Source organism: Lytechinus variegatus, chromosome 3, assembly GCF_018143015.1.
Source record: "Lytechinus variegatus isolate NC3 chromosome 3, Lvar_3.0, whole genome shotgun sequence".
Lineage (NCBI taxonomy): Eukaryota > Metazoa > Echinodermata > Echinoidea > Temnopleuroida > Toxopneustidae > Lytechinus > Lytechinus variegatus.
The window spans coordinates 67,087,932-67,232,110 of record NC_054742.1 but is presented as its reverse complement, the minus strand read 5'-3'; the positions used below and the strand labels follow the sequence as shown (position 1 = coordinate 67,232,110).

At 36.3% G+C, this 144,179-nt stretch overlaps 4 protein-coding genes across 5 annotated transcripts; 3 read left to right on the top strand and 1 right to left on the bottom strand.

Moving 5' to 3' along the window:
* The first annotated feature begins 35,704 nt into the window (after nucleotides 1–35,704).
* Nucleotides 35,705–62,270, top strand: LOC121411747 (sodium- and chloride-dependent GABA transporter 2-like). The gene is made up of 12 exons (XM_041604584.1): nucleotides 35,705–36,302; nucleotides 50,364–50,495; nucleotides 51,233–51,497; nucleotides 52,019–52,151; nucleotides 52,820–52,954; nucleotides 53,800–53,903; nucleotides 54,908–55,032; nucleotides 56,225–56,337; nucleotides 57,151–57,285; nucleotides 57,950–58,153; nucleotides 58,642–58,812; nucleotides 59,480–62,270. The coding sequence occupies exons 1-12, from the start codon at nucleotides 36,080–36,082 to the stop codon at nucleotides 59,705–59,707; spliced, it is 1,968 nt and encodes a 655-aa protein (XP_041460518.1). The 5' UTR covers nucleotides 35,705–36,079; the 3' UTR covers nucleotides 59,708–62,270.
* A 7,066-nt stretch (nucleotides 62,271–69,336) lies between these two features.
* On the top strand, nucleotides 69,337–104,122 carry LOC121411746 (sodium- and chloride-dependent GABA transporter 1-like). The gene is made up of 12 exons (XM_041604583.1): nucleotides 69,337–69,897; nucleotides 85,110–85,241; nucleotides 85,766–86,027; nucleotides 86,728–86,860; nucleotides 87,439–87,573; nucleotides 88,364–88,467; nucleotides 89,200–89,324; nucleotides 92,785–92,897; nucleotides 98,411–98,545; nucleotides 99,077–99,280; nucleotides 100,203–100,373; nucleotides 100,820–104,122. Exons 1-12 carry the CDS (start codon nucleotides 69,702–69,704, stop codon nucleotides 101,021–101,023), a joined length of 1,914 nt encoding a protein of 637 aa, XP_041460517.1. The 5' UTR covers nucleotides 69,337–69,701; the 3' UTR covers nucleotides 101,024–104,122.
* A 4,966-nt stretch (nucleotides 104,123–109,088) lies between these two features.
* On the bottom strand, nucleotides 109,089–125,344 carry LOC121411745 (methionine aminopeptidase 2-like). Its single transcript, XM_041604582.1, has 11 exons — nucleotides 125,157–125,344; nucleotides 121,846–121,938; nucleotides 120,809–120,973; nucleotides 119,480–119,585; nucleotides 117,581–117,742; nucleotides 116,072–116,253; nucleotides 115,399–115,493; nucleotides 113,301–113,501; nucleotides 112,520–112,635; nucleotides 111,502–111,632; nucleotides 109,089–110,997 (listed from the first exon to the last, which is right to left on the bottom strand). The coding sequence occupies exons 1-11, from the start codon at nucleotides 125,308–125,310 to the stop codon at nucleotides 110,876–110,878; spliced, it is 1,527 nt and encodes a 508-aa protein (XP_041460516.1). The 5' UTR covers nucleotides 125,311–125,344; the 3' UTR covers nucleotides 109,089–110,875.
* Nucleotides 125,345–132,401: 7,057 nt separating this feature from the next.
* LOC121411743 lies at nucleotides 132,402–143,345 on the top strand. 2 transcript variants are annotated; one of them, XM_041604581.1, is made up of 5 exons: nucleotides 132,402–132,843; nucleotides 139,538–139,975; nucleotides 140,632–140,787; nucleotides 141,661–141,766; nucleotides 142,543–143,345. In XM_041604581.1, exons 1-5 carry the CDS (start codon nucleotides 132,833–132,835, stop codon nucleotides 142,834–142,836), a joined length of 1,005 nt encoding a protein of 334 aa, XP_041460515.1. In that variant the 5' UTR covers nucleotides 132,402–132,832; the 3' UTR covers nucleotides 142,837–143,345. The 2 variants fall into 2 exon arrangements, with proteins under 2 accessions (XP_041460515.1, XP_041460514.1); XM_041604580.1 differs by lacking the exons at nucleotides 139,538–139,975; nucleotides 140,632–140,787; nucleotides 141,661–141,766; nucleotides 142,543–143,345 and adding an exon at nucleotides 135,706–138,491.
* The last annotated feature ends 834 nt before the right edge of the window (nucleotides 143,346–144,179 follow it).

The window sequence follows — 144,179 nt, the reverse complement described above, 5'->3', positions numbered from 1 at the left end:
TAGCTTGCTTTCGGTAATGATTCGCGATTTATTATCACTCGTGCTTTAGTACAAATGAGAGAGTTAACATGGTGAATCATCACTTAAATCGTCAGGATGTAAAGTTTTAATCCATTTTGTTTTTCGGGCGGAGGAGTATTAATTCATCAGGAAGAAAAATCAAACTTCTTCCATGAGTCATACACAATCATATCATACTGATCAATTAATTTCTCGGATCATCATTAATGCGACTGTCTTAAATGATTTTCTCCTAAATAAATGAAAACAAAAATATTAATCAACTACTAGACCCAAGCTATGCCGCCATTATCATTTTTCCGTTATATGTTTTTGATTACCTATGATTTTTTACAATGGTTAAATATAAACCATTACGGTGATGCACTTTCAAAAAACAGAAAAAATGTATATCTTTCTGGAATGAAAGAAGAAATTAAAGACAAAAAAACCTCCAAAATGAGTAATTAATTTTAAGAAAGCACGTCCCTTTATAATTATCTCGGATTCGACATGTTCGATGTACGTAATTAAAAGTTCTTTCATTAGTTGTGATAAGTACTTTTTCAATGCACTACTGGAATTGTAAGGCAACGCCGAAGAAGAAATTGTGCTGAATGTTGACATGAATCCCTTTCTTAAAGAGCGTCCTCTACGCATAATGAAAAGAAATCATTGCCCACTTTCCAAACGGTTATCCTATACGAATTATTGAAATAATTTTAATAATGTCACTAGCTCAACTTAAAAGTTGATCCAGTGAGCCACCCATACCACTTACTCATCGAAACTTTTTAGTTACATGTAGATAGATATCATTTCGGGTGTTATTGTTCTCTATATCAAATTTTCATAACACGTTTGAGGGGGATTTACGTTCGACATAATCATGACACGCAGAAAGAATTATTGAAAATTCCCGTCAAATGACAATGACAAGCTGTGAGGTCTTTGTCGAAAATTGGTAGACCGGAACCGCAGTTCGTCGTTAAAGTTGGGAGCTGACCAAACCTGTAAATATGTCGTTTGCCAAGGGTCCAGGACTAAAATGCTGTTTTGATTCACTAAGTCAGAGATTCTTTGGTTGCTCATTGTCATGAAGGGTATTTGGCAATACATTGGTATAATGTTCTTGTAAAGCGTTCTGCGTCTTTAAAGGGATGGTCCGGGCTGAAAGTATTTATAGCTTAATACATAGAGTAGAGGTCATTGAGCAAAATGCCGAAAATTTCATCAAAATCGGATAACAAATAACAAAGTTATTGAAGTTTAAAGTTTAGCAATATTTGTGAAAACAGTCGTCGTAAATATTCATAAGGTGGGCTGATGATGTCACATCTCCACTCCACTTATTCTTTTGTATTTATTATACGAAATTAATCTTATTCATTTTTTCTTTCATTCATTCAAGAACTAGAAAAATTGGATTGCCAACTGATTTAGTGCATTAGCCATTTGTTGCTGAGACTTATTTCATTATAATGGACACATATTTTTCACATAAGTGTGAAAAAATGAAAAAAATATGATTTTATGAAATAAAATAAGAAAACGGAAAGTGGGGATGTGACATCAACAGCCCACCTAATGAATATTCATGACGACTTTTTTCTAAACTTTAAACTTCAATAACTTTATAATTTGTTATCCGATTTTGATGGAATTTTCGGCATTTTGCTCAGTGAATTCTACTCGTTAATTGTATTACGATATAAATATTTTCAGCCCGGACCATCCCCTTAAATGAAAACCTCCTAATCATGCAAATGTATACATAATATACGACCTATTACAATTCACGAGGATAAATATGAGCAATGACCAATGAAAAATTTCATTCCTGAATATTCTAATGCAAACACATATGGGTAGATAAGAAGATGACTTGCAAAAAAAAATCAAAGGAATCGGGAGAGCACACGTCTTTAAATTGAAGAGCGCCATCATTTCTCCCCCTCCCCCGTCGACTCTTACCACATGATACTATCATGCACCGATTCTCTTTACCAAATCACCACGATTATTACAAGAGCAATGTAATAATACTTCCTAAACCAACACCATTGTCCAAAATAATAATAGTAATAATAATGATAATAATGTTAATAATAATAATGATAATAATAAGATAGCCACTCCATTATTCGAATCTATTCATCATTGCTGTTAGGCACTGGCGCACAGCTGGGGAACTTGGGGACCGTGCCCCGCCCCCTAAAAATGTCTCACGATCAAGAAAAAAATGGAGACAAGAAGAAAAGGTTAAGCGAAGAGAAAGGGTAAATAATCTCTTGAATAGTATGTCAAAATCTATCACAAAATAAGTTTAGAATTATGAAAAAGGTCGCCTAGTCTGGCCCCCTCCCAAAAGTGCTGTTGGTATAGGTATACCCATATGACCTTGAGATCAGGTTTGTGTTTATGTGGTCTCCTATAAGAGAAATGCACAACATCCATGTCTTGTATTAAAGTCAAAAGGGATTTTATCTTTCTTACGCCGCCTTGCGTCAGTCAGTCAATTGGCGCAATGAATGCAAACTCCCCAAAAAACTTTGCAAATCATTGTGACTCGATCTTCGATATATCTGACTGATGACCATCATGTCACAACCCATTGGTCCACGGTTCATTATCGGTTAATATGTCAATTATAGTTAAGCTGTTGGTTTTGTTAAGTGGCCAATTTAATGCATGTTCCCAAGGTCTGGTTTTTGTGAGCACACGCGGGATTGGAGTCACATTAGAACTCATGGCATGATAGTGTTTTTCCATTAAGCATGACAGATAATTCCGGGCGTCAGATACGTCCGCCTTGTTAAATGTAACAGGAAGCAATAACTTGGTGATGGTGACACCAAAGGTAGAATAAATTGATCCAGATTTTTTTTTTCACTGGACATAATACAACCTTTTAGTGGTCACCGTGGAAATAACCACTTCTCCTTTCTTCAGAGAGGAACTCAGTGAGAAACAGGCACAATGATTGCGCATACATTAGTAATTCCAAAGGTTCGCATTTTCGAAGGTTCGGATATTCCGAAGGTTCGTTAGTCCGAAAACGAAGTGAGGTTTGTAATTCCGGAGGCTCGTTAATCCGAAAAAGAAATGAGGTTCGTAATTCCGAAGGTTCGTTAGTCCAAAAACTAAATGATTAACTATCCTTATTTCGTTTTCGGATTATCGAACCTTCGGAATAACGAACCTTCAGAATAACGCTACAAAATAACGTTCGGATGAAGGTACTTTTTACGTTTTTGGAGTAATGAACATCGAGGTATAGGTAATTTACGTGTTTCGGAATTACGAACCTTCGGAATAATGAACCTTCGGAATTACGAAGTGTAACCCGATGATTGCCGTTGGTGAAGGTGATGGAACAAACGAATGAATATCCAATTAGTAAAAATCCAAAATATCAAGATAACACAATCGCTGTTACAATATTGCACACGGAAAAGGACAAACTATCATTTCCGACTGGAGAAGATTTTGGGTGTACAAGTGTTTATCATTCCAAAGCAAAGTTTCAGAAAGTGTATTTAGCATGATTAGTTGGGTTTTTTTATTCATCTTTTCATTTATTTATAGTATTTATTCTCTATTTCATATTATCAGGCTGTAACAGATGCTGTTAGTATTTGGACATTCTGGGAAGTAATATACATGATATCCATACTTAGACAATCTCCTCTACAGCTTTAAAAGGAATGTCCGCTGCTGGTAAGAGAAAGCTCGCGCCAGGCACATAATTATGGTAAACTTTTTTAAAGACATCAATGTATGGACCTATTTCAGCACCATTAGTAGAATAAGTGGGAATGAATCGCGCCTTGTGCGTGTTCATGGTGTCAATAGCCTGTACTTCTATTTCCGAATGTAAACTTCATGTTATTTAAAAATAAAAAAAATAAACCAGAAATGGAAGTTACGCACTACTCTGGTCAAGGGTGAGGGGGAATAGCACTTTGAAATAAAAACACATGACAGCTTCAAGCACATTAGCAGATTTCAGTTTGACGTGGCAGTAGTACGCTGGCAGAAACAAAGAACTTTTAAGAAGTTTAATAGCACCTCAAATAAAAATAAAGCATGTGTTGATTCCCAGGGTAGCCTCTATCAAACTCTAACCTGATATAAGTGCGAAATTTGCTTTTGAATGTCTGATGTACAATTTTCTAAATGGGGTTGGTATTTTGTGAGGGCGATGCTGATGACTGGTATCATGGACTTATTTCTATCATGTTCTAATTTACTTTGCAATCCTCTTGTTGATGTGGTTGAAGGCTCCCTAACGATGCTAACTTCTGTGTAAGTTAGCCATAAAATGTAAACATTAAAGTGAACACCGAATTTCTATTTTGCATATTATATTGACTCAGTTCTCTCTTCCCTTTTCGAATCAATCGCTCTTCTGTCCCCCGCCCCTGATACACATCTCTCTGCAAGCTTACAAGTAGAAGCAAAATAAAAGCCCACTACAAAAGGATTCAAAATGAGCATGATTTGTTTTTTTCTGACTTTTTACAAAAAAATGCAACAAACCAAAACAGTTGTCTGTTCGAAATGGGAAATGTCTTAAATACCCTCACTGAATATAGATAAATCAGCCTTCACTGTGATTGGAGCCGGGATTGGAGCTTTTCACACCAAGAAAGATTGTATTAATGTCAATGGCAAGGGACCGACCTTTAGTGACATTACCACCTTGTAACGTGTACGATGATATTTTACCCGGGGATATCGCTTTACTACGGTTCCCCTTGCCCCCTCTCATGGATGTGACGCGTTACATACCAGAGGTGAAACTGAGAATGCAATGTTTGGGGGTGTGTCATGGGACGTGGTGTGTAGTAGTCTTTAAAAAGGCGCCAGGGGTCACGTTGGGCTGAAAGTAAATTGGACCTGTGGTAAATGTGACATAGCTTGTATAAGATTGTTTCTAAGTTTTGAATTGAATTATGTCGAAAAAAATAAGCTTTCCAAGTTAAAAGAAAACTTTGATTTTTTAATGACTAAGAATGCATGTTTGCGGCAAGATTTTGGAATTACCAGACATCGCAGAAAGTCATGTTCAGCTTGAACATTTCCCCTGCTGTGGAGGGTTTTTTTTGTGAGGGTGTGTGTGTGCCTGTGTATATGACGATATATTTTGAGAATGTGTCTATTCATTTTGGTTGATATTTTATTCTAACATTATCTCATACGAAGAGCAATTTCTTTTTCTTTTCACTTTTTTTGTTCAAAATTCCTTCACAGTAGAACTTGAAAGTTCACTAGTGTCATGTTTTCCAATAACATGAGTTCCCTATTCAAGTCCAATTCCACCCCAACAACAATTTGAGTTGAAGTAAAAAATATAAAAAATAAGAAAAGAGAGAGAGGGAGAGAGAGACAAATGAAACAATCATAGGTTTGGATGCAAAATTGAAAATTGTGACATTTTTATTTGTTTCCCTTATTTTCACAAAACTTAGTCTATCTACATTTGCATGATTATTTGCAAATATCCAATAGAGATAAGACCGACTGTTAACGTCACCATCCGAAAGACGTGACCAGGTCTCGAACCTCAAACCTCTGCATCAATTTGTAACTTCTCCCACATAGCTTGGATTACAGGCGCACGCCACAACGCGCAGTGCGACTATACGGAGCTTTTATAGGAAGATAATTATGCTGATTCAGCACTTCGATCAAATTGTAAATACTTGGCGAGTCCATTGTCCAAACGTACGCAAGTTTGCGCAGTTCATATTATTTCATTTGGCCTTTGTCATAAAGATAATGCATTTATGACTATTTGCCTGAGAAGATTATAATAGTCATTAATCTTCTTTAACATGCATTATGCACATTTCCTTCCAGTTACTACTACAAGGAAGGGAAGCGAGACAATAATCTAAAAAAATAATAAATTTAAGGGCAAACTCTGAGATCGGTTAGGAAAATTCAAACAGTTTGTTACCAAACTGTAGTAGTGGTAGTAGTAGAAGTAGTAGTAGTAGTAATGGGGTAGAAGTTGCAGTAGTATACTAGCAGTAGTATATAAGTAGTAGTAGTAGTAGTAGTAAGAGTAAAAGTAGTAGTAGTAGTAAGTAGTGGTAGTAGTAGTTGGGTATTGCAGTAGTAATACTAGTGGTAGTAGTAGTAGTAGTAGTAGTAATAGTAGTAGTAGTAGTAGTAGTAGTAGTGGTGGTGGTAGTAGTGGTGTATAGTAGTATAGTAGTAGTATAGTAGTAGTGGTGGTAGTAGTGGTGGTAGTAGTAGTATTAGTGGTATTGCAGTAGTAATACTAGTGGTAGTAGTAGTAGTAGTATAAAGTAGTAGTAGTAGTAGTATAGTAGTATAGTGATGGTGGTAGTAGTGGTGGTAGTAGTAGTAGTAGTAGTAGTAGTAGTAGTAGTAGTAGTAGTAGTATTGGTGGTAGTAGTGGTGGTAGTAGTAGTAGTAGTGGTGGTAGCAGTGGTGGTAGTAAAGTAGTAGTAGTAGTAGTGTAGTAGTGGTAGTAGTAGTAGTAGTAGTAGTGGTAGTAGTGGTGGTAGTAGTAGTAGTATAGTAGTAGTAGTAGTAGTAGCAGCAGCAGCAGTATTATAGTAATAGTATAGTAGTAGTAGTAGTAGTAGTAGTAGTAGTAGTAGTAGTAGTAGTAGTAGTAGTAGTAGTAGTAGTAGTATAGTGGTTGTGGTGGTGGTGGTGGTGGTGGTGGTGATGGTGGTAGTGGTCATCGCTGTCGTAGCCAAATTGATAATTATATTTTCATCTCTCGGTGCTTTTCCGTAAAGTCGTTATTTTTCAAAGAATGGAAATGATTAAATAGTTATGATGGTTGCAGAATCATAGAGAAGCCATACATTGTGTGTTTGAACCTGCTGTGAGAAATCAATCAGTAAATTTAAAGTAGAAGTGATAAAAAGTGGAATATCATATATAAACTAATTGTAAAATTTCTTAATTTGACATTCTTTTTTTTGTCGCTGTATATAGATCTTGATAATACACTTTTACACAGAAATCAATGACCGACTGTTCAGGTGAAATCTAAGGTCAGCGACCTATGGCGTTCACATCTTGTCATTAGTTCACCGTTATGTAAACCAAGATGTCAAATTACCCGATAACGAATAAAGTTTAACAGATATGTCGAGCAGTAAACGTAACGCTATATCATTTAGTCAAGGGTAAGCAGACTGTCGGCTATTTGATAATGTTAGGAACGTTTTGAAACAAAAGAAAGAAAAGCAAGATTGATGATAGTCTCGAGTTTCCAAAAGCCACTTTTTTCGCAACTTACCCATTCAACCCTTAACCATGCTAACCCCACCCCCAGTGAACTGCGAGCACACGTAATGCCGGTTCAACGCCAAAACGGCTCCACCCATCCCATCCCCACCCACGGTTGGGTGTTACAGCTCAAACCATGTGGTTGGGAGCACAGCCCAGGAGTGCAAACTCCACAGGGCGTGGCAAAACATTGGTAGGGCGTAGTAGTCACCTGTTATCTTGTGATTATGTGATTAGGGTGTTTTCGTAACCACTAAGCAGGTGCTTTATGGAACGTAGAGAATTTATTGTCAAAAACCCTTCATGACAAAACAGTCTTTGTCGAAAATCGGTGAGTCAAAACAGCAGCGTCGTCCTTGACGCTGGACTAATAAAATATTTGCAATTTTTCGTCAGCTCCGAAACTTACGACGGTCAGCTGTCCCGGTTCACCGAATTTCAACAAAGACCTCTCAGCTGTTCACTGTGACATTTTCAATAGAATTACTATGTTCTAGAATCCGCCCCCGTTGTAATTGCGAAAACTCGCTATCATTATTCATCGTAAGACACATTTTATGGTACACGGTTAAAATCATATGAAAGTAATGTCTATTTTCTTCTCAATCTCTATTAGCTGTTGTCTTGATATTATTTGTATTATTGTCGCCATCAGCATGGCCATGACAACGTCAATACCAACCCATTTTACCATTAACTTTTCTTTAATGACTAACATTAATAAATTCAGTTATTTCGATAGACTAAGTCTACGTCATTTCCTTAGTTAGTCTTTCCGGCAATCGATAAAAAATTTCTAGAAGTCGTTTAAAAGTGAAAAGAGAATGACATTAAACATGCAGTTACCATCAATTAATTTTCATCGAGTCATTGGTTTTATTGTACATTATATATATATATCGCCTGAGGTCACTTAACGACTTATTCAACTCCGGCGAATGTAAGACAAAATCAAAATTAACACAGGTCTGTAGTTATCAATTTATCAATTTATTACATGGTCATGGTGGTAGAGAATGGCGATTAGTTTGAGTTCGAAGTTTATATAGACTTTTGATAACCAAATCAAACAAATGGAGAGAATGGTACCAAATTCCACGCAGCTGTGCCGTCCTCCTTTGACGCATGTCCATGATTTCGATCATGGATATGGCAGGTCAGAGCAAATGGGTCATGTTGCATAACTTTTGCCACCACATTGACGAGTGGCAGTATAGATGGAGCCTAAAATTCTGACGAGTCCATATATGGCTTATAGGGCAAAATTTTTCCACATTTTTCAATACAAAAATTCAATTTTGTGATAGATTATGACATAATATTTAGAAATTATATTTCACCCTCTTTTTATTTCCCTTTTCCCTTTTTTTTTCTAGGTCGTGAAAGCCACCCCCCCCCCCCCCGAAACGAGTATCAAAAAAATTGAAGGGCATCAGAACATGGCGAATAAACGCGATTTCTTTAGACAAGCAGTCGAAAACGAATCGAGCAAAAAAAATAAAAATAAGAATCTTATCTTATGAAGGATTTTAACATGGTTCCATGAAATTAAATCCCTTGTTGCCCTTTCATTATTAATTTCCTTCAATATCTTCTTCCCCTCTCTCATTTTTTTTATTCGCGGTCGCTGAGCTTCTTGAGGGGCAGCAATCCCGTCTATATGCCATTTGTAATGCATGTTAATATAACTATTCCATCAACTAAATCAAACTCACAGTTGCCATTGATATGGTAAAGCTGGAAAAAAAATTTTTTACCTTTCATGAACAAAAACTTCAATCGTGTCATGATGGTCTGAGGAAGGTGGCTTCAGGCACCCGAAATTGGTAAACGCATGGAGTTATGATCGGATTCTCTGATTATTTATCCATATGCTCATGCGCAAAATAAATAATTAAGAAAAATGGAAAAACAAAAAAGTCACGAGAAATTAGCGTAATTAGCATTATCACGATTTTTTTAACGAAAATTCAAAATCTATTTCATTTTTTAATCAAAAAGTACAATTTGCATCAAGACTAGTTTACAGAGCAAGAGTTTATGATTCCACTTCCTTGAAAAAAGCACCCCCCCCCCCCCACTGTGTTTTTGACTTTGAAAATAATATAGCAGCCAATCAAATAAGATCATATTAAATGTTGACATTTGTTGATTGAACGTAATTTAAGTGATATGAATCGAATAGGAATGAGTTGAATTTAACGATGCTTAAATATTTACGTATTGAAGTAGAGAGCCTGCATTTATAAAGTTAATTAAAGTATATTTTGTACACACTTAAAATACAGGGCAACATACTGTCCACTGTATTGGGCAATGTATGTTGGTAAAAAAATATATATATAAATTCTGGCAATCATTATCCAATTTAGCATTTTTTCCACTTAATTATTCGTTTTTAATAACCCATTTTGGGCAGATTTGAATAATAGTTGTGTGGACAATATGTTCCCAGGGTTGCACAGAAGTTGGGCAATTTTGCCCAACTATTTTAAGAGTTGAATGATTTGGGCCGGGTAAGCATGGTAAAGGTGATGACCAATTCCCATCCAATGAATATTTATCGTGTTTTTTTTTTTTTTTTACATGAAATGCATTACAAGGGCTGCCTGTCGCCTAAGTTGGCGTCTTTAAGGTAGTTTTTATTTTTTTTTTTTTGTACACTAGTTTCCAGACGTGTGTCTGCTCTGTCTGGCAATCAGGCATAAGAGAAATCTAGAACCCGAAAGGAATAAGGATATCCAGATAACAGCATACGTGGGTGACAAAATGGCCAACAAACTACAGAAACATGTTTAATATGTCCATACCAACAAAAGGTAGAATGTTACTACTAATGACACACAACCAACCAAATTGGAGTCGGTTTCGTTGGCATGTAGCATTACGAACTCAACTTCTTTATAAGAAATTATATAAATAAGCTTTATAAGCTATATCCTTTGATTTTTCGGTCTGATCATGGGTCCTAGAAAATAAATATTTATCTATTTTCATATTCCTTAGAACTAAAACTAATTAGGCTGTCACCACAGGGCATGACAATTTTATTTGAATGTGTGTCCACCCATGGACCTATTGGTCCTCTATCCGTCCAGCAGGTCTGGAGTCGGTGATCATATACTATATATAACTTGTGTCGGTCTGGTGCTAGATTTGTGTCAGTTTTGGTGTTAATCCAAGGTCATTAGGACAGTCAAGCGTGCATATTGTAATGGTCTGGTGTTTTTCCGGCGTTGGTTATGGCGCTGGTTCCCCTGTTGTTATTGATAAGTTATTTTGGCATCGATACTGTATTGGTCTATTGGGGTTTTTTCCTGTATCTTTTGTTGGGGGTTATGTTATCGGTCATATAGAGTTTTGTCTGGTGTCGGCCCGGTGTTAATGTTCGTGAGTTTTTCGTAATCCATTTCCCATTCTTGCTCTCTCAAATGACGTACGCTTTAATTTAAGGAGAATCGAGATAAGATTTCCTAATTACGTAAGTCCTTGGTGATTATTCGAATTGATGCGTGAGATATTCTCTATAAAAAGAGATACAAAGAAGAAATGCAAATATTACTTCAAACTGTAAATCTTCGTGCCTTTTTGTAAGAATGGTGAAGCGAACTATGTATATATAAATAATTTGGAAGCCGGTTGGCGAACTGTTGATAAGGACAGAATTTCAGACAATATTTATCCTCTGTTGACCGGGCCTTGGTTGATATGGTTGACAGACTGAGAATACTTGTACACAATAATATTTAACTATGTACAATATTTGAGCTGTCATGCATTATCAACAAGTTTATACTTATTCAATTAAGCAGTAAAAATGAATTGTATCGGGTAATGAAATACATTAGTTACATATGAGTGAATAAATGTGTCCGTGAAGGGTACATCTAAACCTGAGAATTTCATATCAAAAGCTTAGAATGAAAACAAAAAGGTCAGTAAATCTCAGGACAGTCTGTAGACAGATATCTGTATTTTAAGTTGATAAATATTGGTTGATTGATCGATCGATTGATTGATTGATTGATTGATTGATTGATTGATTGATTGATTGATTGATTGATTGATTGATTGATTGATTGATTGATTGATTGATTGATTGATTGATTGATTGATTGATTGATTGATTGATTGATTGATATTGGTTGATTGTTTGATATTGATTGATGGGGTCCTAAATAATCATCAAAAAGCGACATTTTACATTGTTATCTTTAAATATAACGTTCCCTTTGTTTAGCAATAATTTTATGAGACCATTACTGTTTGTTTTAAGCAATAAAATCGTTTTTTTGGGGGGGATTGTGTTCGAGAAACTTGTATCATTTTCCTAACCAAACAAACACCTCTTTGGTGGAATACTGCTAGCTCCCTCCGTTTCAAAGTTTCATGAAAATAGAAAAGGATTTCAGTCACCAAATAAGGGAAATAGAATTATCTCTGATAACCCATTGATTAAGTTGACATGAAGCCAAAATCACCAATTGCAGTGGTTCTTCCTCTAAACCCTGAGGAATTCAACAGATATCTCTCTCGGATGACCCTTTCTTCAATTGCTTCCGTAATTACCAAAACATACCCTCCAATTGTTATTTCAATGCAAGATGTTTCCTCTTTTTCTAAAATGTTGGAACTGATATATTTTGTTTATCTCTTAACATCTTTTACGTAAGCCGTGCCTGTTAGACTGTAAGGTCGCCTGTTTCCTTACAAACGTCAAAATTGACAATTCCATGTCTGCCAAAAAAAAATTATCTGTTGATCCATGTGCAAAATTTTCGACACCAAAACAAATCCGTCAGAGTAAACATAGTAAATTTTGTGATAGTTACGCCAATTGAGTGCAATTTTAATCCGAATTATATTACATTAAAGGAAAATATTTACAAAATACAAATGATTAATTTCAGACTCGTATTAATTACTTAAAATGCGATAATTACTAGCAGAGTTACACAGTAGCATTTCTTAACTTCTAGAAATAAACGCATTCGGCATGCTGCAGCTTTCGGGTACAAGTTATTATCATCTTGTCATTATATTTTCAGCCGGTCCTCAACCACTATGAGGTGCTGCTCCATCCCTTTGAGATTTGTATTCTATACATCCCCTTGCTCTCCCACTCTAAAACGGATTTGAATGATCTTGGCGGGTCGTTCCTAAATTCGATCAGTCTTCTACTCGGAAAAAACGCCAAATTAATTTCCGTTTAATACCTATAAGAGTTTAGATTTAACGTAGATGCAGAGCCAGTATCCAAAAAAGAGGGAGGTGAAATAATTCTTTGAAAATAAAGGTATCAAAGGAAAATGAAAATATAAAATAGAATTGCCGCCCCCATAAAAAAATATATATATGAGAATAGTCAGGATTGCTATAGTAAATAAAATATAAAAAAAATTAGAAGTAGTCATATACTGCTATGATGACAACTCTTATGACGACGACGATGATGATGATGTGATAAGTAATTATTTTCTTCGTTTTGATGGTGTTTTATTTGTTTGGTTAAGGGTTTTCTTTTTTTGCAATCAGGAACTATAGCATCCATCAAGCCCCGTCACATGAATAACCGACATTCACGGAAATCTGAAGAGCCCAACCAAGGGTGAGAAAGACAAAGTTTGAAGCTTCCCAACAGAACTTTTTTTTATATATATATATTTTATTTGTGTTAAAAAGTTTCTCGTTTTCCGTTGTCCTTATTCATTTCCTCGATAGTAGGTTTGGGTAATTTGTTTCCACTCGTCCTAAACACTGATAGAACATCGTTCTCGAGTGGTAATAAAATTTGAGAAGAGAAAACTTCAAACAAACTATGTTAAAATCAAAATGTTCATACAACTATTGTATATACATATACATGTGAAATTTTGAAAATTACTTAATAATAATAATTTTATACAGCATTTATGAGGCGCCGATTTAGTTGCCTATTCCATGGCGCACTATACTCTCTAAAATATATTGGTTAAAGTGCTCCCTGAGGGTAATTATGTGTCCAACCAACATTGGGCATTTTTATTTATCCAGTGTGATGAAAATTTTGCCCATTCTAAGGTAATTGCTGCTCATTTTTTTAAACGTCCTGGACAATATGCCTCCCGAATTGGGTAAAATAATGCCCTAAATTTGTTGGACACATAATCACCCTCGTGGTGGTGAACAATTTTACCCAATATTTTTACAGTGTATATATTAATTGAATAAAAATGCTAAATATTGGAAAATGCAAACGTAAATAACAAAAACAGACCAAATCATGTGGTTAATATTCAGCCCCATCCTCAAGTCAAAGTAAAGAAAATTTGCTTTTCTCATTGATCTAGATACTCTGGGAAAGAAATTTCTCATTCCGATTATCATGACTGGCGGATTTTCTTGTTCCGTTCTGACCCTTGGATATATCGCAGTACTCGAATACCACTAGAGGTCTCACTCATATCAATTTATTTCAGCCTTTCGTTAAGAAAATCAAATGCACTCGTCATAGCTCATGCCCCAAATCATTATTACTTATAGATATCATATTCATGATAATCTATTTCAAGACTCGGTGTTTTATCGAGAAAAGGCTGAATAGCGTGGATATTACAATGTTTTATTACAGTAATTCTAACTTTCTCAAAATTATGGACGAAACTTATAGAATCACTTTTTTTTCAAATACATACTTGTCCTTATTGAAATGCTAGAAAAAATTAAAACGACTGATATATTTATGTTTGGATTATATACATGTCAAGAATTATATTTGCTTTATTATTGTTACCTTCATCACTTATTCGGCTTTTTAATGCGAAGTTTCTTATCTATAATATTTTAACGACACCTTCTGTCAACGTATAAGTGTTGTCAACTCTACGCAACCTCTATACCGCGCCTCAAATCTATACAGCGGAAAATCAATAACATAAAGCGATAACAGTATTTACAAGGCTTTATCGCAAAGATTTCAAAGTACAAAGATTTCTTTGTTTTAGTTCCATGTGGCTTTGTTCTCACCTGTAATTTTCCATTCACTAATGACTTATTGATATTATTCGAGTTGATTGTTGACGGTGATTAATGCATGTCGACGGGACGTGTAAAGAACAATTGTCAATAAGCGCACAGGACTTCATGCAGGTTAGCCTCCCAATGGAGGAGCTTTAAACACGATGGCCCGTATTCTGAAGTCGGGTTTAAGTTAAACTTAGGTTTAAAGTTGTGGTTTAAGTATGGGAAGTCAAAAGTATCAAATTTGTTATTAAGTTGTATGTTTCTTATGTTTACTGTGCTCTTTCCTGATTCATCGATGGTGAATCCAATAATCTTTTTATACTTCCTAGACAATTATGCATGATTTGAGAGCCAAATGAGCTAAAGTATGATATCTCTATACTGTTAGTGATTTATGTAACAATTGGCTCACCATACCTAAACCACAACTTTAAACCTAAGTTTAAGTTAAACCGACTTCAGAATACGGGCCCAAGTACATACATGATCTACCTATGGCGTTACTCCCATAATAAGATATCTTGAAAAACAATTTCATTCGGGCTGACTATAGGCCAATCTCTAAATTGGTAGTTGACAGGTACGATAAACGATCAATGATTTTACTACCGACTTGAACATGTTGCCTATATGATGCAAAGAATGAATGTGATTTTCAATCTTAAAGGGGTGGTCCGGACTGAAAATGTTCATACTAATAGAAAGAGTAGAATCCACTGAGCAAAATACTGAAAATTTGATCGTAATCGGATAACAAATAATAAAGTTATTGAAGTTTAAAGTTTAGCAATATTTTGTGAAAACCGTTTGTCATGAAATTCATTAGGGTGGCTGATGATGTCACATCTCCACTTTCCGTTTTCTTATGTTTTATACATAAAATCATATTTTTTTCATTATTTCATACTTGTGAATAATATGTCTCCCTTAAAAGAAATAAGTTGCAGCAATACATATCTAATGCACTTAGTCAGTTCTCATCCAATTTTTCTAGTTCTTGGAGGAAAACAAATTGAATTAACCTATTTCCATGTAATAAAAAACAAAATACAAAAGAACAAGTGGAGATGTGACATCATCAGCCCACCTAATGAATATTCATGACGACTGTTTTCACAAAATATTGCTGAACTTTAAAATTCAATATCTTTGTTATTTGTTATCCGATTCTGATGAAATTTTCGGCATTTTACTCAGTGAATTCTACTCTGTCTACTAGCTATGAACATTTTCAGCAGCCCGGACCACCCCTTTGTTTAATTTCAATCATATTTGATCATATTGAATATTGCTTAATGAAACCGAAAACCACTGAAAACTCAAGGGGAAAAAATTACAAAAAATACACGTTAAGCATATAAAATTTTCAACGACTAAAATGTTAGCATATTTCAGCAATAACTTAAATTCAGGGGTGTGAGTGGTCACAAATAAAAAGATCTGAAAAAAGCTGAAGAGTATTGAAAGAGTCTGAAATAGAAAGAGCTCCCATACTTTTTGTACAGAGGAAAGCCAAATATAAGCTGAAATTCAGCTGAAAATCAAAACAAAAAAATCTGAAATCAGATAAAAATCTAAACTCTCACACCCCTGCTTGAATTACGTAATAATATATATAAATTTGATTCAGAAATCATTTTCAACTATATATTTGTTACTCTACACACTGATAAGTATCTGAACCCTACATGCCCCAGGAGCATCACGTTTTTTATGGGTGGCCTCGTACACCCCATCTGAAAAAAAAATGATGTTGACATGTTTTGTATTGATTGTACTTGTGTGTTCCTTAAATTTTGCAAATCTGCACTGTACACTCTTAAATTGTTGGGCAACACACTGTCCACACAAAAATTGGTTAAAAAATATCCAACTCTGGGTAGTTTTCAACCAATACTGTGTAAATTTCACCCAAAGCACACATTATTGGTTTAAAACTACCCAGAATGGGATAAAGGTTTGCTAATTATAAAAAAAAAAACCTTAGAGGATGCACACACTACAAAGTTGAACCTAATAAAGAACTGGCAATTTGAAAGCATGATTTTAAAAGTTGAGCTGCATATCTTATGAAGTATGAAAAAAAATATCACGGATATTCTCTTGAACATTCCCTTCAGCCATTAATTGCAGGATTCTAACTTTAGTATCATTATTAATACTCGATAATGGATGTCTTAACAAACAATGCACATTATGATTGGTAATGCTAAAATTAAGATAAAACACATTTTGTTTGTTTCTTTACTCGTCACTTTCCATTGTTTTGCCGTCCTCTCGTTCTCACCTGTATAATAATTCACTTTGTCCCCGAATTTTTGACATATAACACACTCCTGTTGATAAATATTACAAAGAACTGTAAAGATTTCACAAGAAATTCCATTGTTACCACCTCTAAAATGTAGGTGAAGTATAAACGGGGCAAGATGGACAGGGTCCAAAGTTGAGTTTATAGAGACGAACTTTTTATGATGATGAATCTATTTTCACATTTTTTTTCAGGGAGTATTTGCACTTATTCTAAAAAATCAAGCAAATACTTTTCAATCGTCGTTTAAATTGGGAAAACAACGGAATAGGCATGATAGATCAACTAAAAGTTATTAAACACGTTTTTATGATATAAAAGATTTTTTAAAATCGGCTTTTCTGGCATTGTTACATGCACTATGAATACAAATTTGCTTTTGAATTCGCACCATGCCGGCAATAGAATTCTCCATCATAAAGCAATGATATACCAATCGAGCTGTGTTTATCTTTTTGCTCAATTTGTCAACTTCTAAAACTGTACTTTGTCACATGTCTGAGATCTTGTTTGACCTTCTTGTGTCATTTAAGAGCACGGGGATGGTGGCGAGAAAGATGGTTTTATTCTGCTCAAAAATCTAAAATGTGCCTTTACCTCTCTGTCTCTGTGTCCTTCCCACATTACTCTGCATCCCTCTCCATCTTTCTCTCTCTCTCTCCCTCTGTCTTTCTCTCTCTTTCATGATTTACTTCCCTTTAATTTTCATGTTCGCATGGTCACTCTATATTCATTACAAAACGGCAGGCCAATTACTTTGCTCACGATTAAACAAAGTTAATATTTGTAGCTCATTGTGATCCGTTTAAGTAATAAATTTGTGAGGTTTTCTGCATAAAAACTAATCCTTCATTTATTGCGATTACTGTATGCCAGCCTATTTTCCCCTCTGATCACGATTCAAAATTAATCTTTACTACATATAGAGCCATTTTACAAAATTTATCTATACAATTGCACAATAACTATCGGATATTTGAACACACAATTTGTATTGCATGCTGCGAACTCATCTACACTTTGCCACTCTCCATCAAGAAAGAATAACTGGCAGAATTGTCCAAGACGTTTAGAATTACATATTTTTTATTGTCTTTCTTTAGGCTTCAGTCACAACTCAGATCGTGGGAACCTTTCTGTTGGCGTCCGAGCAGTGATCGGCTGACGACCCACTGATTCCCAGGTGGTACCCCAACGGCCTCCGGCCTATTTTTAAGTAATCCGCCGGCCTGGTGATCAGCGGGGCATCTGTAGGTCTCCCGTAAGGCCTAAACGAACGGCGACCATCCGGGCTCAGCCACGGGAATTTTTCACGACCTACCATGGAATACATTCGAATGCTGTCGATCTTGAATTTGCCGCGAGATCATCGACCGATCTCTGAGCGGCCAGCGTCCGGCCGTTGACCGCTTGACAGCCTTTGATCCACCGAGTTCAATTTTTACCTAAATCGTTCGACGGCGACCGCTCGATTATGTCGGCGCCCGGACGGCCACCATCCGAAAACAGGGCGTATTTAGGGCGGCGGCTGAAAAGCGAGCAGGCGCCGCCAGAATTTTAACTCCGCGCTAAATCTTTAGCGACGACCGAGCGATGCACCAGTGGTGCCCGGAGGGCCGCCACTCGGTGCCCGGGCGAAATTGGCTAAAAACTCCCCTCCCGGTCGTCGAGAAGGTAATTTGGGGGATTTTATTTCAGTTTTGCTAGACCTTTAAAGATGGCCCTTTCTTCTTTGGTTATGTCCTACTTATTCAAAAATTGACGAATTCATTGCATTTTTTTCAAAAGTTACCTAATGAGTATGAAATGATCTTTGCAAAGCTTTGTTCAAACCAGTTTCGTTCAAAGTAATATTGTATTTCTTAGGTAAGTTGTAATTATTTCTACAACTTAAACTTTATCCTTATTAATACAGGGGTGTAAAAATATAATAAAAATCACTTCCATTAACCGTTGCTATCTATGTCTTTACACTTGGTGTTATCCCAAAACTTTGTAACAAAATACCAGACTATGAGTTCCATAGCCCGAAAATTGATTTGTTCAATTTCTAACTTGACATTTTATTCAATTTGTCCTCTCTTCATAAAACAGAACAAAGTTCAAATCACTAAAACCCACTTCCCCAGTACTTATTCAAATATTGAACATGTAGAAAGGGTTTCCAACTCGCCACTAACGGAAGGAATATACAGTTGAAGTTAAGATGAAATAAAATCAAAAGCAGTCAAACAAAAGTAACTTTAAAAATGCTTCATAAGGTGCTTCTTGGAAATACGGCTGCTTGTTCTTGTGCGGTATCTTACTGAAATCAATCTTGATGATTTAGGTCATATACGACATTTATGAATAAGATACACAGATCTATGACAAAACATCGGCAGGAAAATATCTTTAAAATTCGATCGTATCCTTTCAATACAAAAAACTGTAAGCCATCTTTTGCTCTCTCATATTATCTCCTGCACGTTTTATTACTTTTCTGCCAACAAAATGCAAATCAGTCAAAGTATAAGACCATGCCAAATTTGGTTCATTATCATTTTAAGTGGTTATAGTTTTATTCAGTGATCTTTGATCTCAGAACCGTGTCAATAAGATTTTCTGCCTTGACTGCAAATATTTGGCCAGGTCCTCCAAATAACGGTGAAGCAATTATCTATCACCATGATCATTTTCAGTGAAACTAACATTTATACAAGTGGAATGCCTCTGGCCGTCTCACCTGCATCACGCGATTCAACATAGCAGCTGACTTTGAAAACTACTATAACTCGCACAAGATGTTCATTGATACTTGGTTACTCTTATTTCCACGTTTTATGAACTAGACCAATACACTTACAGAGCTAGGATGGTAACTCAACAAAACCCACAATGTGCCCAAAGTTCATTGACCTCACATGACCTTTGACCTTGATCATGTGACCTGAAACTTGCACAGGATATTCAGTGATCCTTGACTACTCTTACGTCCAAGTTTCAAAAGTCAGATCAATAAACTTGCAAAGTTATGATGGTAATTCAACAGATACCCAATATGGCCAAAGTTCAATGACATTTGACCTTGATCATGTGACCTGAAACTTGCACAGGATGTTCAGTGTTACTTGATTACACTTATGTCCAAGTTTTATGAACAGACCAACATACTTTCAAAGTTATGATGGTAATTCAACAAATACCCCCAATTCGGCCAAATTTCATTGACCCTAAATGACATTTGACCTTGATCATGTGACCTGAAACTTGCACAGGATGTTCAGTGTACTTGATTAATATTATGTCCATGTTCATGAATCAGATCCCAAAACTTTTAAAGTTTTGATTGTAATTCAACAGATACCCCCAAATCGGCCAAGGTTAATTGACCCTAAATGACCTTTGACCTTGGTCATGTGACGTGAAACTCATGCAGGATGTTTAGTGATACTTGATAACCCTTATGTCCAAGTTTAATGAACTAGGTCTATATATTTCCTAAGTTATGATGACATTTCAAAAACTGAACCAGGTTAAGATTTTAATGTTGATTCCCCCAACATGGTCTAAGTTCATTGACCCTAATTACCTTTGACCTTGGTCCATGTGACATTGAACACTAATAGGATGTTAAGTAATACTAGATTAATGTTATGGCCAAATTTCATGAACTAGGTCTATATACTTTCTAAGTTATGATGTCATTTCAAAAACTTAACGTTAGGTTAAGATTTGATGTTGACGCCGCCGCCGCCGCCGCTGTCGGAAAAGCGGCGCCTATAGCCTCACTCTGCTATGCAGGTGAGACAAAAAAATCTGTCACAAATCACTGCGACAAAGCAATATTTATTTATATAATCATCAATCCAAGACGAGCAATTAGAGTGAAGGGTTATTAGCTTATATGTATGAATGTATATTGTCTGAAAATAGTATCCACCTTAATTACCGCACGGCCCGGAGTGCGTTTACAGAAGGAATGGTGGAAATAACACGGCAGTTTAAAATTTGCAGAATTATATTATACAATTAGCAAGATAAAAAAAATAATGAATGCAAAAATCAACAACCAGAAGATTTCCGGCTTTTCCAAGATATACAATTTGTTTGGGTTCAGATAAAGGAAATCGGCTCAAGAAATAAACAATTTTTAATTCGTAACATTAATCTTTCGTAGCATCAAAACAGTACATCAAAATTTCACATGTCATCGGTTTGTTTGTTTGTTTTTTAACTAAATTCAAACACATGGCACTGTTGGTCAGTGTTGTAGGTTAAAATTTCGGTTACACTTCGTAATTCCGAAGGTTCGTAATTCCGAAACACGTAAATTGCCTATACCTCGATGTTCGTTAATCCGAAAACGTAAAAGGGTTCGTTAATCCGAACATTTGTGGCGTTATTCCGAAGGTTCGTCATTCCGATGGTTCGATAATCCGAAAACGAAATAAGGTTCGTTATTTCGAAGGTTCGTTAATCCGAAGCGAAATATAAGGTTCGTTTATATCTTTCGAATTTCGGACTAACGAACCTTCGGAATTACAACCCTCATGTTGTTTTCGGATTAACGAACCTTCGGAATCACGAACCTCACTTCGTTTTCGGACTAACGAACCTTCGGAATTACGAACCTCATTTCGGTTTTGGACTAACGAACCTTCGGAAATACGCACCTTCGGAATAACGAACCTTCGGAATATCCGAACCTTCGCATACGAATGTATGCGAAAATTTCAGGGAAGACCAATACGAGAGAGCTGAGAGAGCGAAGCAACCGATAAGGAAAGGTACGTGTGGAAGAGGATATATTCCATGGTAAGTTATGTAATTGTTAGGCAGACAGGACAATAATAGCAGACAGGGGCCCGTTGCATAAAACTTTTACCTGAGAAAACTCAGGTTGTGTTTTACCATGGTTTTTTGCCCTGTGTTAAAGTCAATGGCAGAAATCAGACTAACCTTAGTTTTCATTTTTACCAGAGTTTTTCTCAAGTAAAAAGTTTTATGCAACAGGCCCCAGGATAGAGGTTTTTCCCGCATCCTAGGAAATACAGGAGAGCGAAGCAACAAAGCACGAAATTTATTATTAATCAACCATAAATGAAACATTGTGCGTGGATTTCAAACAGCTCTTTATGAAACTCCTCATGAAAGGCACATTTTGTCAGTGTTCAGTGCTTGTTTTAGATGATATCTGGAACAATCTTTGATTGTGTAAACTTTATAGAATAATTTAAGAATACATTCCAACAGAAAAGGGCTCATTATTACCATTTTCGAACATTTCACCCCACGTCAACCCAATTCTTTGAAAGATATATGCAGGTCAACAAAAAATCGTTTTCTTTGCAACTGTTATTATAACTATTATTATCAATAATATTATTATCATAATTATGTCACAAGTCATTTGCCAGGGAGGAGAAACTAAATCACTATGACCCGCAGGACTCTTCTCTTGATTGGGGGAGTGCAGGTAGACGACGACACCGGGGTTTCTCCCTACTCTTCTGCAAATAAGGCAGGTTCTTAACGTACAAATGTGGGAATACAACGGGCCTCCATTTAACGTCCCATCCGAGGGACAGAGTGTTTTTCACTGTAGCATAGCCTGCATGTATGGACCAACTTGCTCTCAGCTAATCTATAATCTTGAAAATTACATATATTTTCCATAATAGTAGCCAAGACACTTAAGAAAAAAATAAACGTCTGATAACTGCTAAACAGCGCTTATGGGTATATTGCTCCCTGATTTTCAACAAGATCCTTAGGTCTAAATTTATATTATCACCCCAGTCAGTGGCGCGAAAGGATTTTGTTAGGAGGAAAGGCGTCTATAAATGCGATATTTTTTTTCCTTGATTGAACAGTCTCACGTCAAAGATATTTTGTATATTTTTGTTATGCTCTTTATCTCCTTTCTTGTTTTATTCTCTTCTTTTTAACTTGCAAAACTCAGGAGTGATCAGCCCCCCTCTCGTTGGACCGTGGCGCCGCCTCTGACCCCTGGAAACAGCTGAGTCACTCTGTTTGTTTGACATTAAGAAATTTACATCTTGTTTTTTATGTTTTGATGTGTGTATATATATCAGAGATCAGTGTTTGACACCACCTACATGTATGATTTTATTGTTCCATACAGACTTTGCTATCTGGTTGTTGATTTTATTTCCTGGTTCATTTTGACCCTTATGGCCAATATTCTACATACTAATGATACTAATATGTGTCGTGAGGTTATGATGTCGCGTTTTCTGTGATAGATATTTCAAAATGGAGGTTTTGGAGAGCTACAATTATGCCTCCGGTCTTAGTACAACTGCTGGAATTACATACAATCTGGCGCCACTAAATTGGGTTGATAGAAAAACAGTTGAAGGTAAGATGTGAATATATCAGTATGTTATGAGGAGCTAAAATGCATTTGTGAATATCAGTGAGTCATGAAAAGCTAAAAAAAATATCATTTGTCGATCAATGAATAATGAGAAGCTAAAGTACATTCGTGGAGAGCTATCGGTGAGTTATGAAGAGCTACAAGACTGTATTTGTGTGTATGCGTAAGATATGAGGAGCTAAGATGCATTTCAGTTTCTAATATTGGTTAGTGATTAAAGAATGAAAGTTGCATTCGTGAATATCAGTGGGTCATGGGGAGCAAAATGCATTCATAAAGATTGCATTTCGTTTCTTTATCAGTAAAATGCGAGGAACTATATTGCATTTGTGCATATCAGTGAGTTATTAAGAGCTAAAATGCACCCGTGATTATCAGTCAATTATGATGAGTTGAAATTGCGTATTTGTGAATTTCAATACTTTTTTTCTGTATTAATGTTTATTCATGAGTCCACTGGACTCATGAATGAAATAGCATGGATAACCATGGTAACAGGCGTCAATTTGGCGCACTGTGACAAAAGTGCGCATCAGCATTGGACATGTTTTATACACGCGCTAAATTAAGCGTAGTTTATACAGAAAATCTGCATAAACCTTTCAAAACTGCCTTTGTGAATTCTGGCCATAAAGTGCACTATCTCCATTCCATGAGAAGCGTCCGCGTCAGGCAACTGTTTTTATTTTGTTGTGTTTTTTTACCGGTGCACACAAGTCATGTCAGTTTAATCATATTCAGGTTCACATCCCACCGGGTACCCATTTAACACCTGCATGGGCGGAGAGTGACAAACGTGGTTAAGTACCTTGTCAAAGGACATTAGCGCCAGATTGGATTCGAACCCTTGACCCTTGGCTTAAGAGTCAAATGACTGAACCACTGCACTATGGCACCTCCTCTGTAATGGCATCTACTTTATTAATAGTCTCTAAAGGTGCTTCAGAATGATGCAACATTACACTGACTTCCGCAGAACAGCTGTTGAGTCCTTGATTCAAGCATGGACTTACTACTCAGAGTTGTAGGTCCATAACATGCGCAGCACCCTTTGACAAATATTGGGGTACTTCAGCAACAGCAACCCCATCATCCCCGCTTCCCAGAGCCAAGTTTCAGAGTCGATATTAAAATCAATCACATATTTGAAGGCTTTCGTCACTGACAAGTTATCAGGCAGCTTGTACATCTTAAGTGATTTTTTTTTTATTTTGATTGACTGAGAGGACCCCTTATTCTGGTAACACCTGTATTGGGGACTTGGGGGTAATATGCCCCCTACCCCCCCCCCTATAAAAAAACAGTAACAATAATAAATCAATTAATTATTCGATAAATGAATAAAAAAGTAAATGAATAAAGTTACTAATAGCCAAAACCTAATTGAACAATATTTAAATGTAGCATTTTTTGTTTCACTTTGTGCAAATCTTTAAAAATTTTCTCATCCAAATATCCTTTTTAATGTAAGTCTTTATGAAAAATATAGTTCGTATAGAAAGAAAGAGCAATACACAAACGCATTTAAAAGTCCATATCATAACATGATGGATTATTTTCAATTGGCAAATATCCTTAAATACACTCATTGGACATGTATCAACTTATCAATATGGCGAGGCCGAGATTTTATGTGTTTTAATGGGACATTTCAAACAGTGGCGTAGACAGGTCCTTAGACCTGGGGGGATGATCCCTAGCTGGGTCATACTTTATTATATATATATATATATATTTATATATATATCATATATATTTATATATACATATATACAGTTATATATATATTATATTTATTATATAAATATATAAAGAATGAAGGAGATAACGTACTCGATAAAAACAAAATATCATGGGCCAAAGCAGACGAGTTAAAGATAACAAAATAACACGATCTGCCTCATGGATTATCTCGTGTGTCTTTTAATCACTTTGCTTTCAGCAATAAACAGGGCATCCAGTAATAAACAAACTTCCTTGCACATTTTTCATGGCAGTAATCTTTTGTTTGATTAATGACAATGAGTAAAGATGATCATAAGAGAAATGTCATTTGTCGGATGTCTAGTTATCATCTTGGTCATGACAGTCCTGCTAAACATGATCTAGAATAACTAGTATTCCTTATTTTACTAGTATAGTAGTATACTCTTTTAAAAGTAGCGATATTGTTAATGATCAAACGAATGAATCAACAACTAAAGGAATAAACAAATAAACAGCCAAATAACTAAAAAAATATCAATTACAATTATAGTAATAGCGACATGCTTGGACAATTTCACGTCATTACATTGACCGAAATTCACAAGGTTGAATTGAATCTTGTCTAGAAATTAGTCAAATTTTTATCGCGTAAATGCGCGAGATGATTATGTTTTTTGTCAAAGGTCCGACAATGAACACGCTGAGGGTCGAGTTAGGCTTGTTCTGTGATCTTAGACCATAAATTAATCTTATCCATGGATTGATTCAATCTGCCTTCGTGAATTAAGGCATGTCTATATATTGGATGATTCTACCTTCTTTGAAAAGCGCAAAGTACTCTGAAAAAATTAGTGAAATAGTTCACTCTTTAAGGAGTGAATATATGAAAGAGTGAATATTGAGTGAAAAAAAACCTCGGATATCACTGAGGCCATCCAAAATTTGCACTTTCATTCCAAAATCATTCATTTACTAATTCGCTCCTTAGAGACTGACAATTTTCACCTTTCCTTTGCAAAGTAGGGGTTGAGGACATGGCCAGCAGGGAAAAGGGTCAGTGTATGTGTATAGGTAATTTCTTATTAATTCGTTTGAACAGTGTTAATGTGTTATGAAAGCAATTGCTCTGAAAGGGAGTGATTAAGCGACACTTTCTTAAATCTGTAATGAAATATTTGGAACTTATCTCCTTTGCAAATACATAATTATTATAAGGAAATGTACTTGGTGAAACTCTGAATAACGATCCTTAAATGTATATGACGACGCAAGACAGTTGTTATTACTTAAAACTTGCAAGTTGTAAATGCATATAAGATGATTGACTCTGAATAAAAGTCCAATTTTGATCATGTTTGTCATTGCTGTACGTAATGATTATTACTGCTATTATTATTGATTGATTTTAACTAGCATTCATTGCTTTATTACTGTATAGTTTTGCTTCTTCCCCCACAGAAACCTGGGGGGATGATTGTACACACCATCCCCCCCACCTAAAATTCTGGGGGGGATGCATCCCCCCATCCCCCCCCGCTATCTACGCCCCTGATTTCAAAGAAAACTCCGTTTCTATTGATGTTAATAGTTCAGATCTGTTTATGTTGGAATAATATTGCGGAAAATCCTGTGGGCAAGCATTCCTCTAAGAATAACAAGGGACCTATAAGCTAAAGTTCAAAAAGTTGGGAGTTCTTCATTCCTGATTTCATAATATTATGTTACGAAAATTCAAAGAATTGAACATTCTGCTTTACAAGATAAGAGAAATACTTTTGAAATTGTATGAACTTTTAGACCAATATCATTTTAAATGACTTCAATTTCCACCCACTTGATTGGTGCCAGTTTACCTTGATCTACATCGCTCCGGTTACCTATTCGAATGGATATTTTGAACATGACCAAAACATTCAAAGTTTAGTCGAGCACACCTTACCGAGCTTGGCCGACCTGGAAGAAAATATCTTGATCGGCTGAGATCGAGTTTATCTTAGCCCTGTAACATAAATCGCAGCGATAGGTTTTGGGGCTCATTTCTACGATTGATTTCATTGACTATTGCGTATGATCGATCGTAAAATCAGACCTACGATTGATAACTAAAGGCCCGGTCGCACCGCCCAAACTTTGTTGGAGCGTTCCTTGAACGCTCGTCACCGCGCACAAAATATTGAAAAATAAAAAAACATGGGCGTTGCCTTGAAGCTGGCATTGCTTTAGCGTTGGTTTAACGGTAACGATCGGTAGCGAGCGTTGGTTAAGCGGTGACGCGAACGTTGAACGTCAAACCAAAGTTCATCACCGCAATGGATCGCTGCTTCAACGCCCGACCATGCCGACATAGTTACAGTAATCCCATGTCCGCTCTTAAAACACTTACAACCGCACCACCAAAGTTTGTGCAACGTTTAATCATCGCCCGGGCAAAGCTGGTGAAGCAGCGGTGGTCCAACGTTCAAGATTTTCTGCTTTGGCCTAATGGACCCAAGCGTCCACGAACTTGCGTCTACCGTTGCCAAACTTTGACTGGGCGTTGTTGGAGCGGTGGTGAACTTTGCCGGAGCGGAAAATTGTGACCGGGCCTAAAGGCCTTATAACACAGCCAGAACTTTGCTGGAGCGTTTCTGGAACGGTGAAAAAAAATCATCACCGCTCGTTACTGTTCACCACGGTTTAACTGAATTTGGCCCCCGTTGAAGGCCTGGTCACACCGCCCGAGCGTTGTTGGAGCGGTCGTGGAGCGGAGAGAAAAAAAATCATCATCGCTCGCTACCGTTCACCACCGTTTAACCAAAGTTGGCCTCCGTTAAAGCAACGCCGAATACGCTCGGCAACCGCTGATAGTCCCTCCTACCGCTCCGAAAGTTTTGAGCTGCTCAAAATATTGCGAGCGGTGAGGAGCGGGCAATTTTCCGCTCCAGCAAAGTTGACTACCGCTCTAACAACGCCCAACGTCAAAGGCACCGCTAGACGAAAGTTCGTGAACGCTTGGGTCCGCTAGGCCAAGGCAGAAATCTTGAACGCTGGACAACCGCTGCTTCGCCAGCGTTGCCCGGCCGGTGATTAAACGCTTCACAAACTGTGGTGGAGCGGTTGTTAGCGTTTTCCGAGCGGACATGGGAACGCTGGAACGGTGCATTCATCCATTCATTGTTAAATACTAGCAATGAAGGGATGTACTTTTGTCTACCAGAGTAATTGTGGCGAGTAAAATGAGCAGCTGCATAAATATTACACTCTCTTTGTCATCATGATTATAGTGTTAAACCCCGTCGACGCCCGCATGCGCAGAACTCCACTCTATCAACGCTCGAGTCACCGCTAAACCAACGCTCGCGACTGATTGCCACGGTTGAACCAAAGCTAAAGCTACGCTGGCTTCAGCGGTGCACCGCTTAGGCAACGCCCATGTTTTCGATTTTTTCCCCCAATTTTGTGCGCGGTGACGAGCGTTGTCGAAATTCGACCCTCTCTTCCTACCGCTCCACGACTGCTCCAACAACGCTCGGGCGGTGTGACCAGGCCGTAAGGCAACGCAATATACGCTCGGCCACCGCTCCTACAGCGTAGAAAGTTCTGAGCTGTACAAAATATTGCGAGCGGCGAGGAGCGTTAATTTTCCGCTCCGGCAAAGTTCACCACGCTTCAACAACGCCCAGTTAAAGTTTCGCACAGCTAGACGCAAGATCGTGGACGCTTGGGTCCACAAGGCCAACGCAGAAATCTTGAACGCTGGACCACTCCTGCTTCGCCAGCTTTGCCCGGTCGGTAATTTAAAAAAACGCTGCACAAAGTTTGGTGGAGCGGTTGTAATCGTTTTACGAGCGGAGACGAAATTGCTGGAACGGTGTCGGTCGTTGAAGCAGCGATCCATTGCGATGATGAACTTTGGTTTGGCGTTGGTATAGAAGTGTCGGAGCGGACCAACGCACGCTACCGCTTGCTATCGTTAAACCAACGCTAAAGCAACACCGGCTTCAGCGGTTCACCGCTAACGTGTTTTCATTTTTTTCCCATTTTGTGTGCGGTGACGAGTGAGCGTTGTCGAAATTCGGCCCCCTCAAGGAACGCTCCAACAAAGTTCGGGCGGTGTAACCAGGCCTTTATGAAACAGATCCCTACCCGACATTACAGGAACCTTATATTATTAGGACCTTCGTCTTGTAAAATTATTCACCTATTGGACCGTATCCTACAAGGAAAATGGCACCAGAGAAGGTCTTTCGGTAATTTTATTTGGGTTAATGACATCTTTCCTATAGCAATCAAGTCTGAATGTTTCGGCATTTGTTGTCTTTGGGCATAGCGACTGCCTAATGTTGACAAAGAAATTGTTCATATCCCTAGTATATTTTCTTAGATGCGACTGATTAATTTTTCGTTATCGCTTCATCACATGGTTCCGTCAAATATTTCCTGACTATTCCTGAACCATGATTTCTTCTACCAGAACATTCTTTGAACTGAAAGCAATCATACAACCCCTACCCACCCCCCCCCCCCGCCCGGAAATAACACGGCACTGTGTAAAGTTTGGCAACTTTTAAGAAATAAAGATATGATACCTCTTGAAAAATAATTTACCTCAAACATTTTGGCATTTCTGTTGATAATTATATTCGCTCTCAGTCAGTTTTCATCCCGTTATCCCTTTGTTCATCCATGGACCTTCTACTCTGACAGTAGTAGTAGGTCCATGGTTCATCCAATGAATTCGTGCGTTCTTCATCTCCTCCTTCTTTCTCCTTCTCCCCCTTTTCCTATTCTTCTCCTTCGTTATCCTTCTCTCCTTTCCCTTCTTCATCTTGCTCGGTGAATCAAAACAGCAGTGTCGTCCTACACTTTGGACAAACGACATATTTGCGATTTTTGTCTGGTCCGAATCTTAGTTAGATGTGCTGTCCCAGTCTACCAACATTCGACAATGACCTTTATCTGTCCATTGTGATTCGACGGGCATTTTCAACAAATTCTGAACATTGCAGAAAGAGTCTGCGAAGTGGATGCCAAAATACGCTAATATTTTGTTTAATACGAAAAACTGTAACATTTCGAATGACTTTTTCGTTGACACATATCAACAATAACCATATACTAATCCAGCCCTGCGATTTAACCCGTCATCATATACATGTACTGCAATATCTGAATCTCAAAATTTATAATCATGATGATGATGAAAATATAAAACAAATTAAATGAGATTGAACTATCATCATGACCATGAACAAACAACGTGACCAGATGTCGTACGCGTGAGAAGAAAAACATTAAATCCTGGATCACTAGTGGAAATGTCGCCAAATGAAAAATCGATTACCACAAAAAAAGAGTTCCCACTCTATGGTGGAAATGAATCAGTGACCCCAACAAATTTTAAACGAGATCTGGAGATCTTGTAGATTATTGACGTAATGATTCCTTTTAATGTCGTGAAAAGAACCAAGGGACCTGTCAGTTATTGATAAACATAGCGAGTTTCCTCCACAACACGGGTGCTTCCTCAATCAGTTAAAGGTAGGATACTGACGAGGGGTAAGTAAACTTCATGTTCGGATTTTTACTTTCGATTAGCTAAAAGTGTTCCCTGAAGATGGCAAAAGTATGTTTCTCTTTGTTTAGTTGTAAATTGTTCTTTTCAACATCTCAGGAGGAAATGTTCTTCTTTATTCCTTATACCAACCCCTTTCTTTTTACCATACACTGTCACATACACACACGAGCGCAGCAAGGCACGTTCAAACGCACTGCACATACTCTCAATCACTCCCGCGCGCGGGAGTGATTGTGTGTGACACATCCCTGTCACACACAATCACACACCACCCACACACACACCTATCTACAGCCGTGCACCACCACTCTTTCATTCATACTTTCTCTTTTCAAATAACACACACCCACTCATAGATTCTCATTCGTTCTCGTCACAGTCCTTTAAAAGCCTCTCGTTCACCCCATCACCCAAATGCATTCATTCGCGCCACTCACATTCTAAAACACACACACACACTCACTCCCACATAATGATAATACTAATGATTTTACTTGCTCATATTATGTGAAAAGATCTTAACACTTACTACTCTCACTTACTTTGCACCCTATCAAAGGTTTCCGCCACCGGTAAGATTTTAACCCACCATACACACTGAAAACGCAGTTTCATCGTCCTCTAATTATTCTCACACACTTTTCTCACTCATGTCGCCCTCGTCATTTTGTTTCAGATATCCGCCAACGAATTCACTTCCCAATTTACTTCTACCTTCTCTTATCATCTTGACTTTCGCTTCCTTCACACATACTTCCATATCTAATCATCCCTCTTCTAGTTTATTCTATTTTTTTACACAAGTCCACTTTCATTTTTTAATCAATCTCCTTTTAAAAAGTCTGTTTATAGAATTTGGTATCCATGAAAAATAATTTTAAGAAAAACAGGTCTAGAATTAAGACGACTTGAGCATTACTTTTCGACTGACGCTTAATATGGCAATGAGGGCGATCAACATCAACTGCTATTTTAAAAGCTTATTTAGTTCTTTCCCTTTCTTAGTCATTACATAGTTTATTACAATATTTAGTTTTATTGCTTTTATTATGGAGATATAATCCTCCTATTATACTAGCACCAATCTACTCTTGTTTTCATCATGTCCATGGAGGCGCCACGGCGGAACAGTTGACCCGATATTGGGTTGAAAGGAAACAATCATGTTTGGTATCATTTGACCAGCAAGTATACATGTTCCCGTTTTACCCAATGTTGGGTAAACTGTCTTTAGAGTGTTTTTTAACTTACATGTAATCTTTTTTAGGGTGAACGGATTGAACTCTGAAGTACTGCTGTCATTTGTGGACAAGAGAGAATTATTTTTTCTTTTCTTTTTTTTTACAATATCGTCATTTTTTTTCTTTATTTGATACTTACTTTTTCGTTTGATTGTAAGATAATACCGACATGCCACGGTATGCCTTTTGAATCTTCATTTAAACAAAAGAATCTCAGATTTATGTCAGGATTAAAAAGTGTATTGGTCTCTACATATTATAATTTATCATTGTTACACATGCGGTTGTTGTTGTCGTTGTTGTGTTCTTGTTCTGGTCATTGTCGAATATGCATGTTGTTGTTGTTCATCATAAATATTACTACTACAGTTATTGTGGGCATTATGCAGTAAATTATACTTGAAGGGTTGTGCCCCCTTTGTTGTGCCATAAAGCAGCCTTGATGATGTTGGTATGGTGCATCCACAATGTAATGCAAGGCTAATTGGGTTATGGATTATCCCAGCTTCATATGTTTCCCTACCTCAACCAAGTGATGCAGACATTGTATACATACAAGCCCAAGCTGACATTGAAGCTTCAGGAATTCCCGGCATGAGATTGAAGAAGCCCCTCGTATTGTATTGTTTCCGCGCTGCTTGGGAGTATCAGGAGGAACAGACGATTGCTGCCACAAGACGGGCGCTGCTAACCGCATCATGCTGTGGGCTGAACTTGGATAGAGACGAACTTTTTTTTCTTTTCATCCTGTCATCACTTACACACCGCACATCGCGTCGGACTTCACATTCTGAAGTAGTTCAGATGCAGTTCAGAGGCCCAGTGTGACGTTGGTCGGCGGAGGGCAATTCCCGATTTAGCATGCCGGAGGTTCTGGTCTGGGAGAAGGCAACCGTATCGTATACAACATGTGAGGCCAAGTCACCGGGTTTATAAACATTCCTCTCAATGCGTGATATCACTGCCAGATTGTATTCCGTTGTTATTGGCATGGCGTTATAGTAGTAATCTACTACGCCATCCATCCACGTGCCAGTGTTATTATTTTCATTTTCACTTTACGTAGGTTGAAATGGAAACATCAGCCTTACGTCCAGTCGCTAGTAGCTCATTGAATGATCATAGAAAACGCAATTAACCCCAAGCGGAAAAAGAACAGTAACACAGTTTAAAGATTTAACTCGAAATTACCCTGTAGCAACATACGATGCAAGTTGGAATGTCAATATTAACGAATAATGCGAAAGTATGAACACCATTTTTGAAAAATAACACTTTCGAGAACACAAATCAATCAAAATTATGAAAGACGCATTACGATTGCAGACTGTAGACGTTCTACTCGACAACGAACGAAGAGATCATTATTCCTAATTTCCTACGTACTAAACTTCATAGGCTTCTCGCGTCGAAAGGATTTGGGGGCCCTATGCACTGGCATCAAGAATGAATTAAATACGAACTTACACTTAAACTTAACATACGAATACGTATACTAATATTTGAGACAATAAAATGTTACTTGCTTCAACAGTTTCACGAAACTACATAAAATGGGTGCCCCGGCCCTGAATTTAAAACAAAAATCATGTGATTCAGACAGTAAGCCACGCAGTGCCTCCTTACTTATTTCTCGTCATTAATTGCTTGTTTTTTACTCAATAATCATCGATTTAAAAGTAACCTTCAAAGAAAATTCTGAACTTAAGTTGAAAATTTCTACTAATTCCAACACTCTACATGATTCCCTTGTGTGGATTCACTCGATCTTCATGAAAATGAAAAAAAAATCATAAAAGTGAAATTGATTTATTTTGAATGCGTTCGGGTGGACATGGTGGAATAGGTTGGGTTTTAAACTCTGTTGTCACATTGACATATCGCCAGGGAACTCTATGATTACTCAATCTTCAGAGAGTGCCAGTTTATCTAGATGATACGACGTTGTTCATGCCTGATCATGGGGAACCCACTATCTAGCTAGAGTTTGTCCACTGTCTGATTTACATTAAACTATTATCCGTCTTCCTCTTCATTTTGACACCATTGCAATCACAAAATATGAAGATCAATCATGTCAATCAATCATCACTTTCAGCAGATAGGCCAGTCACAGTGAATCGTCACTCCCGAAGGAATTCTTTCAATTCTTCCCCCACATGAAACATTATGTTGTCAATGTCATGTCGCTAAATTTACATTACCATCTATTTTTTACCCTAACGTGAGAATATGTATGTCATTAAAGACAGCATCCGATATGGGCCCTTTGGGGACCTGATCGAGCCAAGAACACTTGAGTTAGCACCCTTTTTAGAGTTGTCCTTTTTTTAAGAAGTCTTGCAAGCAATTCAATGAATCGCATTTCGTGACTGCCAAAATTTAAATTTTCATATGCCAGGCTCACCGTTGGGCGATACATAATTCAGCAACCCTTAAGACCTTCACAATTAATCTGATGTCTTAAAGAGTTGAAACAAGGCGATTGACCGCGTTGCACAATAGTTTTTATTTGCCATGCATGCAATAACAAGGCAAGGAATCATTGATTCTAATTGGTTGTTCACCAGTGTTAACTTTTATGCGACGAGCAATAACAAGGCAAGGAATCATTGATTCTAATTGGTTATTCACCAATGTTAACTTTTACGCGACGAGTACCAGAGCTTCTATCCAAAATAATAAAGCATATCGTGGTTGCACTAGATAGTAATTTAATGACACACGTCACAAGCTCCGTGAATGTATGTTTTTACTGTTGTGGAGGAACTGTGATGGAGTGATCTAAGACCTATATTACACCTTCTCTTTTATATATCCTTACAATGAACGCAAAAATGTGAGGTCGCTATCCGGCACCATATTTTGATAAGTCCTTGGGAAATAAATATCATCTTCATTTTGTTTTTTCATTCATTTATTTTCATCGTTCACCAAATGCATGAATATGCTGCACGTAAACTTAAAACGTCTACTTAAATGCGTGCGTGTCATACAAAAATGATGTATAATCTAAAATTATGTAATCAATAGTTAAAGGTTGCTTGCGATTCGCTCACGACATTTTTCGTGCATTTACCACAAACCTTATATGAGGGAAAAAAATCAAAAGTTAGATATTGACGACCAAATTAATGTTTCAAACTTTCTCTGAAAAAACCCCGTCAATTCTATGCAAACATCGAAAACTTCGACTGGTGACCAAAGGATGCAAAGTTCAGGGCAACATAAGTCAAAACATGGAGATACATATCCATGGTCGCGTCGGGGCACCATTGCATCATTCGCATTTGATGAACTGTATGCACTCATCATCATCGTAATACCATGAAGGATTTTGTATTTCGATCTGATTATATGACGTCACAGATCACATGACTTGTTACAGGTAAGGGTATTGTAAACACTCGGTGGTGGACCACTGCAAGCTGAGTCGCGATCTAGCGCTTAGATATAAGCTTCCATTGGCATCAGTCATTTTGGCTATAGGTATACCTTCACCAGCGAGACATTGGGCATTCGGCAGGTTTGGGGTGTAATGAAGAATGGCTGGACTAAAGTTCAATTTCGAGCACCTTGTCACTGGACCAACAAAAGCCTCTTCATGACCCGGGGGTGTCGAACTATACCATGACGTTTTCTAAAGTGAAACGAGATACACGTACCGTATCAAGTTGTGTTGTGCTTGCATCCTTCATCGATACCATAGCATATAGGCTGAGAGTTCAATAAGCATTAACGAACATTTCATATTAGAGTACACCTATGAGGTCTTTAATTAAAGGAAGTATCAACAAAATCATTAGCAATAATCAATAACATTCACTGGTATCCATTATAAATATATAGTCAATCTAAAAATAAATTGATTAATAATGTAATGTCAAAACGTCTTTTCTTCTATTTTTGTGCACTTATATGCTTGCCTTTTTACAGCTTTATCCAAAAATCGTGTACAATTTATTTTCTTTGACCCCGCATTCTCATGCTGATTCGGAGAAACTTAGTTCAGATAGAGTGATGTAGGAAAGACATACAACCCTCTGTTAATCGATTAAACGACAAGAAACAAGACATTTCTGACGGCCCATCGGGGCAAGCCCTAGTTCGTTACAGTACTCTGCCATTCATAAATATCTATTATGCCTGTGGGTAGTCTCAAGTTGCGAATGCGCACCGCGATTGCGCACCTTTGATTTCATCGACGACCCATTCCCGGGCGAGCATTAGAATTACAACCCCCGGTGACAGGCACAACACACGTAAATGCCTCGGTGTTTGTTGCGACTACGAGAACGGTTATCAACAAAACCGAGGTGCCTCGCCAAGTTCATTCATATCAGCTCTTTCCTTTCGTACCGATCGTACGCATGCACTCTTAGCTCTAAGACATACCAATCTTTGGTTTTCACTCTTACAACCATCTTCCGTCTACACCTGCTTTATTCGACTGCACTACCAGTATCTGATTGATTAGATCAAAGGAAACCATTCCTTTTTGAACCAGCATCTCCTTTATTTGCTTCTCGTTTTTCGGCAAAACTGCAGTCTATTCTATTTTTGCACTTTCTTCAGGTTTGAGTCGACAATACTTCGCCATGATGACGAGTACAGACAAACAAACTTTGGAAATGGAAGAACGACCGCAGGAGATGGGTGGTGAAGTGGAGAAAAAAGAAGAACTTGGGAAGGAAGAACCCGAGGAGGTTGAAAGAGAAGGATGGGGAAACAAAATGGACTTTATCATGATCTGCATCGGTTTCGCCGTCGGTCTCGGAAATGTCTGGAGATTCCCATACCTTGTCTTCAAAAATGGTGGTGGTAGGTTTGATTTGTCTTTTTTTCACACTTTAATATTAAAAGAAAAATGTAAAAAAGAAAGGGGAGGCCATCATCTCGAGTCAAGAGGAGATGTCCAATATTAATAGATTGGGAAGTTACACTGGTTTTACTGGTTCCGTCTTATCAGACCCGTGGTCTACCCTTCTCATCTGTTACCCGAAAGCTTAAGAAAATTATGGTTGAAAAACTGTTTACTAAATAAAGTAAACCGAATAAACTACTTTCGATACCAAACTAGACATGATCGGTGGAACATGATTACTTTTTTAGAATAGAAAAAACGTACAGTAGTTGGACACGAAGTACATTAAAAGGATATCGATCATAGGAAAAAATGAAAGACATTTCTTCTGTCATGGCAGTTCTATTGTATTGAATGTATGAAACATGCTATTTTGTAATTTAAGTGATTTACTTGTGATTAAAAGTGGTAATTTATTTTTCTATGACATCGAAAATGACTTGATAATATAAAAATGGTTGGATACAAAATAAGTAGAATGATTTGGAACCGAATGATTTTTAACGTATTTAAATCGTAATCATGGCCGTCGGTCATATCCTTAGAAAGGCTTCAGACACCAATCAGTTAGGATCAGTAGAGCCTAAATGAATATCAATATAATATGGAATTATGCATGCATCCAAAGGGAAATAAAGATTTGAGATTGTGTGATTTTACAGTCTGAAATAAAATAGATATTTTTCAAAGTTATTGTTTCGTCACACACCCAGAAATGTATTAGACCTGCAAGTAATGGTTTAGATATTACCAAATGTTCAAAACTCTAGTTTGGTTAGTTTGGTTTTGATTCGAAGTGACCTTTTTAATTAAATGTTGCCTTGGTATTGTCATATTTGCCAAAAACTGCTCATGAATGGTTCAAAGACTCATACATGTATGTGATTGCGATTAAGATTTTTTTTTAGCAATGTATCGCATCTAGTCTGCCTTGGTAATGTTGTCGGCTTGTCGCCACAAGTGAACCAGCATATTTTTTTTCATTAAGGTATGGCATTATTATCCTACCAACGAAACATTCAAGCAAACTGTTTTTAATACATAATACAAAACGGGCAATTGATTTTTAAAACATTTAAAGTGTCTTTTTGTACATATACCAAGGGATATGGGAGTACTCCAGACTCCCTGGTATACCTGGGGGGCGTTTCATGAAAGGACTTCTCGGACGTTTTATCCGACAGTTACCATAGGAACAGTGCCTCTCAGCCAATCAAAATCATGGAAAGATGTCAGATCTGACAACTTGTCGGATGAAAATATTAATGAAACGCTCCCCTGATAATTTTTCGATGACACGACATTTTCTCCTGCGACTATTGCTCCGGGCTTTATTTCGTCTAAGATATAGGGTTAGGGTTACAATAGGGTTTTATAGGTTTAGGGTAGGGTATAGTGTTAAACCCAGGGTTGAAGTGGGTCATTCCATTAGTGTTTGGAATTTACTTCGGAGCAATTGTCACCGGAGTAAATATCATGGAACCAATTTTCGTCTCCTGGATCGAGATTCTTTTTTCCCCACCATTATTCACGCAGTAACTGAATTAATAGCTATGTGATGATAAAGAGCAAGAAATGTCAACGTACCCAAAACGACTGAAAGTGAAATTAGCACTTTTTTTATAAAAAAAAAATCAGTTATGCAATTGCTAAATCAGGCACCAACAGGTGTATTATAGATGTTGGCATAAAAGCCATGAAAACAGAACAAAACAGGAAAAACCGCATTGCTTTTTAAGATTATGTAATCGTCTGGTAGTAGTCTCCAATTAAAAAAAAGTGGGAAGCTGAGGCCCAAATTTAAGTTTAAGCCAAAATCTGAGTAATAACCTGAGAGGATTATTCATATGGGCCAAAACCAGAGATATTTTTGTTATGAATGAAGTCCTACTTTCAGAAGTGGAAAGGAATGAATATTATGAAATGAAGGCCTGCTCGTAAAATTCTAGCTTCTAGAGAGAACGAAAACAAGTTTCCTTTTTTATTATACCAATAGAATTTGAAGAGATTCATATATAATTATGTACCTGCTATTCTATGTATGTATATTGGACTAATATCATGCCTAGGTGTGATTTTGGCGAATTCATCTCTACTTCATCATATTGATTTATCACGCGGCATCATGGAAAATAAAATAAAATCGAAGCAAATGTCGCTAGAGAGACTTTTAAACGACATGCATTTTTTTATTGCGATATTTGGTTCGGGGATGTAATATGTACCTCACTTCTTTCAACTTATTCTGGTAGGAAATATTGATTATTCGTCGTAGATAACTCATGAAACATTAAATATTTGTTATTCTTTGAAAACATAACATCTTAGATCTCGTAAAATGAAATACGTTGGGAGAAAATTCGCGATGACAAATAATGTTTTTAAAGAACAAGTCAACCCCGCCGAAAAATCTAACAAGCATAACACTGAAAATTTGATCAAAATCGGATGTAAAACAAAGAGGTTATGACATCTTCGGTTAATTTCACAAAACAGTTATATGCACATCCTGGTTGGTATGCAAATTAAGAGACTGATGATGTCATCCACTCACTATTGCTTTTGTATCTTATTATATTATGAAATATTTTAATTTTCTCCTCATTGTCAATTGAAACAACGATTAATTCCTCCCTGAACATGTGGAATTAGCATTGTTTAATACTATATCATGTATATGGTTCAGTCAAGTCGAGCAGCGGGCCCGATCCTCTTTTTTTCACGTCTCTTCCCCCCCCCCCCCCTCTTAACCTAGATAGAATATAATTATGTCTCCGTAGTCCTATACTGAGTTTTCGGTGACCATGTTTTGTACTCTTTCGCATACAACAAACGATTAAAAATTAGCATATAACTGATCACATAACTGATCATATTTCCTGCGATGGGAATTACTGGTATGTTAATTAAAAAGACGATGTTGATGTCTTATGTCTTTCTTTCCGAGAAAAAAGGGTCGATCATTGGTTTATGTTTCAAGATATGAGGGTTGTGTTATCGTAGTATCATGTGACTAAAATAAAAAATAAAATACTTTGGTTTGCATTCCTTACAGTGAGACCATGAAGAGTTGTTTTCCTTTCAAGTTTTAAATATTGATGTCTGCAACATGGTACCGTGATAACATTCTTGGTAGAAATTATTCAAATATTGTAGAGCTGTTGATGTAAATACAAGATAATATGGGAAAATGCACAAGACAGTGGCAAACAAGAGTAATAATCATATAATGCATGTTGGCATGGAGGATTTTTACAAAATTTCATAACAATCATTACAATTGATCCTTGCATTAATTCGTTTTTATATACTTAAATTTGGAGTTGAATGGTGTTTTAGCTCAGACAGAGTAAGTTAGAATTAGGTCTCCGGTTTACATGATAAAATTACAGTGTGGATTTTTTTATCATTAATTCATAAATTATTTATGGTCATAGCTCTATTCTATACACTTGTAAAACATTGACATGATTGCCAAATCTTCTCTTAGAAGAACTCATGTGGTTTTTCAAATTGTTTCATTATCATTGTTGTTTACTATTAGTATTATTATTATCACTTTTCCATTATTATTGCTGTCATTATTACCATTATCATTTCTATTGTTACTATTATTTGCAGTATTATTATTGTTGTTGTTATTATTATTATTTTTGTAGTACTATTGGTATTAATGATTTTCATCATTTTCCCCACCTTCACCATCATTATAAATAGGGAAAATCATTTTTGTCACAATTACTGAAGTCATGTCAGGGTAAACTTGGAGAAAGATGCAACATTTCCAAACGGGGTCGAGCTCGATTTTCCAGTATAGTTAGCTTAAATATTCTTACACGAAGATGGCTTGCTACTCGCATACCTTCGCCAAGAAATGATGATTGGTTATCCTAGCAGGCTGGGCTCTGAAATTCTTGGATTCCCGCCAAAAGGGTTAGACATTTGCACCGACCCAGTCACTTCTACACGGGATATCGTCTGCTCTGTTTTCTCTCAATAGGCTTGCTTCAATACCAAGTCATCGTGGTTTCATCCCGGGGTTTAATATAAAACTCACGGCCACAATACCTTGAGTAAAATCGGTGTCGACAGTAAAGGAAAAATACGAGAAAAAAATATTGATAAAAAGTGTTTATTAATTAACAGTGCATAAAATTTTGAGGAAAAATTAGAGAGCAATGACTTTTCAAAGTTTTGACTTGTGACGTCAAATTCGAAAATCTCCCCATATGTCTGTATTAGATTCATTAATATTGTCATTTTCATGGTTCACTACGACTGCATATATATTTTCTAGATAAGTACGTGTATGAAATAATGTACTAATTATAATTATGATATGTGTGATGATGATACATCGAAACACCATTTAGTAAAAACAATAAAAATCGATTATTGTAATAACGCGTCTTAAATTAAAGTCTCTTTTGAAGAAGTTGTTATTGTGACAACATGAATGAAAACAAATCGAGCAAAATTAGACCGCGTACTTGCCTCCTGGGTAGGGAGTTAGTACCTCGACACGTCACAGGGTTGGGTGCTAGAGACAAAGAGCATTACGCAGGATGCAGCAGCAAACCAAAAATGGGGAAATACAACTTTTAGGGGGGGTCAGCAATTGAGTTGATAAGGAAAAGGGTGGACGTGGTGGGCAATCAGGAGAATTAATTTTGTAATTTAAAGATAACAAAACGAATGAACAATGGTGAAACTGCATCTTGGCATGGTTTTCATTAGCTTTTGAGGGATGTGTGTCACTATTCTTGTAATTATGTCAGGATATTACGTGTGTATGGATGCCTGTATTCCAATTCAATGATGAATCTTAGTTCCCCAAGGGGGACTTCTCGTAGAATTGATAATATCCACTATCAATCATGACGCAAAACGTTACATTGATTGAAGAGTACATTTAGTATCTTCTCCCCCTGGATTTGAATCTAGTTTTCCATGTAAAAAATGAAGGGATGAAACCCCAAAATGTCTGAAAATCAAACATGTCAAATGCACATTTTCTTTATTTTAATGTACATTTCCTGCGTTTTCACTTTGCTGTTTGCGAAAGTTCAGGTTTGACTCCGGTCTGCTTATATCAAACGATTGTTATTTCATCTTTTTGTCATCGTTGTTGAAAATTTATTCCGTAAAAGAAGTCTAGAACCTCTAAACCTTTAAATCAAAATCGCATTTTAATTGTCATTTTCATCATGTCTAAATTTCTTTCTCTCGCATGATAATATTCTCATCATTCGGTTGATCATTCTCTATCTCTCTATTTCTCTTTCTCTCTCTCTATCTCCTTCTCTCCATCTTATCATTGAATTGCTTTTATAATAGAATAAATACATAATGATGGTTTATCAAATCATTATCTGCTAATGCAGTGGTTTTATGTCTTATGTGTGGTATCATCACTGTCTTTTTTTTTACTTCTTTCTCCTGTAGATACGTGGGAAAAGTTTCAGGTTAATGTCTCATATTTGGTTAACTTGATTAAAACACCAAAAGGATCATGGAAACAAAAGATATAAAAGATTTGCTTCGTACATGTCCAAGGTTGCATATAATTTTCAATCAGTTTTGAACACACGCTAGTTCCTATTGTGACGTCGTGAGGCGAGCGATCGTGTAGAAGGTCAAGAAACTATTCGACAGTCAGACAGAGGGTTCATAAATTCCTTGGCCTTGCGATGTTGGCATTCAACTCGTAGGGAAAAAGTAAAAAAAACTTCAATTGAATCCAAACATTCATGCTATGCTAGTCAATTTTGAATGAAGCATCATACTATTTAATTTTAATAAGCCAATTTTAGAGAGGCGTATGCCGTCTAGGTCATGCGTATATCATTCATTTTAAGTAATGTATATGAAATGCTTTTTTATCTAGTTTTCGTTTCATTGTGATTTAATTTACTTAAATGTTTATCTAAGAGTAAATCGAAACAAGAAAAAAAATGTTAAAAACAGAAAAATGGGATTTCCAAGAAAAACTCATTGTTGAGCGTAGTACACATCTTAGTTTTGGAGCGTCATAACTTGTGCACTTTTTGGAGGACCATTAAATGTTTAGAAGAAAAGAAATAATAAGAAACATTCATTACTTTCCTCATGGTCGCATGTTTAATCAGATTATAGAAACTAAATAAAAAATAAATTCGGCCTCATACAGAGCTATTCATTTGGATAATTTTCCGAATAACTTCTTTTGATTTTACAAATATTTTATGATCCAAATCGTTGGGTGTTTTTTCAAAATTTAGGCCACTATCGCTGGGTTCAACAACAAGAAATTATTTTACAAAACGTTCAAAGCATCCTGCAGTTATCTTTTTTCTCATCCTTTTTTAATCCTTAATTGGTAATCCATTACCTGTTTCCGCGACTAATTAGTCTGAGAAGATGATAACCAGGAATGATAAATATTGGCACTCCGGTTGTAAATGTTTCAGTTGTTAATGTCTAAAACAAAGGTGATATCCCCTATATAGTCAGCACAACAGCGGAGTATTTCAGAGTTTGAAAGGTATGACAGTCATGATGATAGTGCAAATCGCAAACATAATATAATTGGCAGGATTGGATAAAAATTGCACAAAAACACGGTATTTTAACCAGTGTTGAAAAATTTGAAATCATTGATTTTTTTTTGTTAGGAATACAAAATATTTTGCTAAGTGAGATTTGTACTTATTTTAGGGAGGGGGTTAACTCTTAATCCTAATGTCTTCCGTGGTTATAGTTGTTTGTTTGTATTTTTTTTTCCCCTTGGAGGGCATGATGATACTCCTCCCACCAGACTTTCTAATCTTTAGTCATGTTAGTTGCTTCCGATAAATATTTCCCTTTTTTATATTAAGCTTCTGTTATCTTGTGCATGCTAGTTTGTGATAATCGACATGTCAGGAAAGCTTAAAACGGTTTGGCCCTAGGTCTATCCTTAAATGTTCAAAAGTTACATGACTCTGGGGAGAAATTTCACGATTCGTCTGTCCCTCTTGCCTCACGCAACACCCCCATCTAATTTGATAGTGACTTTGGGGCTATCTACCAAAATAGACACACTCGGGCTCTTCACTTCTTTAAATGACATCCTGAAAGTCATGGGGGAAACGTTCTTCGCATGGACACTGGAAACATTTTCATCCATGATGTCATCCGACATTCTAGCCCAACCTCAAGCGTTGCTTAGTAATGAAGATGTGTGGCTGTGATTCAGAAAAATGAGGGGAGATGTTCAATAAAGACACGGAAACGACAAATCTCGGCAAAGCAACGTGCATCAGACTTCCAATTTCCGATAAAATGCAAGTTGAGGGGAACCTGGCAAATGTACCCTTTCTAGAGGCGTTACCTCGCCTCGTAAAATCTTGTACTAGGTCCGTTGTAAAAGTGTTGGAAATTAGCGTTTGGGATATCCTGTTAACGTGTAAGTTTTAGGTAGGTTCCATCCGAATTGGAGATTTCCCCCATTATATTAGAGGGCGCTGTTGCGTGATGCTCCAGCCACACCAACGAAACTAATTCCAGACCGATCAAAATATGTATTATGTTATTCAGAATCGCATATCGAATTGACTGGATTTTATTGGTTTAGTGTAGCATCAGACATGGCGTGAAATTATTGTAGAACAAAAATAATATCGTAGAAAAACAAGACAGAATAGCATCACGCAAGTTCTACGACGCACTGGTCAAAAATGGATTATTGCATTCTTTTTAATTATCATTATGAGCTCATCATTCTTTTCCGCTCGCGCAACGTTCCGACCACTCTTATAGAGCCACACCCTCACACTCACCAACTCCTTTGCGAATGATCTTACGTCCAGTCTATGCTATCTTGTGAAGGCTGAACGAGGATCAGTGATGTGGTTCTAAATAATCATGAGGACCCTATATATAATTTCCTTACGAGAATATAACTCCCCCCCCCCCCCACTATCTTCGCTATGTGCTCATGGTGGTTAATACTATTGCATAAGGGATACCTAGCTCCCACACAAACACGCGCACACTCGCACACGCACCCTTTCTCAACACACACACGCCCACACACACCGATTTTCATACTTCATTGTTTTAAAAGTCGCAAATTTTTTTATTTGAAATTAATGAACAAAAAGTACCCTTTTTACTACAGATACAAAGCACAATTTTTAAACACTGTCTTTCTAATTCTCCGGTCACAATCAGCGTGCATGGCATATCACTAAAATGAAGATGCACCATAAACCTGATGAATTTTTACCTTAAAAAATTACCAAAGGAGACACCCTGTTTATGAAACTTTCAAAGTCGGATATGAATGTTAAACACATGCAGGAATAATGAATCTACAACCAAATTGTATGTGGCTTTGCGTCCACAATTTGGTTATATTGGAAAATGTTATAAGGAAGTCTGTAGGCGAACCTTCGTATCATGAACGAGATTGCCATAGAACACAACGGGATGGTTGAATTTGAAATTGGGATGAACATGAGTTCAAGGGTAAACCGAAGTAGGCCTATAGCTTCAGTTTCAAGATGCGTAGAAAAAATCTAGTTGATACTGTGCACAGAGACTGTTCTATCAATCTCATCTACCATTATTAAGACGAAAAAAGGGGGAGGGGGCTCGATAGGGCAGCGTCAGGATATAATATTTGGATATGTTTGGTAAGGTGGCTTAAAGGTGCTATCAATACAAACAAATGTATGTATTGTCTGATTACTTACTCCTACTCTTTTCAACACTCTTTCTTGTTTCTTTCTTATTCTCCCAGTTTTCTCCTTTTACCATTTTCGGTATATTTTCTTTTTCATCACTTCAAAAATCACGGGGATGTCAGCGCTCCTGATGGGGTCGGATGATTTTGCGGCAATTTCAAAAGTGTATATATATATATGTGTGTTTCCTTTTCCTATTTTATTTCATCCAACATGTTAAACAAATTGGAATGTGCACCCTATCAATTTTGCGTCAATTCACCAACAGACCATTCATGAAGCTATTACAGATCGATTTGGGCTTGATATTGAAGGGTTATCGAGAAACGTTGGACACTAATCCTTACAGAACCTATTCGAAGACCAACTCGAAGAAGATGTGATTTTACACACACGGACAAGGGCGACATATCCAAGACAATGCTTAATTATACAGGGATTTGTATTTCCATTATGATAAGTACCAGAGAGATGTCGTGGGGTATCCCAAGAGTGGATTTGCAATCTTTCCGAGGAATTGGCCATGGAGTTGAGCCAAAGTCGGCGTGTACAGGAGTGAAAAATGCGTACAGGAAGAGGCGGGAGATATAGCAGCGTTCGGCAAATCAATGAAACAGAATTCAGTGCAAAACATAAGGCAAAGCATTTTTAACGATAGATAAAAATGAAAACATTAGCAGAGCGCGAAGCGTCATTTCTTTACAGGTGGTGTGCAAATATAAGAATCCTCGTGGATGAACTGCATCGCAAACATTATGACAGAGCTTTAAACGTATCTCCCTGAAGCTCCTAGATGTGACAAAGGGTCCCTCACCCGGTCCCTCAATACTAGATACAAAAGGGACCGTGTCTACGAATTGACGAACGAAATTTTATCGGAAATTATTCACTCCTTTTAAATATTATTCAAAAGGTTAAGAACTTTAATCTTGATATGTATATGAAGTTTTCTAATTTGATTTACTTCGTGGGTTATCGTGAAGAGCATATCTGATAATCAAATTTGGATGTGAATTACAGTCAAACATGTGATTTTATCATGTTTATAGAAACATGTTGGTAAAGAAAGCCTCGATACATTTTTTTGTAAATTAACAATTATTGAAAATAGGAAATATGTGTTGGGCAAATGTTTGGAAGAATTAAGCAGTTTAGGGGTAAATCCACCGAAGCATTAATTTCAATATCACAGAGACAGCCTCGGGTATTTAAGTTTAAGGAAAGACCAACGTGAACAGATTTCATAATCAAGTTTAAGTGCAGAACGATCAGCCTTTTCAAGTCGGGATTACGTGTGTCCCTTCGAGCTAGAAAAAAAAGATTGTCGCTTTGAAATGAAATAGATAAAAATCCAACTTTCTGGGAAGTAGAAATAAAAGTTGGTAGTCCATTGTGAGAGAGGAATGTTAAATAACACCATTGTATAACATTTCAAGTGTTATCACAATCTTTGTCTTATTTGTATTAAAAAACAACAACCTCGGATGAACATCGACAATTGATTTTGCAACAAGACCAACGCATAGCGATATTGACATTTCATAATCGTTACTTGTGTTGTGGTATTATCCCTTTTGCAAGTCATATGACGAACTGATAAGATTATATCAAGTGTATGCAATTGGAAAATAACATGTGTTGTTTTTATCGATGTTGGGTTGACAGTTCAGTATAGAATGCACGTATAAAGTTATCAAACTCTTTGAAGAGTGTATAATAAATTTTGAATTTTTATTCTTTGACTTAGCCTGATGTCGATTAATTCAAATTGTTCGGTCTCTTGCATTCACTTTATAATATCAATACGTTTTTTTACTGGTGGTGGTGGTGGTGGTAATAGTAGCGGTAGTAGTAGTAGTAGTAGTAGTAGTAGTATAGTAGTAGTAGTAGCAATAGTAGTAGTAGTAGTAGTAGTAGTAGTAGTAGTAGTAGTAGTAGTAGTAGTAGTAGTAGTAGTAGTAGTAGTAGTAGTAGGTGTTGCTGTTGTTTGTTGTTGCTGTGGTGGTGGTGGTGGTTGTAGGGACTTCGTAGTAGTAGTCATGATAGTAGCCGTTTTTAAACATACATGTACGTCATTTTAAACACTTTGTGTACTGGACAAATGGAAGAGTTGTCCTCAATTTTTTGAGTCTACATCACAATGACAACATCTATGTCAACATGTCAATGCATGTGGCCGGTATGAAATCCCCGTCAATATTGTTACTACAAATTTCTAAACCTTTTTTTTTAAATCATAAACTTCTTGCTTGTCCGATTCTCGATACTGTTAAACTCACTGATTTTTCCTTCTTTTTCATCTTAGATAATTTAGTTAGAATTCCCTTTAGGTTACCCATGGAAGCTCCCTGTGTTATCTCATTTCGATTTCTCTATCTATTCAACTGAATGAAGTAAGGTGTCCTAATTTCGGTGGTCAAAGGTGGATTCTTCCGATGTTTACTTGAATCAAATAGTTGATTAACAAGCGTCCCTGAATGACATGGCCATTGTTTCTATGGTTGGTCGATATTGTTTGGATATTTACTCATCCAATATGTATTATCTCGGTACAGAAGTCATGATTTGTCTTTTTTTCAACCCTTAACAACGAGGGCTTGATCAAATAAAGTTTGATCATCTTTACGATCAAGTCGGTACTTTTCCAAAAACGAAAATCTTCCTTTTATTAATCCAAGTATTCTTAAGACAGGTAAATGCTAGTTTTGGTAACGATATCAAAATGAGTTCGTACAGAATCTAATGAAATGACCACCAAAGTGTCTGTTTGTATAAATAAAACGAATGTGCCAAAGGATTTTGGAAGAAATTGTGTAATTGCTGAGAAATCAGCAAATAAGCACAAGATTCGGGGAGGGCGTCGGGCCCGACGCTCTAAGCTATAATTATACATTGTCCCACGTGCGCTTATCTGTGTTGGGCATGTTGGGGATCTTCGGTGTGAACATTTTTCAGCGTAGATTTCAAGATTTCACAAAGTTCAGTTAATGTAACTGTACCAGATCTAGGTCCTCGATGATATACTGACAATTAAAGTCTTGTTTTACAAACTTTCTCATGAAATCAGTGTTTACTGCAACTACTGGAATTTCTCTTTAAGACAAAAACATGCATGGAAAAAACGCTTCATCAGCTATTTTTTTTTAATCATGTTAATGGTTGGAGTTGGTTGGTTGATAGAAGGGCTTTGCAATACATTCGGTAATATGCATATATATTTAATAACGATGGATCAGTTATAGTTGTAATACGTACAGAGACTCCAGTACATTTCAGAAGCTTGCACAGTCGATTTTAATTATATTGCATTTCATAGCAGGGGGCGGGCTTGCTGAAAAGAAGATTGTAATGACTGAAAGTTTTACCGTGATCAAATAAATACAATACAATACGTTGTTTGAGTAGACATTGACTTTATAACACACCGTCAATAGGTTCCATGCAAATTATCAAACTTTTAAGTCGTGGTATGTTAGGTCCCTGTGAGAGTCTACTTGTCAGTTATATCGGTTTGGCATCTGTTGTACGAGACCCTGGTTATTTTTTAATTAATCACGCCGGAAAAGTTCATTCGTTCTATGAAATTAACTTTTTAACGCCAATGATCATAAACGTATAATCATAAACCCGGAGTAATAATGATACACAGGTCATTTGGAAGCGCAAAATATGATGACTGATATGCGTTATATAACAAAAACTTTATTATTATTAAACAGCACCCATACGCATGATAAGATCATGTCCTAAACTTTGGATTGCATGGTTACATGTAACAGAAAGAAGATGCTATATTCATTATTCAAAAAAAGTCCCTGAATAATTCGCTTTAGGGGATTAGGAAAGTTTAAGAAAGTAGCTGTAATAGGTGGAATAATCCGAATATTCAGAGTATTTTATGTGTAATATAATTGTTATCCCTCGGGAGTTTAAAAAAAGATGGTCAGACTCTTCTTTCCATTCATCTCTGCCTTCATATCTTTTGCGGTCCATTTAAAGTATCCCCTTCCCGGCCTAGGTCATGTGATGTAGTCTGATCATTCAAGAACGCCATACAGAGTGATCAATTACATTTCACTCCCTGATATAACGACGTAGGCAGTTCCCTTTTGTGATAGGCGTGACAATGCTCACGCCCATTTTATCCATATTTGAAGAAGATATCTCAACGTCGACCGAAAAAGGATGCGATGGTTATTTTAAAATTGCAAGCAATCCGCCGTAGCTGGCGCGCATACACAATCAGCAATTTCATTGCTATTCTTTACTGTTCGATTGATACAATGTATTAAAACAAAATTAATTGAAAGTTAGTTGACAGATTTACAACTAAGATGTAGCAAATCATAAAAATATCAATATATAGAATATATATTAACAGAAAGTAAATTATAAAAGCTATTTATAATAAATCAATATGTAATTATATATGAAAAGATGGATTTGTGGGGGGAATGCATTAGGTACGTTTTTTGTTGTCTTTCTCATCCAGGAGCATCAAAATTTCATTACATGAAATAAACAATAGCATCATTTTTTGAACTTCCAGTTACGCCTAATTTTGTTAGTGTTATGGAATTTGATTCATGTAATTATCCTCATTGTTATCGTTTCAAATGAGGGACAGAGATCTGAATCAAGATTTGAGAAATTTCAAATCAGCAATACGAAGCAGCTGTTCATCGTCTCACAGAATAATCGTAAATACAGTACAATATCCTATAAACGCCTTAGAATAACAATCCGTTATCTTATATTAAGTCCACAAACTGCCGATGTAATGGATTGAGGTTATAACCCTAATGTACATGTAGATTAAAACTAAGTTCAATTGGAGGTAATGACGGACATTTTGCAGTGTAAAATATTAAATGTGATTTTGAATTTACAGAAGTGGGAAATTTCCCCTGTGCATATCATTATAATTTGATCTACAGAAATTATCGGTATGTTTAGTCTCTTTATATGAACATATAAGAAGCTTTGTGAAAATTCGAATTGTCTGGTGATAATGTTTAGTGTCAAATGACAAGATGTAAGTAAACAAAACATATTTGCATGTCAGATGCGTGACTTATGATATTAATTATCTGCTTCCTTTGTTCTTTGGAAACAAGTCACAAAGTATTTTTATTTGGACTTTAAAGTTTGGATGTAAAGATTATTTTTATCTGCAACTGTGTACGCCCAAGATTCAAGTACAATGATGTTTGTATCTGGACCCTCCCCCCCCCCCACCCTCACGTATAATGGATGGTGGTCTAGACTGACTATTTATATACTGTTATTTTTTTCTCTCTCTTTCTTTAGGTGCTTTCTTGATTCCATATTTCATCTCCCTCTTCATCAGTGGTGTACCTATATTCTTTCTTGAGATCTCCATTGGTCAGATGCTACAGGTCGGTGGTATCTCCGTATGGGAGATCTATCCCATTCTGAAAGGTGAGGGCCAATATGTGTTGCGACTAAATTTACTTTAAGCCTCTCCTAAGTTATGGTATAGTTCCCCTCCCCCTCCAAAATATAAACAAAAAGACATAATAGCTAAATAAATTAATATATATATAATTAATTAATTAATAAACAAATAAATAAATAAATAGATAAATGAATAAATAAATGAATAAATAAATAAATAAAAAATAAATATTGGTCTCTTTTCCACTGTGTCACTTCATTATTATGAATGCGACAATTCTCAAGTTGCTATATGGTGTGGATGTTATGAAAAGTATATTGTAGTGGATGTATTTTTCGATTTAACAAAAAAAAGAGTTCTCCATATTTCGAAGACTCCCCCCCCCCCCCCCAGGTGCTTTTAAAGACAACGATCTGGGTAAATGCAGAGGCAGAATTTCATGAATGTCTGCCACGGAGGGAAGACTCTTTCCTCCTGAAAACGATCTTGTTTTGTATAGTCAATGCAGTGATGGATCTTCCAAGCGTCTCCCACCCCTGGATTTCTTTTTTTTCTAACAAGGAACAATTAATTTAAAATGTAAATTTTAAAATCACGGTACAATATAATAAACAGAATGAAAGTTAGTTTCATAAATCTCGTTTCAGTTATTATTTCCTTCAAGCAAACGAAATCCATTTCAGGTCATGACACACCGATCAGTCAATTAAATCATTTTTTTCTCTCTCTGTTATATTTTTTTCCCCTCTGATGTCTGAAGGTGTTGGTTTTGCCGGGGCCACGATAGCAGCGATCATGTGCACCTATTACATCGTGATCTGCGCCTGGTCATTCTTCTACCTCTTCTCCTCGTTCACCTCCACCCTCCCCTGGGGTGATTGCTATAACTCCTGGAATGATATATACTGCAACGACCCCGCCCTCCAGGACAACTGCACCGCCCCCACAGGGTTCTTCTGCACCACCAACTCCTCCATCTATCTCAACCAGTCGGAAGGAGAATCGCCCGCTCAACAGTTCTGGGAGTAAGCCCGACTACATTCCTTGAAATTGATTAACAAGCAATAAGTTAGATGTAATATAACCCTACTAAATTGCTGGTTTAAAAATGCATGCAACACGAATAGGGGTTTTTTTTAAGCAAACAACAGGTTGGATGAAATATGAATCTAACAATTTGTTGGCTAAAACAAAAGTGGACTCAAAACGAATTAGGAATTGTTTTAACCAACAGTTGGACGGTTCTTATTTTAAGCAACCTGGGTTGGTTAGAAACCGTGGGCTGAGAGCGTATAGATCTTTTTTTAAGGATTGGTTCCACAGCCCATGAAAACATATCTTAATTACAGACTGGTGACAATAATGAGAACTTTGCTCTCGACCAATCAAATAACACACTCTCAGTCACCTCAAGTGTAAAATTGTAGATATGCAACAATGCATTTGAAAACATTTTTATGAAACAGGACCGTAATCTGATGAAACTTATCCATAGTATGATCAATGACAGTTTGATAGAATACAACAATACAACTTTTATTTTCAGAAAACGAGCTCTAGGTATATCAGACGGTATCGATGAAGTGGGAGGATTGCGATGGGATCTTGTTGGATGTCTAGCTCTTGCCTGGGTCGTTACGTATTTCTGTATATGGAAAGGAGTCAAACAAACTGGAAAGGTGGGTCAAGACAATTGCATATTATTTGCGTCTTTCCTCTGTAGATATTTAAACAAAGGAACCGTGTTCTATCAAGCTATAAGAAGCAGGAATCCTATGCGATATTTTCATCGCAATACAAAGTTCACAAACGAATCTGAAACAGAATATCAGAATAGTAATTGCCACAGGTTCTTGTGACAAATACTAATATTTTTAGGGAACCGAGCATGCTAAAGGTTTTTCTCTATAATACCAATAAGGAGTTTTCGCTTAGAGACGCGTCGCGACGGGCGGATGATGCAAGAACACAGAAAATGTGTTGAAAATGTCCTTCAAATGACAATGATCAGCTGGCAGGTCTTTGCCGAGAATTGGTCAACCGGAACAACAATTTTTTTTCCTCAGCTTTGAAGCTGACTAAAAATTGCAAGTACGTCGTTTGTTCAAGAGTCAAGGACCAAAAACTCCATGTTGCAGATGCAACAGAATGAAAATGTCGCCAAGGCTTTAAAACTATCAGCTGCTGCCTTCACCAAAATTGCATTGAAGTCTTTTTTGATCTCTCTAAAAAAAATTCCACCATATCTCGTTGCTTTACAATTTCATGGATATGTAAATAAATTGACTTTAGGAAAGTTCACGTATGAAGGATTATTTATTATTAGGTGATTTTTTTCCTGCTATAGATCGTGTGGTTCACCGCTCTTATCCCATACGTCATTCTGTTGGCTTTGCTTATCCGTGGACTGACACTAGATGGCGCTTCAGAAGGCATCAAGTTTTACGTCACCCCCGATTGGGAGCGACTCAAGAGCCCCACGGTAAGTCTCCTGGTCGTGTTGATGGAGTAATTTTCATGACGTCATTGAAGAAGAGTCAATCTTGTTTGACTTGCATCTGTGCATGTCATTCTTAGATTCTAATATATCATGACATTGATAGGATGAAGAATTGAGCTCCGGTATGCCATATGTCATAAGTCTTGTGTAGTTCAAGGGAATTAAATGCTCTAGGTATCCTGCGCCTAAAATAAAGATACATAAGAGAGCTACCATTAGGTGATACTTAACCTTCTTTCAAAGTTTTATTTTGTTATATCTCTTGAATTTCCTTTTCTCACAGTTCTCATTATCTGACCTTCTTCTTCGTAAACTTTCATCCTGAAACGATCTCATTATTTTGATAGTATGATATCACTTGAATTAGAATTGATACCATTAGGTGATACTTAACCTTCCTTCAAACTTGTATTTTGTTATAATATTCTCTTCTTAGGGACCCTTTTCTCATAACTCTTTATTTTCCTCATTTTCTGACCTTATTCTCTTTCCTTAACTTTCATTCTTCAATTTTTCTAGGGACCACGGGGAAGAACAGGTTGGCTATTAATAACCAATCTGAAACGGGTCTATCCCTTCGATTCTGTATTACATGCATTGTACGCTTCATTACTGTTGTATTGTTAATTTGTTATATTGTTTTAATTATTTGATCATGTAATGTTTATTTTGTTTATTTATGCATTTTTAATCGTGAATGAAAATCAACCAACCATTCTAAGACGTGATTTAATTTTAAGATTATGATATCCCGTGAATTTTAATTGCATGGATTTTGAGAGGAACAATTCAGACTAAGATTTTTTTTTTTTCACTCGATTCTTCAGGTCTGGATTGATGCAGCCACTCAGATCTTCTTCTCTTACAGTGTTGGTATCGGATCTCTCATTTCACTCGGTAGTTACAACAAAGTCAGGAATAATGCACTGCTGTAAGTAACCATCACAAAATCACCATGCACGGTATCAGAACTACTTTGAATAGCATCTGAGTCGGTTTCCTAAAGAGTTGTTATAACAAAGTTACGATTAGCCAATCAGATTGCATGATTTTAGTAGCTTTTAACTGTTGCAAATTGCAAATTTGTTACTGTAATAACTTCATAAAACGGACCCTTGATCTAAATGTTCCTTTATACCCAGAATGCAAACTTGTGACCATTATGTCCACTTGAATGACAAACATGACAAATGGCTTCCGCGACTCTCTGAAATATTCATATCAATATATTCATAACTGAAGGAAGATTGTTGTTGTTCTTTCCACGCATTCATACTTGTTTGTATAAGGTTCAAATTGCCGTTATAACTTTGATCCAAAATCCATAGTAAATGTTCAATTTTTATGAAAAAAATACATGCGATAAACGTGCTCTACCTATTATCTGCTTTTCTTTACAGTTGATGTAAGTAATACCGTTTCTGATCACCCAAATAAATTCGATCTTTATTTGTTATATGCTTCTGCGTCCATAATATGGATAACAAACAAAAATCGGGTAATATTTGCAATGAATCAAAGAGGCGAAACATTTGATATTCCTCGTGAAAAGGAAATTATCAACTATCAAATCATAATTGGAATGATATAACCATCCATCCATATTTTATTGTTCGAAATAGACATGAAAATTTGCTTTGCCCAATTGATCGTGGGTCCGGCAGCCGCTGTGCAGCGCCAGATCGACGAGGCTCTATCCCTTTAATCGTTGAACGCCAAACAGGGTAGCAGCAACTCCCATCTTTTAACGTCTTTTGGTCTGACGCGGCAGTCAGATTAACGACATTACATCCAAACACATAAATGATTTTAAAAAATGCTGGAATGTCATGGCAAGTGCATCTGACATAATATTTATCATCCTTTGTCCGTCTGAGGTACCTGAAACTTTCTTGTATTCTAATCATTCACTTTCTGTGTGTTGCTCTGTTTCAGTGATACGTTGGTAGTGGGATTCGTGAACGCCGGTACGAGTCTCTTTGCTGGTTTCGTCATCTTCTCCATTCTCGGGTTCATGGCCCATCAACAGGGTGTCGAAGTCAAAGACGTCGTCGATGAAGGTACGTCATTCAAGGTATTTAAAGGGGAGGTTCACCCTGACAAAAAATACTGTAAAATAGCAGAAAACAATTTAAAAATATTTCAGAAGGTTTGAGAAAACTCCATCAAAGAATTAAAAAGTTATTAGAATTTCAATTACTGGAGTATTTGATTTGTGACGTCATATGCGCGAGCTTTACTAAATATCGTATGGTAAAAAAATCAATGAAATGTCATTTTCTCAGAAAGTTTTAAATTGTTTTTACTTTACCTTCAGTATATCAAAAGAAAAATCATTTCACACCCTTTCCTGAAAAGAAAACGAAACAAGTCATCAGGAACTATTAAAAAATTGAAATTAATGCATTTTACATTACATAACATATGAGGCAGCTGCTTGTACGACGTCACAAATCCAAAACTTAAAAATATAATAACTTTCTTACTCTTTAATGGATTTTCATCAAACCTTCACCAATATATTTTCTCTATTTTTACAACAAACAATTCTTCAGGGTGAACTTCCCCTTTAAGATTTATATACGCGAGGTCCAAAACCACTTGGTTTAAATTCAAATAGGAAAGCATCATCGGACAATGCCGTTGACAACGTTAAGTCTAGTTGTTTGATGTTGTAGGGAAAAGTAGGAAAAGGTAGACGAAATTAGTATTGCGTTTGGATGGTAGTTGTTCAACAAGCAAATAGACTTATGTATTCCAGAACATGATAATTGTCCTGGGTACATACTAAGATAATGGGGCTCAAGATTGTACCATTAATACAGCACTTGCAGCATGTTTTGTGTGGCCTATTGTTCCTGTGGCCGGAAATGCATGTTCGCACCAAAAGAAGAATTACATTTTAGGGTGCATTGTGGAAATACATATTTTTCCACGTATTTGGGGGTAGAATTCTGCACCACTTAAATATAAATGTAGCCCACTGCACCCTTACAGGTGCAAAAAAAAAGCTTCTACATTAAAGGTTCGAAATGTGCACCAAAAATAAGCTAACGACGTACGCATTATTTTGATGGGTGCAAAATTACACTTTTTATTTCAGTGAAAGAAGTATACCTATGAACACAATTTAACTGCAATTTTTGTTAACTAAGTTACGCCTTTCAAAAAAATATATACATAATGGAGTTCATGTTTCCTTTACTTTACGGAATAATATCATCGCGAATGCGCCTTTCCATTTTTTATTAGGTCCTGGACTTACATTCGTAGCTTACCCAACAGCTGTGTACTACATGCCTGGTGGACCTGCGTGGGCAGTTATCTTCTTTGCCATGTTGATCATGTTAGGTCTTGACAGCCAGGTTAGTACACTGTCTATCTAATTCAGTATTTCGAATAAGTCTCTAGGTTTCTGTCGTTTACTGACAGAAATGGAATGATAGAATATATCTTGCTTTGGATCATTCTCCGAGTGTCATCTTTATCATGACAAATTAATATGGAGTTTAATCTGAAAATAATCGGAATTTCAATAACAACACCGATTCACAAATGTTAAGATCTCAATGTTAAAAGGGAATGGTGTTATCCGATCACGTGAATGTTGGTTTGATAATTTTCCACAAATTTTTCGTCCTCATTCGCCTGATGTGCATTACAATTTAAGCCTAGGCCATCAAATTTGTAATACAAAGGATGGCACCAGGACATTTAAATGAAAAGCGCAACCGCTCAAGACAACGTAAAGATGATTTTTTTTCTCAATGAAATATGTGCATTTCATAGTTCCTCTGTCCTGGGGCCCGTTGCAGAAAGAGTTGCAATCAAACGCAACTCTAAAAATCATGCGCTACTTGATTTTCAACCAATCAACAGCGCGCATTTGGGACTTGCAATTGATTTTTTGACTTGCGTTTAAACGCAACTCTTTCTGCAACGGACCCCAGACCTCTTCGATACTGTTCTCTCTTCCTTTTTGATATTTTTTTTTATCTTTTCTGCTATTTCTTTTTGTATTTCATTACTAGAAATAATAAGGGCGGTTGTCCCTACCCCCCCTTACCTGGCGCTTTCCATATTGTCACTGAAACACATGACATACGTTCCTACGAATGAATGATACAAAGTAAATTGTGCTATTTACAAAGCTTCTTTCTTTTTTTTACCGTTGACAGTTCGCTATCTTGGAAGGTTTGGTAACATCGTTGATGGATGAATTCCCGCAGTACAACCTGAGACAGAATCGTGCTGTCTTTCTCGTTGTGGTTTGCTCGTTGGACTTTCTTCTAGGGCTGTTATGCGTGACAGAGGTATGTAAACTCAAATCCGTTAATTCTGTTCGAAAATTCGAATTTAATTTTGGTGACATTTAGCGCCTTCTTTCGGTAATCTTAATTTCATTTTTTTGAATGGCCCTTTGAAAACTACTTCACAAAGTTATTTGACCAAACGAATACTTTTTTTATGACAAAGGCATTCATTCCAAAATCATTGTACCCGACCAAATATCACTTAATTCTCAGAAGTTTCTTAGTGCTCTACTATTATGCAGCATAATTATCCAGGTATAGCATGTCAGGGACCCGTTACATAAAACTTTTGCCATGAAAAAAACTCATGCAACAAAATCAATAAATCAAAATCATGCCATTGAAAATTAAACATTAAAAAACTCTGGCAAAAAAATTGCCTAAGTTTTTATAGCAAAAGTTTTATGCTTCTGGGTTTGAAGGAAAAAATCCTGTCAGGACCGAACTTGCCTCACATTGAAAAATGACCCTTTGAGGGAAATTACCAAGGTTTGACCGTCACTTTAAGTTGTTCAAGCATATAGGCTATTTTGCTATGAAACTAAATTGAAGAATATGTCGATTGAAATCAGCAGATTGTTTTTTCATTTACATGTAGTCTTATTTTTCCTTGTTTTTCTTATCGGGAATTGACATTCATATTTTGATGTTTCCTTTTAAACAGGGAGGAATGTACTTCTTCCAGTTGATGGACAGTTACGGAGCTAGTGGCATGTGCTTATTATGGGTCGCCTTCTGGGAATGCATTGCTCTCTCGTACGGTTATGGAATCAAGAAGTTCTATAATGTTATCAGTGATAACATGGGCTTTACTCCAGGCTGGTACTGGCCTCTCTGCTGGGCTGGTCTCGCACCTGCAGTCAGTTTGGTAAGCGACCTTTCAAATGCCCCCCCCCCTCCTAATTATCTTCTTCTTTCTTTAATGTCTTTCATAATTTTTTAAAGTTAATAGTAAGATAACATCGTGGAGCTATATCTCTCACGTGTCCACCTAATAAGGTGAACAAGACGCTTAAATACACTTCTCGAGATTACTTGGTCAGCCGGGAAGGGGGGGAGACAAACATACCCCATTGGGTCCTATAAAATTAAAGCTCGCTGGGGGACACCCCCCCCCCCCCTTTCCCCGAATCGCCGCCAATGGCGCTTCCCTTTTTAATTTTTTTAAACAGGAATCTGGTCACAACTCTACTTTCTGCTTATCAAAATTTGACGTCACCCCTTATGGAATTAATGATACCGAGGAGGTGATAATAAAACGCGAGCTTCAAGGTCCACGGGGCTACGAATCCTCTCATAGTCTTACATATCCATGAAACTGATTATTTATGTTTTGTTATGATTATTTGTTTACAGGGAATCTTCTTGTTCAGTCTTATTGATTATCAACCTGCCAAATATGGTGAAAGTTACTACTACCCTGTCTGGGGTGAAATTCTTGGTTGGATGATGGCTATTGTCTCCATGCAGTGGGTGCCTATCTACGCCATCTACATCTTCCTTACGACACCAGGAACATTTAAGGAGGTAAATATCTGTTCTGTTCAATCGTTTATTGCAAAAATGTGGTGAAGTAACACAGATCCACGCTTAACATTACGTCATTACGAATGTAATTTCATGTTTCACTATTGTAGGTGTATATTACTCAGATATTGACTTCTTCAAGGTCAATATGATATTCTTCGTGTTCTTTGAGCCTCGTGAATTATATTTTTGTCGAGGGATGTTATAATGTCTCCGAGCTGTGTAACTTTAGTGCTTAGGAAAAAATAAACTTTACTTAGAAAAAAAACATTCATGTACCTGAGCATGCCGATGGATGGGAAATTTTCCTGAAGGAGAAAGTCAATATATGTATATATGTATGAACACTCTAAAAAATGAAGTGCTAATTCAGCTCTTAAAGAGCGTGTATAGTGACTGCACTTCGGCGTGCTGATTTCTCTCGTTCAAATTTGAACTAGACAAATCAGCACTCCGAAGTGCAGTCACTATACACGCTCTTTAAGAGCTGAATTAGCACTTCATTTTTCAGAGTGAAGTAAGCCAGTTTTACTGAATTAAAAGAACATTTATCAGTTACTGTATCTGTTTATTTCCATTTGTTTTGAATTTGAAAAAAAAAATGAAATTTAAAACAAGAAATACACTGAAAGTGATTTATCATTATTATTATTATTATGTTTTGCAGCGCCTTCATATTATCACCTCACCCAAGATCCAGCCAGCAATACCGGAGAAACTTGAAGACGAGTCGACGATATCAGTAGAAGCGAAGAAAAGTGACATATCGGATACATTAAATGCCAACTCATTACCTCCACCAGTTTACAATGAACTGGTCGTTGAAAACGAGAAAAATGGCGTCACCACGACCAATGGAGGTCTCGAAAACAAGGCGTTCAGCGGTGACGAGTAGGTTGGCTGATAATAAAGGAACATTGAAATCACCAGAAAGACTGTATGAACTTGCAAGGGACGTTTGGGTACTGAACGCAAAATTTGGCATTTTTTATAGGCTTTGGCGTAGCTAATATAACGACACATGGGGAACAAGCTACCCGATCGTCTATCAGGACGTGGGGAAGGGATGAATGGGGAGAGGAGGAAAGATGAAGATGGTTGAAATGGAATGTTACGTTCTCTTTAAAAAGAAATTACCGTCTAATAACAAAGCATAGTCCAACTTTCATCTTGAGAGAGTGACACCCCCCCCCTCCTTACATAAAATGACGTGTGCCGTTTCGATCCCAAGTGGAAGTTGAGTTGGCCGAGTGAGCAGTGCACATTAATATGTCTATATCATGTTGGCAAAGAGCATAAAGTACTTAAAGACAAATCAATTTGAGGAATAAACACTTCTTTTCAGGACATGATCACGATCCGTCTGGTAAAGCTTACTTTAAGTAGTTTTCTGATTCGAAAATGCAAATATGGAGGCATTGATATGTTAATAAATTCTTTCAAAATGTTCAACCACGCAATGCTGAGACCAAATACGCCTCAATAGAACTGTTATAATCACTGCCTTTACGAAAAAAAAACGATGAGAAAAGCAGCTAGACGAATGAAATGATCAGGAGACTCTTCCTGCCTTTGCGGATATGCAGAAATTATATTTTTGATATATGAAAATGGTTTATGATGTAAGTTATTGAAATTCGATAACAAAAATTAAATTGGGCTGCAAGTTTGTATATATCAATGTCCAGGCTCATTTTCCAAGACTGTGGTTATTGTTACAAGCAAGAATATAATTATGGTGAAATTGACAATTATCTGCGATGTTTATATGCACAAATAGAAACAAAAACCTTTAAATATACCGAATTTTTTACGCGTAATTAATTCTAAGAAGATGATATATTGATTTAGTTATGATGACAAACTAAACTCATTAATTATTGAAATCACTCGTCGGTAAATGTAGCCTAATATTGTGACTATTCGAAATGCCTTTCATCACGAATGTGCCTATTTTTTACAGCATTATGATAATCCAGGTGATTACATTAATTTTACTTTGTATTTTGATATAGGAAAACTAGCAGATTGAAACTTGCATGATTTCATTTTTCTTCATACAAGGATCGCCACACTACAATTACATTACATTTTATTCTGTTTCTCGTTTTACTCAATTTGCTTATCTCACAATGAAAATTGAACGTAGAGTAAAGAGAATGCATTGGTCATTAGGTTTTATTTGATAGCTTATTTCCTTATATCAGAAAAAATATCAAAGGGAATAGGAATAAACTGCACACTTTTTGAGTTTTTACCCTAGGTAACTCGTAATATTAATTATTTTTTATGGATTAGGCCCTATATGGATTCTCTGAAAAATACGCGCCTCTTGATATGTGGGGATATGAAAATAGATTTGTTAAAATTGCAACCTTTGAAATAGATTTATTATGTTTGGTACTTTCTGACATACAGCTGAAAAGATGAAGAAAAAAATGTAGAAAGCAAGAAAGTTGTAAGTTATAGATATGAGTTGTATGTACGTGTACATAAAACGACTTAAATGCAATAAGGAGACGATGCATTCCTATAAGTGATGACGTCACACATGAGAGGTACATATAAAAGAGTCTTTATTGTTACGTCATGTAGAGCGTGATATATTTATTTTCCTCTTGTGAGTATAAATATGCGCGTATTCAAAAAAAATAATGAGGAAATATGCGAAAGATGAATTATTGTATATAAATTGTATAGGCTATCATTGTGTAAAAATTGTAGTAGAGATATGATGGAAAATAGAGATATATTTGTAAATAACTAATCGCTCAAATAATGTGTTTGCAATTGTATGTTTCATTTCTTATTTTATTTTGCTTCTTAAATCTTCTTAAGAATAAATTCAATTGCTTTGGGTTTGGTCCCCCTTCCACCGTTTCAATACAACATATCTTGCAATGGAAATGAGTAACATGATTCGAAGAGGTAAATGTTGAATTCATTAATACTCGTCTTCTATGTTGGGTTCAATCGATACCCCCCCCCTCCGCTCACGCGTTAAATATTGCATGAAGTTTACTTCCATTATTCACGACTCAAATCGAAAACAGAGGGACAATTATAAACCTGATGTATAGCCGAAAGTTCCGCCATGTAAAGTTGGAGTGCGTTCGCAGCAACAAAACACCCTTCACTCAGCTGCCTTGGACGATTGACAAACGACTTTACATCTCATCAAGGGGACTATATTTCTCTTATGGCACTGGCTGCTTTTCACTATTGTATTAACGTAACTTTCATTGTATTAACTTTCGCTATCAGCCCTAGCCTCCCGATCGGTAGTACAGGTATATGAATAACAGGGTGGGATTTTTATTTACATTTTGTTGGGGCAATACCGACCAATAAGTACTGGAATATGTCTTGACTTATGTATGGCGAATAATGTTTTACAGGTTTCCACTTGAATGATGGTGTATCTATACATGTACATTATTAAAAACATATACAACTAATATTATGCGAGCTGTGTTTTCTTTTGTTCTGAGTGTAGTGATTAGGAATCAGTCGTAAAACCAATTTCTTTTTTACTTTTGCAATCGCTGAATAAGGAAAATATCTGATTGTGGCGATGGTATTAGTGATACATGCAGGAGTAAGCGGTTGTTTTGCTGCTGCTGATGATGATAATGATGATGACGACGACGACGATGATGATGATTATGATGACGACGACGACGGGTGACATTCGTAATATTCGAAGGTTCGTTAATCCGAAAAGAAATAAGGTTCGTTAGTCCGAAAATGAAATAAGGTTGGTCGTTTTTCCGAAAGTGAAATTAATTTATTTTATAACAAAAACGGTGTTGTAATATAAAAAAATATCTAGATATTGTGCAGTAATAGTTTCGAGGGAGGATTATACATGTGTATGTTTTGGTCAAAGCATGTATTGCATCAAGAATTGGCGCTTGGGCCAAACAATTTGATTTTGATTTTCTCTGAGCAATTGCTGCCTGATCGAGCGAATGGACTAAGCATATTGGGGACTGTGTGTTGGTCACATGTGACCTCAAGATATGAAGATTCTTTTTACGGGAGGGGGTTCATTTTTAACAGCTTCTGCTGGTGTGATAAAAAAATTCCCGAAGGTAAAAAATTGCCCTTTTTTCAAAAGGCAAAATGCTTTTTTTTTTAATGAAATGTGTCCTTTTCAAAATAAGATAATCTTTTTGAAGTACAACATAATGCATTTCAGATTAGAAAATCACAATTATTTTTGCTCGCGCTTCGCACTCGCCTCACTTATTTTGTAGCAATGAGTCTTTTCTGGTCATCATGAAAATGCTTAGAATGTCCAGTTTTCTAGTTGGAATATCATAAATTTTCTTTTTTATGATAACGATAACTGCTCGCAATGTTTAATTGTCATTTTTTTTATTGAAATGTCCAAAGGTTTGAGCTTGTGATTAGCCCTCGCAACATCTCGCGCGGGATGCCCTTTTATCAGTTAGGCCTAATTAGCCCCATAAATAACCGAAAAATGAGTTTGAGAACTTCTGATTTGAAAAATTTTCTAAACCGCGTATAAAAAATCCTAAATATATAATAATAATCATACTTCACTTCAAAAAGCTTTGCTCAACCTAATTACTACAAAACAAACAAGGACATCACACAAATCTTATGGTGAAAATATTACCAACACGCCCATTTTTGGCTTTTGCACCCCCCCCCCCCCCCGAAAATACGTTAGGCCGAGCCCCTACATTACCTTCCTCATAACAATTGAAAATGAAACGGTGTTTTATACCCCCCCCCCCCACTACCACGCTTGCCCTTCCGGTATTCCCGCTTCGCCACATCCTGATTAACGAACCTACTTTCGTTTTCGGACTAACGAACCTTCGGAATGACGAACTCTTATCCGTTTTCGGATTAACGAACCTTCAAGTTCCTGATTAACGAACCTTAGTTCGTTTTCGGACTAACGAACCTTCGGAATGACGAACCCTTATCCGTTTTCGGATTAACGAACCTTATTCCGTTTTCGGACGAACGAACCTTCTGATTATAATTATGATAACGATGATGATGATCATGATCATGATGATCATGACGATGATGATCACCATGATGATGATGATGATGATGGTGTTGCTGGTGGGCGTGGCAGTTTTGGTTATTATGAATATAGCGAGATGGTTATGTGGAGTATTTGGTCGAGATGGAGACAATAATTATATTCAAAACTTTTACTATTCCGAAGACCCTCCCCTGCACCCTCAGAATTAAAGACTTAATATGGGTGGTTTCAGATTGGCTTTTAAAGACTGGAAAACTTCATACTCAAAAGCCGACTACGTGGTAGGGCGCCATCTTTTGGCAAGACATTACTAACATGAAAGTTTGGGAAGGAGAGGGAAAGATCTAGAAAAGGCGAGGTGATTTTCTTTTATTTTTCCCTTCTTCTTTTTCTTCTCATTCTTCTTATTCTCCCTCTTTTTCATCTTCACATTCTTTCTTTATTTTTTTTCTTCCTCTTACATTTTTCTTTCTTCTTCTACTTCTTTCTTTCTTCATTTTGTTGAGGCAATAAGAGATCTTTAAAAAAAACAAGTTTTCCTCCTTATTCCTATAGCTCTTAATATTTAAAGGGGAAGTTCACCCTGAAGAAAACTTTGTTGTAAAAATAGCAAAAAAATAGTCAAAAATATTGGTGAAAGTTGAGGAAAATCCGTTAAAGAGTAAGAAAGTTATTATAGAGTTCAAAATTTTGATTTGTGACGTCATAAGCGAGCAGCTGCCCCATGTGTTATGTAATATAAATTGTATGAATTTCAAATTTTGTATGGTTCCTGATGACTTAATTTTTTTCTTTTCATGATCGGTGTGAAATGATTTGTCTATTGATATACAAAAGTTCCAGTGAAAACCATTTTCAATTTCTTAGAAAATGACATTTCATTGATTTTTTACCATTCGCTATGTAGGAATACTGCTCGCATATGACGTCACAATCAAATAATTAATTATTTGATGAATTTTTCTCAAACCTTCGGCAATATTTTTTATTATTTTTTCTGCTATTTTTACAATAAACTTTTTGTCAGGGTGAACTTCCCCTTTAAGATCCTGATGTAATATTAGAAGGAGGAGGAAGAGTAGTAGAAGTAGTATTTTTATTATTACATTATTGCCATTCCATTTGTTTTTTTTTCTTTTCTATTTTTTAGGGGTGGTCTTATACCTCCACTTATTCAATCATCATGTCATAGTTACATGATCCTCAAACTCTACGTCATTTGTGTACATTAATCGGCATAGGGCGTAAGTAGCAATTGCACATTGATTAAGCTTATCACAACGGTGTATTTGACTTGCACAAGGTGGTGTCTTTAACGACCTATTCAAATCGATAATTTGATAAAACTGATAAAAAAAAGCCTTATAGAAAAACAGTATTATGCGAAAGCCATATAAATGAAATTGATCCAAACCGTAGATGTTATGCCATTCGAAATAACGTAATAGCTTTGATCGGTCTAATAAAAAAAATATCCAATTAAGCTAAGATACCCGACGAAAATTTGACACGATTTGAAAATTGTGGATTTTTCTCCATGCAATCTTATAGTTAAACCAATAGTTCTATGGTTAAACCCAACACTATAAAGGCGGACCCTATACAAGAAAAGTCTTAATCTAATAATGTCAAAACCAGGGGCGGATCCACGATTTTCCAAAGGGAGGCACATTTTTTCCAAGAAAAATTTGACCAAAAAAGGTTATAACCAAGAATTAATGATATTTCGTCCTCGAAAAAAATTGACAAGCAAAAAAAAAAAGGTCTATTTAAAGGGGGACACATTCCGTTTCAACGGCATTTTTACATTACAAATTTTAATTTTTCTTTTCAAATCAGGGGGCACGGGCCGGCTGTGCCCCCCCCCCCCCCCTATCCATCCGCCAGTGGTTAAAACCTTATCTCTCATCCGCTTATTTAACATAATTGTTCGTGAAATAACTCGGCACAGTTTCACTGAAATTCGATCTAACTATGAGAAAACTTTTTATAAACTGCTGTCCAATGTTGTATGGATGACAATTAATTAAAATGGTATTTTTTTTAGACTCCAGTGATGTATACATGCCACAGACTTGATCCTATCAATAATCGGTCTGTTGACACAAGGTGGGTGTGTTTAATTGGCATTTGCCCCTCTTTGCTATCAAGCATTTATCACTTAACCTTTGCCCACTGAGATCTCTTAAGGATACCATTGCATAAAACAGATAATTAAACGTATTATGATTTAGCCTCCTTCGCATGTTTATTCAAAGAAGTTCAAAATGCCCTTAAAGTTAGTTATCGTGTTGATTGTACGTGCAATCTGTATCATAATGTGTGTGATGAGCGTATAAAACAATTAGGAGGTATTAAGTTTTTTACGTGTATAGTGGGGTAAATAACCTTGGCGGAAAATAACCTGCGCCGACCTTTTCATGGTATGTACTGAACGAAAACGAAAAATCACAAATCATACTTAAACATTTACTAATTGTTTTGATCCTGACGTTCTGCCCCATCCACAATGAGTAAATGAGTGTACAAATGTATTTATAAAACAATAGGACATTGAGTTTTTACGTGTGCTTTAAATTTATTGTACAGTGCGTATTAAAAAAAGTTTACACTTAGAAAAAATCCTGTAAAATTATATATTTGTAATATCCTGAAAATTTTTCCACATTTTAACATTGGTACAGATCCATTTAAGTAAATGACGACATAACTGTCAAAAATATTTCCGCTTGAGTGAGCACCACTTTTTTTTAAAAGTTAGTGAAATATGATTTGCACAGGACTTTGAAATAGTCATGCGAATAAAGTTAGACCTAGATCATGAACACGTGGAATTTAGCTGGTAAAATTGATTTGATATCTTGTACCTGTTTTAAGTTGTTTCCTTGCCCAAAACATTTTGAAGAGGGCATTGCGCCCCACCCCACTCACCCAAACATCGAGGCCATCGTGACGATATTTGCTTTACACTGAGCTGTGATTTACATGAAATGGCTTAGGCTTGATTTTCATTGTCAAGCTTGGAAAAAGTGTGGAGAAACAAGTATTGAATGAAAAATGAAATGTAAACCCACTTTAAATGATACAAACTTAAAGAAAAAATGCTGGAGATGTCTGATATAAACTTTTGTTCAGATTCAACTTCAGTTATGTCCTCAGATCCAGCTGGAACAAAAAGGGTAAAGTTGTGCTTACTAAGTGTTGAAATTTCAATTTGGGGGGCAAAACTGTTACAAAATGCTTGAATGTATCCGTTTTATTTCAGTTGACTAAAAGTGCAAGGGAAATGGATGAGAAATGTTTCGCAGTGTAAGTTTGATTTCGCCCATTCCCTTTACACAGCGTGAAAACGATCATTTCTGCGCAAACAGATTTCTGCGAGCTTTACAAAAATGGACAGTGCTCACTCAAGTGTAACATTCTGTCAAAACTTTTACTTACATTAGATAGATGAGACACAAACCAAAGATTATATGTGAAAAAAATACCCACATGTTGTATATTTTTTTTAATTCTCAGGGCTTTTTCAAGGTGTAAAAATGTTTTTGATACGCACTGTATAAAGATTTAAAAGATTTTCTTTCAAAAGGAATTGTTATAAAAGTCAATCGCCAAGTAATGGAAAACACATTTCCCTTTGAATTTACAATAGAAATAAATGCACATCCTGTTCGAATGGCAAATGAGGAATCATTCACTTACTACTTATTTTGCATTTTATTTCATGACGTAATAATGAAATATCTCAATTTTTACTCCTTATAACTGTATAATGCGAAACTACGTGTACATTTGATTCCTACTTTAATAATTATGTGGAATTCAATTGTTGCAACCAGTTGCAATTCACGAATTTACTTCTTATTTTTCAAATCTGCCCCCCCCCCAAAAAAAAAAAAAAATATTGTGTATTTCATGAAATTGAAAAGAAATAGTGTGTATGTGACATCATCGACTCTCTCATTTGCATATCGCCAGTGTTGTGTGAAACTGTGCGAAAATATTTAATGTCACAACTTTCTTAATTTACATCCGATTTTGTTGAATTGTTTGTATGATGTTACCCTTTTCGACGTGGTGGACTTGCCCTTTAACAAATTCTGATATGAATTAGTTGCTGTTTTATTCCTCCGTTCTTTTGTTTCCGACGTTCTCAGCGTGTTTTCTATATATACTTCTGATGAACATATGAAAATATGAGCCAGGACATTCATTTAAGCCTCCCTCATAGTTCCGGTCCCCCCCCCCCCCACCTTCCCCTGGAAAAACAAGAAAAATTAAATTTTAAACTGTTTTGTGAGGATGAAAAAAAAACGATTTTCTTTCTGTTTTGCGACTTTGCAACTTATTGTCTAGATCTCGACAAAAGTATAAATAACCTGGTTTTGGGGGGCAAAACAAAATTTTGATTCGTAGAATATAATTAATGTTTATAGCTTTCTGAAAAGCAATCACTAAATTTGTAAAATACGTGATCAAAATTGTATTTTGTCAACAAAAATGAGCAAGTGCATGCGCTAAATAATTATCTTCAAAGGTAAAATACAAGTAAGTGGATGAAATAACGTTTTATGGTCACATAAGTATAAGATTGGAATGTTATGAAATTCACATTATTGAACCATCAACAATATTTCACACAGGTTTTTAATATAGAGCACAGAGAACAGGTTAGCCATGCAGACTCAGTATATTCTTCGTTTGTCAAGGCGTGAATCTCTTCCTAAAGCCTACGAAATCTTCAAACATTTCCAGCTAATTTTATCAGGGTGGGAAATATTTGTTTTTATGCGGAATTAAAGCTTTGTACTCCGGGTTTGTACTATCTCCAAACAGCTACAGTGCATCATTGTTTGAAACACATCTGTTTAGATTTAACTTAGTTCTGGAATCTGCATTCATTGAGATCGCATTATACCATTTAAAAAACTTATTTAAAATTGTATGAAAGCTTCTCATGATTATAACGACAAGACAAGCCATTCGTAACGATATCACAATTCAATATTCAGAAATCAAATCAGGCGAACTTTATTGGTGGGGCCGTGGTAAAATGGATTTCTATTAATTTTGCAAACTGGCCATTCAAATTCATTGCTTGTATTAGTGATTTTATTTGATATGTATACAAACACGTTTCGCGTAGACTATCGATTTGGGGTTATTTTGATGAATGTAACCTGTAGAAAAAATAGATTCATGATTTTGAATCTCTCTTATTAAAGTAGCCATTAAATCCATACCTCTTTCCAAGCTATTCTATAACAATAGTTTGGGGTGATGGTTATAATGTAGAAATTTATTCCTAACGCTAGATCTTTAAAATGTATGGCATGACAAGGAATTATTTATATTTATTCATGGCGTATACTTGTCTCTGATGTCACCTTCAACAACAAACAATGATTGGTCACAATTTGGGCCTTGCTTCCAGTAGGCCTATATGTAATGCGCATGCTCTGTCGTCTATATGGCTGTACGTCCATGGAAAAGAACGTTCATGCAGGGAAATGTTAGCAGGAAAAGCTACGACTTCAGTCATTGGATCAAAGCGCGCGGAAAGCATACAGTCGCGAGACATCAAGAAATTGTCTTCTAAAACACCGTCTTGTAATAACCCCTGATAGAATTTCGAAGCGTAGTTTGCGGTTGTTCTCCTCAATTGACACTGACACTTCTTGTAATACCTCAAGTTCGAACGCTTAACCCATTTCAAGATTGATTACTAGGGTAAGACAGGCAGAAAGAAACCGGTCACAAGTGTTTGCCTGGGACCGCGTGTCTGCTCCATTCGATATATTCCTCACGGTTTGTTTCCCAGATATTCTACCACCAGACTTTTTGCTACCAGGATACCAGCATGGCCTCCGCAGACGCCAAGGCCTTGGAAATGGCAGAGAAAGGGAAGAATATCGACGAAAAGCAGGAGGAGGAAGAGGAGGTGGAGAGAGTTGGATGGGGAAATAAAATGGACTTTATCATGGCTTGTATCGGCTATGCCGTTGGACTTGGCAACGTGTGGAGATTCCCATACCTGGTGTATAAAAACGGCGGAGGTATTTATCACCGAATTATTTAATTTTACTCTTAAAACAAAATTATTTTTTTATTTATGTTTTTATTAATAATCAGATCAAATTACAATATTTACAGTTATTCAATGAGATTGAAGAAATCACAAATAATCACATTTAAAAGGTTAAAAAAGAAAGAGAAAAAATGATTTGATAATAATTAACGCCCAAATATCATTAACAACTGTATCATCATGATCATTGGTTTCCTTAATAATAACCCTTCACTGCGAAAACTCCGTTGTTGATTTATCACCAGCCCGGAACATGTCCACACCAGAGAAGTGTTAAACAACACCGGATTTGGTATAAGTCAAACATCAGATAAGTGTTTTAAACAACACCATTAGTTTTTAAACAAAATGATGATTTTTCTCAATACTTCTCGGGTGTAGACATACATAGATTCTGGCTGGTGTTAAATCAACATCGGAGTTTTTGCAGTGTACTTACTGATTTCAAAAAGTCTGCAATCCAAATCATTGAAAAATGTATACTCGACATATATCATATTGATAATATCGAAATGTATTATGAAAATTATACGATTTGGTGAAAGAACGAAAAAAACAAACGTGCCAAAGGTAATGAAGAAACCAACGCAGGGTCAAAAGGCCAGAAGTATATCATTTCGTTCTCAAATTTGGAACCACTCCAACCGACAATATCGATAGGTCTATTTCTTTGAAAATGCCTTGTTTCCAGGACTTAACATTCGGCATCATTAATTCAACAAAATTTTGATGATAAATGCCAAATTTGAATATCCTATTGAGAGCGGAGAGGGTTGACAATGTTTATCTGTATTTTCCATCAAGTTTGTTCAAGTTGATATATTTCAATTCAGACTTACCTCGCGCCTTGTGAACTATTTATAATTTGTTATCATACACATATACAAAGGATAAATTATCTTCTTGCACATACCGTTTATACGGTATTGTCCTGTCCTCTGACATAAAATTGTATTTAAAAATGTATTCAAGAAAATAAGCTAATGAAAGCGCCGTAAATTATAAACAACATTTGTATGTATCTGTTGTATGAAATGTTATAGGATTGGGCATGTTGAGTAATAGATAGTCGTCCGTCATTGCAGAATGATGGATCTAACATCATGCCTAATGAGTTTTAACATCGTAAGATTACGCATACTTTTTTATTATTACATGCAGGTATAAATGTTGAGATTTGTTTTGTGTGAATGCTACACATAAGTGCACGTGCAGATGAAGGAGTGAAAGGGTAAAAGGTCGAATCTTCTCCCGACCTCTATTTCACGTGGGATCTCTCTCCTTTCTCCCCCCCCCCCCCCCCAGAGGGTCGATAACATTCGCATCTTCCCCTCTCACCCACTCTCACACATAAACAGACTCTAAAAAATATTGGGTAAAAAGGCTCCATGAGGGTAATTATGTATCCAACCAACGATGGACATTTTTATTTATCATGCAGTGTGATGAAAATTTTGCTCATTCTAAAGTAATTGCTGCTTATTTTTTAACCTTACTGGACAATATGCTTCCCGCATTGGGGAAAATACTGCCCCAAATTGGTTGGACACATAATTATCCTCGTGCTGGTTAAAATGTTGCCCAATATTTTTTTACAGTGCACATACACTTTTATTCATTATGTTTTTATTTAGGATTTCATTCAAATAAACTCAAGATAAATACAAACAAAATTGACAAATCTTCATTTCATTTCAATAACAAAATACAAAAATATTTACCAAAAACTGCGGCAAATAATGATGGAATGAATAACTTAAAATATATATCAACATGATCAAATGAACCTCTCCCGACCCTCATGTAACCTAATAATACATGTAGTTAATATTGAAAGATTTGCAGAAAGAAAAAAATCAACATAATTATTGTTGCGCCCCTAATAAATTTTACATACAGCTTCTACTATGAAAGAAAATACACAACACACACACCCACCACACACACCCAATACTTTCCTGACTCTCTCTTTCTCAGACTCATGGGCCCGTATTCTGAAGTCGGGTTTAACTAAACTGGTTTAAAGTTAGTTTAATAAGTATGGATAGCCAATTGTTACATAAGTCACTAACAGTAAGATATCATATTTCAGCTCATTGATCTCATTCATAATTGTCTAAGAATTGTCTTCACCATCGATGAATCAGGAAACAGCACAGTGAACATAAGAAACATACCACTTAAAGGACAAGTCCACCCCAATAAAAACTTGATTTGAATAAAAAGAGAAAATTTAAGCAAGCATAACACTGAAAATTTCATCAAAATCGGATGTAAAATAAGAAAGTTATGGCATTTTAAAGTTTCGCTTATTTTCAACAAAATAATTATATGAACGAGCCAGTTACATCCAAATGAGAGAGTTGATGACATCACTCACTCACTATTTCTTTTGTATTTTATTATATGAAATATGAAATATTTTTATTTTCGTCATTGTCTTGTGAAATGAAGTTTCATTCCTCCCTGAACACGTGGAATTTCATTATTTAACATTTGTGCTTCGGGCAATGAGGTCTTAATCATCATATTCGTAAAAATTGATATTGTATTATTCAAACAATAAAAAACAAAAGAAATGAGGTGAGTGACGTCATCGACTCTCTCATTTGGATGTAACTGGCTCGTTCATATAACTATTTTGTTGAAAATAACCGAAACTTGAAATGTCATAACTCTCTTATTTTAAATCCGATTTTGATGAAATTTTCAGCATTGTGCTTGTCTGATTTTTCTATATTGATTTAAATCTACATTTTTCTGAGGTGGACTTGACCTTTAATAAACATGTTGACACTTGGTTCCCATAATTTTAGCACAGAGTTTGACCACGGTCTAAGTAAAACCTGACTTCAGAATATGGGCCTATCTATCTGTCTGTCTCTCAATTACTTTTTCTTGCTCTCTTGCTTTGTTTTTACTCTCATTAAATACTGCATAGCTCGATCAGTTGGACGTATGTTGAGGTCTCACATCGACCATCAAACTCTTTCTTATTCTCTGACTTGAGCATTATTATAATATGGGTAGATTGAGTATTCGCTTCAGTTCATATTTCAAGATTAAACACTATATTTTGATCCGTCCCATCATTTACATAAGAAAATGAAATAACACAATTATTATGATTATTTGCTAAACGCACTTAACTTTATCGGAAATCTCTTGATTAAGCGCTCTGCAGTAATTAGTGCATAGATATGCTTTGGTTTTTTGTTTTTTTCAAATAGAATACAGTAAAGTCCTTTAATGATTCAAAATACTTGTAGTGTGTATCGTTTGAAATAGAATGAACATATTTTTCAACATCAGTTTTCTTGGAGACATTTTCAGTACATAGGCTCAGTATGGCCTCCATAATTTCGTGAAATACTGGTCTTGATATTCATATAGGCCTAATTGGATATTTGAGACCTGATAAGTGATTTTTTTTTAATTAGAAAGACGTGCGATTAGTATAAGTCTGTCTGTATATGACAGTCATATACAACTGATGTTTTGAGTGGGGAAATTTCCATGTTTTGAACCTATACTGGGCGGAAAAGGTATAAGGTAATATATACCGGTCTGATCGTGTGTAAACTCTTACTCGAAACTAGGAAAATACTTCCATGCTTGAGACTTTCGTTCAGTAGTATAAAATGTGGGTCATTCCGGGGGACTCCAGAATGAAATTCATCTTCCACATTGTCGACTTCCTGGTCACACAAGCTGGCTTGATCCTCCGCATTCTCTACACACACATGGATATAGAGCTGCCATGCATTTCCATTCAGAAATCAACTGGGAGAGGTCACTAGACTTGACCCCTTGTTTTATTGGGCAGGGAAGTTTGGGAAGGCAGACGAAATTTGATCTTAACTGTAACATTATAAAAAAAAATGTATATTATGACTGAAAGCTCGTCATAATACACAAAAAAATGATGACTGTCTCAATTTCCACAAAACTTTGTCTTGTTAAATGATTTTCTGTATATGTAGGGTCTGCAGGTTGGAAGTGATGAGCGCGAAAAGTAACATACGAAAATGAAGAGAGGAGGAAAATGCCGTCGACTTTAAATGTATTTTAATAAGAACAGATTAATTAGAGAAATAAATGAAATAAGGTTTGAAGAAAATCCATCAAAGAATAAGACAGTTATGGGGGGTGTTTTTTCAAGTTTTTATTTCGGGTCACAATTGCGAGGACCTCCCAATTTTCCATTTGATAATAATCCATAAAATGCCATTACTGTATAATTGACGATTTTTACCGGTTCCGAATTTATAGAAGAAAAACATAAGCAATTGTTTTTTTTTTAAATGAAGTATAGGCCTAATTATAGTAAATGAAATAGGATCAAATGAGGCGGTGTCTTCATCCATTCCCTCTTTTTGCATAATGCGCCCATATAGGGACCACTGTGTTACGAAAACACATGAAATATAACTTCCCTGATCTTCATATTTACATGGATCCGCGCTTTAACGAAATTTGAAGTGAAACGCTTGTCTGATTTATTTTTTTCTCTAATACAGTCTAGTGAGTCAACTTTTTGTAGGGGTAGTACACGTTAAACTTTTTAATCAAACGGGGTAAGGCACACTGAAGTGATGTCATAAGAAGACCTTTTAGAAGTTTTCTGGATTATGTGGATTTAATACCATCTACTTCGGAACAGTTTTGTAGACCTACAACAGAACCCATGCTCGGATTGGCCAATATACAAATATAAAATGTTTTTTTAACACGTAGCAAGAGGTAATGGAAAGTTTACAAATGTGCTGATATCGATAAAGTCCATGACTTTAACCTTTAAAATCCATTGCAATCAAGGACATACATGACTTTTCACTTACCCTACTTTTCTTGACTGAAACAACAAGATATATTTCGAATGGTGAATCTGTTCCGTCATCGCCCAGGGTTCATAAAAAAAATAGTTGCCTACATGACGTCATCGCAGAACAAAGTATAGCCCCTTTTCAATATTAATGATTTTGGTGTTAATGGAAACTTCTGTAGAAATCCTTTGAGCATTGCTATACAAGAGCATAACTAGCAGTATACATTATTGGGTATAGAGGGAATTCATCGATTTTGTTTGGTGATTTTTTTTCTGGAAAAGAAAAAAAAATGATCTGCCAAAATCGGCCTATGATTTTTTGAATGGCAAACTATAATGATTTCTTTACAAAAATGACGCATATACGATACATAATGCTTAAACAGCCGAATTCGCAAACTAAGATTGCAAATTCGAGCGGCGCGCTTCGCGCATTTGTTTTACCATGTTTACGCTTGGTGCAAGAAACGTTTCCCCGAAGATGATGCAGAATAATACTATTTCGCGCGAATGATCTTCTCTCTCGTGTCAAATCCAAGACTTTGGGTGATAGAGCTTTGGGGAAATTGTGAACCCACCTACCTCGTGATATCAGATTGATAACAGACCTCGACGGGTTCGAACCTGCAAAAACATACCTTTTTTTGGAATCACTTGTATAAGCCCTACAAAGATTAACAAAAAAAATTCGACACGCATATATGGGGTGATTATTGCGTCTCACTGTTATTATACCCACAGATTATTAAATGCCACCAGGTTATTGATTAACAATACCACAATTTAACGCAAGTCATGATTCACTGTTTTCACTCTTACCAATTAAATGGTTAAGTCAGCTTCCAATAACAATCATGACTTGTGACTGGGATTCCAATCAAAGTCAGTGACCTATACTTTTTTTTCTTAAATTGTTAGTGATTATACCCTCATTTGAAAGTCCCTCGAAGAGGACGTGAATCTGATTGCCTTCTGGTCTCCTACAAGCATGTATTAAATATATTATAGCAGTCACATGAATTATATTAATGCATAAAGAATTTGTTTTAAACAGTCTGGAGGCATATACTTTCATTGCTTTGTCCATATGAGATTTGGTGCACAGAGCGCGAGAGCGCATTTCTCTCGAACAGTAAAAGCCAGAAATCTGATCTGATTGTCAAGTATCCCACACCTAATTTGTGGGATATGATTCCTTGTTATACCCGAAGGCATGTCGATCATGACCCACGCATTTAATTTCAGCAGCATGTTAAGTCAATCCCGAAATATAACGTCACGTAAAGATAATTTAATGACAAAGATTTCATTTGTCTTTTATTAGTATATAAAGTCATCCAACGCAACAAAAAGAAGATATGCATGTATTGACAGCTATGACAAACAAGTACCGACCGTATGTGCAATTTCCATATAACCATGATAACTATGATTAACTAGTGCTGGTAGCCAAATTGGATTGATGAAACATGAATATATTCGCTGGTAGTATTTATGCAGAAGAAACGTTCTACTTTTTACGTGAAGGTCTTACTAGATACTTTCATACATCGTGATATAGATAACTCAACATAACCTGCGGTTGGAACATAAACTGCGGCAGTAAGAGATTCCAATGTAATAAGGTTTCAGTGAATATATACGTGAACACACAGTGCCCCGACTCTGGAGAAGCCCTATCAGTCACCAAACGATATCAATTACTTGACTCAAATGAAATTGAGAGACTGTTGATTTAATTGATATTTCCTTACAAAGCCATTCGGTATAGTATTAGGACTATAGTTTGTATCATTGGAAGTATATACCTTAAAAAAAACGGGAGCCGAAGCAATCAAACTTCTTTATTAAAAATACTGAAAATTATTCAGATTTTTGCCCGGTTATCACTTTCTGAATAGATTAGAGTAAAATTCAAAAGCTGAAAATTTCGTCAAAATCTGACAACCAGTAGCACAGTTATTGAATTTTATATGAATATTCATTAGGTGGGCTGATGATGTCATATCCACACTTTCCCTTTTCTTATGTTATTTAAATGAAATTATAATTACTTCATATTTTCATACATGTGTGAATTATTCTTTCTTATGACAAAATAAGTAGCAGTAATGAATATGTAATACACTAAATAAGTTGTCAATCCAAAGTTTTAAGTTTTGGAGGACAAAATTTGAATGAACAATACATAAGACAAGTGGGGGTGTGACATCATCAGTTTACTCACTAAATATTCATGAAGAAATGCGTTTCACTGAAATCCTGTAAATTTATAAATGTCCTAACTTTGTTATTCCATGTCCGGTTTTGTTCATATTTTCAGTGCTTTGTTAGTCTGATTTTTTCTCATAATATTTTCAGCCTGGAGTACCCCTTTAACATCATTTTAAGTGGTAGGAAATTAATAAAACGTTAGTTGAAAGTATGTTGCCTATATGTTTGTATTTTAAATGCAAGTATATATGTAATATTTTTTATCATATCATTTTATCGTATCATTTTTTTGTTGTTATTATAATTGTTATCAATTTCATCATTTTTTTATTCGCTATTGTTGGTGTTACTGTCGTTTGTATCATTATTATTTAGTCACTCTTCTTGGAGAGTTGAAGTCACTCGATTGGTCATTATCCATAGATTTATGGGAAATACGTTACTTTTTTTTAATCCAGTGTTCACTTCACAGTAGGCCTTTACAAGAATCGCGTTAGTGCTTGACCTATTTTCAGAGGGTTGGCAGTTCATGACTCTTGTCAAATGTGTGAATTACCGAATTAACATCCATCCAGTCTCGCTTACTACAGAGAGACATCAATCACACGATTGGTAACAGAGTCGGACATGCGTGATCCTTTTGACTATAGGTCAAAGGGATAAGGTATCGAAGATGTGCTTCTCCTTGTTCATGAGAACTTGCGATCGCATGCTGTCGACCCATGATATCATTTGATGTATAAGCTGACTGTGTGAAAACATTTTGATTAGATTTAATTTTCGTTTTTCCCTGCTCTTTTTATGACAAATCTCCATGCATTATTGATAATAGTAAATCATGATTATTACTTTTGTCATATGACATTTTTCAACAAATTATATTTGGAAAACAAGAGAGACCAATTGAATATAGATCGACTTGGACTCGCTTTTGTTGATGAGCGTGGGAGACTGGGAGGTGGATTGGATGGCCATATTCATTCCTGCCCCCCCCCCCCGATTTGTCAGCTATTATGTGTATAGAATGAATTATTTCCATCAATATATTGTCATGATTATAAAAGATCAACATCACGCAAGAAATCGACTACCAATTTCTGATACAAAAAAATATCTTTGGGCGCTTTGTGGAGCATAGATTCCCTCCACCCCTCAATCTTTCTCTCCCCCCCCCCCTCCCTTCCCCTTCTTCATCTATCCTTTTCTCTCCTTATCTCTGTCTCTCTCTCTTCCTTTCTCTTTGATACAACTAATAAATGCGTACTTGATACAGGACCGATATTTCACGAATGCTGCATGCCCATGACTGCCGTCTCTCTGAACTTACAGAAGACCTTTGAGTGCTGATACTGTGCATCAAAATATGTACAAATGTAGTTGTGCACCAGGGCCTCGTTTGACGAAAAAAAAATCCATGCCAGTTATTTTGGTCCTGCGAACAAATTGCAACTCTGGAGTTTGGAGAAATGCGTCATAGGACTATTTCTATGCTCTTGTAACAGGGCCCGCCAACTACACTGACTTTCCGCTCTAACACCTCATGGTACCCATTTAAAACCTGGGTGGAGAGTGGCAAAAACGTTTGTACGGCCGACGACCTTAACACCGATCACAACCCTGAGAACATGGGATAATCTTAATCGACTGTCCTTGGGGACAGGTGTTCTGAACACCCTTGGTTGAACTTTGGGGAGAGACTGAGGAGTCGTTGCTATGATTATTTTCTGATGATTGATATTGTCTGGTTCCTATAGCCCCCATTCATTACTATTCGGGATGAACAACGCGAACTGCGCACAGAATTTATCAAGTAAACTATCCAGAGAATGAAGGCTTTCATTGATGTAGTAGGCTGAACAAGACAAGCCTCGCGTCTATCTATGTTGAACTAAGATTTCAAAATAGGATAGGGATAGGAAATTGATCCATTCTGTTTAAAAAACAAAGAAACAAACAAAGACACTCGCTCACAAAAAATACCTAATTATTTCAATTGTTTGAATGATTCAGTACAATTTTATTTTTTACAGATTTGACAATAAGGACCAACTTTTTTATATAGACTGAACCATATAGTATTAAACAATGCTAATTTCACATGTTCAGGGATGAATAAATTGTTTCACTTGACAATGTCTATGAGGAGAAAATTAGAATATTTCATATTATAAAATACAAAGGAAATAGTGAGTGGATGACGTCATCAGTCTCCCCATTTGCATACCGACCAGGATGTGCATAATTTCATAACTGTTTTGTGACATTAAGTGACAATTTAAATGTGATAACTTTCTTATCTTGCATTCGATTTTGATGAAATTTTCAACATTATCTAAAAGTATGTCAGTATTGTAGTAACAAGGAAGTAATGAGAAAGTAAATAGAAAGTAAGTATATAAGTAGTTACTTAGTAGGTAAGTAACTTTTCTGAGTAATCCTGATAAAGACTAAAAGAGAAGTCCCTAAACGAAGTCAACATTGCATGTTTTGTTTCGGGCAAACGCTATAATATTCGTTGTAAAATAAAATGTTAACACGGAGACAAAGCGCCCTGGTTATACTGATGACGAAAATGTTCTGCGCCTCGCTCCCTATCCTGGAAACATCCGATTGGGTGATAGGGGGTAGTGAAAAGAAATAATGACAAAACTAATTACTTTGAGTCAATTATTATTGAAATCATGTGGCTTTTGGCAAGATTTGATGGGCAAGATGATTTAATGACAGGATATCACTCTTGAAAATTACAACAAAAAGCTAAAAGGCAAAGAGACGTGAAAGAAATGGGGCTATTGTAAGTTTATTACTTTTTGAGTTTGCGAATGTTTTATCTTGTATTCAAAAGGGACCTACCAATAATGTTGGATCTTTGGAATGTGTTGGAACATTGTTTTTAGATAATCTTGCTTATATTATACCAATGTGATATTTACGTCCGTAGTTCAACCAGTTTGAGGTCATAGGTCATTCGGGCGAACTGCCACCTAGAGATTTGCTTACGTCATTGTAACGCCTTCTAATCCATGAAACAAAATTAAGATTATGGTAGCGCTGTGTCAAGACATTTTGGGGGTTTTGTTTTGTTTTTTTTTTTGTCGTTTTTGCTCTATTCATTGGCGGCGGAAGCCAAAAAAAATAGGGGGGTCCACCTGAAATTTTGGGACGGAAACAGGTAAAAGAAAATTGACAAGCAAAAAAAGAGGTTATCAACCTAAATTTTAGGGGGGACGCAGGAAACAAAATTGACAAAAAAAAGGTTATCAACAAACAATTTAGGGGGGTCGTCCCCCACCTCAAAGTTAGAGGGACAGCACCCCCCCCCCCCGCTTCCGCAGCCTATGGCTCTATTGGGGTGTTCGATAGTTAAGAATACAGAATTTCCTAGGCTTCAAATGCTGACTGCATTAACTGCATGGCACTATGACAGGCAAGTTAGCTTGGGCGATATTAGCTTCGGGCATGAACCTAAGCCTGATAAATTTTAAACATTGTTTCAGAGAAGGAGACGTTACAGCGGCTCTGATGTCTCATTCTCAAATACTATACGTATTTCTATTATTATGTGAACATGACAGCTGTTGCTTTCAAAGCAAATCCATTGCATTTATATGATATTGGAGAAAAAACACTTGTTATGTCGTATGCCTACGACAGGCTTATGTAAAATAAGAAAAGAAAAAGAAGAAGATTGTGGAGTAAAACAACTAGAACCGTGACTTGAGGGCTGGTGGGCGACTGGGCGTTCTTGTGATTTTCACGGGGATCTTTTAGCCTTTAAATTTGAGAATGAAATTTGAAGTCGTTCTTTAAAATCCCATATGAACTTTCCATGGCAATGTTCTGAATTTTCAATCACGATATACCGGATCTTCTGCAGTATATGCGAAAATCATTACGCTTCAAGCCTTCAAAGATCTTGTATTCTGTGACAATATTTTCGCCATTGGAAAATTCCACTGGTTGTATCCCTTGCATTTATTACCAAATCTTTATTTTCTCAGTGCAATTTCTCTTCCGACCAAAAATAAAAATAATGGATGCTCAATCGTGAAAGAGTCTTATACTTTCATCATAAACTGCACAATTCTATTGCAGGAATGTGCCCCCCCCCTCCCCCTGGCATGACAAGTAAAAGTTGCTCTAAGTGAACAGTATATAAAACCTTTTGTGGAAAAGAGATTTATTATATGCGAGAAAAGATAACAGATATAATTTGACATTTATTACAATATTAATGCCAAGAATATTTGCACACGAATTGAGAAAAAGAGAAAATTTAAAGGAAATAAAATGCGTTGTACAATGTCCGATTGTACTACTTATCTTTATGGTACACGTTGAGTGGTGGTAAACCTTGATTCGTAAACTTCAATTTATAAGGCGTAGTTCTATTGTAATGTGTTGTTGCTCAAAAATTATGTGTTCCTGTTCTATACAAAATTATAAACTAAACTTGGAGAAAATTTGTTTTATATTTTACCGTTTTATGTTCAGACTAGTGAGACTACATAAATCAACGACTGAATAAAGACATTCATGAATGTATGCAACAGGGGCCGCGGAACGGTTTTCAAAGTGGGGGGCTGAGCCAAAAATGGGGGGCTGACCATGCAAAAATCACAATCCTATGGTCATTTTTACATTTTTGTACACGGTTTTTTTTTAAAGTGGGGGCTGAAGCCCCACCCCCCCCCCCCCGCTCCGCGCCCCTGTGCAAAGACGAAAATGTCCCACTCCTGAAATTCGAATTTCAAATTGTTCAATAACCAATTATGTCTTATCTTTGCCGAAATGAAAAACACACGATAACAAAACATAAGGACAAGAAGGATGCGTGAAGATGGGGGTCAAGTGCGGATTCGATATCACTCATTATAGAAATATACTTGTATGTTGCAATTTGAACCTGTTCAGGGTTAAACTACTAGAGAGCTCGTTCGTTATCTATATTTTGATTAGGATCTTACAATGATTTGTTATATCTTTGAAGCACATATCATATCCTGAAGATCACTTGTGAGGGTTCATTGATGTTATTACCGGTTATTTGCCGAGGCTTCACGTTGGTTCAGCAGCGTGACTTTTATCTTAATTATGCATCTACACACAATCTAAACACAGAGTAAAAAATTTACCAATATTGGGTAGAAAGGGGACATGCAGGCCATGTTTGCTGGGTAATTTTTTTTCCTCAAAATTGGGCAAAATGCGTGTTTGAAGGGTAAATTTCAACGCAACATTGCGCAAAATTTACAAAATAATTATTTGTTATCTTTTTAAACCCAAGAATTACCCAACAAACATAGTTACATGTTACCATTTTACCCAATATTGGGTAGACCCGTTTTTAGAGTGCATGCATTTGACTCACCTTTGTTGCCGGTATATCATGCGCCAAAATGTTTTCAATGTTAGATGGATATGATTTAGTTCAGGTTATTTTGCTTGGTATATATTCCTTAATTTTTTTTATTATCAAATTCCTATTGGTACATGTGGTATAAAGTATAGCAGGGAGGGGGGGGGTAATCAATATTGGATCCATACATATTCCGTCGCCAGTGTTTATTTCACTTATTTTATCCCACCCTTCATTTGCTCGTCCTCCTCCTTCTTTTCCTTCTCATTCTCCTTATTTCAATTAAAACGGGTCAAGATATTGAAATTATTTTTCCTCATAATTTTATTCTATATTGAGGGCTATTCAATGTTTCAAACATATGTGAAAGAAATGCTTAAAATTGCGTTTTATACGTTCCTTTATATACAGTTCCAGCGGGGGGAATGATCAATATCGTAAAATACATCCAAAACAGAGTATAATCAAGTAATGCTTCGTGAATGGTAATGTTCCTAGGCGACTATATATTGACCTTTACCTTCATTCGGTTAAATATTAACATATAATCATACTTAGTTGATACGTAATCAGTGAATGAGTTTACTTTATAAATACGTTAGTAATCTGAATTCCCCTCATTCGATGATATAGTGATATGGGATTTGTGCATGTGATTATGCATGGAAAACCAATGGAAAAACCAACAAAAACTAGGTAATAATTGTTTAACCACGTTGAATAGGTGTATACTCTTTTGCATCTATAAATTTGCGGTACGATCTCAAGCAACACCATCTTGTCCCTTTGAGATGAATAATGGATTCATTAATACAACGACCGATGGAAAAAAAGAAAAGAAAAGAAATGCAAGCATGGACCTATTACTAGGTCCACGATGCAATTAAGAGAAATGGTAATTCCTTGATATTATGTTGGAGTCTGGCACAAAATAAAATTTTCGATTTAAGACGTTTTGGCCCTGCACTCGCTTCACTTTTTCGCAACTATTAAAAGACTTTCTCCATGTACGGACCCGTCAAAATTATTGAACAGGTTAATCTCTCTGGATGCCTAAAGACAATTTCATTTGAATTTAACACAATAAATCTAATTAATCACTGACTTTACGAACTATAAAACAATTATTTCATGTTGTGTATGATATATTATTTTCAACAAGCTAAAATTTAGTTTGAAACTATGAAACTTTTTCGACTGCCGGCATCATAGACCACCATCCAGGTCACAAAGGGGTTGGGGCGCACTAAAGTAAATGCCCTTCTCTTTAGAACCCGTGCCCTACATTCGATCCCCCCCACACACACACACACACACCCTCACACACACACACACCCATTTAAAAAATCACTATGCCTCAGCTGCTCACCGCATGGCAGTCTTTAAGTGACTTTGAGGGGAACTATTCTCACCTATTGTAATTAAAGCTTCTTATCATTATCTAGTCATGATAACATATCGAAATAAGAAGGCAGAGTAGGCTATTATTTGGTTACTTTTTTCACAGAAAAGAATCACCTTTGGGTTACCTCATTGCCCAATATAAAATACATAAGTGTTCGATCAACATGTGGAATCGACGATGAAAATTGTTTCAAAACACCAATGTGTGTGTGCAGGATCTAGAACTATTGACCTTCTAGATGTTATGTCCACTATGATAGTATACATGTTCACTCTAAAAACACTGAGCAAAATTTTACCCAATTTTGGGTAGAAAGGGAACATGCATGTTTGCTGGGTATTTTTTTACCCCATATTGGGCTATTTCAACGCAACATTGCGTAAAATTTACAAAATATTTGGTTATTATATTAACTTTTTACCCACCAACATGCATGCTCCGATTTTAACCCAATAAACATGATAAACCTTGGGTAAACCTTTTGTTTAGAGTGTAGTTGACCAAAATGTTGTCACGCCCATATCCTCGTTGTACCGTTTCTAATGCACTATGGGTTCAATATTATTATGTGATCTTCAATAAATTAAATAAAGTGTATTCCAATAGTAGCGACTGAATTCAATATTAATGTTATAATCCAAGATTAAGAGGCTCACAACCAAAACACGAAAACAGTTCAACCTAACACTAGAAAAGTTAAACACAATACTAGAAAAGTATGACCCGACATATCCAACACAACACACCCAAAAAATGTTCAACACCCGACACCAAAAAAGTTCAACAATGCCCTAGAAAAGTATACCCGGGACCAGAAAATTTAAACAAAATATTAGAAAAGGTCTACCCGTGAAGTCCAACACAATTACAAAACTATAATATCAACCCTTAATATAAATTCCAACACAATACCATAAACAAGATAAATGCCAACTACACTAAAAAGTTCTATCCGCCATTATGAAAGATCAACCCAACGCTCTCGAAGTTCAACACAACACCAGAAAAGTCCAACACAAAACCAGATTTGGTTACACCAAATAAAGTAAAAACCCCATATTTTGAGTCCGGCACAATCCTAAAAAGATTTACCCAAGTGAGCCAACACAACTAACACTGGAAAGTTTAATCCAACCCCATAAAGGCAAAACACAACATTAAAAAAGTTCAATATACTCATTCACTGTAATAATATTACTTTTTACTAAGTCTGTCATGGGAGCCAATCGAGCGCTAAGAATCACATTTTCATTACACGACAGTATTATAACGATTATTGGAATGTTAGCCCACGTTTTAAGTATTGCCAACTGGTTACATTTTTGGTAAAGCTATTAACTAAAGATGCTCCTTTTATCTCATTTTTTTGCACAGGTGCCTTTCTCATACCCTACTTCATCTCTCTGGTGTTATGTGGTGTTCCTATATTCTTTATGGAAGTATCTCTCGGCCAGCAGCTGCAGACCGGTGGTATCAGTGTGTGGGAAATATATCCTATTTTAAAAGGTAATTGATCTCTATGATGGTATTTTAAATGTTCTTCCTTTTCAGATATTCTATTCTGTCTATTTTGTTATTAGTATTACTATTCAGCAAGCCTCCACACTCACAAATTTATGATAGTCTCTATCGGACCACATTTGCAGGGATTGAAGCTAAATCCAGATCGGCTGTGGATATACAATGACAAGACGAACTCTGGATACTGATTTTCATCCTACAGATTTTATTCTGAAAACACTCTTAACCCTAATACTCCAGAGGGGGGGCATAGTGACTCTCCCTCCCCCCCCCCACCCCCGACACTTTTTGCGATAAATCTGCAACATTATTTTGAGGATTGCACTGCGTTTGGCGTTGTTTCATAACTATTTTCTTTCAAGTCTCGGGCAAATTTGAGACCAAAGAGGCATAGTTGTTCATAATTGTTCTGAATACTTGAAACTGATCACTATGTACTTGAGATTGGCATAAATTGCAATGATAATATTTACTAAAACTATTATGTTCACTAACTGCTTCATTTGAAGGTGTTGGTTTTGCTGGAGCTACCATCTCGGCCATCTTAAATACGTACTACATCGTCATCGTCGCCTGGTCCCTCCTCTACTTTTTCTACTCGTTCCGTTCAAAACTGGTGTGGGGCGACTGCGACAACTACTGGAACGATTTTTACTGTAACGATCCCGCTCTTCAGGAGAATTGTTCGGCTCCCACTGGCTATTTCTGCGCTGCCAACGGCACGTTCCTCAATAAGACATTAGGAGAATCACCAGCTCAACAGTTTTGGGAGTAAGCACATGAAACTCTGTTCCCAATTTACTACTTGTCTTTTTAAAGATTCGATATTTTCTTCCGGAAATGTCTCCTCTCCTTTCCATTTTCATCTACTTTGTCTGTTGCCTATTCTACAACTTCAACTTACAATCTAATTTTTCTTCATTCTCCCTCTTCTCCTCCCCTCACCATTTTTCTTCCCCCCCCCCCCCCCTTCTCCTTCTTTTTCATTCTCTGTTATCTAATGTATACCCATGGAATCAAATCTTCATAAATCATGATCAATCCAATATGTAAAATATATTCCTTTGGCGAAGACATAGACTTCACGGGTATATATTCTAACAAGTTGAACTCTCATCAACCCCCTTGAACAAGCTTTGAAGAAATGATGACATTAGAGACAAGCCGTCACGAAATCAATTATGAACAGGATCATGTCTTCCTCTGAAATTTCACTTTTCAAATGATAAATCGAATTAGGTGTAGGGTTTTGCATGATGCCAGATAGCTACTTGAAAAAATAGGGTGGATTTCGTTCACAAGTTTTCTGTAAATCGATATGACTGAGCATTCTAATTACCCATAATTCTCTTTTTTTGCACTATCCCTTCCACTGTACATTATATTTAAGCATTGAATTTCGATGCCGCATTGTTTGTAATACCAGACGTTTTTAATCAAGCCGCTGTGTATTGGTTTTCCGTTTCCATAGAAACCGAGTTTTAGGCATCAGTGATGGTATCGATAATATCGGAGGTCTCAGATGGGATCTTGTGGGATGTTTGGCGCTCGGATGGATTCTAACATATCTTTGCATTTGGAAAGGTGTTAAACAGACGGGAAAGGTATGGATGACATGAATTCTTGAAAATGGTTTTGATACTTTGTAATGGTACTGAATGTTGTGAATGCAATTTTGTTAGCGGTGATGAGGAGGAGTAAGAGGAGGAAGGGTGACGAAAATGACGATGATGATGATGATGATGATGATGATGATGATGATGATGATGTTGATGGTGATGGTGATGACAACGATGATAATGGTGGTGATGACGATGATGACAAATATGATGTTGATAACGACCATGATGATGATGTCGATGGTGTTAATGATAATTACTAATGACGATGACGAAGATGATAGCGACGCCGATGTTGATGATGATTGCAATGATAATGTCCATGGAGATGATGATGACGATAATAATATTTAACTGATAGTGATATCAGAAGGCGAGTAAATGATGGTATACCGGTAATGAATGTTATTGTAACGATAACTATGTTGGTGGTTCACGTTTATCATGCCGGCAACTTTGATCCTTTGAAATCGAGAAAACATTATTACAAAACAAAGCAAATCAAAAGAGTACATCTTATTCATCTTATCCATTTATTTTTACTCCCTTTTCTTCTGTTTCAGATTGTATACTTCACAGCTTTGATCCCTTACGTCATTTTGTTGGCTCTCTTGATCCGAGGTCTAACGTTACCCGGGTCTTCTGACGGTATCTATTACTACATTAACCCTGATTGGGAGCGTCTCAAAACACCAACAGTAAGTGTGTGAACGCGTTTTCATGAATTTGTTTTTTTAGTCAGATGAACCATCATGACCGTGGCCCGTATTCTGAAGTCAGGTTTAACTTAGACCATGGTCTAAGTCTGTGCTTAAATTATGGGAAGCCAAAAGTGTCCACATTTTTATTAAGTTATATGTTTCTTATGTTTACTGTGCTCTCTCCTAATTCATCAATGGTGAAGAAAAACATTTATTCATACTTCCTAGACAATTATGAATGATTTGCCGGAGAGCTAAATGAGCTGAAATATGATATCTCTACTGTTGGTGATTTATGTCACAGTTGGCTATCCATACTTATACCACAACTTTAAACCTGAGTTCAAGTTAAACCCGACTTCAGAATACGGGCCCGTGACTGCAAACTATGTCGCAGTCACACCAATGTACACCAATGTAGCCGACTCCAGACCGATACAAGCTATTTCGTTATGATATTTGTGTTATCAATGACATTTCATCGGTCTGTTTTGAGTCATTTGCGGTGATGTGACTGCGGCTTAAATGAAATACCAAGAGGCATAACGCACAAGGTACCCTTATGGGCGTTTCTGGACAGGGCTTACTTTCCACTTCAATTAGTTAGTTTATGGATATGTTAGTAATGGTATATAGTGCCCGCCCCCGTGTATAGTGAATGAATTTATTTGAAAGATGAAAATTGACCATATTCAAATTATTGATTTTAATTGTTTCCAATAATTTCAGATTTTTAAGTTTATTGTGTATACCTAAACATCATGTATTTCTTTTATCATTTCGGTAGGTTTGGATCGATGCGGCAACACAAATTTTCTTTTCATATGGCGTTGGAATAGGATCACTTATATCTCTTGGAAGTTACAACCCGATTAGGAATAATTCTGTAATGTAAGTATAGTTGTGTCAGCGATTAAAAAATCAGAGGTGCGGCATTAATCAACAGCTGCATGATAAAAGAAACAAGTGCTAGTACAATTATTTCATGCATATACACAGGGGCGGATCCATGATTTTTCGAAATGGGGGGCACATTTTCCCAGAGTAAAAATTTAAACAAAAATGAAGGGGATTTCGTCCACGACAAAATTGACAAGCAAAAAAAGGAGGGTTTAAAAAAAAATAAGGGATATTTCATCCGCAAAAAAATGGACAAGCAAAAAAAAGGTCTTCACTTTCAAAAGGGGGGCACACGTTTGTTTTAAAGGCATTTTTATATTTCAAATTTTAATTGTGCCTCTCAAAAGGGGGGCACGGGCCAGCTGTCCTAACCCCCCCCCCCCCCCGGATCCGCCAGTGCGCATACATTATTTTTTTTGTGTTGATTCATTGATCTGATGGTAGCGATGACGGGGAGGAGGAAGATAAAAACTATGTTTTTGTTGATGATTTTAATTTTGACTTTGTTGAGAATGTTGATGATGATGTTGATGATGGTAGTGATGATTCAATGGATGCTATGGTTTCGTTTTTCTTCTTGCCGTATATTCTATCAAATTATATTAGTTAATGTTTTGCTATGTGTCATTTTATAAGATATGGATGTGTTAGGGACAGTGAGTTGCTGGAACAAGTTTTAAAAAGATAATGAAAATTCATGTCATTTGTCCCTTCCTTTTGCAGTGATACTGTCATTGTAGGAATAGTGAATGCTGGAACAAGTTTGTTTGCCGGTTTTGTAATCTTCTCTATTCTTGGATACATGGCTTACGAGCAAGGGGTTGATGTATCAGAGGTTGTCGATGAAGGTGAGCAAAAATATCTTTATTGATAGGATTCATAAAATTAATCATATTTATTAATGATGATAATTACTACTGACACAAACATGTTGGTAACGGCTAGATGAGATAGATTAGTGGATGCAATTTTATTTTCGTCTTATCTTGCATTTGTCTATTTTCTAGTCTCATTTGATTGGTTCATCATTTCTGACTATACCATATTAAGATAATACTCACCCACACCTATCTTACTATTCATGTGGTCGCTTAAGTAATTTTCTCTAAAGTTTAATTTTTATCTTATCTGTTTATTTATTTACTTTTATATTATCTATTTTCAAACCTTTCTTTATTTTAAGTTAATTCATGCCATCGGTTTTTATTATTTATTGTTATCACTAGTTTTTTTAATGTGATAATAGTTCGTTTATCTTTTTTATTGATTTACTTATTTATTTATTTATGTACTAATTCATTCACTCAATCATTCATTCGTTGTATAAAAGTAATGATTTTTTATATTACCAGGGGAACGTTTCATGAAAGGACTTGTCAGATGTTATCCGACAGTTACCACAGTAATAGTGCTTCTAAGCCAATTAGAATCAAGAAAAGTCAGATCTGACAACTTGTCGGATGAAAATATTGAGCGTTTCATGAAAGCACTTGTTAGACGCTTTATCCGACAAGTCCTGTTTTATATACGACAGTTACCATAGTAACAGTACTTGTCAGTCAATTAAAAGCATGGAAAGTTGTGGGATCTGACAGCTGTCAGACAAGAAGTGTTGATGAAAGGCTCTCCAAGAATATACGTATAACGTGGAACTCGCCAATATCAGTAATTTTATAATTCTGTAATTTGCTCGTAGTTGCCAATAAATTTGACTTTGAATTTGGTGTATGTTTTTTTCCGTAGTCATACTTTTCTAATAGAATTAAAAGAGAAACCCGCTTTGAAGAACTTTATGATGTGCATGTTGAACAGAAAACAATAACAATTGGATAGGCTTTGCATGCTTTTTGTGTACCAATAATCATCCTTTTCTGTATAACTATAGATGTATAGTTGTGTTAAACTCTAATATTTTTGATCAAAGAGAACATGTCTGATGAGGATGCACGAGCTGACTTGGCATTTTCTCACAATTTTATTAAAATGATTTCATATTTATAATCACGTAATTAATATCACATGACATTTTTAGTACGACTAATTGCGTATTGTGAGCCCCTTCTGCAAATAGGTGGGCAAATAAAAAAGCGGTTCATATTTGTCCAAAGTTCATTTTGATTGCCTTGTGTCGAGAGGCAGTGACACAGCAGGTCTACCCCAGAAAATGTTGATTTAAATCAATAGAGAAAAATTAAACTAGCGTAAAGCTGAAAATTTCATCAAAATCGGATGTAATGTAAAATAAGAAAGTTATGTGACATTTTTAAAATTTCGCTTATATTTCACAAAACAGTGATATGCACATCTCAGTGACATGCAAATTGGACAGTCGATGATGTCCCCCACTCACTATTTCTTTTGTTTGTTATTGTTTGAATTATACAATATTTCATTTTTTACAGGACAATAAGGACAAACTTGACTGAACCATATAGTTTTAAACAATACTAATTTCCGCATGTTCAGGGAGGAATAAGCGTTGTTTCACTTGACAATATAAGGAGAAAAATAGAAAGTTTCATATTTCATAGAATAGAATTAAAAAAAACAGAAATAGTGAGTGGATGACGTCATCAGTCTCATAACTATTTTATTCTACATCTGATTTTGACGAAATTTTCAGTGTTTAATGCTTGTTGGATTTTTCTCTTTTTATTTTAATCAACTTTTTGTTGGGATGGACTTGTCCTTTAATCAAGGGCTCATGACACGAAGTTTAGCGATTGATTATATAGGTAATTTGTACGATTGGTTGCACATGGTGATATATGTACTCAATGGTAAACAAATCAGCCGTAAGATCAAGCAATGAGCTTTGTGTTAACGGGCCCAGGCATGGTAATATAAAAGTAACCATGGTGATAAAAACGGGTTATTCAGAATTGTGCAAAATGGTGAGGGTGTAAGTGAGGGAACGGAGCGAACGATACTATTAATTATTTTCATATTGCGCGTTTACGTAACCAATTTGATGATGAAACATAAGAGACTCAAGGATAAAGTGATCAGTCCGCCCCCCAAAAAAACATACGAATACACACACCCACATACACACACTCACACACATTTTGATGAACGTATAGCAACTACTTATCTCTTTTTCACTCTAAATATATTGATATGAGTGATTGCACCTTGACATATTATTTTAATGGAATCTCATTTCAAAATTGAATTACCATTTTAATCAAACACTGTGTCTTTTTTTATTGTAATTTCCGAGTCCCACAAGACATTTTTTGAAATATCCAAAGATAATATTTTTACCGATAGGAATACAAATTTCATTTCCAATTAAAAAATAATAATTTAGTAATGACTCTTTTTTTTAGATAAGATAGGCAGCAAGACTACTATCATTATATCTTACAGTATAAGTATTAAACCAAAATAGCATATTACAAAAGCACAAAAGATCAAACATTCACGTTTGCATTTCTTAATCTCGAAATGCATAAAAACATTTGATGTAAATCATTATATGCAATTATTCCTTTCTATATCGATGGATGCAACCATTAAAAATTCACTTTCCCAGATTATATTCATGAGAAAACGCTTCACTCAAACACTGCAATTAAGAGTTCAAATATACTCTACATTTATAAATACTTTTTCGTTTTCAGAGCGGTGGTTTAGTGTTTGAATGTAACGGACTTTGGTCCAATATACTTCGTTTGTTGACCTGTCATAAGCATGAGTTCGATTATTCAAACTCATAATTTTCATTGCAGTAATATAATGAAATTGGATTAACAAAAAGTATGTTTGTGTTCAAAGTTGTCAAGACGAAATAATCAGATGTTGACTTGATCAACATGACGTTTTGGTTATTTATATACGTGACATAAATTTCGCCGTTGTTCATTTCTTTTTTTCAAAGCTTTGACAAAATTTATGTTTATTAGTGGAAATTAAAAAAAAAACATTTATAGCAGTAAACATATCAGATGAGGGTATAGGGCTGAACATTCACATCGCCTTGATCGAGTGTGGAATTTTTATAAAAAATTCTTGATACACTCAAAATATAAAGTGCTTAAATTGGCACTGTGGGGAGCTCGTATGGTGACTGCACTCCCCGGTGTCGATTTTCAGCACTAAATAGGGTGCTAACAGCAGAGTCGTGGTTGCTGAAAAGGCGCTAGAAATCAGCGTAATGAATTTTCCATGCGGCTGCAACATACATGACATACCCTAAGACTTGCAACTAACATTTTGAGTTTTCATTGTGATTAAAGTACCTATTATTGATATTTTCGTATTTTGTTTCTATATCACCGCCCCCCCCCCCCCCCACTCTACCAGGGCCTGGTTTAACGTTTGTGGCCTACCCAACAGCTGTGTACTACATGCCCGGTGCCCCGGCGTGGGCCATCATTTTCTTCGCCATGTTGATCATGTTGGGTCTTGATAGTCAGGTGGGTTCTTCTGTTTGAGTTTCTTTCCAAAAACATCTTTATGTTAACAGGACGAAACCAGAAATCACGATGCTGGGAAAGAAAAATACTATATAAAAAGAAAAAAAAATAATATTAAAAAGATAAATGAAAAGATACCCCCATCCCCACCCCACCACTAGGCGGTGTACCATCATCACCTTTAAAGGGGTGGGGGCGCTGATCCCGGAGAGGCGCACCATTCATTGCAAATTTGTAATTATAGGATGGCATCTTAAACGTGGAAATCAAACGATACCGTAATGCATGAAGGTTTGATAAAGAGGGCTATATTTTTTTAGGTCTAGTCTTAAGATGACCTGCACCAGGATGCACCCGCCTCTACTTGAAAACATGATAATTTCTAGCTTTTTACGGAATTTGCTCACAATATACGGGCATCTCTTTAGTTGGTAATGCATTAGGGGGTAGCCTGGAGTTATTTGGTTTGAATATACGTAGATCAGTCGCTAAAGTTACCTTCATGATAGAATGCATCATTTTCCTAAAGAATCAGATAACATGCATGTTTCTTTCACATGATTATATTTTAATTGCTTTCGGAGACTATATTGTATAGAGTATATGGCCATGAAAATTGAACTTTTGCAGCAAGATAGATAACATCCATTTGATCCAATATCGTTATGATCTATCCAGTCCGTTTCACTGAACTTTTGAAGTATATATTCTTTTCTTTTTTTTTACTTTTTTGGGTAGACGAGTTATTGATCTGCCAGAAATCGGCTTATAATCGATCGATGTTTGTTTCAAGTGGATGTGTCAGACAAAAAGAATTAAGCATCATAGTCCATGTTCATTAAAGTTTTCAAGCTTGCTAATTTACAGGTTTTCCCTTTTTTTATTTTTTCGCTTCTTTTAAAACTACACTGACATATGAATTTTATATACATACTTAAAAACTTCATTATGCATACTCACAAAATTCTCACAGTTTTACTAAGTACGTGTGCGCTATATTAATTGCAGAGAACATGCTGTTTTAATGAAAACAGTTATTTATTTATAGTTTTAACGATAAGTATCAGTTTGAATAATTTTCTAACATCATTTTCACTGTAGATATAATTTTCTTGCAAGAAGTTCAATTTCCATGCGCGTTTCGGTGGGTCACACTACCTGATTTATGTTGATTGTAAATGCCCATTGCATTGTAAAACAAAATGATTGATGCGTCATTTCACTGTCATTTCGCAAGATACTGGCTTTCAAAAAATGAGATTCTGAAATTTCAAAAGAACTTCGCGTTTAACGGATTATTGTGGAGACAGCATCGGTACACAAATTGCAGAGATTTGAAATAAATCCAGGTATACTGTGGTCAGGGAACAATCGAATTCTGGATTTAGTTTTAATGCTAAAGATTCATTTTCGAATCTCAAGGGATTTAGATTCAAATCCCTCGAGATTTGAAAATATTTTTTCAGGATTAAAACTAAATCCAGAGTTCGATTGGTCCAATTTATCTTGATTCAGAGTATGGTATCGAATTCTGGATTTAGTTTTAATGCTGAACATTCATTTTCGAATCTCAAGGGATTTGAATTAAAATCCCTCAAGATTTGAAAATATTTTTTTAGGATTAAAACTAAATCCAGAGTTCGATTGGTCCAATTTATCCGAATTTATTAAAACCTTGCAATTCAGATTATGGTCTCGCATGTAAAATTACGCATCTATTGTAACGTGCAAAGGGCATACAGTGCATCATTTCACAATATTAGTTTCAAATTACTCATTAATCGCTGATCTTAAAGGCGCTGTCACACCTTGGCGTTTTAGACAGCGTATGCCCGACGTATGAGGAATTTGGCGAATACGCTGGCGTACGTCGAATACGTTACGGGTAAGTTTTGCATACGTTAAGAGTACGCTAAAACACGCTGGTATACGTCGTCATACGGCGAGGTCGTCGAAAAATTTTGTGCAAGCACAAAATTTTTCGACGTATGCCAGCGTATGGCTCATACGTCCCGCATACGCGGGTCATAAGTTGTAGGCAAGTTACGCGATCGTTGATACACGTTGACACACGTTACTCGTAAGTTACTCATAAGTCGATGTACGTCGAGATAATGTCCAGCGTACCCTAAAACTTACTTCTAACCTATGAGTAACGTGCTTTGAACGTATGTGTAACTTAACTCCAACGTATGGAGACGTATGAAGACGTGCTCGGACGACCACAAAACTTACTGAACGTGTTTATAACTTACAGCTACCGTATAATGGCGTATTGACAACGTTTATAGGAATTGGTATATAAAGGTGGGGTTCACAGGAGTTTTCTTCGGCATGGCGGTGGTGTTGATACGGTGATGTATCGTGCGGTATGATTTAAATAGTCGAGCGGCAGCCTTTTTATAGGCTACGACACGTGTTCGTCAGCGATACGCTGCCGCGCGCTATGCGTAAGTTAGGCTATCGTACACTCTTAAAACAAATCAGTCAAATTGACTAGACCAGTAGTCAGCTGGTAGCAACTGATATGGCAATCACTGATAATCACATTTCTGACATATATTCTAGTCAGAAATAACTCTCTTCTAGTAAAATATGACTAGAAAATAGTCAAATATGATTAGAATAACAGTTGCTCCCAGCTGACCCTATTAATCAGTCATTTTTGACTGATTTGTTTTTAGAGTGTAGGGCATAAGTTGTGTACGCCAGCAATACGCTAAGCATTCGTTGGAATACGTTTACTTGTAAGTTAACGAAGCGTTCGATATAAGTTACTAATACGTTATGTATACGTCCAACTCGTTATGAATACGCTAAGTATACGCCCAGAGTTGTAAAAAAAAAACAAAGTTCAGCGTATGCCGACGTTTTAGAGAAATTTTGATACGTCGGGCATACGCTGTCTAAAACGCCAAGGTGTGACAGCGCCTTAAGTAGGGATGCACAAGTTTGAAATTGTGTGATTAATTTTGATGTAGTTATATCAATGTGATCTCGGCGCATTTGTACTTTGTTTTGTGAAACGATGCACTGAATGGTAGTTATTATAAAAAAATTGATTCATAACGGGGAAAAGACAAGTTCCCGAATCAGAAAAGTATATACCTCTCTCGTTTCTTCCAAAAACGAGACTGGTGCCAAACAAAACCTCATAAGATTAAAACAAAAAATCGGAAGTAATACTGAAATGATGTTACTCAGACATTCGAGTGTATTGGCTAATGATTGGTAAGCTCTTGGGTAGGTTGGGAACGGGTCTTTTCCCGTTAGAATATATTACAAATGAACAAAGTACAATATGAAAGAAGCATACATGAGTATCTAACTTTATGAAAATTGATTTCGGAAATCAAACGAATAAATCCTTCATTTGTGATTTCTGGTTTTGTCACTATCATTTTTTTTTCTAAGATGTTCGCAGAGAATGGACAGGACTGTCTTCGTGTTTGTTTCGTTTAAACAATTATGCTCAGACATTATCGTAGAAGCGCATTCGAATTAAAAATGAAAAAAAAATCATCAACCAATCACGATAATATTCATCAGTGGCAGATTCAGGGGCAGGGTCTTGCCTCACCCGTGAAAGTCCTGCAAGTGTATTTACTTTGCAAATTAAAAAGAAGTCACTGGAATGATGATGACGTATCGGGTTTTTTTTGCTTTTTTTTTCAGGGGAAAATGTCGCTCTATTCCATTTTTCTGGTCGGCAGTGATTTTTCTTCTTTGCCCCTTGCCCCCCCCCCCCCCCATCATATAAGTATGGATCCGCCACTGATAACCACTGCCGATATATAACCACAAAATGAAAGTCAAATAAGTTTGGAAGACACCTCCGAGTCTCTGCGAACATTTTATTTTCTTGTATGTCTTGTATTTTACGTTAATTTTTAAAATTTTGTTTTGGAGGGTGGGTATATAGCCAAAATTCACTATTGAAAATTTAAGACAAACATTTTAATCATGAACTGTTTTATGTGCAGTATGATTGTACCTATTTAGATATTGGATGGCAATAAGCAACGAAAATAACTGGTTTATTATCAGAAGTATTTCTTTTCCTAAAACCTTTAAACAGGAACATGACAAAATCAGTTTTGACAAGTTTGGTTGTACACATAAAGCATTGATATTCAATTTGTGCATTGTCGATTACGAACTGCACAGTGTCAGATTAATTACCGTGAATTTTGATAAACGTCACGCATTATTTCATTTATAATTATGTTTCATTCTCGAGATGAATTAAAAGTGAATTTGGGTTTGATTTTGTTGGGTACTGACTTAATGTATATGATTATGTACATTTTTCTTCCCCCTTTTTTAGAACTCTATATCTAACCAATAACTGGCGCTGCGGTTTCGACATAGGAGGTGAACATGTGTAATGTTGGTGGTTATACTCAAGAAATAACACTAATATAGATTATTTTTATCGATTGTAATTACTAATGCTGTGTATTTTGTTATAATTTTAATGATAGAAATCGCAGATATAGAGTGTATTTGTGATTACATGCCGTAATTACGTTCCTGCAAAATCATTTTATTCACTTGCTACCAGACAGCTTTGCAATATTGTTCCTCGATGTCTACATTTTTTTATTCTTAAACTTCAATCTCTTTTCGTATTCTCCCCTTATCTGTCTGCCCCTCCCCCTTCTCTCTCTCTCTTTCTCTTTCACTCCTTCGCTCTCCCTTTCATTTCTTTTTTCTGCCTATATATTTCTCAGAGTCTCTGATTTACATGTGCATCTCCCCTTACTTTTAGATCATTATTCTCATAATTGATAAATAATTGAGTTCACCGATTTTAGCCAAGGTATATTTATCTCTCGTTCAGATTGAACATGCCAACCATTTTTCTTGCACATATTATGCATTGGAAACGATTGAGTGTGTATACGTATCGAAACGTTTATTTGGTTTAAAATTTGCTTGTAGAAGATCATTTAGAATCATCTTTACTGCTCATCTTGCAGTCTCTCGTAAATCTTCATTAAATGATGTTTCTCGACCAGTTTCTTCTTTCATCGATTTTGATTTTATATATCCCCTGATATTAAAATTTGACACAATTAGATTATTTAGAATATTTACTGTCCGTTATTATATTCATCTCCTGAATAAGGTATATTTTCTATTTTTGTAGACTTTTTTCAAATTGAATTCCAAAATATTTATTGAAACTATCTCTTGGAAATGCGAAGCCTGTGAAAGTTGAAAAGATATTTTCCAATTGCTTAACCTCTTTAAAGTCAATCTCTTCTTGGTTTTTTTTTTCTTTCATTTTTATCATGTAAAGCTCATTCTGGTAAAATTATGTGCATTTCGTCGTTCAAAAATATTTTAACATCGTCGCAGAAATTCACCGAATTAGTTTAGACTTGGAAATAAACATTCATCTCGCTTCCATGCTTTTTTCACCAGCACTTCATATCAGCCTTTATTCTTTTCCCTATTTTTTTTTACTAATTATGACTTCTTTTGTTTATTTCCTTCAATATTTATAGTTCTGTGTAGTGGAAGGACTTGCCACTTCTCTTATGGATGAGTTCCCAAACTACGGTCTTCGCAAGAACCGCTCCTTGTTTTTAGCCATCTTCTGTCTCGTCGATTTCGCTCTTGGTCTCCTTTGCGTAACAGAGGTAAAATTGATTGAATTTGGATTTTTTTCTTAGTAACTTGCTTCTTATGCTATCCTATTTCAAATAAAAAGTAATGGATTCCTTATCGTTTTCACCATGCCTGTCTCCAATATTGCTCGGACATTTTCTCTCCTTTTTGTATTTCTTCCTATTATTTTACTTTGATTGTCAAATTAATAGCGTGCCCTTTCACTACTACTACTAATTATAATAATAATTAGACTTATATCGCGCCAAATCCACTCTGCAGAGTGCTCAAGGCGCTTGTTCCAAAACAAATCAGGCAAATTCACGGGTTTAATACCTTTACTTTCTTATGATTTTCAGATTGATCACTGTGGTAGAAGACCCTTCCCCCTCCTATTTGGCTCTGAACACATACACACACATGACATTCGTTTTCACGCTCGCCATTTTTTTTTTTTAGAAAAACGATAGGAGAAAAAGAAATCCAACGTTCGCTGTGATACATAACCTGAGGAAAGATGAAGTCAGAAAGATAAATATGTCACAACTATTTTATTTTCTTAGGGAGGGATGTACTTCTTCCAGTTGATGGATAGCTATGGCGCGAGCGGTATATGCTTATTATGGGTCGCCTTCTGGGAATGTGCGTCAGTGTCATATGGCTACGGTCTCAAGAACTTCTACAACAGGATAAGCACGAGTATTGGCTTCACCCCTGGATGGTATTGGCCTCTGTCTTGGGCAGCTCTCACCCCGGCAGTCAGCATGGTAAGTATCCGATACCACCCCCCCCCCCCCTCCGCGTTTATTGGCCAGATGAGCGCGATGAGCTTTGCCTTGCGTCAGGGATGCGTCAGACCGTGCGACATCCACTATATAATTCCCAATAGTGTCTTCATAATAATATTGTTTTGAATCATATAGATGACATTGTGTATCTGTGGGGGGAGCAAGAATGATGAAATGTTCTGAATGTGTGTGAGAGAGCAAAGCAGCCGAGCAAAACGACCGAATTTATCACGATGGTGGTGTTATTGCATTTACAAATTGAAAATAAGAATTAAGTGCACACTTCAAATAAATTTTAATTGAAATGTACAATAATTCACTTTTCCCTGTCCCCTCACTGCGTTTATCCACAAGTATACAGTATGCACAGAGGGTCATTTCATTACGTCATTACAATGTGCACCATCGTATGCTTATGTTCCTTTTTTAGATCAACAGTTGAAATAGTCACCTGTCATTGCAATATGACTTTAGCCATGGTATATACAAAAGTGTCTTGCGTCATCATTCGATATCTCGTTCTAAATATATTTTCAAATCAATCTCAACATCTTGCTTATATTTCTTTTGGTACAAATGCTAGTAAAACAATAAATATGTCACCCGTTCTATCAAAACAAAAATGTATAGTCATATAAAGGCATGAATGGTCTCAACTCCCACCCCCCCCCCCAACCGTTTCGAGGAAAAAAAATCCTTAAAATTTGCCTAAAATTGAAGAATATGGTATATGACTGATGACTGATTTGTGATTAACATGTGAAAGAAATGTAATAATATCCAAATCCTTTGGAAGCGCATAGAGACATTATTCATAATTGTGATATGCGCTATACAAGAACTGTATATTATTATTATTATTGTTATTATTATTATTTTCTTTTTTCTCTCTCATCCGCAGGGTATCTTCTTATTCAGTCTTATCGACTATCAACCAGCTAAGTACGGTGAGGACTACTACTATCCCGTCTGGGGTGAGATTATCGGTTGGATGATGGCTATTGTCTCTATGCAGTGGGTTCCAATCTATGCCATTTATATCATCCTTACGACACCAGGTTCATTCAGAGAGGTAGGTCAAACAATCTCAATCAACCAAAGAAATATCTTCATTTTATTGTAGATATATTTCCATGTACCAACCACTTTTGCTGAATTTGCGTTAAAGTTTGGAATCGTCGAAAATTTTAATTGCAATATATTTCTAAATGCAAATAACATGATTTCCGAACCCCAATGCAAGTTTAAATTGTATTTGAAACATAACAATAAAACGTTGGACGTTTCTTTTTTTTACATTTTTCGTTCGAGGGAAATGTTCTGCTTTTCCGAGTAAAAAAATATTTCGTGTATTAAGAATGATAATAATCAACTCACATTATCCTAGGATTACATTAATTTTCAACGGTGCTGGATTTCAACATTGCTGAGTATAAAAAAAACGAAGATCAGAAAGTATTTTTTTCTCAACACGTAATGATTGTATTATAAATTCTTTCTTTTATTCGCCCCCACCAGCGATGTCGAATCGCCACGACACCCCGCATCGCTCTCCCCGAACCGGAAGACGACAACCAGACTGTATCAGTGGAAGGAAACGGCAGCGACGGGTCCGAATCAATCAAGAACAACGCAACAGCGCCACCAAACTACGACTCCGCAACGGCGTTAAATGGTGAAAAGAAACTTGATTACGAAAATGAAGGATTCACTCCGTTATAAAAATGACAAGGGATTATAATGAAAATGACACTGTTTGGTGCAATGCGAATTTCACATCGGGGCTTTTTTTTTAATCAACGTTGAGGATGAAATAGAAGCCCGATGAAACCTGTTGGCTTGCTCCGCCGCAGGTGAAGCGAAGGCGATTTGGTGTCAAGGTGAACAAGATTAATATCATCTTCCCAGAACGCTCTTCGTTTGGATTAACATGCAGTCTTCGCCCTATGGAATGATGGTATCGGAGCCTATTAGTAAATATAAATTTACAACTTCAAAGCCTTATTATACTGGCTCGATCATTCTTCCATTTTGTATCCCGCCATTTTGTTTCTAATTGTGTGAAGCGACTGTCCGATATTTTGTCCAGTCATCTGATAGTGGGGATCGATTCGAGGTTGTAATAATGATGAAAGTGAAATCATGATGATGTATTATGAATCGTCGATTTAAGAATGCCGAAGATGGTTGCGGCCCCTTATCTATCATAAGGCCTGCTATCACCTTTGCTAAACACTATTGCAGCATTTGCTTGCTCCACATGCAGTTTGAGCTTGGAACATTCGTTCTATCTAAAACCGCTTTTATTAATACAAATATGTCTATAGATGATTTCGGTGATTCAGTCACTAGTGTTACAATGATCCTGCTGATATTACATCTGCCTTTTTTTGGGGGGTTCACTTTTAGTTCTTTTTAATGCTTCCGCTCTGACGGGTGCCGAGGGCATAAATTGTTTTTTCTCTCTCTCTCTCCTTCTTTCGGCACCCTCTTCTTTTCCTCTTCTCTTTCTTTTTCTCCACCTTCTCCTTTGTTTCATTTATCCTTCCTGTCTTTTCTCTTTTTTTTCAATCTGCACAAAATTGTAATCTAATTTTCTTTTCATGTTTGTATAAGTATACCAGAAACTTTAACTTGCCTTTTTTAAGAAGAGATCATTTTAATCAGAATGGGAGTAATTCTTTTTTTTTTAGTGAATACTTTGTTTTCTACTTAGAAAGTTAATGAACGCAGCTGGTAGGTCAGGTATTTAATCTTCACTTAAAGCAGTTGATTTGCAATTTAAACAAGTCAATATTATATTTCTAATGGTGAAATGTGTTACGTGAAATCATATCGTGCTATATCATGCAGAAATGTTATTTTTCTCTCATAGTTATTATTTTATTTTTAAGAATTATTCCTCCAACACAAATTCGTTGAAAGTGGGATTTATTTTAATGTAATCTATTGCATCTAAAAGGTGGTCGTTTCAGTGTCTTAAATTCTTACTGCATTGGCTGCCGCTGTTTAGGGATTTTTTTTTTAATATAGAAAAAATGTATTTGTCATTTCATCTCAGGAAATATTTTGTCTCTTTTTTTTCTATCCCTCCCTCTCTCTATATATTCCTCTCTTTTATTGTAATCATAGTGTAAGGTTCTATAGTACAGATAAGAAAACTCTTTATTTTTGGAATTTGGATGAACTATATCATTAAAATGTATGCATATATGTATTATAGTGTACATAAAATAACATTGAATCCCTTGGTATACCACGGCTAGAATAAAAGTTGATACTTTATTGCAAATGTTTATGCTTGGATAAATTGGAATATGATAACATCGATTAGGTAAAATATTTCTTTTCTTTTTTTATTCAGAAATACGATTAATTTAGAAGTAAGCATAAATTTCAATCAGAGCATTCTGCTTACATCATCGCAGGAGCCTCTTTCACAACCAATTGTGAATATACTAGTTTTAGCTTTACCATTATGGTAGTTTTCAATGGAAAGCTTGATTTTATTTAGCTGACGGTCGAGCCCTTTAGCCATGGTAGTTGAAATGGCAGAAGTACTAAAATCGTAAAATATTTTTAATCGGGGTATACAGATTTGTATTACAGTTAATAAAAAATATTATTTTCTTCTCTTTGTTCTTTCTCAAATTAAGATATTTTTTAATGGTGTGCTGCGGTTCGGATGCATCTAAAATTATACGAATTTGATCTCTACCCAAAAAAATGCACTAAAAGTCGAGCAGAATTAAAAAAAAAATAACAATATTTTGTAAAATGAGTTTCCATTCAACGCGTAAAACGGTAAATTGTTTTCCTCTTCTCATCCAAAAGTTGTTCAAATGTCTTTGTTCTTACTGGATGATGTTTTCAAGTCTGATGATGGCCTTTTGGTGTTGGTGTTGGGCCATTTTTACAGCATTACACACAACTCAGAATGAAGCTGCTCCTGCGGCGAATCTAAGTTCAACGCTGTGATTCGGGTCAATGCTATATACTTAGATTTTGTATATAGGAGCTATCAAACTCAATTCAAATTGTGTTCCAATACCAACACATAACTTTGAAATCACCCTTTACAATTGTAACTAGTAACATCATGATTATTTCCGTGTAGTCTATGCAGCATCAAACTGTATTCTTACACTAAATATAAAAAAGGCTGCGTATGTGAAAACGTACTATAGTAGTTGTTTGGTGATATTCACTGCTAGTTTGTTATTCGATGATGTCACATTGGTTTGTCTTTTTTATTTTCTATCAATGCACAATTTCCCCTTTGCAAACAGTTGATCTGTGTTGGTACGAGTGTCTCATTGTGACGCAACCATTAGAACAACTCTGCAGTGCAGGTGTGTTTAATATTAAACTAGAAATCAATTCTTCCCTTGTTTAGGACTTAATGGCCTTTCTAAATTAGACATTTCCAGCGACTTTCATCCATGGTGATATAACAATCCCGATGAAATTTTTTAAGAGGGAAATATTACAGAACTGAAGAATCGCTCTCATACGTAGTGCGGTACAACATAAATCGCTAAATGATATCAATTCATTTTCATTTATTTTCCAATAACGGAGTAGACCAGAAATTTAATATAAAATATACAGCTGCATTCATTCTGGGGAATACTTCAATTGCAGATTAACTTGTGAACTATATATATTTTGCGTGTAACATTTATTTGCTCACTCGAACTTCAATCTTTTGTCTGTCTTCCTCCACATGTAACAGATGATTTAAGTATGATTATATTTCTTCCACTTCTCAGAGATATTTGTATATTGTGGAAGATAATAAAAGAGACGTTTCTTCATTAAGTTTTCACTAAGAAAGTGTGAAATAGTTATTTGTACGTGTTCTAAAAAAAATCATACATAATATAATAATAATATATAGCATTTATGAGGCGCCGATCTTTCTAGTTGCCTATTCAGTGGCGCACTATATATTGCCCCGGCTGAAGCTCCAGCTGCTAAAGGCGCTTGGTGCATTCAAGGAATTAATCCTGCCGGGTACCCATTCACCTCACCTGGGTCGAGTGCAGCACAGTGTGGATAAATTTCTTGCTGAAGGAAAACACACCATGGCTAGGATTCGAACCACGACCCTCTGTTTGAAAGGCGAGAGTCAGAACCATTAGACCACGACGCGCCCACATACCAAGTCACATAAAATTTTATCCCCACCCCCCCCCCCTTCTCGGATCTCTTCTTTCCCTCTCTCCCTCCTTTTTTCTCTTTCTCGCATATTCTGAAATCTTCATGATGCACTTCCGATCCTATCCTCTTTTACCAAAAGTCCACACAGTAATTATCACATTATCAGGGCTCCCACAGAAATTCGAAAACTGAATTCCAATGACTTTTCCAAGACTAAATTGCTGCTTTCCATGACTTCCCGTGACGTCCCGGGAGTGTCACAAAACTGGGGAAAATGGAAATTATGAACATCAATTATAAAAGCAGAGCATAAGATTTGCGAGACACGACAACCTGTAAAACTGCCACAGCCACGAGGTAAATGCAATTCCATGACTTTTTCATGACTTTTCACACATTTTCCAAACTCCCCGACTTTCCATGACCAACATTTTTTCCAGGATTTCCGATAACTGTGGTAACCCTTATTATATTCCACACCCAATCGCTCATAGGATGAAATAAATGACAAAATGTCAAGAGATTAAAAACACCCCAAAAAATACATGAGAAGGCAAACAATATTGAGAGTAATTCCCCAACATCAGGGATATTTATTGATCCGTAGTCTAGTCTAGATAAATGTATAATGTACTATACACAATACAGTGAAAACTCACTTTAACAGTCCTTACATCGGTTGTTAACCCTACCTTGTCATAGCAATATTTTTGCTATATCAGGGGCACGTTTCATAAAGTGTTATAACTGTGGTAACTTTGCCATTATGGCAACTACCATGGTAACCTTGATTGTGATTGGCTGCTGAGCCCTGTTGCCATGGTAGTTGCCAAAAATGCAAAGTTACAACAGTTGTAACTCTTTATGAAACGGACCCCAAATTTGAATTTTGAGCCTTCAGCTAAATTGTAACCTTGCTATACCGAGGAGGGTGTATTGTTGCAATGAATTTTCACTGAGCAGGCAAAGTAGATAAACAGAGATAATAATAAATCATGATTTCAGTTATCTCTTAATTTAGATTTCAATCAACTTAGTTAGGAAAGAGATAGTTTGGCTTTCAACCAAAAATGCAGACCTACAAATGAATCAATGACTGTATGGATATGCCAGTCTTCAGGCTTTAGTCTGGTTTCAGAACCCGACACCTTTCCATATCAGGCTTTGTGTTGTACAGCGCATGTGGAGCTTTAACATGTTCTGGCTTTCTTTTCAGGCCCGGCGGGTACAACTGACTGACATTTTTGTGTGTATGAATTATTAAGTTATGTCACATAGAAATTCATTTAAAACAAGTGGAATGCCTCTGGCCGTCTCACCTGCATCACGCGGTTCAATATAGCAGCAGTGCTGACTTTGAATACTACTCTAACTCGCACAAGATGTTCAGTGATACATGGTTACTCTTATGTCCACTTTTTATGAACTAGACCAATAAACTTACAGAGATATGATGGTTATTCACCAAAAAACCCCAACATGGCCAAAGTTCATTGACCTTACATGACCTTTGACCATGATCATGTGACGTGAAACTCAAACAGGATATTCAGTGATACTTGATTACTCTTATGTACAAGTTTCATGAATCAGATCCATAAACTTTCAAAGTTATGATGGTAATTCAACAGATACACCCAATTCGGCCAAAGTTCATTGACCTTTGACCTTGGTCATGTGACCTGAAATGTGCACAGGATGTTCAGTGATACTTGATTACTCTAATGTCCAAGTTTAATGAACTAGCCCAATAAACTTCCAAAGTTATGATGGTAATTCAACAGATACCCCCGATTCGGCCAAAGTTCATTGACCCTAATGACCTTTGACCTTAATCATGAGACCTGAAACTTGCACAAAATTTTCAGTGATGCTTGATTACTATTATGTCCAAGTTTCATGAATCAGATCCATAAATTTTCAAAGTTATGATGGGAATTCAACAGATATCTCCAATTCGGCCAAAGTTCATTGACCCTAAATGACCTTTGACCTTGGTCATGTGACGTGAAACTCATGCAGGATGTTCAGTGATACTTGATTAACCTTATGTCCAAGTTTCATGAACTAGGTCCATATATTTTCTAAGTTATGATGACATTTCAAAAACTTAACCACAGGTTAAGATTTCGATGTTGATTCCTCCAACATGGTCTAAGTTCATTGACCCTAAATGACCTTTGACCTTGGTCATGTGACATGAAACTCTAATAGGATGTTCAGTAATACTTGATTAACCTTATGGCCAAGTTTCATGAACTAGGTCCATATACTTTCTAAGTTATGATGTCATTTCAAAAACTTAACCTCAGGTTAAGATTTGATGTTGACGCCGCCGCCGCCGCCGCCGCCGCCGCCGCCGTCGCCGCCGCCGTCGGAAAAGCGGCGCCTATAGTCTCACTTTGCTTCGCAGGTGAGACAAAAAATCATGTAAGTTCAAGCAAAAATAACAATGAAAGTGTTTAAAGGGGAATGAAACCTTTGGAACAAAAAAATGCTTGCGTCGAAACAGAAAAATCAAAGAATAAGAACAGAAAGTTTGAGAAAAATCGGAAAAATAATGAGAAAGTTATGAGCATTTGAATAATGCTATGGAGATCCTTCCATAGGCAATGCGACAAGGATGTGTGATGTCAGAATGGCCCAGCAGTGAAAACAGGCACCTCGAGTATTTATAATGCTATGCAATAGCACCTGGGAAGCCTTGTGTGCTTTTGAACCATTGTACATTACCCTTCATTTAACTGCATAGTCACTAACACACTCTCACCTGTGCATTATTTGTAATATATCAAGATATCATAGATCTTCCATATGGACAAGTTTCCAAATACAATCTTTGTACCAGAAGATGAATGAATCAAAGCTCCATTCAACGATCAGAACGCAGCTGAGACCACAATAACATAATGTGTAGTACAAGAAAGAAGTACCTACATATATCCTAATAACACTGTTCTCAAAGCGCCATTCACCAATCTGAACGCAGCTGAGATCGCAATACCAAAACGTCTAGTACAAGAAACAAGTACCTACCTGTAATCCTCATATACACTGTTTTCACATCAAACCCCTTGTATTGACTGATTTGGGAGAAAAGCTTATCAAAATATGAAATGAGAAATATTCCTTCGTACATGTAATGACCCTTGAAGGAAACGGCTAGCAACTACATTAATTGTTTCACTGAATAAAGAACCACAGAAATATTGAAGGTAAATAGCATACATTTGTGTTTCTCCAACTTCTTTTTACAGCAGTTTGTGGCAAACAGTTATCAAATTCTGCTACAAACTAGGGAACATCTACATTATCTAAACCCTGTTCAGATGGCAGCACTCATACACTTTCATCATGATTGAAAAGTTATCACAAATCTGGTTAGCAACCAACATGCTTTTCAGATGCTCTGTACTATCAAAACTTGTTACAATCCATTTCTCGGAGCCAATTACACATTTCTCTTTGTTTCACCACACAGAACACTGTATTGTGAAGAGAGCAATTAAACATGTAAAAAGTACATTCATTACAAATTAGTTGAAAATTCATGCAATTTGATTTTTTTTTGGTTGCATATAATAACATAAATATGACAATAAGTAGCTCTTGTATAGTGCATATCACATGATATAATGTCTCTATGCCCTTCCCATGGACTTAGATAATATAAACAATGTAACTTGTACAGTGCCAAATCAACTTTGCAGAGAGACCAAGGCACATAGAGACTTGAGAAAATAGAAAGGTTTTCAGCAGATTATTAGAGATTCTGAAAGAGCAATATAAGTTTTGATCTCTTTAGGGCGGCAGTTCCACAGAGTGGGGCATACGTGAGCAAAGGATTCTGGTTTTTTTTTCTAACTTTGGGAGTTACAAGAGAACCAGATGATAATATGCAATCACACTACTATGATAGATCAACACATGATTTTCCACACAATGAAATCAACACATGTACCCTATTAAAACAATAAATGAATCATGATAAAATCAAGAGTTTCAGACTATAGAATTTACATTGAAAATGCGTATTCATCAATTGTATCATTTATTCTTGTGATTTTGTATCAAAGTCTACTTAAGTTCATAGCAAACCGCTGTTTAACCACTACCTTTTCCCCTCCACTCCCCCCCCCCCCCCCGCCACAAAAAAGCAATCTTGTGTGTATGAATTATTAAGTTATGTCACATAAAAATTCATTTTAAAAAATCATGTAAGTTCAAGCAAAAATAACAATAAAAGTGGAAATGAAACCTTTGGAACAAACAGGCTTGTGTCGAAACAGAAAAATAAAACAATAACAAGTGGAATGCCTCTGGCCGTCTCACCTGCATCATGCGATTCAACATAGTAGTGCTGACTTTGAAAACTACTCTAACTCGCACAAGATGTTCAGTGATACTTGGTTAATCTTATTTCCACATTTTATGAACTAGACCAATACACTTTACAGAGATAGGATGGTAATTCAACAAATACCCCCAATGTGGCCAAAGTTTCAGACTATAGAATTTACATTGAAAATGTGTATTCATCAATTGTATTATTTATTCTTGTGATTTTGTATCAAAGTCTACTTAAGTTCATAGCAAGCCGTTGTTTAACCACTACCTTTTCCCGTCCACTCCCCCCCCCCCCACATAAAAAAACAATCTTGCAAGTATGCAAAGATCCATAATTTTCACTACACAATTGTGAATAGAAGTTAAAGTAAAAGAAACACCATCTCAAAAATGCATTAGGACATCACTGAAGGAATGAAAGAAGAAAAACTCAAATAATCTCACTCTTCAATACTACAACATTCAGATCTTGATTCACCGATCGCAAATAAATAAAGTTTGCATCTGTAATAGAAATTCCTGTCCTAAAACATTTTCATTCCATTCATGAGTAAACAAATTATCTTTTCCAAAGAGCAGGTGAAGTATGTATGACCAAACCATGGAGCTATAGCTCCATGATCAAACACTTTTCAACAAACCAAAGTGAGATGTTTGTTCACCGGCTACTATAAATGCAGCAATTAAATATGTAAAATTATCGTGTTAAGGGCAAATCCATAAAATAATCAAACGTTTGTACATCCAACCCACACTTTCCTCCATTCTTACTCCAAATCACAAAGTGCTCAAGAAATCATAATTTGAGACCATTACAACTTTTCATTTAAACAAGAAAATAGGACAAACAACGAAATGTATTTTCAGCAAATAGCCATTTTTCACTGATAATCTAATCAACATTTATTATACTGTTTTTTTTTGTTTAATTTGACGGAAACTTTAAGCATGATCATAAAAGAAAATGATCTCCATGGAAGACATTTTTTAGTTTGAATAGATACCTGTAAAAGAAATCAGGGCCATTCATCATACTTCTCATGTTAAAGTAAATCAACATAACAACATGAAACATGACAAAAGACTGAAATTGTAGTCATGTATATGAAACTGATTATGATAACACATTCATATAGTGTATAACATGTCTCCATGCACAATAAGAAAAGGGGAATGACAAAGAAATGTGTACCAGGTCCATGATTCAAATTAAATACATGAAATATATTAAAACTGAAAAGACATGTCTTCAGACAACTGATTAAGTTTTCATAGGATTACATACTTTTTAGATGTTCAAGCAGCTTATTCCAGAAAAAAGCAGGCGAGTTATGAAAAACGCCTCACATGTTTTTTTTTTCAAGATTTTAGGTACATAAAGTAGAGACATGGAACTAAAACCTTTTTTATATATCTAACTTGTCTATATATAAATTAATCATAACAATAATTGGACTTTATATACAATGCCAAATCCACTCTGAAGAGGGCTCACGTAAAATACTAAATGTCGCACACCAAGAACAACGGGTTAACATATAGAGTTAAAAGACAATTACCTCTCTTTTTTTAATCTTCATGTTCCTTCCCTTTTTTTTCTGTTTTTTTCACTCTACTTGAAAAATCATAAGATGGCACTGCCCCCCCCTTTCCCCCTTTTGCACCTCCCCTACTTTGAGAGCTTACCATGGAGACTCTTTTCCACAATTCCTTGAATTTTTTTCTCCCCAAATTCCATCGCTTCACACAAAAATAATTATTTCATGATTTTAAGGTTGTCCCTCAACTGTGGAAACCTTGCACAGTATAGAAGAAATGACGGTGAGAGTACAGAAAAGGCTTGCTTTAGTATTTGTTGTGTTTTCTAAATCAGTAACAGTAGCAGGAATATCGTTAAGGATCTAGTTGTTACTTTTTTTTCCTCATATTTTTTTTTCAATTCGGAAGGCAGTTTATCCCCCTAACGGGTGAATAACAACTGGAAACCATCACGAGGTGTGACTGTTGATAGTATTCATCACCTAGGTTACTATTAAAATGGGTGATTTACATGGCTGACTACGACTAGTAGTCATCACCACGACTGACCACCTCCTTGTATGTTGGTCGAAGCATGATGGTGTGTTCAAACTGGGCTGTGTAGCATCCTTTAGCATCACACAAGGGTGGGTAAGGGTCAACCAAGCCTGTAGGAGTGGGAACAGAAGACGAATGCAAGCTCAGTAGGCTACTACAACAGAACAGATCCCGACACTGTTTCTTTAGAATATAGCCTCATCACCCATCGAGACAAGAACTTACAAGCTGAGACCCCTTTCACACTATATGTTTGTAATTCTATATTACACATGTACATTTACATAGTTTATACTTCTGAATTTGTATTTCAATTACGAAATTGGATACATAAAAAGTGCAAATACAAATGATTCTGAGTGTAATTTTCCAGCAAAAGATGAAAGTTCATCACCTTGAAAAATGTTTCATTTATTAAAATGTTATATTTACATTACAATTTTCTCTCAAAATCAGAAATCTTTCATTTCTTTCTGCCATTTCAAATCCAAATATTCTATAAATAAACACACGTGTGACTGTTTAAGTGCCAATCATACAGCTATACAGAATCATGTACAATATATGATTTAAGGCAATGTAGAAATAAGCTGAAACTGAACTTTCAAACTTACCTGTGTCACATAGATTCTTGAGAGCCATCAAGTACTTGGTTTCACCTAGTCTGTCGAGCCATCGACGACAGAAGGCTAACGTCCCAAAGTTATTATTAATAGTCTTTAGAAGGGCCTTAGATCTTTGCATCCTAGAAATGAGAGGAGGAAATTGTTGTCAAGTTTGTCACACCATGTGTGCACTAGTCTCAAAAATAGGAAATAACCCAAGGCAAAATGGGTAATTTTGCCCCTATTGCAGCCAAAAAATTGCTCTTAGTAAATATCCCAAAAACATTATTCTAAGAGACTATTAAAGGTATTAATTTAAAAGTTGCCACAAATTCAAAACAAGTTAGTTTACATTTCCTCGTTCAAAATCATTTATGGACTTCATAATTTGTTACACGCATATTGATAAAGTCAAATAACATGTTTGCACACCTATATGAGGACTGATGCTACTGAATCTTTGCATTGTCAAATCGTGTGATATACACTAAAAAAAGCTCGTAAAATAGAAAAAAAAGCTCTAATTAGGTCAGGAATAGCCCCAATACTAATAAGAAAGTTTAGAGTAACTTATTGTAATAAATATCTTCTCTTACAGATTCTAAACCTTTTACATGCCTCACATAGGATATCATGCAAACCTAGCAGCATAACTTAAAGCAAGTGATAAAGCTGGGAGACAAGGATGAACATCCATTTTCAATGTTTATGAAAGATAAGTTTGCTTTAGAGCAAAAAAAAATGTGTGCGAGTCTAAACTTTGAGTAAACTATGTGCATATATACACTGGTACAGACACACATTCCAGTATGGACATTTGTCAAATTGTTATTTGAATTCAAACTATTTTGTCTGTTGACAGGATATCAAGACAATTTTTTGTTTAATACAAATACTGCCAAACAAAAAAAAGGCCATTAATATCTATACATTTGGTCAGTAGGGCTATACTTTTGGATCCCTGCAAGTTCAAACAGATTTCAAAATAGCTGCAAATGAATTTCAATGCTTCTAGTCTTAATCATACCTTAGAGGAACATGGCCAACTTCAAAGTTTTTCATATAGTGAGAACATTCCATGTCGTCTCTCACAAATCCTTTACCCGTACTTCCAAATGTTTCTATTGCGTAGAACTCATTCTCCTGTGAAAGAGAAATTATGAACAAGTCAGCAAAACATATCTTATAACCAAGCAGCAGTACTGTTAGCCATATATTTGGATATGCTGTAACATATTTATTAAAAATAGGACTCTTCTAAGTCAGAAAGTCAGTTGTAAAGATCTTTGTTAGCACTTAAGCACGACCTTAACTCACACTTAATTCATTTGTGAAACTCATTTTTTGTGCAAGAATATTTCTTGGAGAATATTTTTGTGTCAAAGATCCAATCAGGTTTCAGAGATTTTGATGGAGGCTACCTGACACAATCAGAGAATAAGCAGATATATAAAAACTGCAATTGAAGGTGAAATTGGAGATAACATTCCCCCGAGGGATGATGGGAGAGAGAAGTATTTAATCTCAGTGTTGCTTTTATTATGGTCCAAGTTAATGCAAGCATTTCATTTGAATACATCTGCCATCGGTGTTCATTGTCATGAGGCCTCTTTTTTCATTTGCCAAAGTTTGCAGGTCGACAACCTCTTCTCAAACATGATAGCACATGCTGCAAGTGAGAATTGAAGAATTAAAGAAATTCTGAACTGAATGAATTGCAAACATCACTCTAGTCACGGTAATAATACAGAGCAAAATAATTTTCTGAGATCTATCAAAACTCTATGAACAATTAAAAAAATACTTGCCTCCATCCTAGTTGCCTCTCCTCCCTTGACAATGGGTACTGTCTTTCCAGCGTGTATCCTGTACTGTCCGATGGAATGTCCGTTGAGATTGCGGATGGGCTTCACCTGGTACGTCTTGCCATCCAACTCCACTTCATAGGATTCCATCACCTCCTGTATCCTCTCACCAACGTCACATAATCTCACATCGATTCCAGCTTCCTGTCCAGGGACAGATACAACAGCAATTAAAATTGGTTGGAAAAAATATACAATGATTGTGATAATAAGAATATGCTATTTATGAAATGTGTAATAGAAAATTAAAAGCACAGCTACCATATAGGTGCTCGAACATTTCAGGAATGTATGTTTACTGGCTACCATTTATGACATCTGGGAGGAGAGTGGCAAATGTATATAAATGCCTTACCAAAGGACTTGAGTGCTACGATAGTTTGATTTCTATGAACCGAGATGTCATCATCCTCCCCCCCCCCTCCAAGCAAATGTGTAAAACTGTAAGTCAATCATGAGACTTCGGGGATATGTATACAGACAGAACTAATGCTTCTACAAAGCAAAGAACCCAAAATATTTATTCATCTTTCCTTCATTCTCCTTTCCCCATTTTTCAAAGTACCAGGTATATATGGTGCTATGTACAATGATAATTCACTTTCATTTCATCAATTCCAGTAAAAGATTGTAATGCCTGTTGATTTCAACAGTGTCACCAGGGAATATGTGTACAATTTCCATTATAATAAAGGACAATAGTATGCAGAGCGTTGTGGCGTGCGCCTGTAATCCAAGCTGTGGGGAAGTTACAAACTGATGCAGAGGTTCGAAGTTCGAGCCCTGGTCACGTCTTTCGGATGGTGACGTTAAGGTCGGTCCCAGACGTAAATAATCATATCTGATTGATACACGTCTGACAAAACTCAAATACATACATACATACAGAGAATAAGCAATTCCTGGGCCCCGTCTTACATAGTGTTGCGATTGATCCAAGCAATCATAAATCTATGGGAGTCCATCAGTGTCATAATTTTTTCCACAGGAAATTTGCAAAATGTCCCTTTATGAATATACATTCATATGTAAGAAATTTTTAAGCAGACATGCATTTTATATGTAGACTTTGCTGGCTTTCCGTAGTTGCGATTGATAGGATCAATCACAACTCTTTGTAAGACTGGCCCCTGGTGACACTGTATGCATACTTGTCAAAAGCAATATCTATTTAGCACTTAATACAAATGTTTCTAGCGCAACTAACTGACAAGCTATTGGGATTAAACTGATGTTTCAAATATCAGCAAACACTTGATTTTATTTTGAATACATCTTCAGTGAATAACTAAGAGCAGGGGCCCATCTTACAAAGAGTTACGATTGATCCAATTAATGTAACTATGGCAAGCCAGAAATGTCAACAAAAGAAATGCATGTTTGTCCAAAAAAAATTCTAGATATGAATGCATATCCATAAATTCATTGATTTCTTGACAATTTGATATGTTCTCCTTTCTTTACAAAGGACATTTTGCAAATTTTATGTAGAAAAAATTATGACACAGATGGATTTCCATAGAGTTACGATTGATTGGTTCAATCTCTTTGTAAGACGAGGCCCAGATATATTCAACCTAAAAGGCCAACGCACACCTTAGGACCCGACTGGTCAACGACTGGCTTGCGACTGACTGAGTAGAGATGAATCACAAGGCAGTCATAAGCCTTGCACCGCACACCTTGCGATCCGACTACCATGCTGTCTGCGACTCACGTATGCGCTTTTTGCCATAGCAACTGAGAAAATGCGCTTACTACTGCGTATGTTGTTTATCATATACGCGTTGTGCAACTCTGCTGTCTGATTGGCTGGAAGTTGGATTTAGCTTGCAATTTTCCTTGCGACTTGTCTCTGACCGGTCTGCAACTCTCAAGCTGACAAGAGCTGTGACGTCACATCTCTCCTTACTCGGTCGCTAGTCAGTCGGAGACCAGTCAGGTCGTAAGGTGTGCGGTGGCCTTAATGCCCACAAGCCTCGGATGGTCCCTGTACAACGTGTATGGAATTTTCTGAATTCAGTAGTTAATGGATTAATACCTTGATGCCTGTATTTGTTGCATCCTTAACGGCTGCCAGCAATTGATCGTACCTTGGGTTGAATGTGACTGTGAAGGCACAGTCAATAATCCGACCTGAGAGAAAACAAAAGATAATCAGGATTTACTATAGATATTAGAAACTAGTGCTGACTTTACTGAAAATAATACAGAATTTTTCTGTGGTTGACTCAACATCAATACAAGTTTGGATTAGTAACAATAAAGACACAGACATACTAAAACATTGATTTCAAAATCAAAATTGATTAACCAACACATGTACTTAATTTGTAAATCAATCTCAGCAATTTTTGAATGCATAACATTGCAATGTATAGTACTGATACATACATATTTAGCATAAAAGTCAAAGACAATCATATGCACATACAGTACATAAAACAAGAGATCCCTTATCAAGATGCCTTTTGGAATGATCTTCAGGCCTGGAAATCTCTTTGATAACTTATTTTGTACACAGAAATAAGTTTCCTCTGGTAAGAAAATAACTTGCTAGGGAATATATTGAGGATTCTACCTAAGAGTATTCATCCCTGTGCTCGTAAAACAAACATAATAATTTCCAAGTGGTACTGAAGAACATGTAAGCGCTATGCTTCCAGCTATTACACAGTAAACACAACTATCTATACACTTGACTGACATCATACCATTTATGTGAGTGCCAAAGTCAATCTTGCAGACATCATCATACTCTAGCACTGTAGGATCACCAGCATTGGGTGTATAGTGGGCAGCACAGTGATTTCTGGAACACCCTGTAGGGAATGCTAGACCTGCCTTCAAGCCACTCTCATTGATCAGTTTCCTAGAAGCAGTTTCTAATCGCTCGCTGCAAAAACATGGAAATAACAAAAAATAGAATGGTTATGGTTACTGTATCAATGGCCATTCATATGACACCTGCTACTGTAGAAGTGATCTACTATGATGCGCACTGTTAGTACCCCAGCTGGGTGTTTTCATAAAGCTGTTCATAGGTTAAGAGCGACTTTACAAACCACTGGTGATCCTTTCTTTTGATAAATGGTATATTCACTGGAGATGGTTTAGCGCGTAAGAAACGATCACCAGTCGTTCTTAAAGTCGCTCTTAACTTACGAACAGCTTTATGAAACGGCCCCCTGGTGTAGCTAGAGTTGCTGCTTCCAGCACTGGGCGCAATCTTGCAATCCATCCTGCCACACACCTCACCTGGGTTGAGTGCAGCACAATGTGGATTAAATTGGGAATGTTTGCATGGTTTAAAGACACTATGGAAACTGAAAAGGTATTTCACAGATTTTATATCAACTTAGATATCATAAGTTATAAAATCAATGAATAATGTCCAGAACAGTACAAAATCAGGACTTGTTCATCTATGAACTGGATCTCAAAATTTCCTTTCCTTCTGCCTTTACATGACCTTGGAAACAATAGAAGTGAAGAAAAAAAGAAATCCTTGCCTGGTAAAGTCATTAATACTTGTAAGCTTCCTTTACAGGATGACTATTTGACCTATCAGAAGAAAAAAAATTATTCCCAGTTTCGGCTTCCTCCAGTGTGCCAATCTTATAGGCCTACATGTGTACATTAGCACCAATCCCCCCCCCCCCCCCCCCCGCCTTAAGAATACAGGAAAATGCAAATAATCTGAATTGGTGTTGGGAGTGTTAATCATTAAACTGACTGATGAACTACATGTAAGCCATAACAAAGATTGCCAAAATCTTTTTATAGCTCAACTTTAAGAGGCAGAGATCCCAACATCAGTCTCCGTTCAAGTTGAGTGTTGTAGCTGGTGTTCGTTTGTCTTAACATCAACACCAGCTTAAAAGACCAACTCCTGCACCAAAATCAACTTCCAACACCGAGACCAGCTTCTAACATCAACACCAAACTCCAAAAACAAACAGAACCTGGCTTCTAGCACCAATATCCAACACATACTTTCAACACCAGCTCTCGACACTGAAATCAAATTCCCATACCAATGTGAACTATCAATACGAAAATACATATACAGCACTAACACAAACATTCAACACCAATATCCAAACTTACAACACCAATTTTCAAACTTCCAAACATCAACACCTTCTTCCCACACCGACACTTGCTTTTGGCACCAACACCAGAGCTGTAAAGATCAAACTTGATATCATCTACTGTCTTACCATATATCTATCATTGTTAGGCCTGGTTTGATGAAACTCTGTACATATTTCCTAACTTGTCTGTGTGCCTCTGCAGCCTGCCTCAGATCATTGTACACATCATTCTGTAATCTGTCCAATGCCTTCTTTTCTTCATTTGTGACCCTCCATTGTGCTGATTGCCTGTATGCATTTATTAAAAACAATAATGCAGGTACTGTATGATAAATAATTACACTTGCTTATAAGAATTCTTTTAACTTTATGATACTGATAGTTGCCCAGTTTTAAAAAGTTAAGAAATTTCAATATCCTAAGGAATTTTCTACCTATGTAACAATAACACTTTTTTTCAATTCTTTTAACTTTATGATACTGATAGTTGCCCAGTTTAGAAAAATTAAGAAACTTTTCTACCTATGGAACAAAAACACCTGGATATGACATTTCCTAGGCCAAAATATTTGTGCTCATTGCACCAAGAACGTTTTTTTTTTTGTCAGGAAAGAACAATTTGCATTATCAGGGTTCCCAGCTTTACAAGAAAATCAAATTCCATGATTTTTTCCCTGATGAAGATTAAAAATTCCCTGATAATTATTTAAACCAATTCCCAGTTTCGCCCATTTTCTAAGTTTTTGCAGTGAATTACATGTATCTTCAGTATAAAAACAATAGTACCACCATAACCAGTCATTCAATGGACGTTGTTTCGATATGCAACAAAATAAAACAGGTCTGTCTTCCGAGCTTTCGACTTTCAGGCTGATCGAAATTCCCTGATTTTTCCCTCATTTGAGACATATTTCCCTGATTTGTGGTATTTTCCCTGATTTGCGGTATTTTTGATCAAATTCCCTGACTGAAAAAGGTAAAATAATTTTCCCTCATTTCCCCGACGGGCTGGAAACCCTGATTACATATCTCCCATTTTAGAACATTAAGCTTTGTGAAGATATGGTGAGAAAAGTGTTAAGTCATGCTTGCACAAATCTCATCTCATCTTTAAAGAGAATGAAACCTTTAGAACAAGATAGCTTGTGTGAAAGCAGAAAAATCAAAGAAACAGATCAACGAAAGTTTGAGAAAAATCGGACAAATAATGAGAAGGTTATGAGCATTTGAATATTGCGATCACTAATGCTATGGAGATCCTCACATTGGCAATGCGGCAAAGATGTGTGATGTCACTGATGAACAACTCTCCCCATTACACTAGTATATATTTCACTTAAATTGCCTCTTTTATCACATCTATCAGTAGATCATGTATTCTTTCTATAGGAGGGCATGTAATACAGATTTTTAAAGAATATATCACGGATAAAAGTTTGTATCACCATAAGAAAAAGCAAAAAGACATTTTGGGGGTATTTTATAGTCCATCAAAGGGAAAGTTGTTCACATGTGACATCACACATCCTTGTCGCATGGCCAATGAGAGGATCTCCTTAGCATTGGTGATTGCAATTTATCAAATGCTCATAACTTTCTCATTGTGTGTCCAATTTTTCTCAAACTTTCTTTATTGTTATTCTTTGATTTTTCTGTTTCAACACAAGTGTACTCATTACAAAGGTTTCATTCCCCTTTAATGCATCTAGTTCTTAAAATTGTCTGAACAGTACATAAAAAATTCATAACATCACAATGAAAGACCCATTTCATTAGACATCTTAATGACTTCATCATGATGATCGCAAAACCTGCACAATTGGCACGTTTATAATATGCAAGTTTTGATTGGACAACAGTTTTTGTTACCTTGCATCTAAACAACATTTGCACAGTCAGAAGACATGCTTTGACACAGCTTATATCTCATTGATACAAGAGGATGTTGAGCTATTTTGTTGCCCAACTGTGACACACCATGTCTGAATAGGCTTCATTGCTTTACGCACTGGACCTTCTACCTACCCATCAACATCTGGGTGAACCACTTCCTGTCCGACTGGGTAAGGTCCTCCAGAGAACAGTTCTGATATCGGCACAGTGGGCGGGTCCGTCTGCTTATTGCTCTTTGCTTCATTTACAAATGTTACAGGAATAAAAGAATGAGCACATGATAGCACATAATAATTATAAAAATAACAAAAGCTCATTAAATAGTTATCCAGGGATGCCAGTGGCATATGGCTTCAGGTCCTGAACAAAAAATTTAAAAGGAAGATTATGAGTGATTGTGCGTGACATGAGCCCAAAATGCAAGTGGAAAATCAATCAGCTGGAGTTACTTGAAATGTGCAAGCTCTAGATGCCCTCTGTTGCCATCTGGGCATACATGTATCTGAGGGGTCTATCCTCCTCAAATTTAATATTTTATGGGTCAATCTGATACATTTTGTAATATTAAAAAAAATGGAAAGCTGGAATTCCAGCTATAGCCTGAAAACTGGCATCCCTGGTCATCATGTTTACTTCAAAGTGGTCCAGTGTAGGAAGTTTACTTGCAGCTATTATATCTAGTAACATCTATGAGCTTCAATGAATTCAAGCAATTTCTTTTGGGTTTTTTTTTTAATATAACCTCCCTCATGTACTAAAAATTTACACCATGATTCATACAGATTTACTACCCACACTCCTAAGCTGATGGAAAAAATAACCCGTGTAATCTTTATCTAGTACACATTCACCGAACAGAAACATGGAGCAGAAAGAATTAGAATCTATTTTATGGGTGAGTGGTCACACATAAAAATCTGAGAAAAGCTGAAGAGGGTTGAAAAAAGATGAAACAGAAGAGCTCCCACAGTTTCTGTACAGAGGAAAAATAAAATAAGCTAAAATTAAGCTGAAAATCAAATTTTTAAAGAATCTGAAATAAGCTAAAAAGCTGAACTCTCACACCCCGGTATTTCACTATCCACAAGGCAATATGGGAAATGGGGAATAGACCAAGTGGCAACTAGACTACACAGTTATTAGACCAAATGATTTTTGACAATATTTGATTCATGCTAGTGGAACTAGACCCATACAAGAAGTTTCAAAACCTGTCTAAAACTTTGTTGAAGGGGTAAATGATGGCGGGAAGTGAATTCCTCAGCCAAGCTGTCCTTGGCATAAATGAAGATTGATAAAGTGTTTGACTTTGGGACAGTGACTCTGTAGGGGTTGGTAGCTGCAGTAGAGCATGTCAAACTGACCTGTGGGGCCAAGGAGTGAAGAATTCCAGACAACCCATGGGATGGTTTCAAGACGAAGTGACAGTAGAAATTACCCTAACAAAGGAAACTAACCAACCTTGTGAACTATTGCCCTTTTCAGCACCTTGATTCTCTCCTCCTTCACCACCACCTGCCTTCTTCTTTTTCCTTTTTCTTTTCTTCTTTCCTCCTTCTGCTCCACCCTCCCCACCGGCTCCATCCTCCTCCTTGTCCTCTCCATCGTCCGGGATGTTTGCTTCTCCTGGCAGAGGATTAAAGGTAAAATTCCGTTCAAGAAAAACCCAACAATGAGTGATGTTTCAAATTTCTTCCATGGCATTTCAGAAGTACAAAGGTCTACTGTTCTTTGACCTTTGCCTTGTGACCCGAAATTACTTTTGTCCATATGTCAATACTTGACAACCAATATATGAAGGTTAACGTCTATGTGCTTCCCAAAGACTTGGATATATAAATATTATCACCCTGAGAAGGGGAGTTCTGTTATATTTCCAAGACAAAATGATTGCATCTGGGGATATTTTGGTGGGTTGAGAGTACATCAATAACTGATCAGCAGAAACAAAATAACATGTTACAAACCATTAAAATTTTAATCCAAAATCAGGTTATCTTAGTTAATTTTCAGTCATTAAAAAGTAGATTAAGAAGATAATTTTTCAGGGAACATTTTCATCAATATATCACAATGCTACAGGATTTCTTGGATTGTTAGAACAGTCACACATTAACTTAATTATTAGCAATAAATTAAGTAAATAAGAATAATAAATTATTTAGTCCATGTCCTAAAAAAATCTTAAAATCCATATCTTATTGTTCGAAATAGACACCAGAAATGAAATACTTTGAAATTTTGTTTTGCCCAATTGATCTTGAGCCCGGCAGCCGCTGTGCAGCCCCAGATCGACGGGCTCGATCCCTTTAATTATCGAACGCTAAACAGGGTAGCAGCAACTCCCATCTTTTAACGTCTTTTGGTCTGACACGGCCGGGGTTTGAACCCCTGACCTTCCGGTTTAAGAGACGGACGCTCTACCAACTGAGCCAACACACCGTCTTCTTAATTTAATCTATTCTAAAGAATTTCTAAGAATGTATTGGAGCACTCACCATTGGGCTGTTTCTCCTCCATCTTTTGATTTTTCAGATCTTCTGTCAATTTCTCTATCTCCCCATTCACTGCACTTCCTTCATTGCCCTCACCTGATCATGTTTTGGGGAAACAATTGGAAAAAAAAAATTATTTCCAAATTCATGTGAATTTGGTGAAAGTCAAACTTTTTGTTATTTTGTATTCTTTTCTTCTCAGAATACTTAGGTCTACTTTCAATTTAAAACTATTCATTGTGAGATTATTTTAGTCTGCATTTTCCATTCCGAGGACTATCACGCCAGGACCCTCCCTCCTTCCTGTCTTTGTTGAGCAACCTCCTGACGTGACCTTGTTCACACCAACCGTACTGCTTTCCTTCTTCACATCTCTCTAGTAATGAGGGGAGCGTTTCATGAAAGGACTTATCGGAAGTTTTATCCGACAAGTCCCATTTTATCCGACAGTTACTATAGTAACAGTGCCTCTCAGCCAATCAGATTCAAGGAAAGATGCCAGATAAGTTGTCAAACAAGAATGTTGATGAAACGGTCCCTGGGTTTTAACTTTCCTCTTACTAGTCTGACAAGTGACAACCATTCTGTTGTGACTTGTGTGACAATATTTCAACTTGTCAAGATTAATTAGTCAAAAATTGTTATCTTGCATTGCAGACATGTTTTTTTAACATGTAGAGTCTATGTAATTCGCAACGTGCCATAGATCTATACATTTTTTTTAATAATGCACGATACAATTAGGCCTAGATAAATTATCCACTTGTCAAGGAAATCCCCCCATCACCCCCCCCAAAAAAAAAAAACTTTTCCTCAGTGAAGAGGGCAAGAGGTATGGTGGAAACATGATCAGAGACTGATTGATGTCAAGTCTCTGAAATTGGATTCTTGGAAATTGTTTCCAATATTGGCGAGTCTCACATAATCAATATTGGCTGTGCACCTCTACTGTTAGTTAGATCTCAAAGTAAATATGTTTAAGATATGATTGAATTTATGAGAATTATGTTTTCCAGAAATGTTAATGCTATAAACTACCAATACCATACACGCGACATGGCCGGAGAGCTCGCGGGGCATGCCTGGTTGGTCTGCACATGCACAGCCATGATCATGTTTGAGAGCACTAGTACAAGTAGTGGGGCATTGCAAGAAATTTGCGATCAATTGGTGGTGAATTGCAAATCTATTTTCAGTCCCTAAATTGATCATGAGTTTTGAAATCAAAAACAATTTTTTCGATTTATTTGTAATCTGCTTCTTGAAACAAGGAATGTAATCTGATTTGCTACAGCTAAAATTGATCTATCACTTGTAAAATTGCAACAGAATATTTGCAATCGATTGCAAATATTTTCTTGCAACACCCCCTAGGAGTAGGACTAGTCTTGAGGACTCCATGATGATGTCTTTTTTAAATCCTTTGACATGATATACTTCTGCATCATTGGAGTCTTGAACCCCAGCCCATATATGTACAAGAGACCCAGATAAACAAAGATGGATTTCCCTAGAAAATCAATCTTTTCATAAAAGAATCACGTAAAATATGTTGATTTTGTTAATTTCTACACCTTCCTCAACCTAATGCAGGAAGGTTTAAAAAATGGTCCCTAAAAATGTAAAAAAACTAAGGCTTCTTACCAGACTGATGTCGTGTAGATCCCTCGATCCACATGTACACAACGCAAATACAATAGCGTTGACCCTTGAACTGCTTATGTTTGACCTACTTCCGATTAGCGATGCCGTTCAATTTAGAACAATTTATAGATAAAATTATTTCACAAATACTAAAATTTATTACGTGATTATAAATAATTAGCACTAATCATTTATAATCACTTAATAAATTTTAGTATTTGTGAAATAATAATTTTGATCTATAAATTGTTCTTCAGAACGGCATTGCTAATCGGAAGTATGTCATACATGTACATAAGCAGTGAAAGAGTTGATGCTCTTGTATTTGCAATTGTGTACATGTGGATCGAGGGATCTACACATCAGTCTGGGAAGAAACCTTCGATTTTTTACATTTATAGGGACCATTTTTAAAACCTTCCTACGCATTAGGCGTAGAAAGGTAAATCAACATATTTTACGTGATTCTTTATGAAAAGATGGATTTCCTAAGGAAATCCATCTTTGTTTACCTGGTCCTGGGTGTAGTATATGGGCGGGGTTCAAGACTCCAATGATGAAGTTTTCATGTCAAAGGATTTAAAAAAGAAGACATCATCATGGAGTCCTCAAGTCAAGACTACGTAAAGTAGGACTAATGAGTAATGGGGCGTTGCAAGAAACTTGCAATCAAATGCAAACTTATTTTTCGTTCCCTAATTTGGCCGAAATCAAGCATATGCCCATGTTGTGCAATTAATTTCAAATTTGCGATTGATTGCTATTCTGCTCCATGAAACAATGAAGGAGTGCAATCTGATTTGTTAAAGTTTAAAGTGATCAATCAACTGTAAAATTGCAACGGAATATTTGCGATTGATTGCAAATATTTTTTTTTTGCAATACCGCCTATCCCTAAGCGGAAATACAATAGCGTCGACCCTTGAACCGCTTATGTATGACGTACTTTCCGGAAAGCAATGCCGTCTTAACGAACAATTTAGAGATAAAAAATGTTATTTAACAAATATTAAAATTTATTTTGTGATCATAAATAATTCATATCAATATATATAAATTATTTATGATCACAAAATAAATTTTAATATTTGTTAAATAAGATTTTTTATCTCTAAATTGTTCGTTAAGACGGCATTGCTTTCCGGAAGTACGTCATACATAAGCGGTTCAAGGGTCGACGCTATTGTATTTCCGTTGTTTACATGTGGAACGAGGGGTCTACGCGGCATCAGTTAGGTAAGAAATCTTCATTTTTTTACATTTTTAAATAGTAATATTTAAAACCTTCCTACGCATTAGATTAGGCGTAGGAAGGTGTAAGAATTAATAAAATTAAATGAATTGTCTTGACTTCGGTTTAAAAAGATGGATTTTTGGGGGGAATCCATCTTTGTTTTGGTCCTTCGCTGAAGACACTATGGAGAGAGTGTCAAGACGTCAATGATGAAGAAATATATGACATATCTAAAAAAAATCATCATCATTGCGTCCTCAAGACTAGGCCCTACCATTGCCTACGGCCTAAGTTACTGCCGCTGCGATGGCGCGCGCTCTTCACGTGAGCTAAGGCTAAGCTTGTAGTTGCATGACACATGGCCATGGCCATGGGCCCAGGCCATGCATGCCAGCCACTGTCGCAGCAATGCGGGGTACTTGAAGAAGGTTGTCACCTGTATTTTTCTTTTTCTTTCTTCTTCTTTTCTTCTTGCCCTCAGATGCTTGTGGATCAGCGGGGTCCACTTCTTCGATCTCATCTTTCGCGACACCAGTTTCATTCATTTCACAGGCTTTTGGTTCGGGAACCGCATCCACCACCGCTGCCATCTTGCCAAGATTGTTTTGATGAAGTTCGACCGACCTAGGTGGCGCCATAACACAAGATTAGACCGAGAAAGATTGACAAAAAATAATGAAGGAAAAGAAAGAAATAAAGAAAAAGTAGAAATTGGTTAATGGTTAGACGACACTCTTAAATCATATCATGTTGTCATCCTAAACAGCGTTGTAAAAAATGTTGAACAGCGTTTTTACTGTGAAGGCTTCCACAGTGATCGTTAATAATATTGCGTTAAAAAGGCCGGGTAAAAAGACATTTTCGCCGGGCATTTTCGACGTCAGAAGTAAAGAAAATGCAATAATAAACAATTATCACAGACAATTAACATTTTGATAAGAATGTTTCACATTAAATGAAATTAAAATGAATTAAAGTTTGCTAACAGAAAGGGCTTCCCTGTTTAAATGAAACGCGAATAAATAAATAAATAATCAAATAAAAGGGGCCATTCTGCCTTCTTATCACCTGCTTTTAAAAATCAAAGCAAGGTTAAATAAAATTCAACACGAGTCCAGGACCACTCGGCATGAATACTGTCAATACGTACCGAAGATACCCTGAGTAGATAACAATTATTGTTATTATTATATTTAATCAAATACAGCCCGAGAAAAATACCACTAAGAACGATTAATTCAGGTCATATAAATCATTCTGACTAGCATTTTTGTTTATCAATACCTTGGTCACCGTCACCATCAAAGCAGTCACGTTGCCATTATAGAGCTGTCCTAAATATATGTTGTGAGATGTGTTTTTAAACTGACGTAAAATAAAGGATCCACAATTACATTTTGTTTTATTTACATTTAACTCTTTTTCCAATATATGAAATATCAAATTCGAGGCACTTCCATTTAGGCTTTGCCTGATCAAAGATATTTTTTGTAATTATATTTGACAACTCTCATCAGCATAGTTTCGTTTTCGGAATCGTAAAAATTTTACATTGCAATATTATTCATTTCGTTCTTTATCTTGCGTCTCAAAAGGATAACATTGCATTAAATTTATGTATTTCATAGACTAATAATGGCCTTTCATGGCTTTTGAATACTGTAAGTCACATCTTAATCATACATTAGTACCTCTTACCTTTATCCTGTTTATATCTGATAGAGAAGAGTGAATCACAATATGAGGAACTTGTTTTGCAATGATGGGAGGGTGTTCGCGTACACAGCGATTAAAAGTTGCTCCGTGATGACTAGGGTTTTGAAAAAAGGCAAGGTAAATGCAAAACGACTTGTTTTCTGTGACGATGAAAAGTATATACGTGATCACGAAGATGTGTAATGGAAGGTGACTTGTTGATATATGACCGCGATGAACAGGGACCGAGGAACGGTTTTCAAAGTGATGGGGGCCGAGCCAAAAGTGGGGGGCTGACCATGCTAAAAATCACAATCATTATGGTGATTTTACACGTTTTGTACACGGTTTTGGAAAAAAGTGGGGGGTAAGCCCCCTCCCCCGTTCCGCGGCCCCTGATGAATGTAGAGTGTTGTTGACTATACACTGGTACACTGAAATGTGGACTAAACATTTGAATGGTTGGAGGAGTAACGACATATTTTTAAATTTGCATTTACCACTTTAAATGGTTCTATACCCAACACTTAAAATGCAGCTTTATACAATGTTGGACGTAACATTTGGAAAAGGTTGTCACTCCTCCAATCTTTCAAATGTTGATTTAACATTCGAATTTTTAGATTGTATAGGTGAACGGCTGTGTTGAAGGATATATTTATAAAATGGTAGCCGAACGGCATCTGTTAGTGCTAAAAACAATATATATGAGGACGACAAAGGGGAATTAAAAAAAAATAAATAAATGTCACTGATCACGATTATTTCTACATTTTGTTTTGATATTCATAGTTACTTTCAAATTGTTTTCAGTTGTAGATCTAGGTAAATGTAAGTAGTACGTAGACAAAGGAGTCCGAAGGACACACATGCAAAATAATGTATCGAAAGATGAATATTCACGAGATACAAGATCTCCCACGGATATAGAGTCAAATTTTCGAGATCCCCTCTGCCGCATCTTGGACATTTGTTTTATGGCTTGATCGATAGAAACATCTTGATTTCGGAGATAAGCTTTCCGTTTTTCGCGCCTTTCCCCCAGCGAAGCAGAGCGTCCTGCTTCGAATGAGACATCTGAATAGTTCATTCTTCTTTGACAGCAAACTGGAAATTTCCTCGTCATCCTCGTCAAACCAGACTGTTTCTTTTGTGGGACAGGGACCCAAGACCTCGATCTTCTGAAGAATTTTATTTAACTATACAATACACTAGTACTTCCTTACATAACATATTGTAATATTGTTTGGGCCAATTGTGGAACTACCAAACTCAACCCTATTCTCACCTTACAAAAGCGAGCTCTTCGTATCTGCACAGGATCGTCTTATTTTTCTCATTCTGATCCACTATTCTGTAAGCTCAAAACATTGAAGGTTTCTGATTTGAATGTCATGCAAGTTGCAGTTTTTATGTTCAAATACAAAAAACACCAACTTCCCTCCTCATTTCAAAATTTATTTAATCTAAACAGTACAATTCACACATACCCTACCCGTATTTCTGGAAATTTTCACCTAACAAACCCAAAGTTATTAATAACTCATAAATCAATTAGACACCATGGCCCCGACTTATGGAATAATTTACCTGAAACTACAAAAATGTGTTCCTCACTTTATTCCTTTAAAGCCACTATGAAGCGCAACCTAATATCATTGTATTCAAATCCGCCACATTGACTATACTTGTATTTTTTTTAATGATGAATTTTGACCCCTCCTCTTCTAATGTAATTGCACTACACTTGCACTTGCACTACACATGCACTTGCACTACACCCTCATGACCTCTTGTTAAAAAATGTGTAAGTTTTACATGTCGCTTTTTTTACAAATCGGCTCTAGAGGCCGTCGTCAACTTCAAGCAGGTCGCTCATGACGACGGCTCCTGCGTTCTGAAATTGAGTTAAATAATATTTTTCATATGCTTTTTTTTATATTCAGAAAGAGATTGTAAATGATACGTGTGTCTAAAATGTATATATATGTAAAATCTATGTAATAATTGATTATGTTGTATTATGTTGAACATGTTGAACGCAGAAATAAATTTCAAGCAAACAAACAAGCAAACAAAATGAATGGCTGACTGTTTGACTCCATCTTCCTTATCAGACTAGAGTCTCGACTACGATCATTATTCACAAAATCAGCTGTGTGGAACTCTTTATACCTTTCTTTATATAAGGTTTGAACCTGAATCCTGTTATTGACATCAATCTTCTGTAAAGGCATGGCCCTAGGAAACGAGGGTGCTGGGGTGCCGAAGGCCGAAGCACCCCCCCAAAAAAAAAAAATACTTTGGGGGCGTTTTTCAATTTTTTTCGTGACCATGTCCATTTTTGTATTGAAAACCCTTTAATTTATTTCTATTTTAATTTCCCAGGACCCAATTTGATTTCCATTTGGTATAGTGAAAACCTTTTTTTTTTTTTGCTTTTTACTTCAGTGGCACCCCCACTCAAAAACCCTTCCCAGTCCCAAGACCAGTAGAGAGTGTAGCAAGATTACCTTGCTCGATTATAGGAGTGCAGATCTTTTCGATGTGGACAGTTTGTACAGGAAAGGTTGAAGCTGTTGTTGTTCTTCATTTTCATTTTACAGTGTGCAGGTGGTTTTCTTCCTTTCACTTGATTTCGACCACTTAGTTAGATAACCACGGTGAGGCAACTGAGTGCACTGGATAAAGACATTATTTCGTTAGGCCACCTTTTCGAGACCTCCAGATTGGAGCAATCAGAGCTATATATCCAAGATAAGGATGCTTGGTCGCTTAGGGTGGAATGAAAACACGATATGGAATTGTTGTTGACGGGATGACAGGCAAACTTGGCGAAAGTAACTATTTAAGTTCATGATTGAAAAAGATGACTAATTATCATTTGATGATTCATATTGCAGGAACCTGTAAAATGAAACACACATAGCCCGGCCATCAAAAGATCACTCATGCAAATCATGGTATACTATAATAATTCTTACCGTAAGCATGAAAGGTCTACATGATTGTTTATCACTCTTTACAAGATATCAAACGAAAAGAATCATAATCATTCCTCTTTAAATTTGATAAAATGTTCAGTTTCATGAGTATCGGCATGGTATAGCTGTATAATGTTGTCATCGGCCTACAATCATTCCACATGCGTATGACTTGCGCAGACTGTCAGAGCTTGGTTCATTTCTTGTGGTCGGCATGGCTTTATATTACATAGGTCATGTAGATTCGAATCAGTGATAGGTCAATACGCCATCACGTGACCATGCTGCGAGGATCGCATTTGTTACATTCTAGGTTTTGACGTCACCTCAGGGAATATACCGCGTTGTATTTTCAATTGCGGCGTTATATCCACTAAGGTGACGTCACTCGCTGCATACAAGTTGCGCATGAAGGTAGTTGATGTACGCGCTAGTGTTAACGCGTCGATTGCATGAAGAACGCGCTTAATGTATTTTCAAAAAAAAAACTATTATGACGTAGATGGATCAGAGCAGTAGCAAGAATTTCGGGTTTGAGCCGGATAATGAATATAATTTCTGATGGCGAATCCACATATGCTATATAATATAACAGATATTGCCTGGTCTATCGTTTTAATAAATAACATTTCGACTCCCCTCCGAAGCTATATTTTTTCCCTCGGGATAATATTTTCCCTCAGCGCTGCGCGCTTCGGGCAAAATATATTCCCTTGGGAAAAATATAACTCCGTCGGGGAGAGGAAATGTTATATTCAAACTCTAGGTAGGCAATATCTGTATAATATAACCTTCCCTTCCAAACACCCAGATCTGTAAAATAAACATAAACAGTTACTTATTCACGTTCGTTCTATTGACCGACTTTGGTATCTTAGATTTAAATTTACATAAAAATGTACCACATAGATGTCGAATTTAAAATAAACATTGCAAAATGGTGTCATTTCATATTAAACATCCTGTTGGGAAGGTATTTATTATTTGTGACGTAGATCTATCAATAGAAAATATCAAACCAATGCTGCTAGTTTGATTATGATAATATTATCAATTTTAGGGTAATTTGTTTACATCCCCTTTCGTTTATCTAAACCTTACGGTAATTTCGCTATGTCTCTAACTGCACAACGTGCGATGGGAATCTTGTTCTGTAAAAATAAAACCAAACCTCAGCAAAACAGCAATGTTGATAATAAGAATAATAAGATCAGGACTTATTTAAGTGATATTCGTGTATAAATGAATTGTCCAAAGAGTTAACTTACCGCAAATGTCTTGCTCAAGGGAAGAAGTACCGTACCTGCCGGGAATCGAACCCCGCGATCCTCGGAACTGCAAGCAAGCGCCGCGCCTTAGACCACTCGGCCACGGCACCTCCACTTAGGGTAAACGAACGAGACGATCGATCAGCATTGTGATGCGCAAATCGGGCACGATGATTGTCCGACATTAAACGAACATGACAATGAACAAATAGTCGGGCGAAAGTCAAGTTTATAACATCAGAAAGCAACATGTTGAACGGTTGTAAATAAGGAGCAACCTAAAAGCATTTTTTTTCCCGAAATTACAGTCAATAAATCCCGATTACGTTAAAAAGAATAAGCAACATTTAGGTGCCAATACATCAGTTTTAAGCTGTTAGGTGCCTATTATGGGATATTGAATGTATGAGTTTTGCCTACAAATCCTGGTACAAACATGACAAAACTTGGCTTAACAAACCAACTCGCTGGAATTCATAGTTTCATTAATATCTAAATTGATCAACAAGTAAACTCGTACACTAAACAATAACCAGAATAAGTGATGAGTGAACTCGTACTGTTCCTTGCATACTCTTTGGACTTGCCAATCCTTTAATGCTTGTATTTCGCCTCTCATCTTCCCTTTGACTCTTTATCACCTTTTCTATTTCTCTCTCTTTCCCCCGCATTCTCTTTCCTCTCCCCTTTTTTCTTCTTCTTATTCTATTCTCTCCGTCCCTTTTCAAGGTCAAGTCCACCTCTGAAAAATGTTGATTTGAATCAATAGAGAAAAATCAGACAAGCACAATGCTGAAGATTTCATCAAAATCGGAGGTAAAATAAGAAAGTTATGACATTTCAAAGTTTCGCTTATTTTTAACAAAATAGTTATATGAACGAGCCAGTTACATCCAAATGAGAGAGTTGATGATATCACTCACTCACTATTTCTTTTGTTTTTTATTGTCTGAATTATACAATATTTCAATTTTTACGAATTTGATGGTTAGGACCTCCTTGCCTGAAGCACAAAATGTTTTAATAATGGAATTCCATGTGTACAGGGATGAATGAAACTTCATTTCACATGACAATGATAAGAAGATAAAAATATTTCATATTTCAAACAATAAAAAACAAAAGAAATAGTGAGTGAATGACATCATCGACTCTCTCATTTGGATGTAGCTGGCTCGTTCATATAACTGTTTTTGTGAAATGAAGCGAAATTTTGAAATGTCATAACTTTCTTATTTTAAATCCGATTTTGATGAAATTTTCAGTGTTATGCTTGTTGAATTTTTCTCTTTATATTCAACAAGCATAACACTGAAAATTGTGGACTTGTCCTTTCATTATACCCGGGCATTATACCCTTACTCCTTCTTTTTCACCGTGTATGTCTTAACTTATTATTCCTTTTCCTTCTCATTATCACCTCTCTTTTTTCTGTAACTTCTCCACCCCCCCCCCCCTTCTTGCTTTTCACATCTCTGTTGTTGTGTTGTTGTTGTTGTTGTTTTCAACACAAACACTATGTCATTTTTTGTGACGATGCATTCAAATACAATACGTACAACTTTATATATTTTTTATCATCACAGTTTTACTTTGTTGAATTCTAATTATCTATAACTCAAACAAATTCTTTTTCTAAGCCCCGCTATCGTTTTCCTCTTGCCCTTCTTTTGTACGTTGTACATTTACGTTGCATCCAAAATTGTTTTTTTTTTTTCACTATTGATCAGTTCACTGAAAACAAAAGCTTGTTTTTCGTAGTGTTCTACTAATTTAAATTAGTAAAGTAAACTGGTTTAGCGTGTGCTATCAGTTTTTACGATGCTTTACGAGTTTTAGATGCAAGCGGGCGTATGTGCAGACTCGTACATGTATGAATATAGTTGTAGAGCGGGTTTTACCAATTGAATTTGGAAGTTCTACGACAATGCAATAATTAGTAAAGCATCGATAACTCGTAAACGCTGTTATCAGAGCGTTTACGAATTTGTTGTACTAATTGGTTTACAAATTTTGTGGTAGCTTTACGATGTTTAGAAATATTCCCGCTGTTGAGATCACGTGACAACACTTTTTCAGCGTGCAAAATTTAATCAGCGCATAAACGCGCAGACGACTTGTAATATCGAGCAGCTGGGTTGTAAGGGAACTTGACGTTGAAAACAATGGCAAACAGGTAATATTTCAAGTTATTTCTTTCAAAATGAACACTAGATATTGTACTGATTGTATTGAGCTTCTGTTCATGTGTTTGAATGCTGTGGACAGCCGACAGTAGTGTGTGGTCGTTAAGTAAAGTCATGAATGACTGGCGGGTGCTCTGTTGCGTGCGCTGGTGCCGGTAGAATCTAACTTGGATCTACGTAACTCGAGGAGCTCCACCCGCCGCCGCGACGGCGGAGCTCCTTGAGTTAACTTGGATCTAACGTTAGGCAAACTTTACAACTAAGGTCTGTCACTCTGAGGCATGTAACGGTATATCAGTTGGTCCAACTTTTCTCAGAAACAAGAACACATTTGCTCGCGAAAAAACAACAACACGACATAGATCTAGTCTAGATCTAGATCTAGGCCTAGAATCTAGATCTAGATCTAGTCACCGTAGTCTATCTAGATTCTAGTCTAGATCTAGGTCTAGATCTAGATCTAGGACTAGATTAGCCTAGGTCTAATAATATGAAACTGAAAATTGTACTTCACGTTGCCATGGTAACCAAAATTATATCAAAACTAACAAAAAAAAAGTTAATTCTTGCCTAATATTTGAGCAATTAATGTCAAATTTGGTGTGTAACGTAGGCCTAGATCTAGACTAGATCTAGATCTACCTAGAGTAGATCTAGATGAGTAGATCTAGCTAGGCCCTAGATCTAATCTAAACCACTCAAGATTCGTGCACTTAGACTAGATCTAGATCTAGACCCGTAGAGTCTAGATCTATAGGCTAGATAGTAGATCTAGATCTAGAGCTAGATCTAGTCTAGGCCTAAGCCCTTTTTGCTATATTTTCATAAATGCATCATGACTTATCAGCTGAGATTTTCAGGATTCTAGCATGTCTAGACAATTAGATCTAGGTCTAGACCTCTATCTAAAATATCTGAAGATAAAAATATCCAATATTAGCATTTTTGAGGAAGAAAATGATGGATTTGTGAGATCCTCTTTTGTTTTGTCATGATTCGTACTACAGGCAAGCTATGATTCGTACAGTGTGTTAGCCCCAGAAATCTGAGCACCCTGCTCACTGCCTAGCCCCCCCCCCCCCCCTCCCAGAGTTCAGGGGAGAGTAGCCTGTACGAATCATGGAAGACTACCTGAAATCATGAGCAAATTTTAGATTCTCTTTAAAGATATCTATCAATAAATTTGTGGCATCAAACTGTTTCAGTGTCTGCATAGACATCTTGGCTTAAGATTAACAACTGAAGTTTGAAAATGACCCCTGAATCCTGATTTTTTAAGTTTTATCAAAGTATTGACGACCATGTTTCTTTAAAAGTTTTTAAGCCTTCAGGGGCTTTCAAATTTGAAATTGTCAGACTTTTTACTGTAAATTTCAACTTTTTGAAATAATTTTATGTTATTTGTGACATATTTTTATATTTTGTGGTTTAATTTCAAAATTAGTTTAACTGTACGAATCATGGGTGGTCTACTCTATATAGATCTAGACTAGTTGTGCGAGACACCTTATATTTGTACCCGACCAAGCGTTTCCATGGTAACCACATATTTTTGCGAAAATCTTGTCATGAACTCCTACAGTTTTTGCAATTGAAATGAAACTTGGTGTATGGGATGATATTGAGGCGTAGATGTGCAAGATGTGTTTTTTTGTGTTTCTCCGACGAAGCGTTGCCATGGTAACCAAAATTTTACCAAAACTTGTAATGGCCAAGGTCATATTACCTTATTGGCTATGTTTTATCACAGGAGTCGGTCCTGCTGGGACTCTCAATATTTTCGAGCAGGTACCTTGGACTAAAAAATGGTCTAAATTGAGGAAATAGGGCTAAAATGCCCTACACTGTGACTAATTTACATTGATTTTTAAATGACTGTGACAGGATTGAGTGCAAACTTAGATGTTTATTTTCATGTACCAAACAGGCTAATTTTGAACCCAAGCGAAAGTCGAATAACCTGGACTTGCTCCCACCACAAGTACACATTCTTGACCCCCAAAAAAAGAAAGAAAAAAAAAAAGAATTTCAGACCAACTGGCCTAGTTTTGGCCCCCCAATGGGAAAAAATTGCTAAAAATAAGATATTTTTCCTGACAGACTGACCCGACTTCAACCAAACATTTTAAATAAAATTTGGTGTCAGTTCTCTAGGAAAAATCAGAAAAAAAAAATCTTCATCCATGAATTGGGCTTTGGGATTATGGTTTACATGTACATACATGTACTTCTTTTCTCTTTGAGGTGGGACAGTATCTTCTTCATTTTTAAATGCTTTATTTATGTGATCATAGCAAAAAAAGTATCAAGAGAAGCAGTCAACTGACCGATCTTAAAGGCATTGGTTAACATTGTGCACAGTTTAAAAAAATCCGAGCTGCATGGTCGTAAATGCTTTCAGAATATATAATAGGGTGCAGAAATTAAGCTGTGAAATTTTTATACTTCAAAGTTATCATATAGTGCTTCAAAAAGTGAAAACTTGAAATATCACCTCCATAAACTACTGTGTTAGAATTATTATAGTAGGCGATAATAAATACAATTTTCATAGATATCTTTATAGTACATGTATGTAAATGAATTACTGTCATTATTTGTGCATTCTAGTTGTTTTTTTTATCTGAACATAATTAGACAGGTCAGGCAGCTCAGTTTTAGAATTTTTTAAATCGATCTACAACAATGTTAACCAGTGGCTTTAAATTTAAAAATTTAGTTTTGCAGATAGTGACCTTGTAAACTGGAAAGCATTTTAACTGTAACATTTTTAATTGAAATACATGTACCTTTGAAATTGTTGTGGAGTCATATTTAAATTGTTTCATTTCTGTGTATTTTAATTTTTACAGAACTCCTCTCATGCAGCAGTACTATCATTCAGCTCATCATGTGGCTCATTCCTTTGCTTATTGCATTTGTTAAGTCGTTAAAAATATGCACCCCCTAGACAATGACTAAGTACAATGCTATGAATCTTGCAATTGATATACACACATAATTGAATTTATTTTACTGTTTACTGTCTGAAGGGTTTTCATGTGTCTGCAAATAGGCTATAGTGTTTGTATTATGTTGGAAATTGTTTGATGAACATGTTGTTTACCTGCTGTGACTGTGACTTTTCGAGTCCACACTTCTTTTTATTGTTGAAACACTACCGCTATATTCACACTGGGCCTGATTTCTACATCACCTGTGGAATCGATGGATGCCATAAGACATACACTAATGTTAGATCATACCGTGTTCATGTTCGATCCAAACATAAGGAAGTTCAGAAAGATATAGATCATCCAGCTGTTGAACCAGTAGAAGATGAACTGGAACAGGGACAAGATGACCCGCAAGTAGACCCTAGGCCTGACCCATCCAAGGAAGCTAGCTCTTTTCTGCTATACCTAAGAGAAAAATATTTGGCAACTGGAAAGACATGTACCTTTGTGTCTGATGAAATTGCAGATTTGATGGAACAATGTAGACAAGATATATCAGCTAAAGTCAATGAATGCCTTCGAGAAAATGGAGTAGATTTGGATCAATTACAACAAAATGGTCTGACTGAAGCTCTTGAGAAAACTGAATATGAAAAAGCATTTACACACTTCAGTGATCAGCGTAATTTGAATAAGCATGTTAATGAGAACTTCAACCATGTGTCTCCTGTCGAATATGTTCTAGGAGAAGATGGAAAAGAGACATTTCAGTATGTACCTATACTGAAAACTATTGAAAATTTACTGGAGCATGATGATGTGTTTTCTGAAGTTTATGAAGGACATGCAGCACAAGACAATGTTTTAGGTGACTTTTGTGATGGAGATAATTTCAGACAAAGTGCATTGTTTGCAGAGGACCCAATGAGCTTGCAGATTCAATTATACTACGATGATTTCACCACAGGCAATCCGTTAAGCAACAAGGCAAAAGGGTTGAAAATTGCAGGGTTTTATTTTGTTTTGGGGAATCTTCATCCCCAATTCAGATCAAAACTGTATGTCATTCAGCTTGCCATACTTTGCAAGTCTTCTCTTGTTAAGAAATATGGCTTTGAAAGAATCTTGGAACCGTTATTAGAAGATTTAAAGATTTTAGAAACAGATGGCATAGTTGTTCACAAAGATGGTGTGGAACATGTCATGCGTGGCACACTATCATTTCTTGCAGCAGATAACCTAGGTGCCCATTCCATAGGGGGATTTATGGAAAGCTTTGCAACTGTAGATCGAGTGTGTCGCTTTTGCAACATTCGCAATGCATATTTGAAGGATCATTTTAGGATGTCAGAACAACTTAAAAACAGATCCAAAGATTCTCATTCCCAGCAAGTACACATGGTAAACAGAGATAGGAAACTATGTTCAGTCTATGGGGTAAAGAGTGATAGCTGTTTGAACAAACTTGAGCACTTCCATGTTACAAGTGGTCTTCCCCCTGACATAGGCCATGATCTCTTTGAGGGCATTGTGCCAGAGGTACTAGGAAATGCAATATCACACTTTGTTTTGGAAGGCTATTTCACCTTGGAATACCTGAATAATCAGATAAAAGAATTTCCATATGATGCCCCAGATAAAACCAACAAACCATCAGTTATGGCACCTACTCTGAATTTGTTCAAAGTAAAGCAAACTGCTCTACAAACTTGGTGTTTATTGAGGCTGCTTCCTCTAATGGTAGGGACAAAGGTTCCACAACATGACCCCTTTTGGGAGGTTGTGTTACTGCTGTTAGATGTTGTGGAGATTTCTACAAGTCCCAAGGTATCCCCAGAATTGGCAGGTTTACTGGCTGATGTTATTGAGGAGTTCTTGACGAAGTATTATGATGTAGTTCCTGAGGAGACAACAATGAAGCCAAAATTTCATTTTCTAATTCACTACCCTGAGAAAATGTTGGCTTTTGGTCCGCTGATTCATTGTTGGACAATGCGTTTTGAGGGTAAGCATAATTATTTTAAGGAGGTGTATCATTCTACCAGAAACAGGAAGAATATATGCAAAAGCTTAGCTGAAAGACATGAGTATATGCAGGCTTCAAGAAGGACCAAGACTAACTTCTTGTCACAGGAAGGAGTGGAGCATTCTGGTGGTATCATGTACCCACTCATATTATTGTCAAGAGAGGAAAGACAACAGCTACGTGAAATTGTAGGAGATAATGAGAAGGTGTACAAAGCAGAAATGGTTACTTTCAATGGCATCAGATATTTCTGTGGTTCAGCTGTACTGGTTGAAAAGCAGACTCTCAGGGATCAATTTGCCATCATTGACTCTTGCTACATAGTAGGAGGAGAGCCGTATCTGTTATGCAGACATGTAAAAGTACAATACACCCGTCACTTCCATGCTTATACTGTTGCGGAAGAGGAAAACAACTTTGGATACATTCTATGTCAACCCTCCGATCTTGTTGACCACCATCCACTGGGTATATACCATAGTGATCATTTAGATTTCATACCACTGAAATATCACATTGAGCTGTAGAGCTCTTTATGTTTGCAGGAACAGTAATTTGAATCTGCCAATTCGAGCACTTTGAAGCAGGTTGGTCTTGGTCTTGATGTTAAATGCTGTATTGCTGAGGAATTAGTCTTGGCCTTAATACAGCTAGCTTAAATTTGAATCTCATTCACCCCATCCACCAAAACTTTCTTAGGTGGCAAATATTAGATTTTCTACAACACCTAAGTAGATCTTTGTCATTTGATTGGAGGAAAATAGGTCACGTGTTATTAAACATTTGTTCCATTCCATTTTTTATTGTGTATTTTTGTTCCATTCCATGCCTCAACATTTTAAGTGTAATTAATCGATAACACATAAACCATGAGCAGACTCAGAATAATGCACACACCGGCAGAACACCGTTTGGTGTGCCGCAGGCTCCCTGAGTCTCCGGCGCACTGCTGAAGTAGGAACGCGATGCGCATAGCGTGGCTCAGTCTCCAAAGTGCACGCCTCTAGCAGAATTCTTCATATGACACAAATTAAAGATTTATAGTGGAAACCATGTTCATATGATTGGAACACATTATTTTACAGTCAAAATTTGTAATATAACCTGAAAATTTACAGTGAATTTCTTGAGTTTGCTCAATTTTCATAATACAGATTTTGAATCCATCGTCGAGACATTTCACTGAATTCATGTGAGGCGGTGTTGGGCTATTGATATCATTATCGGTATCGCTCCTCTGAGCTGAACGGCTGGTTTTAAATTTTTGAGTCCACCAACACCAACATGAAATCACCCATTGTTAGTACATTTGTCAATTTTTATATATCAAATGACAAGGATCTACTTCGATGTATAAAACAAATAATGGATGTTTTTCATCTGTGCAATGGAAAGGATATCTTAATTCGGTGAAAAATTAAATGTTCCATTCAATCTTTCATCTCATGAAAGTATTCTTGCCGTTCCACTCATAAACATTCATTGTTAGTTTATTGGTGTACTTGTAGGCTTGGACATCTGGAATTTTGTAATTTTATCAGCATACTACATACATGTACAGTACTTCATGAACTTCACATATTCAAAGTGGCTATTTATACCTCAGTGCAGGTGCATGTATTTACCCTTTAGACAGTTGATTTGCAGTATTGTGTATGAACTTTTAATTATCTTGCAAGATGAGCTTAGCCAATTTGTTGTGTTTTTTTTATAATGTTTCAGGCACAAATTCCTGTTCCTTTATAACGAACGCTGCAAAAAGGTTGAGCTAGAAAATGACAACCCAAATGGAGTAAGCATGGAAGAGCTCATGGAAAAGGCAAGCAACTTGTTCGGTATTGATCAGACAAATATCTTGCTCCAAAAATGGGACTCTGGTTATGAATGTTTTATCGACATCGATGGTAACGAGCCTGCTGATGAAACTATATCTGGGGGTATCAAGATTAAAGTTCAATCCATAGTGCACTTCATGCCAGTGCACATAGACATGGTGCAACCCATTGCTGCTGCACAACCAGTCGTGTCTGAGAAACCTGAAGATACTAGCACTGAAGATGAACCTGATGCTGGTGGCAGATCTAGAGATGTTGAAATGGAGGTGGAGGAAAAGGATCAAGGAGAAGCACAGATTTATTCTCATGAAAGGTCCAGGTTGAGGTAAGCCAAACCAGAGATAAAACTATTTTATACATTGAAAAAGTAATATACAACTGAGCTGCTGAGTGCTGATGAAAATTTCCATTTAAAATAATAAAAATGAAAATTCCCAAAATTCCTAAAATTCTCAGCCTATTGAATTCCTGAAACTTTCCATGGAAAGTTTCCAAAATTCCCAGAAAGTTTCTAACCCTTTGCAACCCTATTACAGCTTCATGCATATGTTGATGTTGCGTTTTTGTACACCATTTTTAAAAAGTCGGTTAGATTTTTCCTGCTATTTCTGTTCTCTTCTTCTTACGCAGAATTTTACAGCTAGGTGTTCAACATCAAAATTAACATCAACCTCAGAAACAGTGGAGTCATGAAGTCCTACATGTATTTCCTCGCTCTGTAAAGACTTAAAGAGACAAATAACATAATATATGTAACATTAAAGCTTGTTTCAGGGCATAGGGCCCAGGGTGGAGTTTTGTGAAGAACCATTCTACATGTGTACTTTCTACACTTGTAGCTGAGAAGCGCTGAACCAAAATGAGTGGTAGTAGTAGCTTTTGCAGTCAAATGTTTATAGATTAAATGCATATACATGTACATAGCCTAGTGAGTGAGTGATGGATAGCTAATCTAGCTGGTATGTTATTGTTTGATTATAGGCCAGTTTCATGTTGGATAGTAAATTGGAAGTTGCCAGATCTACCTCCAGCAATTCACAAGAAGCTACTGTCACTGCCACTTGGAAATGACTTGAGGGTCTCGGAGAGGTCAACGATATTTGACATAATATTCAAGTCTGTGATGCAGCATAAGAAGTAAGTACATGTGTGAAGGTACATGTAGTGGTGTACATGTATGCTATCGACAAGTTTTCAAGTAGTGTAGTTATAATTCAGTATGCGACTCTTAATGTATAAAGTTATTACTAAAAACAGTGCTGTCATTCCATTGGGCGACGTGTTATTTTGGGTGGTCAAACGTTACAATTTGTTGATGCATATTTAGTATGTGACGCTTGCTATTCTACCCACCAGTTTCAGGTTAACTGGTTTTTAATAGGTCATTATACTAAATGTCATAGGGCAGAGGCCTGATGCACCTGTTCAGAATTTGGACATGCCCTAGCTTTTGCATTGTGATCACTGGTGTGAGCCACGGTTAGCATAAACCTTTTGACATAGCAACAGTGGTACTGGTAATTAAAGAGATAATTTTGTAGTGGGTGAGAGGGCGCCTTGGATATTTAACTAGTTTGTCACGTGGAACGGAATCCAGTATATAATATGATCTTAGATTATTAATTTTGAATATATTCATCTTTTATTTGAGCAAATTTGATCCAGAAATATCTAAAATATCAGAAAAACTATTGGCATGCCAAACTATTTTAGGCGCGGGTTGCGTCAATTTTAACCACGTGCTCCACTAGCACACGTAAATACAAGGCAAATTCCTATCCCCGCATGTGCACAGCGGAAGCGCTGTGTGTCCCACGCCGGACGCACGGGCATTGAAATTCGGAGACTGACCGCTGGGTTTACCGTTATATTGCGTTCCTCTCAGACAGTTTACACTAAAATTCACAGAAACATAAGGAAATATCACACAATGTTACATACATTTTTTATGCATGAAGAGCAATATTAGACTTCTTTCATTCCAATTCTTTCTTTGCTTTATCACTACAGTGTGTACCCAAAGCCTGCTGAATATACCTTACTTATTGACCAATTGTTCAAGCGATATCCGAGACTGGACTGCAACTTGAAAGATGTCAATTGTGGAAGTCGCAAGGTAGGTTTATAAAGCAACTTTTATTTTGGTACATATCTAATTCATTTTTGGTAGTGATACCAAAATACATTAGTACATGTGCATTGGACAAAAATATAAACCATACACCGTTTTGTGGGGTCATTGTGTGAATTTGTGATTTTTTTTTCAGACCAAGGAGCTCTTTTCTGAAGGAGTGTAGCTCTAGAAAAACTACAAAGGTTCAAAAACAATAACTGAGGAATTCACACAATCGCCAAAGAATAGATGACCAGCAAAGTTCTTATTGTCATTAATAACTGCTGTTCAGAGTTGTTTCTTTTTAAATTTCAAACAGTACAATCAGGGATTGCCATTTAAGAAGAAGAGAAATTGCTCTTCTTAAAACTCTTCTGAAAAGATCTGAGAAGAGCTATATATTGCTCGTCTGATTTGTAAATAAAGCTATGTTTTTAACCTAGAATACTCTTCTAGTGTTCTTCATAAACTTATGCAAAGTTCAAATGGCAATCCCTATAAAATGCATTTTAGGTGTAATTGTATGAGGAAATATATCGTCAGTTAGGTGCAAGAGTGTCGTAAGTGCATTTTTGTAATTTTGTAGGAGAGGTCATTTTAACAAAAAAAAATTTGCCCCGAACCCGACTTCCTAACGACCTAACCCCCTGAAGACCTAATGGTGCGTCCCTTACATTACATCATAATGGATGGGTACAACATTATATCCAATAGTTCAACCAAATAGTGTTCCATTCTCTAAACCAGGGCGATTTCTGTTTGCCTTTTTGTCATTGCAGGTGATGTACAGGAAGAAGCTCACGTATTACTTCCAAAACAAAAGAGATGTCCTAAGGAAAGACGAGCTGACAACTGTAAACTTTGCATGGCGGAAGAAGAGACAATCAACCAAGCCGGTATGCAAAGCAACTGCATCATCAGCTGCACCAGCAGTATGGGGCGTACAAAATTACCTACCGTCAATGCCGGACACGGAAGATGATGACAGCATCAAAAAGCACATCAAGATAATGCAGGATGAGTTCAAAAGAAGTATCCTGACATCAAAAGAGTTGCAACAGGCATGGATATGACATTAAGTGCTCGGAGAAACACTATTGTAAAAGAGAATGCAACAATTCAAGACATAAAGGATACTTATCCATGGCTATTCCAAGAATCGCAGGTGGGCACCAGTTAATGCTAGAAATTTGAAAGTGCATTTAAGAAGACAATAGTAGCTGCATAACATTTTCTTTTTTGAGGCAATTGTTTGAAGTGAGGGGTGATTTCTTTTGGGTGCAGAATATCTCAATCAAAATACCAAGGGCCAAAATTAGCATTGACAATTTTACATAATGACCCAAAAATGGATTGTTCCATTATTTTGTTTCATTTCTGCATTAAAAATTTTAAAAGAAACAAATTGAGTTTTATTCTGGAGTCTTCTACAGTAACTTCTCAAAAATATGCTCTTTAAGGATGGGATAAAGATATTGCTGTTAGACCCTGTAGTGTGCCGATTTATGATCTTGCACAACACAGGCGATAACATTAGATATTCCACAGAAAATTAAACATCCATAAATGAGTAAAGTTTCCTTTTTTTATTGATTGTTTTCTTGTATGTTTTTCTTAGCTGATGGCTGAAATGGACCGGCTGATTGGCAGCTCGGAGGATAAGGGGTTCAAGGGCAAAATGACCCTTGGGTTCAAAAAATTCGGGATGGCCATTGTTAAGTACGGGAAACGATTGAAAGCAAAATCCACACCACAGTGTTTCAAGATACTAGCTGAGAGGATTCCTATCACTAGGGATGACAAGGAATATCAAGGTATGTGAATTATAATGTAACTCATTCATTAGAGTATTTTCGCTATAGGTTCTTAATGATGTGTACCTGTAGAAGTTGTGTTGACACCATCAGTCGTTGCATTCTTTTGTCAGCCTCCATTGTTACACATTTGCTACTTGTAGAGCCACTTCCAGACGTTCTCTTTATCTTTCTTTATTGCATTATCAATCATCTGTAAAGTCGGGTGCTGTACAAATTTGACATACGGCCTAATGTGATGTGGCTATCTGTTGTATAGTTTAAATTGATCTACATCCTGCATTGTTTTTGTTTGATTCAGCCTACGACGCCATGTGATGTAGCACCCGACTTTACAGATGATTGATAATTTTTGTCATGCACGCCAACCAGTGTGAATTTCACATATTTTGTAAATGCTCTTGTAAATATCTGTTCAATTTTTTGACATTGTCATGTTTATAAATTGATAAAATTCAACTATGATATTCAAAGTTTCTTTGTACAATGGATATGAAGTGGAAAATGGGAAAATGTATACTAGCTCGACTTTTCCCCTTCCACTTTATTGCATGTAATGGATAAATTGGAGTGCTTTGCCATAAACATGAAGTTTCCCTTCT

What these genes read in the sequence shown, in the direction of transcription:
- LOC121411746 (XM_041604583.1), top strand. Translation starts at nt 69,702, where the DNA reads ATGGCCTCCGCAGACGCCAAGGCCTTGGAAATGGCAGAGAAAGGGAAG. An exon ending in GGTGTATAAAAACGGCGGAG is followed by an intron (nt 69,898 to 85,109) that starts GTATTTATCACC and finishes TTTTTTGCACAG; the next exon opens with GTGCCTTTCTCATACCCTAC. An exon ending in CACCAGGTTCATTCAGAGAG is followed by an intron (nt 100,374 to 100,819) that starts GTAGGTCAAACA and finishes CGCCCCCACCAG; the next exon opens with CGATGTCGAATCGCCACGAC.
- LOC121411743 (XM_041604580.1), top strand. Translation starts at nt 135,943, where the DNA reads ATGAACATGTTGTTTACCTGCTGTGACTGTGACTTTTCGAGTCCACAC.
- LOC121411745 (XM_041604582.1), bottom strand. Translation starts at nt 125,310, where the DNA reads ATGGCAGCGGTGGTGGATGCGGTTCCCGAACCAAAAGCCTGTGAAATG. An exon ending in GGAGGAGAAACAGCCCAATG is followed by an intron (nt 120,974 to 121,845) that starts GTGAGTGCTCCA and finishes ATCCTCTGCCAG; the next exon opens with GAGAAGCAAACATCCCGGAC. An exon ending in CAAGAATCTATGTGACACAG is followed by an intron (nt 110,998 to 111,501) that starts GTAAGTTTGAAA and finishes CCACTCCTACAG; the next exon opens with GCTTGGTTGACCCTTACCCA.
- LOC121411747 (XM_041604584.1), top strand. Translation starts at nt 36,080, where the DNA reads ATGATGACGAGTACAGACAAACAAACTTTGGAAATGGAAGAACGACCG. An exon ending in GATCTATCCCATTCTGAAAG is followed by an intron (nt 50,496 to 51,232) that starts GTGAGGGCCAAT and finishes TGATGTCTGAAG; the next exon opens with GTGTTGGTTTTGCCGGGGCC. An exon ending in CCCGCTCAACAGTTCTGGGA is followed by an intron (nt 51,498 to 52,018) that starts GTAAGCCCGACT and finishes TTTTATTTTCAG; the next exon opens with AAAACGAGCTCTAGGTATAT.